This window comes from Pan troglodytes, chromosome 15 (genome assembly GCF_028858775.2).
Source record: "Pan troglodytes isolate AG18354 chromosome 15, NHGRI_mPanTro3-v2.0_pri, whole genome shotgun sequence".
In the NCBI taxonomy this organism is placed as follows: Eukaryota; Metazoa; Chordata; class Mammalia; order Primates; family Hominidae; genus Pan; species Pan troglodytes.
Window position 1 is genome coordinate 92,056,859 of NC_072413.2, and position 126,263 is coordinate 92,183,121.

General features: G+C 44.5%; 4 protein-coding genes across 10 annotated transcripts; 2 read left to right on the plus strand and 2 right to left on the minus strand.

Moving 5' to 3' along the window:
* Window positions 1-2,515: 2,515 nt before the first annotated feature.
* DDX24 (DEAD-box helicase 24) lies at window positions 2,516-32,837 on the minus strand. 2 transcript variants are annotated; one of them, XM_009428317.3, is made up of 9 exons: window positions 32,743-32,837; window positions 30,654-31,373; window positions 13,691-14,215; window positions 12,511-12,664; window positions 11,696-12,211; window positions 9,413-9,488; window positions 6,586-6,774; window positions 4,597-4,726; window positions 2,516-3,061 (listed from the first exon to the last, which is right to left on the minus strand). In XM_009428317.3, the coding sequence occupies exons 2-9, from the start codon at window positions 31,369-31,371 to the stop codon at window positions 2,790-2,792; spliced, it is 2,580 nt and encodes an 859-aa protein (XP_009426592.1). In that variant the 5' UTR covers window positions 31,372-31,373; window positions 32,743-32,837; the 3' UTR covers window positions 2,516-2,789.
* A 102-nt stretch (window positions 32,838-32,939) lies between these two features.
* On the plus strand, window positions 32,940-54,312 carry IFI27L1 (interferon alpha inducible protein 27 like 1). Its single transcript, XM_063793104.1, is given in 6 exon segments — window positions 32,940-33,073; window positions 48,489-48,598; window positions 52,342-52,374; window positions 53,417-53,527; window positions 53,530-53,577; window positions 54,080-54,312. Coding segments are annotated over 5 exon segments (312 nt in total). The 5' UTR covers window positions 32,940-33,073; window positions 48,489-48,570; the 3' UTR covers window positions 54,172-54,312.
* A 2,177-nt stretch (window positions 54,313-56,489) lies between these two features.
* Window positions 56,490-68,277, plus strand: IFI27 (interferon alpha inducible protein 27). 6 transcript variants are annotated; one of them, XM_003314494.7, is made up of 6 exons: window positions 56,490-56,616; window positions 62,244-62,363; window positions 63,229-63,343; window positions 66,440-66,469; window positions 67,368-67,529; window positions 68,029-68,277. In XM_003314494.7, exons 3-6 carry the CDS (start codon window positions 63,253-63,255, stop codon window positions 68,112-68,114), a joined length of 369 nt encoding a protein of 122 aa, XP_003314542.1. In that variant the 5' UTR covers window positions 56,490-56,616; window positions 62,244-62,363; window positions 63,229-63,252; the 3' UTR covers window positions 68,115-68,277. The 6 variants fall into 6 exon arrangements, with proteins under 6 accessions (XP_003314542.1, XP_063649171.1, XP_063649173.1 ...); XM_063793101.1 differs by lacking the exon at window positions 63,229-63,343; XM_510241.7 differs by lacking the exon at window positions 56,490-56,616 and having other exon boundaries at window positions 62,262-62,363; window positions 63,195-63,343.
* An 11,071-nt stretch (window positions 68,278-79,348) lies between these two features.
* On the minus strand, window positions 79,349-81,453 carry IFI27L2 (interferon alpha inducible protein 27 like 2). Its single transcript, XM_016926665.4, has 4 exons — window positions 81,173-81,453; window positions 80,859-80,888; window positions 80,073-80,234; window positions 79,349-79,551 (listed from the first exon to the last, which is right to left on the minus strand). The coding sequence occupies exons 1-4, from the start codon at window positions 81,177-81,179 to the stop codon at window positions 79,361-79,363; spliced, it is 390 nt and encodes a 129-aa protein (XP_016782154.2). The 5' UTR covers window positions 81,180-81,453; the 3' UTR covers window positions 79,349-79,360.
* Window positions 81,454-126,263: the final 44,810 nt, after the last annotated feature.

Genomic DNA, 126,263 nt, shown 5'->3' on the forward strand with positions numbered 1-126,263 from the left:
TATTTTAAGCACAAATGAGAGCTCTGGAGCCAGAATGCCAGGGTTCAAACTTCAGCATTCACTTACTAGCTGTATGATCTTGGCCAAGTCACTTCACCTCCCTGAGCCCCAATTCCCAAGTTTGTGAAATGGCAACAATACCTATGTGTCACTGGATTATTGGTTAAAACGGAATGAGATTCCTTGTGTGAAAATAGCTATTATACCTGACACACTCATCGTATGGGCTCTACAAAGGGATATTCCCCAACCTGTCCTTCCTGACAGGAAGCATAGGGCACTGCAGATGGGGAAGCATGTCACCTTGGCAGTGACTCGGTGGCTTCCCAAGCAAGATTGTCAGGGGAACCATGAGAGAGAGTCTAGGAGCCAAACACATCACCACCCTGAGCAGATACAGGAGTGGGGAGGGGGCTGTAACTCAGTGAGTGGCTTCCAGGGGCCCCAGGCCCTGCGGGATGTGGGCCAAGCCCTACAGCTTCCCTGGGCAGTAAGTAAAAACATTCTCCTAGCATTAAAATGGTTTCCATAACTACTTTTGTCCTGGCTTCTTAATACTGGGTACCTGGCATGCAGCCAAGAACTCTGCTTTTCCGTGGTGCTTATGTATTAAGTAGATTAGCTGGGGAGGGATATTCCTTGTTTAATGGCAGATCCAGGACACTCTGGAAGCTCTGCCCACCAACTTCACCTTACCAGGCGAGAGTAGCACTGCTTGGAAGGCTGCTCCTGTCTTTTAAAGCCTGTCTACGTATTAGCTCCTCCACCAAGGAAAAGAATTTGCTGTTAGATGGCTAGGACAGGACACGGACAGTCATCAGGGGATCAATGTTTGGCTTATGACAAGTGGCTTCACTCCCACGGCTCAGGTGCTATTAGGGGATATTGAGCCCGCTTACTAACCCCACTGACCACCACTGCATCATTTGGAAAATGGAGAGTCTCCCTGCCATTCTCTGATAGCTGTCAGTCAGGAGCTGACCTCACAGACAAGGGCAATTTCCCCTCCTATTCAGGTCACTGGTGACACTGGGGGATGGGAGGCCATTCCTTGGCAACACTTCTGAGACTGAAGTAGTTTTCTGAACTTGTCCTGGGCCCAAAAGGAAGATACTAATCCCACCTCTGCTACTTGGCTGCTGCGTGGCCCTGGGCAAGTCTCAATCAGTGGGTGTCTATATGCTCAGGTACAAAAAACACTATTAAGACTTATAGATGGGCACAGTGGCTCACACCTGTAATCTCAGCACTTTGGGAGGCTGAGGCAAGAGGATCACTTGAGGGCAGGAGTTTTGAGACCAGCCTAAGCAACATAGTGAGACCCCATCTCTACTAAAAAAAAAAAAATTCAGCCAGATGTGGTGTTGTGTGCCTGTAGTCCCAGCTACTTGGGAGGCTGAGGCGGGAGGACTGCCTGGGCCCAGGAGTGTGAGGTTGCAGTGAGCTGTGATTGTGTCATTGTACTCCAACCTGGGCAACGGAGCAAGACCCTGTCTCAAAAAAAAAAAAAAATTATTTCTCAGGACCTTCAAGACTAAATGCTAATTAGATAAAAGTGCCAACCATGAGGCTGAGAGAGGCTAGCTACTTAGATCTTGGGGTATCTTGGTCCCTTTGTGTATCCTCTTCAATTCCCTAGCACCCCTTGAACTAAACAACTGTATTGTATTGTGCCCCGACGAATATCTGTTTGGAAGCCAGACAGCTGTGCAGAAATCTATGCTTCTCCCATGGTTGTGGGAGTTGTGGATACTCACCTACACTGATCCAGACAAAGCTGGGGCAGCATTGGGAAGTCCCTAGTTCCCTGAGCACATATTTATACCAGGCTGACCAAGCCTTGAGTTCCTCTTCTCCCAAGGAGCTCAGCTAAGGGAACACAGCATGGCAAGTGCTATGAAGAGGGTAAGCACGGGACACTAAGGGAGCCCCAGGAGAAGCACTGCTTCCCCTTAGAGGCTCAGGACTAGAGGACCCATGGCAGTGCTCCAGGATGGAGAAGGCCAAAAGGCAATCCAGACCGACGGAAAAGCCTATTCTGCACAAAGGCTCAGGACAAGAGAAGGGGTGCATGGAACCGTGGGCAGGAGCCTGCTCTGTCACAGAGGAGGGAGTGGAGACAAGGCTGGGGCTAGATCCTGAGGGCTTCACACGCCAGACCTAGCGACTGTTACTGTTGGCTCTGTGATGTGAGGGAAGCCTGAAGACAGCAACCTCATCCCTGCCCACCTCCCACGGTGGCTCGGACAATACCCAGGAGAGTGGAGAGAGCTAAGGAGCTATTAGGTTGCTGCTCTGGGTAAAGCAGGAACATGCACCTCTTGAACATTCCAGCCTCTTGCTCCATCCACACTGTCCAATCTTGGCCTGCAGCCAGAGGTCTGACACTATTCCTGTCCTTTCAAGGGCTTAGCACTGTGCTGGCCCAGGAGAATCACTAAGTTAATAATGAAACAAACTACACCACCACCATCTTCTATCTTAAAAAAAAAAAAAATCAGGATGACACAATGGCTCTGACCATTGTTTTTAATTTATGAAATCAAGTTGAACACACAAGAAGCCTATAAACACTGCAATACAGAAAAATTAAGCTGCTGCATTGAATTCTTACTCCAAAACAATGCAAATCTGCATGAGGTCTCTCCCGCTATGGGTGTGAGTGGAAGAGAGGGAGACTTTTTTACCTGGGGTTGGTGGTGGAGTGAAACACAAAGGTGGGAGAGGTTTTGCAAATAGCCAGAGAACAGAAACCAATGTGCAGTCACTGACACACTTGACCAGGGCAGTTAATTTGCACTTGTACTTGGCTGTGGCTGTTTCGGCTGCGGCTCCTTCGGCTTCTTTGTCTTCTTCTTCTTCTGCTTGGAGAGACAGCTCAAAGCAGACTCGCTCTTACTTGGGGCAGACACAAGCAGGGGTGGCTTGCCAGACTGAGTGGGATACTTGGTTTTCTGGCTCTCCGTAAACAGTGGCTGGGACAGCAGGTGGCGCAGCTCCTTCTTCAGAACCTTCATCTGCTTTTGTCTCCGACGTTCTTCTTGCTGGTCAGCTTTTCCTCCTTGAAACACAATACAAAAAAGATCCTATTTACTATGGTTTGTAGAAACATTTTGTTTCCCTTGATGGGTAACACAGTGAAAAATGTTTTAGAACTACTTTAGGGAGGCAGGGTTCAAAAGTTCTCTGAAGAAGCTAGTGGTGGCTTGGCAGGGGCTGTAAATGGATAATGTCTAACCATTTGCGGGGGATACGCAGGACCGCTCTGTCCTTTTTTACTCCATAAAAATCCTCCAAGACTGGAATTATCTTTACAGATGAGGCAACTCAGGCTTAGAGAAGTCACCTGGCTCACATCACAGAGCCAGTCATCAGACAGAGCCCAGAACCCAAGTCTCCTGACTGAAGATCACTTTTCTTCCTATGACCCACCCACTTACTGCCCACCTGGGGTTTGGTGACTTCACAACTACAACCCCCCCACTCCCCGTCGCCCCAGGAGACACTGAATGCTTCTTTGTAGCCCAGCTCTCCTATGCCTTGCCACCAGTGCTGTGACTGCACATGGAGAGGCTGGCAGAGCCAAAAGGTTCCACCTCAGCCTGTCCTCAGGAAGGGAAGCCAGGGCCTCCACATCTTCGGCCCAAGCCCCAGCCCTGAGCCACCAGGAATAGCTCACTGTCATCAAGCCCACTGGTTTGGCTCCTGGCTTCCATGCTGAGCAGACAGCAGTAAGTCTGCCTCTGAATTTGCTGACTTGGGCACCAAGGTGTCAACATCTCTGCTGAGCTGCATTCTTGGTGGTGTGGAAGGAGCATGGAGTTCTAGATTTGGTTCTACTACTTTTTAGACCAGGAGTTTTCTCAAGCAGGGACCGGGCAGATTCATCCCTGAAGCCTCAGCCTGTGGTCACATATAGAGTAGCAGCTCTGGAAATGCCTTGTGACAGAGCTGTTTCCCTGCACAAACTGCCTCTGCTGTGGTATCTAGTTTCCATATGTAAAAGAAGAGTACTTCCTGCTGTGTTCATGTCATGAAAGTGGAGAAGATCAAATGAGATAATGGCATGGAAGTGCTTTGTCAACTTGGAAGGCAGGTGTAGTAGGAACCATAATGACAAATAACTTAAAATGTAATACTTTCTATTTGCCAGGCAATGCTATAAGCGCTTAACATTTTTTAACTCAATCAGTCTTCACAACAATCCCATGAAGTAGGTAGTTGACTACTTCCATTTTATGGAGGAGAAAGCTGAGAACACAACAGGGGTTAAATAACTTGACTCAGTCACATAGTTAAGGCAATGAGCCGGCATTCTAACACAGGCAGCCTGGCCAGAGAGCCTGCTCCCTTCCTCACTGTACTCCACTGCCTGTCCATGTAAGAGGAGGCAGCTGAGGGCACAAGACAGAGACAGAGGAAACAAAGACTGACTGAGGGCAGTAGGCTCATCTGGGACCAGGGCCTGTTAGCAAAGAGGGGGAAGGACGCCTTGCTGATTTTGACAAGACCCACAGTAGTAGAGATGGTTCCAACAAAGCAAAAGTTAAAGAGAGATTTCAACTTCCTCAATTCCCATCCCGCCCAAGGGCTTACCCTTATACATGTCTTCTTCCAGCTCGATCTCCAGGGCAGCCGCTGCCTGCTCAATCCAAGAGTTGTGCAGGCAAGCCTGGAAGTTCCGATACTCAGATTTCTCAATCTGTCGAGCTAAACGGATTCGCTCCTGGGGGGAAGTAAAAGAAAATATTCATCTGAAATAGAGTTCAGGCCTCTGGGAAGCAAAGTCTCACTTGAGTTGTGTTTGTGTGTTTAAGGCAGGTATCACTATGCTGCCCAGGCTGAAGAGCAGTGGCATGATCATGGCTCACTGCAGCCTCAACCTCCTTGGATCAAGCAATCCTCCCACCTCAGCCTCCCAAGCAGCTGGGAGGCACCACCATGCCTAGGTAATTTCTTTTTTTTTTTTTTTTTCGTAAAGACAGGGTCTCAACTGTGTTGTCTAGGCTGGTCTTGAACTCCTGGGTTCAAGCAATCTTTCCACTTCAGCCTCCTAAAGTGTTGGGAATACAAGCGCGAGCCACCGTGCCCAGCAAGTAGTGTTTTTAAAAAGCTCTTGAGCCGGGCATGGTGGCTCACACCTGTAATCCTAGCACTCTGGGAGGCCAAGGCGGGCGGATCACCTGAGGTCAGGAGTTCAAGACCAGCCTGACCAACATGGAGAAACCCCGTCTCTACTAAAAATACAAAATTAGCTGGGCATGGTGGTGCATGCCTGTAATCCCAGCTACTTGGGAGGCTGAGACAGGAGAATCACTTGAACCCGGGAGGCGAAGGTTGTGGTGAGCCAAGATTGTGCCACTGCACTCCAGCCTGGGCAACATGAGCAAAGCTTCGTCTCAAAAAAAATAAAAAATTAAAAATTAAAAATAAATAAATAAACAGCTCTTGAGATCAGTGGTGAGATGCAGTTCAGTTCCTATTGAAATGCATTTATTTTGTTTCCTGATAAAAGCCCAGTGGGCAACCATTACCCGTCTGTGTGTACACATCTAAACACAACTGCCAGCTTTCCCAAAAATCAACCTGAACAGCCACATCCTTTGAAAACCCTTACTGGTTTGACTGCCAACCTATAGGTAACCAAAGTGAAGTCTTTACGCAGATGCCACAGCTTGCTTCCACAGCTGAGCTAAGATAAAACATTTCAACTCTCTCCCTCTAGAGGGTTTTGGGGTTACATTGCAGTGGCAAAATGAGAAGGATCTTGTGATGTGGGGAAAGAAACCACGGGAAACCTGGGTGGCTCCTAATCCTCCTTACTAATGGGAATTCTCTATGATTTCCACTTTTCCATCCTTATCTCCACCCTATTTCCCCACACAGCTAATATTCCTTTTGAGCCAGAGAAGCCAACATTCCTTGAACTGTGCCATGCTTTTGCTCCCTCAATTCCTGGAATTCCACCTCCTCTGTACCCTTCCACATCTTTGCCAGCAGGAGGCTGGGATAGAACCTCTTCTCCTCCCAATGTAACCATATGCCCAGTAATTCCATACTGCTCCACTGTACCTGAACTTTATTCACAGCTGGCAAACCTCTGGGAAGGAGAACCCACCCCACTTTGGTCACTAATACAGTGTCCCACGGTAAGTGGCACCTACCTGGGGAATGCCTGCTGAGTTAAAATCCAAAAGACAGAATTTACTGGCACCTGCTCCAGGGATGTGCCAAACCTGTAGCATCTGCCTCAGCAAGAAACACTAACCACACTGTCTACAACCCTCTGACAGGATATCCAGACAGCCATGACCACTGCACTGTCTGGTGAGGAGGGGGGACTTCAGGGCCAGAGAAGGAAGAAATGGTTCAGGGAGAAAATGCCTCCCACCTTCGGTCACTCCCCTTTTCTCCCTTTTCCCAGGTATGTTGCTCTCAATCCTATCTACAAGTCTCCTTGTTCAGCTGTTGGCAGAACGATTCCTTAGTTTTCAAGGGTTATGCTGCCAGAGTCCCACAGCAAGGTGCTCTGCAAGGGAGCAGCACAATCCCTTCATTAGCACTGGGGTTTTAACTGCTTTCTACCTTGACCACATCCATGTATTTTGTCTGCACGGGGAACAGTGGGATGTCCTCATCTTTCTTGAGCGTTTTGTAAATCTTCTTAAAGTTGATCACATCCTCAGGCCCAATGAGCATCAGACTGAGGCCTTCATTGGTAGCTCGAGCAGTTCGACCACTTCGGTGGACATAAATCTCCGAGGTACGTGGGACCTGCCACAGGAAGAACTGGGAGATCAATACATGGCCACTGCCAAACACTGGTCCTCTCCTCAGGGCCACATCCCCAAACCAGACCCTCCTACCTCCCAGCCAGGCAGGTAGAAACTTCTGCAGCATTGTAGAGCAATCTAGCCCTCCTCTCTTAGTCCCACATTCAAAATGTTCCCAGGTTTAGCCCATTCACTGCGCAGGCTCTTCCCTCCCATGCCCCTGACCCTGGTTCAGGTCCTCAGGACCATGCAGCCAGACCACAGCAGTTACTTCTTATCCAGGATTTAAGCAGCCCAGCTCCACAGACCATGTTAATCCCTGGGTTATACGGTCTCTACTCCTATATATATTTTATCCATAGATAATGTGGCATGGTTGCTAACACACCCACTGAGCCCCTGGCACACACCATTAATCAAGCACAACAGTCTTCTCCACTGGGCCCAGATAACATCTAGGTATCCTTTTCAATACAGTACTTTAAGTAGCCACTATGAACTGTTCATAAGAGTTCTAGAAATGAGATTTGCCTTTCTTTACTTACAGGATAAAGGCCCAACTCTTCAACCTGACACTCAGCGCCTTTAGTGACTTGCCCTCAACTTACCCCTCCAGCCTCAGCAACTATTCCTTTCCCAACACATCCCCTCTTCTCACTGTGAGCCAAGTGCCCCTGAACACTGCCCATTTCTTTGCTCCTTCCTTTAATACCTCTACATGTCCAAATCCTCTTCACCCTTAAATGCCAGGCATGTTTTTAGAAAGTACTTTCCAACCTCCCAAACTAGAAGTTACCTCTCTCTTCCATTGTATTTTGTAATTTTCTAATACCTTCTGCCTTAAATTATGGCTGTGGTCATCTCACCTCCTTTGCTGGATCCAATACTTCTTAGGGGCTGGGACTGTATTTGATTCATCTTGACTCCACAAAGGCTGACCCAGCTCCTTCCCCAAAAAAGGGAAGACTATAGAGATTTGCTAAACCAAAATTAGCACCTGTGATACAGTGAAATATGTATTTGCTCTTCATCCTGTTTCCTGGCAAAGGAATCTCAAAAGTAATGTCTTTTTGTATGCTAATGACAAACTATTGACTGATGGCTGATAGCCCCCCAGGAAGTTTCAGGATGGGGGCTGGTCACCAGAAAGGCCAAGGCAGGATTAGAAGGTTGGGACTTGCAGCACTACTTCCTAAAGGCCAATGGCTTAATTAATCATCTTACCCAATGAAGTCTCCATAAATATTCCTAAAGGACAGAGTTTGGAGAACTTTTGAATAAGCTGAATATGTGGACATTCCTGGAGGGTGGTGTACCCAGGAGGGGCATGGCAACTCCATGCTCCTTCCCCTGTACCTCAGCCTATACATCTCCCCATCTATATTCTTTGTAATATCCTCTATAATAAACTGGTAAATGTGTTTCTTTTAGTTCTGAGAGCTGCTGTAGCAAATTAATTGAACCCAAAGCGGGGGGTCATGAGAACCCCAACTTGAAGCTGGTTGGTCAGAAGTTCCAGAGGCCCTGACTTATCGACTGGTTGCGGGGAGGAGGGACATCTTGAGGGATCTGAGGCTATCTCCAGGAAGACAGCATCAGAAAATGAAACTAAATTAGAGGATACCCAGCTGGTGGCTACTGCTTGATATGTGGTGAAAAACGCCCACACATTTGGTTACAGAAGTCTTCTGTGTTGATTGTTGTTGTGAAGTGAGAGAATGGGAAAAAGCACTGTGAGTTTGTTGTTTCTCTGAAACAGCAGCCTAAAAGATTTTTAAAAGCACAAAGAGGAATTAAAGAGGAAAAATAATAATGCCATACCAGCTACCATTTATTGAGTACTTACACTGTGCTACCGGCTTCATCAGCATCAGCTCAATTTAATTCTCAGGATAACCCTATGGGGTAGCTAGTTGTTACTTCCAGTTTACAAACAATGACACTGAAACCAGAGGTACTAAATAACTTGCCTAAAGCTAACCAACTAGGAAGCAGCAGACTGGGGATTCAAAGCCTGGCAGTCTGGCTCCGGTGCCCATACTCCTAACCAAAATTTTATGCTGATATTCACTAGATGCACACACTAATATTACTGCTACTATCAATGGCAGTTAACATGAGTAAGTGCTTGCAATGTGCCAGGTGGCTTCTTAAGCTCTTTATACTTAGTAACTTATTTCACCTCAATAAGAACCCTAAGAAGCAGGTACTCACTGCCATTTAATACATGAGAAAACTGAGATACAGAGAGATTACATGACTTGTTCAAGGTTACACAGCTGGGATTTGAGCCCAGAGAGATCTAAACTACCACACTCTTCTATTAATACTTCTCTACATCAGGGTAACCAATTACATGCTTAACTTATGCCCATTTCACAGAAAAAACTAAGACTCTAACCTGACAATATCAAGTAGCTTGGAGAGAAGGGCTACTTGACATGAGACAAAGCAAGGTTTTCTGGAGACCAAATCTCAGCAGTGTTGCAAAAGTGGGAGTAGTGGGCACTCGATGCCAGTGGTATTCTCTGATGCCAAGAGCCTTGGAACCAACAATTCCTCCTCCCTCCCCCAACCTTTGCCTTAAAAATTCCCCACTCAGTGCAGGCAGATGCCTATAAATTTTCAGATGCCCCTACCTGGTAATGGATGACATGCTGGACTTTAGGAATATCCAGACCCCGAGCTGCCACATCTGTTGCCAAGAGAACACAGCTGGGGTAGAGAGAGAAAGCTTATTAATAATAACTAACAGCTATCTTTAATCAAATTCTTACCAACTGCTGAGCATCCTAAACATTACAGTCCTTACCAATACTCTGTAAGATATCACTTGTATACCCTTTTACAGAAAAACTGAGGCTCGGAGAGATTAACTTCCCAAGCTATCTACATGGCTATTCAGTTGTGGAGTCTGGATCCAAATTTGGGACTCATTGATCCCAACCAACATGCCATACTCTGCAATGATAAAGACTCCCTCCAGTGAGTTAAATGAGGCCATACATATTCTGGGTCAGTGACTCCTCTCCTAGCACCCTCTCATTTACTTCCTCCCAGTGGCACACAGACTTCCTTGCTCTTCCCCAAACAAACCAAGCATGCTCTCACCTCCAAGCCTTTGCACTTGCTACTCCTTAAGGCCTTAAAGGGTCTTGCCTCAGATGTCCATATGACTCACTTCATTACTTTCTTCAGCTCTCTGCTCAATTCTCACTTCATCAGAGAAGCCTCCCTGACCACACATACCCAATCTCTTTTCTCCAACCCCTGCTCGACTTACTTCTTAGGATCACTTGGCAGACTGTGGGCTTACTTTGCAATTTATTATCTCTCTCTACTAGAATGTAAGCTTCATGAGAGCAAGGACTTTGCATTACTCACTGCTGTTATCACCACCACATAGAACAACATCTGGTTCATGGTAAGCACTTGATAAATGTGTTGGATGATGTTTCTCAATGTGTGGTTCATGGAAAGTCAAAAGTACTTGAGGTGCTTCAAAACATAAGACTCTGGCCCTTCAGGGTCCTCACTCCCTGCATGTCTGAGCTGAGGCCGGGAAATGCAATGCAAATCCTAGTTTGTAAAATATTAAAACTACTGCTCTGGATCAAGGTCAGCAAACTTTTTCTGTAAAGAGCCAGACAGCATTTCCAGCTTTGTGAACAACACAGTCTCTATGGCAACTATTCAACTCTGCCACAAAAGAGGATATTGACAATACATAAATGGGTCTTGCTGTGTTCCAGTAAAACGTCTACTAAAAAAACAGGCAGCAGCCAGGTGTGATGGCATGCATTGGTAGTCCTAGCTACTTAGGAGGCTAAGGTGGGATTGCTTGAGCCCGTGAGTTCAAGTCTAACCTGGGCAACATAGCAAGACCCCATCTTAGAAAAAAAAAGGGCAGCAAGCAAGATTTGGCACGAGGCCTATAGTTTGCCAAGCCTTGTTCTAAGCTAATCTCAGTAAACCACTGATACTACTTAACCAATTTTTAAAAACCAGTAAATCAAACACTTGTTCTAGAAACTAATTACCCCATGACCTGACAAAACACTGGCAAAAGACACTTTGTAGTCTGCCTCAACTTTCCAGGCCCTCATCTTGACAATCTGCACCCCATTCCCTGAGCATCAGTCTGGTCCAAAGGCAGATGGACAAAGACATCAGGAATAAGAAATAACATGGGCTCTGAGGTCCGACAGGCTTGTCTGAGGCCCAGCTCTACCACTTCCAGGCAGAGAAACCTTGGGCACACTGATCAGCTTTTCTAGACCTCATTTTTCCATCTATAAATGAGAATAGTGATAATGGTAATAAGTAGTAAAGGGACTAGAAATTATTAAAGCTAACATTTAGCAATATATACATACTATGTGCTAGAGACTGTTCTAAACACTTTACACGCATGAATTTACAATCAATCTTCATAACAACCCTAGAATGGGTTCTATTATTATCCCAATAATGAGAAAATTAAAGTACAGAGAAATTAAATAACTTGACCACCTAAGGAGTGACAGAACTAGGATTTGATTTCAGGCATTCTGGTTCCAGGATCTGTGCTCTTAACCATGAATCTATTCTGCTTCCTCTTAAGGATGTTAGGAGAGTAACTGAATGTGATTCTGAATCTAAAGTGCCAGCATAGGACCTAATCTATTGTCTATACATTCAATATTATGTATTGTCACCCATATTCATTAGTATTGAAGTTTCTGTATGGCATTTAACAGCAACCAAATTCACTAAATGACAGTAACCTTGCCAAATGCTGTGCAAAAAAAAAAAGGCTACCTACTACTGAGACAAGGCCCCTATGACAGAAGGTGGCTTTTCTACCATTTCCCCACCATCCTGACCCCTTTTACCCCAGTAACTAACTAGAGGTTAAGCCTCTGGGGACAGTCCTAACTTACTCTTCCAGACGGGCAAACTGCTCCAGGTTTCTGAGCCTCTGCTTCTGGTGCATACAGGCATGCAGGGTCAAGGGCATGATATCAAGGACTTTGAGGAGCCCAGAGAGGCGTTTGATGCAGGAAATGCTGTTGGCAAACACTAAGCTGCGGCCTGGATACTGCATCAGGAAGTAGTACAAGTAGAAGTCTTTCTCATCAGTCTCACAATGGATCTTGGTCTCTGTTAGCGTCTCCACTGTGGCCTCATTCCTTGTGAGGTCAATGACCTTGGGCTTGCCCCTCATGCCAATTTTCTGCATAAGGAGGTCAAGTTTGGCTGTTTTATCCATTTTCTTGGTGTGCTTCTTATGAAGGATTCGAGCAGGAGCCTGATGCACCAGGGTGAGTGTGGCAGAAAAAACAAGCGTTTGTCTCTTTGGGTTGTATTGGGAGTCACTGAGCATCTCTAGCAGCTGTGAGAGCTCAGCAAAATGGCCTTTCTCAACCATCCGGTCAGCCTCATCCACTACCAGGCACCTGCAGATCCAGAGAGACCCATATCATTGGTCAGCAGCGGGTTAAGAGGAATCATCTATAGCACACCCTACACTCATCCTAAACACACACACACACACACGTACACACCCTACTACCACCACCACCATCAGGCCCTCAACTAATCTCCCTCATGCACTCTTGGCTTTCTAAAGGCCAGGGTCTGGATGATACCACACCATAGCATTCTGCGATGGGAAGAAGGCATTGCCCACACCATGTCACCTAAGGCTCATTTCAGAAAAGGCAGTGAGGAGGAAAAGAGAAGTGCCATCTATTACCTGAGCTGCCGAAGGTTCCTCAAATGATAATGCTTTTCTTTAATTAATTCCCACAGCCGGCCTGGAGTAGCAACCACAATCTCAGGACGACGGTTCAGCATCCTCTGCTGTTTCTGCGTGGACATTCCACCAACCAAAATAGCAGTTTTAATTCCTATGGGACAGAAAACATAAGGGACACTTATTCAATCTGGGTGATCATTTTCTTACATGGCTGACACAGGCACCCCAGATTAGCAGAGACAGACATCAGCACAGTGTAATGCTCTAGAGCTAAAAGAGCAGGCCTGGCCAGACTGTTGACGCCACTCCTAGAGGGCTTACTAAGTCTTCTGTGATCTGGGCTCTACTTCTTCAGCCTCATTTCTTTTCTACTCCCTCCCCTCCAACCACACCAAAGGGGCTGAATTTGAACCCAGGTATGCTTACCTCCAAAGCTCTGGGAAAACGGAGCACTGGGGCACCATAATGCTGGGAGGAATATGACCTGCAGCTGTGCTACACCTCTCCTAGGAAGCCCTTCCATTCCCTCAATTAGAATTATTCTGAAAGGTCCACTAATGCCCTGTTGTTTTCATCTCTGGTGCAGAAGTTCTCATAGTATCATGCGGGTAAAGGGCTTAGCAATAGTAACAACTTGGTAATTAATTGCTGCTTTTATTATAAAATTAAGATTCCCAGAGTGAAGCCCTTCCCAGAGTGAATTCCCTGAGAGAATTAAATCCTAATTGCTTAGAGCAGGGATCAGCCAACTTTTTCTGAAAGGGTCACTAGTGAACATTACTGACCTCATAGGCCAGATGGTCTCTGTCACAACTATTAACTCTACTCAACTTCACCTTTGTAGTACAAAACCAACCACAGACAATATAAAACCAAATGGGTGTGGGTGTGTTCCGGTAAAACTTTATTTATAAAACCAGACAGTTTGCTAATCCCTGCCCTGAGCATCTACTGTATCCAATAAATTTCCTATGTATCCACAATGGCACCAACTATGTATTATCCTTGAGGGAACTGAAAAAAATGTCACTCAATCAATTTTCTGTAGGGCTTAATTGTCTGGCTTATAGATGAGAGTGGCTTACTCTAGAGGGCAGGAACCACAGCTCATTCATCTTTACCAACGAGCATTTGGGATTTGCCTAGAAAATATTTATTAAATGGAACTAAACCTCACCTGTAAACCTGGCCACAGCATCAATGTGCTGTTTGACCTGGACAGCCAGCTCTCGAGTGGGAGTCAGAACCAGTCCAAGCAGAGGACGCTTTGGATATGCCTTACAGGTGGCGCTTTTGTCATCCAACTCTTGTTTTAGATTTCCAGTCTGCTCTTTAACAAGATTTTCCTCCTCATTCTCATTCTGTTTGGGAACAGGTTTCTCCCTGATCAGGGAAGAAGGCCCTTCACCAGCATCATCGTCACCAAAGAGCAACGCCTGGTCTGAGACAGTGCCTCCAGTCTTGGCTCTGGCCTCGGCTGCAATATCACTGGGCAGTGCTTCACTCTCAATTACAGTATCGTCAGGCAATGCATCAGACTCAGCTTCAGCCTTGCCTGGTGATCTAGTCTCAGCTCTGGCCTCAGTTCTGGTCTCTCCAGGTGGTGCTTCGGTGTTACTTGGAGGAGGGGCAGCATTCCTCTTCTGCCACTGCAACACTGCATGAATCATTGGGATGGCAAAGGCAAGAGTTTTCCCACTTCCTTAAAAGTAAAAAAACAAAACAAAATAAAAACAGTGTGAATCAACAGATGAACATACTTTAGTCTGGAATTCATTCTTTTGCACAGAATAAGGTAGCCAAGTGCCACCCTGACCGACCCAAAGCTCCTCCACTCTACACAGATTTCCCCAGAAGGAACCAGAAGGCACATGTAAATTAGAACCCGAGGAAAAGTATGGCAGGCTAGCACTGAGGTCTTAGGTCACCAGTAACGAATTACAAATGTCCAAGAAATGAAACAATAAAGAGAGAAAGGGCAAGTTTTGGGTGTATGTGTTGTTTCTGTGAGGAGCAGGAAACAGTAATCCATACAACACTTTCCCAAGACTTTTCTTTGGTGATAAAGGAGTAAAAGAAAATTTTCTTAAGTTTTCAGAAAATGTAAATATAAAACTTTTGTCTATGCCTGAACATTTTCAAACTGGCCTTTGAATGTACACAGAGTCCAAATCATCTGGGTGGTCAAAACAAAACATCTCAGGCTGAGAATTTAAATAAGTTCCAAAGTGATAATGCCCTAGGCAGAAGCCAATAAATGCTTTCTCAAGGGAGAAACCATTATCATACATCTCCAAAAATTTTCACAATTTTCAAAGGAAATAAGCAGCTCTCAGTAAAAAATAACCACACACACAAAAATAAGATACTATAAGGAAAAAAGAGAGCAAAAACAGACACATGAAACTTTCGATAAGAAGAACAGCAGACTTATCAGAAACAATGAAAAGCCAGAAGACAGTGTAGCAATATTTTTTATTTGAATGCCTAAAAATAAAACCCTGACAATCTATAACCCTATACCCAGCAAAACTCTCTCTCAAAACAAAATGTGAAATAAAGACTTTAGGCATATAAAAGCTGAAATAATTCACCAGCAGCAAATGTGAGCTATCAGAAATATTAGTCTTTCATGCAATAGCAAAGATAACATAAAATGAAAATCTGGATGTACCCAAAGAAATAAAGAGCAACCGAAACAGTAACTACGTAGGTAAATATTTAAAAACTTCTTTTTATGGCCAGGCATGGTGGCTCATGCCTGTAATCCCAACACTTGGGGAGGTCTAGGCGGGAGGATCAAGACCAGCCTGGGCAACATAGTGAGACTCCCATCTTTAAAAAAATTTGCCAGGCATGGTGGCACACTCCTGTAGTCTTCGAAACTTGGGAGGCTGAGGCAGGAGGATTGCTTGAGCATGGGAGTTTGAGGCTGCAGTGAGCCATGATCGTGCCACTGCACTCCAGCATGGGTGACAGAGGGAGACACTGTCTCTAAAAACAAACAAAAAAACAAAACCCCTTATTTTTCTTATTTAACATCTTTAAAAATAACTGTTTAAAGCAAAGATAATAAAAATGTATTCTAGAATCTCTAACACGTATGAAGTATACAACAAAAAGCACAAAGGAGGGGAGAAATGGAAAATACTCTTGTAAGGTTCTTACATTGTATGCGAAGTAGTAAATTACTTGAGGGTAAACTATAATAAAAGATATATACTATAAACCCCAAAGCAATCACTAAAAAGACGTTAAGAATTATAGCTAATAAGACAACAAAAAAGATAAAATGGTATCTATGCATATATATGTATTATAGTCCCTGTCCCTAATTCTTGACACAGAGCTTCTAAGAGCCTTGTAACTTTCTCAGTGATAGGGGCATCTTTTGTTGAAATATTTGGTCTTAGTCCTCTGTTGCTGATATAAAACCTTGTGATACCTTAAAAATATTTGTAGTAGTAAGAGCATCTTTTTGCATGTTAATAAGATGACTAGTGGCTGGAGTCCCTAGACAGCTTCAGGATGGGGGATGGAACTTTCAGCTGCCTCTCCCCACCAACCTCCAGGGAGGGAAGAGGGACTGGAAACTGAGCTCAGTCACTAACAACCAATGATTTAATCAATTATCAATCATGCCTATGCAATGGAACCTCCACAAAATCTCTAAACGATGGAGTTCGGATAGATTCCAGGGTGGTGTACCCAGGGACCATGAAAACTCCATGCCCTACCTCTCCTGACTTCCAACCCCGCCCCATACCTTGCCCTAGTCATCTCATCCATCTGGCTGTTTCTCAGTTACATCTTTTATAATAAATTGTTAAATACAAGTAAAGTGTTTCCCTGAATTCTGTCAGGCATAGCAAAGTGCTGAACCTGAGGAAGGTGTTGTGGGAATACCCAATTTGTAGCCAAGCTGATCAGAAGTACCATTATTTGTGATTAGCATTATTAATGGAGGCAACCTTGTGGGACTGAGCCCTAAACCTGCAAGGAATGACACTAGCTCCAGGTAGATAGTGTCTGAATTGAACAGAATTGTAGGATAACCAGTTGGTGTCCACAGAGTTGCAGAGCTGGTTGTGAGTGTGGGAAAAACCCACACATTTGATGCCAAGAGTGTTCTGTGGGTAGAAAATCTTTTTTTTTTTTTTTTTTTTTTTTTTTTTTTGAGACACAGTCTTGCTCTGTCGCCAGGCTGGAGTACAGTGGCACAATCTCAGCTCACTGCAACCTCCACCTCCAGGTTCAAGCGATTCTCCTGCCTCAGCCTCCCAAGTAGCTGGGACTACAGGCATCTGCCACCACACCCAAGTAACTTTTGATTTTTTTTTTTTAGTAGAGATGGAGTTTCACCATGTTGGCCAGGATGGTCTCTATCTCTTCACCTCGTGATCTGCCTGCCCTGGCCTCCCAAAGTGCTGGGATTACAGGTGTGAGCCACTGCACCCGGCCTATGGGTAGATCTTAATAGTATCTCTCTCTCTGACACACACACACACACACACACACACACACACACACACACCCACACACAAATTCAGTGCCAAAGAAGGAAACAAAGAAGAGCTGGGACTAATAGAAAAGTAACAGATTTAAACCTAACCACTGATGCTGCTCCCGGGATCACTGCAGACGGGAGGCAGGACTAGATTGCAACTCCTGAAAGAGCAGCAAGGGGAGGCTTGCATTGTGAGTTTTAGCTCCAGATTGACTGCAAGAACAAACCAGTAATCCTGAGAGGAACCACAGACCCTCTGAAGGAAGTGGACTGCTCCAGCAGGACCCAGGAGACCCCCAAATACTGTGAGTGCCCCAACTGTGGAGAGGAGGGAGACTCTCCTCTCCCAAACACACACCCCCACTGGAGAAGGTGAAGGTCCGTTTGCAGGAGAAGTTTCTGACTTTACCTGGAGCTGAGTCAAGTTAGAGAGCTGAGCGAAATACAGGGGTAGAGGAAGCAGCAGAAAGGCCCTGGGAGCTCGCTGGGTCCCCAAGCAGCCCATTCCTGCCTGGCACCACAGGGATCCACTGGGAGGGTGGCCAGAGGAGCAGGGGGGCAACATTCCACAGAAAGAAGGCATTCTCTAGCCAAATTCTGTAACAATTTGATTTAACAATCTGAACAGGACCAGAAGCCTCCTGGCCAGAACTCGGGGGAGGGCATGAATCCAGACTTCACAGGCAGGGGAAGAACTAAAGCTCCTTTTCTTTCAGAGCTGGGAAGCAGATAACCTTGGGCAAGTTTTCAAGCCCTCCTCCTGGAAACAGACTGGGGCTGTTGGGGAGGACACGGTGGGAGTAAGACTGCCCTTCGGTTTGTGAGGGAGCTGGGTGAGGCCCATGACTGCTGGCTTTCCCCCACTTCCCTGACAACCTGCATGACTCACCAGAGGCAGCCATAATCCTCCTAGGTACACAACTCCAGTGACCTGGGAATCTTACCCCCATCCCCCACAACAGCCACAGCAAGACCCACCCAAGGAGAGTCAGAGCAGGCGTAGACCTGCCCCCACATGATGGTCCTTCCCTATCCACCCTGGTAGCAGAAGACAAAGGGCATATAATCTTGGGAGTTCTAGGGCCCTACCCACCGCTGGTCCCTCTCCATACTATAGCTGATGCTTTCTGGAAAGTGCCACCTCCTGGCAGGAGGCCAACTAACACAAAAACAGAGCATTAAACTACCAAAGCTAAGCACCCTCACAGAGTCCAACACACCCTCAGCCATCTCCACTGGAACAGGCGCTGGTATCCATGGCTGAGAGCCCCATAGACGGTTAACATCACAGGACTCTGTGCAGACAACTCCCAGTACCAGCCCAGAGCCGGGTAGATTTGCTGGGTGGCTAGACCCAGAAGACAGACAACAATCACTGCAGTTTGGCTCACAGGAAGCCACATCCATAGGAAAAGGGGGAGTACTACATCAAGGGAACACCCCATGAGACAAAAGAATCTGAACAACAGCCTTCAGCCCTAGACCTTCCCTCTGAAAAAGCCTACCCAAATGAGAAGGAACCAGAAAACCAACCCTGGTAATATGACAAAACAAGGCTCTTCAACAGCCCCCAACAAAAAATCATACTAGTTCACCAGCAATGGATCCAAACCAAGAAGAAATCCCTGATTTACCTGAAAGAGAATTCCGGAGGTTAGTTATTAAGCTAATCAGGGAGGGACCAGAGAAAGATAAAGCCTCAATGCAAGGAAATCCAAAAAATGATACAAGAAGTGGAGGGAGAAATATTAAAGGAAATACATAAAGAGAAAACAATAAAAAATTCAGGAAACTCTAGACATACTTTTAGAAATGTGAAATGCTGTGGAAAGTCTCAGCAATAGAACTGAACAAGCAGAAGAAAGAAATTCAGAGCTCAAAGACAAGATCTTCAAATTAACCCAATCCAAGAAAGACAAAGAAAAAAGAATAAGAAAAAATGAACAAAGGCTCTAAGAAGTCTGGGATTATGTTAAATGACCAAACCTAATAATCGGTGTACCTGAGGAAGAAGAGAATGCTAAAAGCTTGGAAAACATATTTGGAGGAATAATTGAGGAAAACTTCTCCAGCCTTGCTAGAGACCTAGATATCCAAATACAAGCAGCACAAAGAAAACCTGGGAAATTCACTGCAAAAAGATCTTCACCTAGGCACACTGTCATCAGGTTATACAAAGTTAAGACGAAGGAAAGAATTTTAAGAGCTGTGAGACAGAAGCACCAGATAATCTATAAAGGAAAACCTATCAGATTAACAGCAGACATCTCAGGAGAAACCCTACAAGCTAGAAGGGACTGGGGCCCTATCTTCAACCTCCTCAAACAAAACAATCTTCAGCCAAGAATTTTGTATCCAGCAAAACTAAGCATCATATATGAAGGAAAGATACAATTGTTTTCAGATAAACAAATGTAGAGACAATTTGCCATTACCAAGCCACCACTACAAGAACTGCTAAAAGGAGCTCTAAATCTTGAAACAAACCCTGGAGACGTATCAAAACAGAACAACCTCTTTAAAGTATAAAGTAAAAATCACACAGGATGCAGAAATACAAGTTAAAAAGCAAAAACAAAAAAACAAAACTAAAGTACACAGGCAACAAAGAGCATGAGGAACGCAAGGGTACCTCACATTTCAATACTAACATTGAATGGAAATGGTCTAAATGCTCCACTTAAAAGATAAAGAACTGCAGAATGGATGCAGAACTCATCAACCAACTATCTGCTGCCTTCAGGAGACTCATCTAAGACATAAGGACTCACATAAACTTAAAGTAAAGGGGTGGAAAAAGGCATTTGATGCAAATGGACACCAAAAGCAAGCAGGGGTAGCTATTCTTATATCAGACAAAACAAACTTTAAAGCAACAATGGTTAAAACAGACAAAGAGGGACATTATATAATGGTAAAAGGCCTTGTCCAACAGGAAAATATCAAAATCCTAAACATATATGCACCTAACACTGGAGCTCACCAATTTACAAAACAATTACTAACAGACCTAAGAAATGAGACAGACAGCAACACAATAATAGTGGGGGACTTCAATACTCCACTGACAGCACTAGACAGATCATCAAGACAGAAAGTCAACAAGGAAACAATCGATTTAAACTATACCTTGGAACAAATGGACTTAACAGATATATACAGAACATTTCATCCAACAACTGCAGAATATACTTCTATTCAACAGCACATGGAATCTTCTCCAAGATAGACCATATGATAGGCCATAAAATGAGCCTCAATAAATTTAAGAAAATTGAAATTATATCAAGCACTCTCTCATACCACAGTGGAATAAAACTGGAAATCAACTCTAAAAGGAGCCTTCAAAACCATGCAAATACATGAAAATTAAATAACCTGCTCCTGAATGAGCATTGGGTCAAAAACAAAATCAGTTTGTAAATTTAAAAATTCTTCAAACTGAATGACAATAATGACACAACATATCAAAACCTCTAGGATACAGCAAAGGCAGCACTAAGAGGAAAGTTCATAGCCCTAAATGGCTACATCGAAAAGTCTGAAAGAGCATAAACAGACAATCTAAGGTCACATCTCAAGGAGCTAGAGAAACAAGAACAAACCAAACCCAAACCCAGCAGAAGAAAGGAAATAACCAAGATCAGAGCAGAACTAAATGAAATTGAAACAAACAAACAAAAAAACTAAAGATAAACAAAACAAAAAGCTGGTTCTTTGAAAAGATAAGTAAAATTGACAGACCATTAGCAAGATTAACCAAGAAAAGAAGAGAGAAAATCAAAATAACCTCACTATAAAACAAAACAGGAGATATTACAACTGAAACCACTGAAATAAGAAAGATCATTCAAGGCTACTATGAACACCTTTACACAGATAAACTAGAAAACCTAGAAAAGATGGATAAATTCCTGGAAAAAAAACCCTCCTAGCTTAAGTCAGGAAGAATGAGATACCCTGAACAGACCAATAACAAGCAGCAAGATTGAAATGGTAATTAAAAAATTACCAACAAAAAAAAGTCCAGAACCAGACGGATTTGCAACAGAATTCTACCAGACATTCAAAGAACCGGTCCCAATCCTTTTGACACTATTCTACGAGACGGAGAAAGAAGGAACCCTCCCTAATTCATTCTATGAAGCCAGCATCACCCTAATACCAAAACCAGGAAAGGACACGACCAAAAAAGAAAACTACAGACTGATATCCCTGATGAACATAGATCCTAAAATCCTTAACAAAATACTAGCTAACCAAATCCAACAACATATCAAAAAGATAACCCACCATGATCAAGTGGGTTTCATGCCAGGGATGCAGGGATGGTTTAACATATGCAAGTCAATAAATGTGGTATACCACATAAGCAGAGTTAAAAACCAAAATCACATGATCTCAATAGATGGAGAAAAAGCATTAGACAAAATCCAGCATCCCTTTACAATTAAAATTCTCAGCAAAATTGGCATACAAGGGACACACCTTAATGTAATAAAAGCCTTCTATGACAAACCCACAGTCAACATAATACTGAATGGGGAAAAGGTGAAAGCATTCCCTCTGAGAACTGGAACAAGACAAGGATGCCCACCTACTCTTACCACTCCTCTTCAACATCGTCCTGGAAGTCCTAGCCAGAGCAATAAGACAAGAGAAAAAAAATAAAGGGCATCCAAATCAGTAAAGAGGAAGTCAAACTGGCACTGTTTGCTGATGATATGATCATTTACCTTGAAAATCCTAAGGACTCCTCCAGAAAGCTCCTAAAACTGATAAACAATTCAGCAAACTTTCCGGATACAAGATTAATGTACACAAATCAGTAGCTCTTTTATACACCAACAGCGACCAAGTGGAGAATCAAATCAAGAACTCGATCCCTTTTAAAATGGTTGCAAAAAAAAAAAAAAAAATACTTAGGAATATGCCTAACAAAGGAGTCAAAAGACGTCCACAAGGAAAACTACAAAACACTGCTGAAAGAAATCACAGACAACAGAAACAAATGGAAACACATCACATCCCACGCTCATGGATGGGTAAAATCAATATTGTGAAAATGACTGTTGCCAAAAGCAATCTACAAATTCAATGCAATCTCATCAAAATACCACCATCATTCTTCACAGAATTAGAAAAAACAATTCTAAAATTCATATGGAACCAAAAAAGAGCCTGCATAGCCAAAACAAGACTAAGCAAAAAGAACAAATCTGGAGGCATCACACTACCTGATTTCAAACTATACTATAAGCCCATAGTCACCAAAACAGTGATACTGGTATAAAAATCGGCACAAAGACCAATGGAACAGAATAGAGAACCCAGAAATAAACCCAAATACTTACAGCCAACTGATCTTCAACAAAGCAAACAAAAACATAAAGTGGGGAAAGGACATCGTTTTCAACAAATGGTGCTGGGATAACTGGCTAGCCACCTGTAGGAGAATGAAACTGGATCCTCATCTCTCACCTTATACAAAAATCCGCTCAAGATGGATTAAGGACTTAAACCTAAGACCTGAAACTATATAAATTCCATAAAATTAACATTGGACAAACCCTTCTGGACATTGGCTTAGGCAAGGATTTCATGACCAAGAACCCAAAAGCAAATGCAATAAAAACAAAGATAAATACCTGGGACCTAATTAAACTAAAGAGCTTCTGTACAGCAAAAGGAACAGTCAGCAAACTAAATAGACAACCCACACAGTGGAAGAAAATCTTCACAATCTATACATCTGACAAAGGACTAATATCCAGAATCTACAGCAAACTCAAACAAATCAGTAAGAAAAAAAAATCCCATCAAAAAGTGGGTTAAGGACATAAATAGACAATTATCAAAAGAAGATACACAAATGGCCAACAAACATGAAAAAATGCTCAACATCACTAATGATCAGGGAAATGCAAAGCAAAACCACAATGTGATACCACCTTACTCCTGCAAGAATGGCCATAATCAAAAAATCAAAACACAGTAGATGTTGGCAGCCAGGCACGGTTGCTCATGCCTGTAATCCCAGCACTTCTGGAGGTTGAGGTGGGCAGATCACCTGAGGTCAGGAGTTCGAGACCAGCCTGGCCAACATGGTGAAACCCCATGTCTACTAAAAATACAAAAATTAGTCGGGCATGGTGGCAGGCACCTGTAATCCCAGCTACTTAAGGAGGCTGAAGCAGGAGAATCACTTGAACCTGGGAAGCGGAGGTTGCAGTGAGCCAAGATTGTGCCACTGCACTCCAGCCTGGGCAACAGAGTGAGCCTTTGACTTAAAAAAAGAAAAAAAGCCGGGCACAGTGGCTCACACCTGTAATCGCAGAACTTTGGGAGGCCAAGATGGGCGGATCACCTGAGGTCGGGAGTTTGAGACCAGCCTGACTAACATGGAGAAACCACGTCTCTACTAAAAATACAAAATTAGCTGGGTATGGTGGCGCATGCCTGTAATCCCAGCTACTCGGGAGGCTGAGGCAGGAGAATCACTTGAACCCGGGAGGCAGAGGTTGCAGTGAGCCGAGATTGCGCCATTGCACTCCAGCCTGGGCAACAAGAGCGAAACTCCATCTCAAAAAAAAAACAATGCTGGCATGGATGTGGTGAACAAGGAACACTTCTACGTCCTGGTGGGAAAGCAAACTAGTATAGCCACTATGGAAAACAGCGTGGAGATTCCTTAAAGAACTAAAAGTAGAACTACCATTTGATCCAGCAATCCCACTACTGGGTATCTACCCAGAGGAAAAGAAGTCATTATACAAAAAAGATACTTTCACACATAATTTTATAGCAGCACAATTCACAATTGCAAAATCATGGAACCAACCCAAATGCCCATCAATCAACGAGTAGATAAAGAAACTGTGGTATATACAGGATGGAATACTATGCAGCCATAAAAAGGAATGGATTAACAGCATTTGCAGTGATCTGGAGACTATTATTCTAAGTGAGGTAACTCAGGAATGGAAAACCAAACATCGTATGTTATCACTGATATGCAGGACTAAGTTATGAGGATGCCAAAGCATAAGAATGATACAATGGACTCCGGGTACTTGGGGGGAAGAATGAAAGAGGGGCGAGGGATGAAATACTACAAATATGGTGTAGCGTATATTGCTCGGGTGATAGGTGCACCAAAATCTCACAAATCACCACTAAACTGGCACAGTGGCTCATGCCTGTAATCCCAACACTTTGGGAGGCCGAGGCGGGCAGATTACTTGAGTTCAGGAGTTCAAGACCAACCTGGCCAATGTGGTGAAACCCTGTCTCTACTAAAAATACAAAAAGTAGCCGGGCATGGTGGCACATGCCTGTAGTTCAGCTACTTGGGAGGCTGAGGCAGGAGGATGGCTTGATCCCAGAAGGTGGAGATTGCAGTGAGCTGAGATAGCACTACTGCACTCCAGCCAGGGTGACAGAGCAAGACTCCGTCTCAAAAAACAAACAAACAAAAAAACTTGCTCATGTAACCAAATACCACTTGTACACCAATAACTTATGGAAAAATTTTAAAAAATTAAAAATAAACATCTAAACATAGAAAAGGAAAAAAAATTTAAAAATAAAAAACAGAAATGTGAAAAAAAAAATAAATCAGGTACGCTATCAGTCAAAAAATAAATAAGTAAACCCAACCATTATCAATAATCATTAAACGTAAATAATCTCAATAACTCAATTAATTTTTTCTTTTCTTTTTTTTTTTTTGAGATAGAGTCTCACTCTGTCACCCAGGATGGAGTGCAGTGGCACAATCTCAGCTCACTGCAACCTCTGCCCCCTGGGTTCAAGCAATTCTTGTGGCTCAGCCCCCCAAGCAGCTGGGACTACAGGCACATGCCACCACGCCTGGCTGTTTTTTTGTATTTTTAGTAGAGACAGTTTCGCCATGTTGGCCAGGCTGGTTTTGAACTCCTGGCCTCAAGTGATCCACATGCCTTGGCCTCCCAAAGTGCTGGGATTACAGATGTGAGCCACCATGCCTGGCTTCAATAATTTAACTCAAAGACACGAATTGTCTGATTAAACAGCAAGACCCATTTATATGCTGCCTATAAGAAATTCACATTAAATATAAATAAGGGAAAGTAATAGTATTGAAAAACACACACCATGCTAACATTAATCAATAAAGCTGGACTGGCTGCATCAATACCAAAGGACATTTTAGAACACAAAAAAATTACTAAGGATAAAGGGGGCCATTTCATAATGATAACAAGCCAATTCATTTAGAGGATATAATAATAATCTAATGTTTTAATCCATAAAACATGTATTCACATAAACTGATTGTCAGAATACATGAAACAAAAACTAATAGAACTGCAAGTAGAAAACAGTCACTCAAGAAAAAAATAAGTGGCCGGGTGTGGCGGCTCATGCTTGTAATCCCAGAACTTTGGGAGGCCGAGGCGAGCAGATCACGAGGTCAGGAAATTGAGACCATCCTGGTTAACACGGTGAAACGCTGTCTCTACTAAAAATACAAAAAATTAGCCGGGCATGGTGGTGGGCACCTGTAGTCCCAGCTACCTGGGACGCTGGGGCAGGAGAATGGTGTGAACCCAGGAGGCAGAGCTTGCAGTGAGCCGAGATCGCACCACTGCACTCCAGTCTGGGCAACAGACCGAGACTCCGTCTCAAAAAAAAAAAAAGAAAAAAATAAGTAACACAAATATCTCTAATCTATTAAACAAAGTAAATTTGTAGTCAAAAATCTTCCTACAAAGACAAGTACAGGCTCAGATGAATTCTACCAAAAATTTAAGTTGGGTATAAAATGTCAATCCTGTATAAATTCTTTCAGAAAACTGAACAGAATACTTCAGAAATCATTCTGAAGCTACATTACTGATTCCAACACCAAAACATTACAAGAAAACTACAAATATCCCATGAACATAAGTTCAAAAATTCTCAACAAAATTTTCGCAAATCAAATCCAACAAAATATAATTAGAATAGTATATTGTGACCAAGTTCAGTTTATCCCAGGAATGTAAGTCTAATTTCATAATTGAAAATCAATGTCATTCACCACATTGGCAGATTAAAAATGAAAAACCACCTATTTCAATATATGCAGTAAAAAAGCATTTGAAAAATATCCAACATCCATCTCTGATAAAACCTCTCAGCAAATGAGAAATCAAAGAGAACTTCCACAACGTGATAAAAAGCATCTACAAAAAACCTACAGCTAAGATCAGACTTAATGGTGAAAGACTAAATGTTTTCCCCAGAAGATCAAACACAAAGCAATAATGCTCACTTTACCACTACAATTCAAAATTCTGCTAAAGGTGTTAGCCACTGCAATACAACAAGAAAAACAAAAGGCATCCAAGACTGGATAATGATCATCTTTGCAGAAAATACCATGGAATCCTCAGAAAACTACTTGGTGGAACTAAGTTGCAGGACACAAGATCAGTATACAAAAATCCATCATATTTCTACTTATTGGCGACAAACAATGGGAAATAAAAAATTTTAAATTATCATTTACAATAGAATCAAAAATATAAAATGCTTAAGGATAAATCTAACATAAGATGTGAAAAACCTATATACTGAAAATTTTAAAACATTGCTAAGAAAAGTTAAAGATCTAAAGAAATGGAGAGATACCATATTCATAGACTGGAAAATTAAATATTGTTAAGACGTCATCTATCCTCAATTTGCTCTGTAATCAACAGAATCCCAATCCAGATATCAGGTTACTTTTTTTGTAGAAACTGATATAACGGATTCTAAAATCCATATGGAAGGGCAAAGGCCTACAACAGTCAAAATAACTTTTAAAAAGAACAAAGTTAGAGGACTCATACTACCTGATTTTAAGACTTATTATAAAGCTATTATAACCAAGAGAATAAGAAACTGACATAAAGACTAGACAAACAGATCAATGGAAAACAAAAAGACTCTAGAGAAAGACCCACACCTATATGGTCACAGACTTTCAACAAAGATGTAAAGTCAACTCAGTGGAGAAAGAATAGTTTTTCTACAAATGGTGCTGAAATAATTAGCCATATGCAGAAAAACCCACAAACTTTGATCCATACTTCTCACTCTAAATAAAAGTTAACTCAATAAGGATCACAGACCAAAACATAAAACCTAAGACTATTAACACTTCTAGAACAAAACACAGGAGAAATCTTTGTGATCTTGAATTAGGCAAAAGGTTCTTAGATAAAACACCAACGGCACTAAAAGCATAAATTCATAAAAGACAAGGCTAATTTGGATTTCATCAAAATAAAGACTTTCTGCTCTTTGAAAAACACTGTTAAGAGAATGAAAAGGTAAGCCACAAACTGGGAGAAAAATTTGCAAATCTCACATCTGATAAAGGACATGTATCTAGAATACACAATGAACTCCCAAAACTCTACAACAGAACATCCCTATTTTAAAAATGGGCAAAATAATCAAACAGACAAATAAGCATATGCTAAAATGCTCAACATTGCTAGTCACTAGGGAAATGCAAATTCAAATGACAAGGAAATAATAGTAAAATTTTAAAAGTCTAAAATAAAATTAAAGACTGAGCATACCTAATTATTGACAAGAATATGGACCAACTTGAACTCATACCACCTAGTGACAACGTAAAATGGTATAATCACTTTGGAAAACTCTTTAAAAGTTACATTTACCACAAGACCTAGCCATTCCACACCTAGGTATTTACCCAATAGAAATTAAAGCACATATCCATACAAAGACTGGTACAATAGTATTTACAATAACTATATTTGTAATAGCCAAAAACAAGAAAAAGCACAAATGTCCGTCAATAGATGAACAAACTGCTCTACCCACACATTGGAATACTATTCATCACTAAAAAGGAATGAACTACTAGTAATTGTAATAACATGGCTTAATCTCAAATGATGCTGAGTCAAAGACTCAGATACCACCCCCTCCAGTACATATTATATGATTTCATTATATAAAATTCTAGAAAACGCAAATTAGGCCAGGCACAGTGGCTCACACCTGTAATCCCAGCACTTTGGGAGGCCGAAGCAGGCAGGTCATGAGGGCAGGAGTTTGCGACCAGCCTGACCAACATAGTGAAACCCCGTCTCTGCTAAAAATACAAAAATTAGCCAGATGTGGTGGCAAGTGCCTGTAATCCCAGCTATTCGGGAAGCTGAGGCAGGAGAATCACTTGAACCCAGGAGGCGGAGGTTGCAGTGAGCCGAGATTGGGCCACTGCACTCCAGCCTGGGTGACAGAGCGAGACTCCGTCTCAAAAAAAAAAAGAAAGAAAGAAAATGCAAATTAATCTATAGTGATAGAAAGCCTATCAGTGGTTGCCTGAGGAGGAACACGAACTGAGGGAGGGAGGGAGGGACAACAAAAAAACCCAGGGTATCTTTTTGGGGGTAATGGATATACAGTTGACCCTTTAACACAAATTTGAAGGTGGGGGTCCACTTATACACAGAATTTCTTCCACCTCAGCCACCCTGAGACAGCAAGACCAACCCCTCCTCTTTCTACTCAGCCTACTGAAAGTGAAGATGAACACATTTATGATGATCCACTTCCATTTAATGAATAGTAAATATATTTTCTGTTCCTTACAATTTTCTTAATAACATTTTTTTCTCTAGCTTATGTTACTGTAAGAATAAAGTATATAATACAAAATATGTGCTAATAGACTGCTTATGTTATCTGTAAGGCATCCAGCCAATAATAGGCTATTAGCGTTTAAGTTTGGGGGGAGTTCAAAATTTTACATGGATTTTCGACTGCACAGGGGACCAATGCCCCTAATCCCCACATTAAGGGTCTATGTATTCTTGCATGGGCAGTGATCTGTTCACAGCCCCAGATGGATGACTTATCCAAGTCGTTTTGAATTCCGGACTTGTAGATTCACAACCTGACAGGAACTGTGGTATACATCCAAATGTCAATCTCTGGCCACAACGGCTCATATAAACCTTGTTTCTGCCTTCCAGGGACTTACTTCCAGGACTCTGCTGCACATACCAAAGCAGTGTAGCAGAATGCTTAACAACACACAGAACTAGCCTGGAATCCATACACTACCATTTCAGTTGTGTAATTTTAGGGAAGCTGTCTATGCTCTGTGAGGCTGAGTTTTCTCATCTGTAACATGGGAATAATGGTACTTACCCCAGGGTGGTTGTGACAACCGATTTCATCAACATAAAGCACTTAACACAGTGCATGACACATCTTAAATGCTCAGTAAATGTTCTAAGTTATTATCTCCATTCCCCTTTCCTGTAGTTCCTCACTCTTCCATCTATATGACTGCCACAGAACGTCATCCTGAGTTTCCTGACCACTGTTCCAGAAACCCAAAGCACGTGTCTACTGAACACTTAAAATGTAGTTACTCTAAAATGACATGTGCTGCAAGTTTAAAACACACCAGATTTTGAAAATTCAGTAAAAAAAAAAAAAGAATGTAAAATATCTCACTAGTTTTTAACTTTTAAAAAATGTGGCTCCTAGTAAATTTTAAATTACTTATGTGTTTCACATTATACAGTCACCCTTCTGTAACCGTGGGTTCTGCATCTGTGGATCGACAATATTCGGGGGGGTAAAAAAAAAAAACTGTATCTGTACTAAACACTGTACAGACTTTTCTTGTCATTATTCCCTAAACAATACGGTGTAACAATTTACATAAGACCTACGCTGTATGAGATATTATAAGTAATCAAGAGATGATTTAAAATATACAGGAGGATGTGCCTATATAGGTTATATGTAAGCACTACACCATTTTATATCAGAGACTTGAGCATCCATGGATTTTGGTATCCAAGGGAGGTCCTGGAACCAATCCTCCATGGATATCAAGAGATGACTGTATGTATTTCTAATGGACACTGCTGGTCTAAACAGACCAATAGTTCCAGGCAGTACTAGTTCCTCCCCCAAGTCAGCAGTCTAGTCTATCCAGCAAAGTCAACCTGTCATTGCTTCCAAAAGTCTTGCAGGAACCTCAAACACAGCATAGTCCTAACACTTCATAGCTGAATCTGTTTACAAAATCCACCCAATGACTATCCACCACACTCAAATCCTTCCAATGACAAGAAACTCATCAACTCCCAAAGCAGCAACCCTTTTCACCTTTGCACAACTCCTGAGAATTAGACAGTTCTTCCCTATACTCATGAAGATCTACCTCTCCAGAGGGCTGATCTTAGCCTTGCCTTACCCCTTTGAGCTATTTAGAAAAGGCTCAAGAACAGCAGAAACTACGATTTGCAGACCACTTCCAATGTACAGTGTAAGCTTTAGTTTACTGTGGCATTTAACCCTCACAGCAATGCAAGAGGTAGAAACTGTTATCTCCATTTGGTTGATAATGGGGTCTACAGAGCTGAGAGGGATAAAAGTGATCTGGCTAGGATACCATTCAAGAAGAGCATATTTCAAACCAGAGGGGCTGACTTCTAAACACCTTTATTCAGCGTTGCTTTTGTGGTTATGTTCTCAACATTCTTCTCTCTCCCAATTATCTGGCCTATTAGCAGCTATGGGCTCAATCCAGAAGCAATCCTGCTTTGGCCGGAGTTGCCCTTACCTGTCTCAGCAGCCCCAAGGATGTCCAGTTTGTCACGGATGGCAGGTACCAAGGTCAGGGCTTGGATTGGTGTGGGTGCAGAGAAGCCTAGAAAGCTGAGTGCTCGGAGAACCGGCCTGGGAACAAACAGGTCCTTCCAAGCTGACACATCTGCTTTCTGATCATGAACTTCAGGAATCCATGTCTTCGCTTTTTTGGGCACCTTGGCAGCAGTGCTCTGAGAAGGCTCGAACCCTTTTTTCCCTTTATTTTTCTTCTTTTTTGGAGCAGTTTGGACCAGGTTTTCTGATGTCATCTCCCCAGCCTCCGGATCATCATAAACCATGTCATCTCCCTGGGCCTCCAGCTCAGGATCTTTCACTTCAAATTCTTTCTGGGTACTGGTTCCTTCAGTTGCTACATTTTTACTTTTCTTCAACTTGATCTTTTTCTTTGGTGAGCTAGACTCTCCCTCCTCCTCCTCCTCTTCTTCTGAAACAGCTTGTGCCTTTCTCTTGGGTGCTTCCTTTGAGAAGAGACTGGAGGGATTCTTGGCAGGGGAGACCAACTGGTAATCTGTCAATTCCTCAAAGCACACCAAGTCATCCATCTGTCCATCTGCAAACATATTTGGGTCAATCTTCACTTCCTTCCATTTTCCCACAACTTTGATTCCCTTTGTCTGAAATTTGCCACAGCTTGACTGCTTTGGCCTTGATTTTGTGTCCTTCAACTTCATGGCTGCTGAAAAGGAGATACATGTTCTATTAGGTTGGTGTCTGAGAAGCAGAGGGTTCTGATGTAACAAATATTTTCTAAGCAACTAGGCCCTACAAAGAACTGAGGATACAAAGATGGCTATCACACAGTTGCTCCCACCTAGAGAAGAACAAAGAATACCACAGAACAGACAGCTTTGCCTGGAACACAGGGTACACATGTGATGGAACAAAGACATATGAGCTAGACCTGGTTTGAATTCCAAATCCAACACTTACTGCCTGTGTGACCTTGGATAGTGCCACCCACTCCTCTCTGAACTTCAGTGCTCTCATCTATAAAAAGAGAGGAGGGTACCTAACAATATCTAAGTTGTATATTTTATGTAAATAAAGGAAATTATGTAAAGCACGGAGGATGAAACCTGCCACACCTAAGTCGTTCTGAAGGCAGAGTAAGAATCTCAGGGGTTTTTCTTGCGGGGGCAGGAGGGGTGAGCTTTATTAAAAGCGTACTGCGTTTGCTTCCTTCTCAAGCCTTGCCTGAGAGAGCAAATGCCTGCTCCACCATCCTTTCCTTTGCCAAGCGTCTTAAAACCCATCCAGTTTTTTCATCATATTTTAAGTGGCTTAATGGCCATTTAGGCCCAACTCGTTTGGGTGGAACTCGATCCAGGTTTTTCCTTTTCAGAAAGGCCAAGAAAGATAACAGATTCCGTGAAAAAGACCAAGGTAAACTTTGGTTCAAATCCAGATCCACCACTTGTCAGCTGTGGCTCTGCGGTGGACGTATTCATCTCTGAGTCTCTTATTTCCCAGTCTGCACAATGGGAAAAACGAGGACATCTGTCCCACAGAATCCTTATACGCCACTACGAAAAAGTGACGCACGTCAAAAAAACCGCTGAGCATGGCGCCCGGCGAGGAGAGCGCGTTCGCACACAGTGCCCGCCGGACCCGCTGCGCCACGGCAAAAACAAAACAAAAACAAAAACAAAAACAAAAACACGCGGGGTTCAACAAGGAGAGGGCGAGGGGTGCCACGCGAACCGGGCGAGGACACGGAGAGCGCCAGGCAGAGTAGAAGGGCCTCTGTCTCCTCGTGACGCCGGTCCCGCGCGGCGCTCTCGCTTTGTCTCAGGGACGAACGCGCGCACGAAACCGAGAAACCGAGAAGCCGAGAAGCCAAGGCCGTCAGGCTCTGATGACCGGACAAGGAGCCCAAGGCGCGGGGACTGTGGCACGCAGCTCGGTTGGACGGCTTGGGCCGGCGGCCGCCCTCTCTGGACCCGGGAACCCACCGGCCCAGAGCGACCCGCGATAGAAACCCGGGTTCCTGGCCTCAGCCCCTCTCCAGAGTCGGCTCCAACCCCGCTCGTTTTGGTACTCACCGTGTGGAGACGCCACCGCAGCTCCGTCAGTCGCCGGTGAGGAACCTCAGAAACCGCCGCTGTACCTCAGCTGCAGCAGCAACTGCAGTTCCGGGGCGGGACCTCCACGCACATACTCGTGCGCGCTGGGGAGGAAGTCCCGCCCCTATGGCAAACGCAGCTACCTGATTGGCTGCCTCGCGGACCGCAGCAGTGCCGGCGGGAGAGCTGGCTTGGGGCGCTGGCGCCTCTTCTTACAGCTTTACTCCTGCCGGCTTGGGAAAAGGCCGGAGAAGGTGAAATTCTGTGTGCTCCCTCCGGCGAGAGACTTTGTCAGCTCCCGCACAGTAACGTAAGTTTTCTTGTATTCTTAGTGTAGTTTTGTTACAGGAAAGGGGTCTCGATCCAGACCCCAAGAGAGGGTTCTTGGATCTTGCATAGGAAAGAATTCAGGGTGAGTCCTCATAGCAAAGCAAAAGCAAGTTTATTAAGTACTTTACTCCGTAGACAGAGTAGGGCGTTCCCGAAAGTAAGAGGACGAACGCGTCCATCCTAGGTACAATGCTCGTACCTAGATCATAGGGAGATGTGCTCTGCTACAAGGGTGACGTGTGATGAGTGTTCCTTGTATTGTAATTGTTTTGGGGCGCCATGAACTGTGCCCATATAAGATACAAACGTAATTGATAAATGTTGTGTGTGTTCAGACTAATCCACTGACAGGCCGTTCTTCCTTCTCTCTCCCTTTCCTTGGGTCTCTATTCCCTGAGACACAACAGTATTGAAATTAGGTCAATTAATAACCCTACAATGGGCCTCTAAGTGTTCAAGTGAAAGAAAGAGTCGCACATCTCTCACTTTAACTCAAAAGCTAGAAATGGTTAAGCTTAGTGAGGAAGGGATGTCAAAAGGCAAGATAGGCTGAAAGCTAGGCTGAAAGTTTGCACCAAAAAGTTAGCCAGTTTGTGAATGCAAAGGAAAAGTTACTGAAGGAAATTAAACATTTTACTCTAATGAACACATGAATGATATGAAAGCGGAACAGTTTATTGCCGATTTGGAGAAAATTTTAGTGGTTTGGATATAAAATAAAACCGGCTACAGCATCCCCTAAACCCAAAACCGAATCCAAAGCAAGGCCCTGATTCTCTTCTATTCTATGATGACTGAGAGAGGTGAGGAAGCTATAGAAGTTTGAAGCTAGAAGAGATTATTTCATGAGGTTTAAGGAAAGAAGCCGTCTCCAGAACATAAAAGTGTAAGATGAGGCAGCAAATGCTGATGGAGAAGCTGCAGCAAGTTATCCCCAAGATCTAGGTAAGATCATTGATGAAGGTGGCCACTGAACAACAAGTAGTCAATGTAGACAAAACAGCCTTCTATTGGAAGACGACGCCATCAAGGACTTTCATAGCTAGAGAGGTCAATGTCTGGCTTCAAAGGCCAAGCTAACTCTTTTGTTAGAGGCTAATGCAGCTAGTGACTTTGAATTGAACCCACTGCTTGTTTACCATTCTATTATAAAAATCTTAGGTCTCTTAAGAATTACGCTAAATGTAATCTGCCTGTGCTCTGTAAGTGGAACAACAAAGCCTGGATGACAGCACATCTGTTCATAGCATGGTTTACTGAATATTTTAAGCCCACTGTTGAGGCCTACTGCTCAGAAAAAAGGATTTCTCTCAAAGTATTATTGCTCATTGAAAATGTGCATAGTCACACGAGAGCTCTAATGGAGATGTATAAGGAGATGAATGTTGTTTTCATGTCTGTGAACACAAGATCCATTCTTCAGCCCATGGATCAAGAAGTAATTTTGCATTTCAAGTTTTATTACTTAAGATACATTTCGTAAGGCTATGGCTGCCATAGAGAGTTATTCCTCTGATGGATCTGGGCAAAGTATATTGAAAACCTTCTGGAAAGGGTTCACTATTTTAGATATCATTAAGAACATTTGTGATTCATGGGAAGAGGTCAAAATATCAAAATTAACAAGAGTTCGAAAGAAGTTGACTCCAGTTCTCATTGATGACTTTGAGAGGTTCAAGACTTCAGTGAAGAAGGTAACTGCAGATGTGGTTGGAAATAGCAAGAAAACTAAAATTACAAGCGGAGCCTGAAGATATGACTGAATTGTGGCAATCTCATGAGAAACTTGAATGGATGAACAGTTCCTTCTAATGTATGACCAAAGAAAGTGGTTTCTTGGGATACAATCTACTCCTGGTGAAGATGCTGGGAACACTGTTGAAATGACAATGAAGGATTTAGAATATTTCGTAAACTTAGTTGATAAAGCAGTGGCAGGGTTTGAGAGGACTGACTACAATTTTGAACATTCTACTGTGGATAAAATGCTACCAATTAGCATCACATGCTACTGAGAAATCTTTCATGAAAGGAAGAGTCAATCCATGCAGCAAACTTCATTGTTGTGTTATTTTAAGAAATTGCCACAGCACCTCACCTTTCAGCAACCACCACCCTAATCAATCAGCTGGTTTCAGAAAAAAAGAAAAGTATATTATGGCAGAGGGGGACACAGTCAAAATGTTAATAATTGGTGAATTATTGGTGCTAGAGTAAGGGTACGTGAGTGTTCATTGTACTATTCTTTCAACTTTTTTGAGGTTTAAAACTTTTCAAAATAAAGAGTTGAGTAAATTGTTTTGATTTAAAAATTATGAATTAAAAAGAAATTGGCTTAAGCCAGGTGTGGTGGCACATCCCTGTAGTCCCAGCTATCCAGGAGGCTGAAGAGGGAGGATCGCTTGGGCTCTGGAGTGTGAGTCCAGCATGGACAACATAGCAAGACATCATCTTTAAAAAAAGAAAAAGAAAGAAGGAAAGAAAGAGAGTCAATTTTAATTTTTAAAAATGGGGGAGGGGGAGATGTCAACCAAAAGCAAAATGATGGCAAAGTTTCCATTATAGTAGTGGAAACATAGGTATTTTTTTTCCTTCTTCTCAATATTCTAATTTTAAAAAATAGTAAGAATAAACTATTTTAATGTTATTCTTATTTCAAAGGTGGAAAAACAGATGCAGGAAGATTAATTTGCCAGAGTCATACAGCTAATGTTACAGAGCTCAGACCTGACTTGGAGATCTGTGACTTTAACTGGGTGCAGTGGCTCACACCTGTAATTCCAGCACTTTGGGAGGCCCAGGCGGGTGGATCGCTTGAGCTCAGGAGTTCAAGATCAGCCCAGGCGACATGGTGAAACCCCATCTCTACAAAAAATACAAAAATTAACCAGGCTTGGTGGCATGCGCCCTTAGTCCCAGCTACTTAGGGGGCTGAAGTGGGAGGATTGCTTGAGCCCAAGAGGTCAAGGCTGCAGTGAGCCATGTTCATGCTGCCGTGGGATAAATAAGAAACCAAAGGGACCGAGGGGTTGAGGAGGAATTATTTAATTATTTAGGTGCACAAACCCAGTCAGATTAACATCCAAAGGACTGAGCCCTGAACAAAGAGTCAAGCTACCTTTTAAGCATTTCGTGGGGCAGGGGGAGATTTGTGCAGTGGGAAGCATATTACAGAAGCAAGAAACAAAGACAGTTATTCAATTGAGACATGGCATTACATTATATCTTACTTTTCAAGGAACAACATGTTTTACGACTTGAGAGTATCTGTCTAGTGACCTTGCAGCTGCACAGCTAGAGAAACAGAGTCTTCACAATGCCTGGGAAAGGGAGAGATAAGGCTCACTAGCCTCAGAAAGAAAAACAGGCAGTTAATTTTAAAGGACTCCAGCCCTTTCTCTTCCTCAAGGGAAATTGGGTTTTTTTACATACAACCGAGTTTTTGCTTACACAGTTTTTAATTTCTTTTAATTCCTGTTCCAATGCCACTATACTCAGCCTGAGTGACAAAGCAAGACCCTGTGTGGGGGAAAAAAAAAAGTAATAAAGATCAAGAAACCCTGTAAGGAATGTGTCCCAGTTTCCAAGGGACCCATGCAGAAGCCTCCATTGCCAGTGGCTGAAGTGGGAGTACTTATGAATGTGTTGATTGACTTTCCAAAAAGACTGAAGGGTAGATGTGGGCTGAGGGGAACCAAGAATGCATATGGAGAAGTTGGAACAGTTGAGCTCATAAATTTCCCAGCAAGAAAATGGCTCATCTAGCGAGGTAGGGCATCTAGAAGGGTGGGGGAATCAGATTGCCTGGAGTCAGGTCTGAGCTCTGTAACATTAGCTGTGTGACTCTGGCAGATTACTTACTCTTCCTGCATGTTTCCTCATCTGTAAAATGAGAATAATATTGTTGAGAAGATTAAACATAAATGCATGTAAAGTTCTTGCTGCAGTGCCTGGCACATGGTGAGCTCAATTGACCTTAGCAATTCCTTTTGTCATCACACATTTCTTTATAAGCATACACATACCTTTCATATAGTATAAATATGAAAAGGTGATAAGTTGGGGGAAAACACATTTCGGCGAAACATCCCACAGTGTTAAGTAGTTGTTTTAAGGTGATGGAACTGAGTGTAATTTTTTCTTTTCAATATTTCAATTTTAATGTGATTATTTTAATTATATATATTATATGGAGGTATAATTAGTGTACAATAAAATGCAGAGTGCAGCTTTTCAGTTCAATGAATTGTAACATTTCCATATCATCATATAAGCATTGCACAAAACAACATAAAGAACATTTCCACCACCCCAGAAAATTCATTCATCCCCATTTCCAGTTAGTTTTTATCCCTACCCAGAACACAAATATATTTTAATTTAAAAATTAATTGGCAACTATTTCTTAAATGGGAACCATTTTGGTATTTTCATTTATTGTAAAAGTGACTTATGCCTGAGGCATTGTAATTCATCTAGCACCAAAAAACATACGTATGTATAAGCATTCTACATGGGTGATATAGTTTGGATATTTGTCCCCACCCAAATCTCATAGTTGAATTGTAATCCCCAATGCTGGAGTTGGGGTCTGGTGGGAGGTGTTTGGATCAAGGGGGCAGATGCCTCATGAATGGCTTGGGCCATCTGCTTCATAATAAGTGAGCTCTCACTCTGAGTTCATGTGAGATCTGGTGGTTTAAAAGTGTGTGGCGCCTCCCCTCAATTCTCTCTGACTCTTGTTTTCACCATCTCATGTGCCTGCCCCCCTTCCACCTTCTGCCATGATCGTAAGCTTCCTGAGGCCTACCTAGAAGCTGAGCAGATGTCAGCAGCATGCTTCTTGTAAAGCCTATGGAACGGTGTGCCAGTTAAACCTCTTTTTTAAATAAATTACCCAGTCTCAGATATTTCTTTATAGCCATACAAGAATTGCCTAATATAATGAGGTCTTCCTTTACCACTGTTTTGTAAGTTGCCTCTTTCACTCAACAATATCTAATGAACCATTCCCCATTGCCAATAAATATTAATCTATAACCAGGGACAGATCCAGTCTATTTAGGGACCTGAAGCTTACATAATTGGTGGGGCAGAGAGCTTAAAAAAAGAGAGTTATAATACAAAATACCAGTAACACTACAATGTCACCCCAAACCAGGGGAAGTATGGCAGAGGGAAGCCAGATTGGAAAGCAATTACAAGACAACAGCCCTAATCAATTACTCTTAGAAGAACTTTTGCAAATAATAATAATAACAACAACAACAACAAAGTGAGCAATGGCTAGAGCTGCTCTTAGGGTCTTGGAAGGAGCCAGTGCAAGTGAGGGTCCCTGAACTCAGGCTTCTTTTGCTTCGAGGTAAACCCATTTCTGCTTCTATCATCAGTAGCTACATATAATTATATAGGAGTATAAAATTTTATTTATTCAGTTTTTGTTACTTCCCACTTTTGCTGTGTCAACCTAAATAACAAACAGAGAGAAGCCCTCTAAAAGAAAATGACATTTGAGAATACGGCATTGCAGTGGGAAAATTCATGCCATAGTAAACTATGTACATATTCAAGGATGTAAAGGAAGACAAAGGTTTTTAAAGGAAAAATGAAGACAATTACGTAATTGTTTTGAAGCCAGATTAGAAAGCAATTAAAAGACAACAGCCTTAATCAATTACTTTTAGAATAACTTACTTTTACAAATAATAATAATAACAACATGTTTGGCTATAAGGATTAACAGCAAGGGTGACACCAGTCTGAGGTTGGGCAGGTAGTTTCTGGGCAGATGTGCTCACGGAAGTATTTTTTGTGTACGGTTGTGATGGCCTTTGTGCAAGATTGCAATTTTTGCAGATGATAGTTTTGTTCTCAGGCATACAAAAGCATGAAAACCCTCTCTTCATGGGTTTTCCCTAGCTCTATTTGTCAGAGTTTGGGTGTGTTTTTTGTTATTTTTATTTTTATTTTTGTTTTGTTTTGAGACGGAGTCTCACTCTGTCACGCAGGCTGGAGTGCAGTGGCGCATCTCGGCTCACTGCAAGCTCCACCTCCCAGGCTTCACGCCATTCTCCTGCCTCAGCCTCCCGAGTAGCTGGGATTACAGGCACTCGCCACCACACCCAGCTAATTTTTTCTATTTTTAGTATAGACGGTGTTTCACCGTGTTAGCCAGGATGGTCTCGATCTCCTGACCTCGTGATCTGCCCGCCTCGGCCTCCCAAAGTGCTGGGATTACAGGCATGAGCCACCGTGCCCAGCCGATTGTCGTTTTTTTTTTTTTTAACACAAGCAACTCCATTTTGACTCTGACTGCTTTTATAGTTGTCATCAAAAACACTGTGATCATCATTCATGTGCAGATATTTGTGCACATCTCTGATTATTTTCTTGTGATGAATTCCAAGAAGTAAAATTTCTAAACCAAATAAGCTTTCACTACATGCTGTCAAATAAAGTATGGGTTAGAACACGCCATACCCAGCAGTGAATGAGGATCACTATTCCTTTCCTCATGCAAACACTGCATGTTCCAGTTATTTGCTTCCTGAGGCAGATTATAAGGATGTAGTCACTCAGCTCTGTTTCACGCTCTGCTGTGAACCCTCAAGGATGGAAAGTTAATGACTGTATTCCCCTGGCTTCCCCATATGCCAGTTCTGCAAATGACCTGAATTGTGCCAAGCTGACTCCCCTGTGCAAGGATGTGAAGGTGGAAGGGACACAGGGGCTGTGCTTCGGCTGCTTCTACTGCCAAGCATTGTAGTAGGGACTTGTTTTTTTGCAGTAGCAGAAGCAGAGTCCCAGGATCTATTTCTTACGTTACTATGCGAGATGCAGAAGGTAAGTTTTCATTTTACTGGCATAGATGCCCCAGAGCCAACAGGTGTGGCAGTGGCTTCCCGATATCCCAGTTTCGTGATCATGGCACTGGCTGAAGCATTCTTGGTGGCCCACTTCTAGGGTGGAGCCACATTCTGGGGTTGGGGCATTCCTGGAACATCAGCTTAGACCCTCCTCCTCCAATCCTGGAACAATCTTTTTTTTTTTTTTTTTTGGAGACAGAGTCTTGCTCTGTCGCCCAGGTTGGAGTGTAGTGACACGATCTCAGCTCACTGCAAGCTCCACCCCCTGGAACAATCTTATAGTCACCTAATTCCCTGTGTCAAAACCCACTCTGCTTAAGTTGGCTGGAGTGACTTCTGTTATCTGCAGCTGAACTCTGACTAATAGATGCATGTGACACACATACAAAATGTTACCTCCTTTAAATCTTTTACTATTAGTAAGATTGACCATCTTTTTAAGTGTCTATTAGTCATGCGTAATTCTGTCTTGGGGAGCTGTCTCCTAGTCTTCGGAGTTCCTTGTTAAAGGCAGTTCCTTTTAAAAATTGATTCATAAGGAAAACTCTCTTTGAGTTGGGGATACTAATCATGCAGAAGTATTATTTTGTTTGGTTTGTTTTCCCCTCAGTATGTCACTTGTCTCTTAACCTTCATGATAAATCCATTTTTCACCACGAGGGACTTTGTTCATGGTGTTTTTTTGTTTGTTTTGTTATTTTGTTATTTTTATTTTTAGAGAGAGTGTTTTGCTCTGTTGGCTAGGCTGGAGTGCAGTGGTTGGGTCATGGCTCACTGCAGCTGTTACTGGATAGAGGTCCCGATGCATATCCTAAGAGAAGGTTCTTGGATATCATGCAAGAAAGAATTTCAGGTGAATCCATAAAGTGAGAGCAAGTTTATTAACAAAGTAAGGGAATAAAAGAATGGCCATTCCATAGTCAAAATAGCAGCTTGAGCTGCTTGAATGATAATACTTATAGTTATTTCTTGATTATATGCTAAACAAGTGGTGGATTATTCATGAGTTTTTGAGGTGGGCAATTCCTGGAACTGAGGGTTCCTCCCCCTTTCAGACCATATAGGGTAACTTCTTGATGTTGCCATGGCGTTTATAAATGGTCATGGTGCTGCTGGGAGTGTCTTGTAGCATGCTAATGCATTATAATTAGTATATAATGAGCAATGAGGATGACCAGAGGTCACTCTCATCACCGTCTTGGTTTTGGTGGGTTTGGGCTGTCTTCTTTACTGCATGCTATTTTATCAGCATGGTCTTTGTGAACTGTATCGTGTGCCTATCTCCTATCTCATCCTGTGACTAAGAATGCGTAACCTCCTGGGAATGCAGCCTAGTAGGTCTCAGCCTTATTTTACCCAGCTCTTATTCAAGATGGAGTCACTCTGGTTCAAATGCTTCTGACATATTTACCCCCTCCCTTTTACAAGGAAACCCTTAAGCCTAAGGGTTGTAGAAGTATGTAGATCCATCTTCTGTAACTTCTTCAGACTGAATAGGGGCAATGATATTCCTGCCTAACTATTAGGGTCTCTTGTATTCAGGGTAGAGTGGAGCTCAGTCAGAAAGTGTCGGTATAACAAGGACCATTCATAACTCTTGAGTTCCGACAAAAGGTGATATCTGGAAGATTAGTAAGTGTTCAATTTAAGAAAACATTGAGTAAGCTCATCCTACATTTCTATACAAAGAGTACAACAGCAACATATTCCACAACAGTAAAGTAAAATAAGCAAAATTATCCCAAGTAAACTGAATAAGAAGGCTTTCCAGGAACTGGGCAATTGTTGGAACCAAGCTGATATGGGGGTCTCTAGCTGATTCCAATATGTGCCCAAATTAGAATATTGATCCAGATTTTTACATTACCCATCCCTCTTGTTTCTTCTGAGCTGCAGCCAGAGATCACCGATTGGTTCACAGGAACAAGCAGGGTCAGTCTAAATTGCAGGAAAAAACTCAAAAACAACTGATGAGACTAGAATTTAATAACTGGTGTACCACAGTTTTTGAAACCTAATTTTTCTCTCTCCAGTCCTCATTTTAGTATAAAACAAATCATAATTTGACAGATTTGGTTTATTATACCTGGCCTGATTATTTGTATAAAGTGCAGCAAGAATGATTATTTTTCACATAGGCTTTTTAAATTGACTGTGGTGGAACTTTGTTCCGTGAAAGGAATCTCAGATAAGACATTTTTAAAGCTGAGGCCAGCCATGGGTTGGTAGCAGATACCTACGAGTTTGGGTAAATTCCTCTCCTTAAGAGGTTTCAAGATAACTTGGGGCTCTTGGGCCTGTCAGAAAGTGACATTCTTTGGTCAGGAACCCTGTACAGTGACTGTGTAGGCAAGATATGAGGCTAGTTTTCCCAAGGGGCTTTTATTGGCTCTATAAGTCAAGTTTGATTCCTTAAGGGAAAGCACATCATTACAGTCAAAGCCTTGGTAAAATAACCGATGTCTCCAATTGCATCCAATTGCAAAATGAAATGGATTCTTATTGTACTTATGCAGATAACTATATTGCCATAAATTAAGAATATGCAGTTTCCAAATTCTGGAGAAATCAGGTAGAGAGAAGCAAATATACTCCAAATTTTGTTCACAGTAGTATACTTTACTCAATTATCAACAGTTGTAAATAGCTCAAAATAAAAATTTTTTTGGCTCTGTAAAAGATCAGGAAAAAGTCAAAAAGATTGGTTCAGACTTCTGTTAGTTTAGTTCATGCACTTAATTCCTGTTCTGTCTGATGCTCATGAACATTTCAGCTCTCCATGAAAGTCCTGAAAGATTTTTTCTAACATCACAATGTCCAAAGTTATCAGAAACCTGCATCCAAGAGCATCTGTCAAAGTCCTATAGCTGATTAAGGGTCACCTTTTAAAGAGGATCAAAACAAGGTAACAGTTGCCTGTGGATGACAAAAAGTTTTAGGACAGCCGCTATTATAGCCACAGTTGGCTAGAAACTGTGGTTACTTCTATGGCATACAACAATTTTACATAACAATTATAACTATTAGTAGCATACACTAAGTCGTATCATGATTATAGGAGTTTCCCATAATTTTAGAACACATACCAATAACTTAGTTATACAAAAACAGCCAAGAAAGCCAAACACCCAACCATTTCATATTTAACCATGCTTCCTATATGATTTTTATACCAAATAAGGCAAATATGTCATTTTTAGACTTGAGGAGACCTAATATCTAAAAGATTAATTAGGAGGTCAGAAGAAGACATGATTTATAATTTGATTTTGGAAATTTTGTCAAACATCAGAGGTTTTAAACACTTGATATTATAAAATCAAATCCCAGGTCACCATAAGTCATTTACTTAGCTGAAACAATAACTCAGAATTTTTTAAAAGGCAAAACCTTTACTCATTAATAGAGGGAAGATTTAGCTTTCCAAACAATCTGTCTCTTTCCTTTCCCTTCTTCTGTCTATAGCTTATTCAAAAGGCAAACAAAAATCTTTTTTTTTTTTTAATATAACATGAAAATCAGCTGGGTGCGGTGGCTCACACCTGTAATCCCAGCAGTTTGGGAGGCCAAGGCAGGTGGATCACCTGAGGTTAGGAGTTCGAGACCAGCCTGAGCAACATGGTGAAACCCTGTCTCTACTAAAAATACAAAAAAATTAGCCACGCATGGTGGCGGGTGCCTGTAATCCCAGCTACTCGGGAGGCTGAGTCAGGAGAATCGCTTGAACCTGGGCAGTGGAGGTGGCAGTGAGCCGAGATTGCACCACTGCACTCTAGCCTGGGTGACAGAGTGAGACTGTGTCTCAAAAAAATAAAAAAAAGAAAGAAAATCTTGTTTAAGAGAGAAAGCCAGATTTCACCCTTTGCGTTAGTGTACTATTGATATCAAACTCAATTCTTAATAAAACCTGGCCGTGCGCTCTGGCTCACGTCTGCAATCCCAGCACTTTGGGAGGCTGAGGTGGGCGGATCACAAGGTCAGGGATTCGAGACCAGCCTGACCAACATGGTGAAACCCTGTATCTACTAAAAATACAAAAATTAGCCAGCTGGGTGGTGCGCTTTTGTAATCCCAGCTACTCAGGAGGCTGAGGCAGGAGAATTGCTTGAACCCGGGAGGCGGAGGATGCAGTGAGCCAAGATTGCACCACTGCACTCCAGTCTGGGCAACAGAGAGAGACTCCATCTCAAAAACAAAACAAAACAAAACAAAAAAAACCTTACAGACAAATCAATCTTAATCAGTTTGTCTATGAGGCAAGATTCTCATAAACCTTTTATAACCCTTTACAAATTCTTGTTAAAGAGAAGATCAGTGCTCTAAGAAAAACTCTGTTGTGCTTTTATTCCAATGTTCAATTTACAGAAAAACTGAAGAATACCTGATATGGTTTAGCTGTGTCCCCACCCAAATCTCATCTTGAATTGTAGCTCCCATAATTCTGATGTGTTGTGGAAGGGACCCAGTGGGAGATAATTGAATCACCGGGATGATTTCCCCCATGCTGTTCTCGTGGTAGTAAGTCTCATGAGATCTGATGATTTTATAAGGGGTTTCCCTTTATGCTTCGCTTTTCATTTGCTCTTTGCCAGCCACCCTCCTGGGTTCAAGCGATTCTCCTGCCCCTGCCTCCCAAGTAGCTGGGACCACAGGCGCACACCACCACGCCCAGCTAACTTTTGTATTTTTAGTAGAGATGGGGTTTCACCATGTTGGCCAGGAAAATCTAATTCCAACACATCCCAATACCAGGAGCATTACTTTTCCCCTCAAAATGCCCTTCTTGGAGATGTGAGGAATTCAAAATCCTCCTTTTCATCAAAATTTTTGACTGCATTTCTTTTCTTTTTTTTTTTTTTTTGAGATGGAGTCTTGCTCTGTCACCCAGGCTGGAGTGCAGTGGCATCATCTCAGCTCATTGCAAGCTCTGCCTCCTGGGTTCACGCCATTCTCCTGCCTCAGCCTCCCGAGTAGCTGGGACTACAGACACCCGCCACCACGCCCGGCTAATTTTTTTTTTTATTTTTAGTAGAGACGGGGTTTCACTGTGTTAGCCAGGATGGTCTCGATCTCCTGACCTCGTGATCCGCCCGCCTCAGCCTTCCAAATTGTTGGGATTACAGGCTTGAGCCGCAACGCCCGGCCCTGACTGCATTTCTTATGAACTTCATTTTGTATGGAGAACATCCCTCCATCCCACATAGAAGATTTATAGTATGAAACATTCTACACTAGGTGACAAATGGCATGGAGCCCTACTCCCATATTTGTGATAAGCAGGAAGTCAGCATGGATTGGTGGTTAACAGCATGATCTCTGACCAGGGGCCCTGGTTGAAATCCTTAGAGCTGTGGCCTTGAGGCAAGTTAATTAACCTTGATGTGCCTTAGTTTGGTGACAAATAGGGAGTTAGTAGATATGTACTATTGTTTTTTGCATTTGCTTGTTTCTGTCCTTTTCCCCTACTGGAATAAATTTCATGAAATAAGGATGTGTCTATCTTTTTCTCTTGAGTCCGTGCTCAGGAGCTTGGTAAATATGTTTTGAATGAAAGAATGAATGAAGAGAAAAAAAGGAAAGTGAGAGTCTCAGTGTGAAGTCTGCGGAGAGAGGAATACAGAAAATTAAAGAAGTGACAGAATCGGGGTGGGAAAGGCCCTCTGCTTGGGATATCCTCTAATGTCCTGGAAATGAGGCTGTGTCCCTTTTGCAAGACAAGGAAAGGAGGGAAAATGAGCCCTGCACCCCAACCCCAGTCCTGCAAGGATGCTTGACCAAACTTGGGTTTGAGGCCCAATTTAGGAATGTTAGAGTCCTTCCAAAGATTCAGGGGGTTAGAGGTCCCTCTCAGTAAAGTCTCTCTTGGTTAAAAATGGATTTGGCACTACGAGGTATTAACTGCTATTCTTTTTGGGTTAATCTGCCTCGCACTCTTTGCTGATGGCTGTGGGTGGCAGGATTGAGCATGTACAGGATCATGGGACATTGGGAGCTTTTTTCTCTCTAAAGGCGGAAACTTGAGAGCTGATCCCTTCAGGATGACAAGTGGCTGCCTGAAGTTTTGAGTCAGTGTTGCTGCAACGGGTGGGTCTTTCTCTGGCCTCCCTGAGCTCTTCACCTTCTCCACCCTGCCGTTTCCTTGCACAGTCCTGTTTAGTTTTGGAACAACACTCCCAAATAATTCAGCAAAAGACTTTGCTGATAAAGCAGCATGATGTAAAGAAGTCAGCCCAAATCCACCAAAACCTAGATGGTGACGGAAGTGACCTCCATCACTCTAGGAATTGTCCACCCCTTTCCCAGAAAACTCGTGAATGAGCCATCCCTTGTTTAGCATATAATCAATATAATACTGTAAGTATTATCAGTCGATCGGCCCAAGCTGCTGCTTTGCTCTCACTTAACTCTGGATTTGGCTTGAAGTCTTCCTGTGTGAGGTCCAAGCACCCTCTCTTGGAGTCTGGATTGGGACCCCTTTCCAGTAATATACCCCTGGTGAACCATGAAAGGACGATATTGAGGAGACCCCTGAACTAAAGGAAATAGACCGCAACACCAATTGGCTGACTTTGGGTAAGTGGTGGGGTACATTTTACCTGGGTAAAGGATGAGAATGGGTTAGAAGTCCAACTTAGGGGAATTAGAGTCTCTCCTAAGATAGAGTGAGTTAAAGGCCCCTCTTAATAAAAGGCAAGGATGCACAAAGGCACACTTAAAAAAAATTTAGAGACAGGATCTCACTGTGTTGCCCGGGCTGGAGTGCAGTGGCATGATCACAGCTCACTGCAGCCTCGACTTCCTAGGTACAAGCAATTCTCCAGTTTCAGCCTCACAAGTAGCTGGGACTGCAGGTATACATGACAGCACTTGGCTAATTTTTAGAGACTTTTTTAGAGATGAGGGTCTTGCTATATTGCCCAGGCTGGTCTGGAACTCCTGGCCTCAAGTGATCGTCTTGTCTTAGCCTCCCAAGTAACTGGGATTATAGGTGCCAGCCACCGTTCCAAGCCTTAGGCACACTCTTTATCCATATTTCTTTTTATGAAATACTCAATGTCTACTTGATCTCCCGTCTGGGCCTAGCATTAAGGGAGGCAGCAATGAATGACTCCTGACTCGTGTTAGTCAGTTTTACATTTCTATAAAGGAATACCTGAAGCTGGGTAATTTATAAAGAAAAGAGGTTTATTTGGCATGGTTCTGTAGGTTATACAAGCATGGCACCAACGTCTGCTCAGCTTCTGGTGAGGCCTCAGGAAGCTTTTACTAATGCAGAAGTTGAAGGGGGAGCAGGTGTGTCATATGGCAAGAGAGGGAGCAGGAGTGAGAGGAGGAGGTACCAGCCTCCTTTAAACAACCAGTTCTTGCATGAACAAACAGAGTGCGAATTCGTTCATTACCATGGGGAGGGCACCAAGCCACCATGAGGGATTTTCCCCCATGACCTGAGCACCTCCCACCAAGCTCCACCACCAACATTGAAGATCACATTTCAATATGAGATTTGGAGGGGACAAACATCCAAACCATAGCAGTCCTTGATTTTAAAGAGCTCTGAATCCAGCAGAGGAGATAGAGAACAACGTTGCATTGTGGGAAATTCTGTGGCAGAAAGAATATAGTGGACTCACGTTTGAGAGCATAAGTGGGGGTATAGTTGCTCAAGCGAGATTGGGAATGTGTGGCCAGGGAAGTCTTCCTGGAGAATATGTAAGATCATGAGGTCCTGAAAATTTTCCTGAGTCTAGCATGCAAAGGATCAGAGGCCTAAAAGAGCAGGGAATGATTTCTATTTGTCCCCCAGGACAGAAGCATAGCTGGATATTGGCAACAATAAGTTTAGGGCGAGGCAGAAGCCAGTTCATGGAGGTCTTGCTTATCCCATGGGCCATACAAGGCTGTTGAGGGGTTTTAGGCAGATGGATAGGTAAACACCATGACTTTTCCCTGTACCACAGCAGCCAGTAGATACGTCCCCATTCAGTGTTTTATATCCCTGATGCTTGGGTTGCTTCCATCTCTTAGCTATTGTGAATAATGCTGCTACGAACATGGGTGTATAAATATCTATTCAAGACTATGCTTTCAGCCGGGTGCAGTGGCTCACATCTGTAATCCCAGCACTTTGGGAGGCCAAGGTGGGCGGATCACAAGGTCAGGGATTCGAGACCAGCCTGACCAACATGGTGAAACCCTGTCTCTACTAAAAATACAAAAATTAGCCAGGCGTGGTCGCACGCACCTGTAATCCCAGCTACTCAGGAGGCTGAGGCAGGAGAATCGCTTGAACCTGGGAGGCAGAGGTTGCAGTGAACAGAGATTGTGCCACTGCACTCCAGCCTGGGTGACAGAGCGAGACTCTGTCTCAGAAAAAAAAAAAAAAAAAGGCTACGCTTTAAATACTTAGGGTAGTTACTCAAAAGTAGGTTTACGGGATTATATGTTTTATATGATAATTCTATTTTTAATGTTTTTATAGTCCCAGGAGGGATGCAGAGTTCTTTATTAATGCAGCTTTATCCAAACCAGATCCTGAATAAAGTCAAAACTCAACCAACAGGTGGAAGTCCAAGAATCCGAATGGAGGCTCACCGAGGCGAAGGGGCCAACCATGGGAAAGGAGAGTGGATGGGACTCAGGTGGGTACTGCACATGATTCTGGGGGCTGCTGGTCCTTCCGAGGTGAATGCACTTTGTGTCCCACTCTTCTGACACCAGATTATGTCAACCCCAAATAACAGAGAGGGAGGCTCTCCATGGAAAAGAGATTATTCAGGAATGAATGACGGGATTTTTAAATCCCAGAATACACATGCCATAGTGGACCATGGCGGGGCCACAGATGTACCCAGGAAGGCAAAGGAAGACAAAGGTTTTTAAAAGCAAAACAAGGAAAGTTACTAAGTGGTTTTGAAACAATGATCCTTGGCTACAAGTGTGGCATCAGCCCAAGATTGAACGGGCAGTTGCTGGGCAGTCATCCATTCAGAAGTATTCTTTATGGAAGGCTGCAGTGGCCTTTCTGCAAGGTTGTGGTTTTCAGAGCATCTTTGTAATAGCTCTTTTCATAGGCATGTGTGCCTGAGAGCCCCTCCTTGGTGGCCTGCCTCCATTTTGTTAGGATTTGGCATAAGCGACTCCATTTTAATTCTGACAACTTTCATAGCAGGAAGGCTTTTGGCCTGAGCTGCTGAGAGAATGGATTCCGGGTTCAGCAGTGACTTGGGCCAGAGCAGAGGCAGGGAGACAAGTTAGGAAGCTCCTCCAGTCATCCCACTGAGAGACGCGGGTGGCTTGGTCCAGGACTGGAGCTGCAGAAGTATGAGGAATGGTCAGACTGGATATTTCTGAAGGTGAATAAGCATTCGCGGATAGATTGCTGTGAAGGAGAGAAACCATGTGGAGTCAAGGAGGACTCCAGGCCACTTAACCTGAGCTACTGAGAGAACGGGGCTGCCCTTTACAGAGGCTGGAAAGTGGGAGTGCACTTGGGTCACTTTATGTTTGAGGTGCTTCTCAGATACCCAAGGGACATGTTAAGTAGGTCTAGGCTGAGCACATCAATCTGCAAGTCACCAGAGTACTTAACACAGTGGGACTGGGTGAATTGCCCCCGGGTGTGGGGCTAAAGCAGGGGAGTCTGAGGACTGACCCTGGACACACCCACACTGCACTGAGTTCAGGGAGAGGGGCTGAATGAGACTGAGAAGGAGAGGCTAGTATGGCAGGGGGAAACGTGGAGGATGAGGCCAGGTGAGGAAGATGTGTCGGCTTCTAGGGCTGCTGTCACAAAGGTCCATGGATTGAATGGCTTAAAACAACAGAAATTTACTTTCTCACAGTTCTGGAGGCTAGAAGTCTGAAATCAGAGTGTCCCAGGGCCATGGTGTCTCTGAAGGCCCTTCAGGAGAATGTTCCATGCCACTCCCTAGTTTCTGGTGGCTGCTGTCAGTCTTCGACGTCCTTGCCTTGTGGCTGCATCACTCCCATCTCCATCTCTGTCTTCACATGGGCTTCTCCCTGTGTGACTCCAAGTATCTGTGTCTCTTCTTTTTCCCTTACAAGGACCTCAGTCATATTGGATTAAGGGCCCACCCTACTCCAGTATGACCACATCTTCATTACATTTGCAAAAACCCTGTTTCCAATTAAGGTCACATTCACAAGTACCAGATGTTAGGACTCGAACATATCTTTTTGGGTGATGCAATTCAACCCGCAACAAAGACGTTTTGAGGAAGAGAGAGTAATCACCCCTGTCAGACACTGCTGAGAGCTGGGAACGTTGAGGCCCGAGAGGGAGGGCTCTGGATGGGCACCAAGGAGGTCAGTGGGGACGTTGTAAGTCCAGTTTCTTGGGGACTGGGTTGGGGAGAAGGCTTATGGGTATGGGTTTGAGAGTGCATGAGAGGAGTGGTGGTGTGTCATGCCTATACACACATCTTGACGATTCACTCATGTTCTCATGCTTTGCATTAGACCCTCCCACTAACCCTGTGAGGTGGCTGCTCTCATTATCTTACATATTTTATAGAGGGGACAGGAAAGCTAGGTAACTGCTCAAGGTCATGCAGCTCTGAGTCTGGGTGCCTAACCACGGTGCCATTCTGCCTTTCCCTGAATGGACAGAACTACCACAAGGAGCTTTGCTCTAAGGAGCAAAGCAAAGTGAGGTGGCAGCTGGAGGAAGATGTGGTGTGAAGGGAGGGGCTGTCCTTGTTTTACTGGTATTGGGAACAATCCCAGAGAGAGGGAGACTTTGATGATGCAGAAGCGAGGGAGGCACTGCTGGAGCATGACTTGGAGTAGGAATAGCAGGTGGGCCCAGCGCACAGGGTGGCAGGCGCACAAGTGGGGAGGCACACAGGTGGCAGGTGCAGGCACTGCTCATCACAGAAGTGGGAGGGCAAGGGAATGTGGGGGCAGGGGTGGTGAGTGGCAGGGGTAGACTTGCTGGTGAGAGCAGGGGGACGCTCTCTTCTGGTTGCCTTCATTTTCTTGGTGAATTAGGACCCTGACAGAGGCAAGAGAGGAGGTGGTGCAGGTTTGAAGATCCAGGGAGAAGTTGTGAAATTTGCATAATCTCAGAGAGCGGGGAGTGAAAGGAACAGAAAGACACAGAGATTGGAGTGATGCAGCCACAGGCCCGGAGCACCAAGGATTGTTGGCAGCCACCAGAAGCTAGAAGGAGGCACAGGAGGACCCTCCCTGAGAGGCTTCAGAGAGAGCGTGGCCTTGCTGACTCCTGGATTGTGGACTTCCAGCCTCCAGAACTGAGAGAATTGATTTCTGTTGTTTGAAGCCACCCAGGTTGGGGTCCTTGGTTACAGCAGCCTAGGAAACTAAGACAGAGCTCAGAAATCCCAGGGTGACTGAAGAACTCCCAAAGCTTGTGTTAGAGTCAGAAAACTGGAAAGGGAGGAGTTAGGGGCCTCTAGGGGGCTGCTCGCTGTAGGGAGGGTACCATTTTGTTATTAACAAGGTCTAGGACAGAATGCTAATAGAACTAATAGAACCTTCTGTTCTCTGAGCTGTCCATTGTGACAGTCACAGGCTACACGTGGCTCTTGAGCTCTTGAGATGTGACTAGTGCAACTGAGGCACTGAGTTCTAAGTTTTATTTCATTTTTAATTCACTAAACTTTAAATAGCCACACATAGCTAGTGGTTACAAGTGGGCAGCACAGGCCTAGGGTTTGACTGAGGGAATATGGGGCATAGAGTCCAAGATCTTTGGAAGCAAGGAAATAAGAACTGAAAGACACGTTTTTGGGAAATGTCATCTGAGTAGGGATTGATATCATCAATACAGGTCAGGAGTCGTGACAGAGAGAAAGGGAGGTCCTGAGCCATGAGCTAAAAGCTTCAAGAAATGGCAGGGAGTGATGGGAGGATTGAGGCTGATTTTTGCCCCTTCTGTTACTTGGCTGAGACCAAGGCGCCTCTTCCTGGGGAGGTGGCTGAGCTCTTTCCAGCAGGCCCTGAAATCTCCAGAACTTTGGTCCCAGCTGCCTAAGCACCCCAGTCCCTGCCCCTGTGGCAGCCATTGTCAGATGTTCCTGCCAGCCCTGAGAGCTCAACACAACTCAGGAGGCCCAGGCATGCTCTGCCCAGTGCTGCAGGGGGCCCAGCCACAAGGCTGGGCAGAGGAGACAGGTGACTTCTGATGTGGGGACCTGGGGAGGCTTCCTGCAGAAGGTGCCATGTGCAGAGCCCTGAGGATGGGGCCTTCACCTCTGACCTATGGCCTAGGATGAGTAGGGGGCTTCAGAAGAGGGAAAGAATAGCAAAGTTGAATTTGAGATGGGGGTATCAGAGAGTACCCACTCTCATAGGTTTGTGTTTGTTTGTTTGTTGTTGTTGTTATTGTTTTTGTCTCCAGGCAGGGCTGCTGTAGCAGCTGTGGTCGGAGGAGGTGAGTCTCTATGGGAAGGAACTCAAGCCCCCATCCCCCGCCTCCCCCCAGCCCTGAGCCTCTGGGAGAAACTGGCTTTGACCAAACCCAGGATTCTCCAAGACATAGCTGGGTAGCGGTGGAGTGGGCAGAGTGATGGGGACCTTAGAGCAGCAGGAAGCAAAGCAAAGCCATTAAAGGCACAGGGCTTTGGAGGCAGCCAGAGCTGGGGCTACTCTCAGCTTCCACCAAGTACAAACCATGCAACCCCGGATGAGTCATTGGAGCAGTCACAGCCCGGGATTCCTCCCCGTCTAAAGCAGGGCCCATGGTATCCTTGGGGACTTTTGAAGGGAGTATGTCAGCTGAGCTGTGTCTCATTCCTCAAAAGTATTTGACAAATGCTGGTAGCCCATCCACTGAGTCAGAAGCTTTTGACCTGCTATAAAGCAGTGTCCTCCAATGCAGTGGCCAAAACTAAAGAAAATCATAATGTTTCTCTGTCACCTGCACCACATTTCAAGTGCTAAACGTGGCTACCCTAGTAGACAGTACAGAAAACAAATGTGGCCGTGATTGCAGATGGCTCTCTGACTGCACTGCTCTGGAGATTTTGGGGAGCCCCAGAGGACCCCCGCATGCTGCTGCAGGGCCTTCAGGGCCTCCATCCCCTCACCTCTCCAGAAAAGCAGCTCTGATATTGTCTTCTGTCAACCTTTTGCATGGAGAGATCATGTTTTCCTTGCCAAAAGGGAAAGTTTGAAGACTGCTGTTTGCTTCAATGTATTTATTTTACATTAGGGGAACAGAGGCCCAGGGAGGGCCAGTGAGCCCTCAATGGTGTCTGTGAAACAGGCGTAAACAAGCCTGGGATTCAGATTATCCTGGGAGCCGGTCCACTGGCTGCTTTACACGTTGACTGCCCTTGTTTTGGGATCCCATCCCTGCTCAGTCTTTCCTGAGAGCACAGCAGACCCCTCCTCCTCATCGCCCCAGGAGGATGTCAGGGAAGTCTGGGGGACTCCGTCCCATGGGGCCAACCCCAAATCTCCACTTCCCGCAGTTGTGGCTGTGGGGACTGTGCCCGTGGCGCTCAGTGCCATGGGCTTCACCTCAGTAGGAATCGCCGCATCCTCCATAGCAGCCAAGATGATGTCTACAGCAGCCATTGCCAACGGGGGGGAGTTGCTGCTGGCAGTCTGGTGGCTATTCTGCAGTCAGTGGGTGAGTGTTCTGGACAGGATGACCAGAGCCAGGAGATGATCCAGCCCTGAGGCTGAACCAGGGAGGCCTCTCCTCTCCCTGCAGGTCCGTGAGCCTCTGCCTCTTGGGCCCTTTGTCTTTCTGTCACTGTCCCCTCTTCTGGTTGGAGGTGGGACCAGGGGTGCAGCCTAAGAGATCTGCATTCCTGGTGAACCCTACAAAACCCAGGCAGGTCTCCTCCCCTCTCTGGGCCTTTGGAAGATAAGGAACCTGCCATTTCTCAGAGGGTCTGCCCTGTTGCTGGGATTCCTCACCAGAGTTCTTGCCTCCTCTTTGGGCAGTGGCCTGCAGCAGCCCCTCCCAGAGCAGAAATCCTAGGGTTTTAGGAAGCAGAGGTGGGGAACCGGGTTGGACTGCCTGGGCCTCAGGTCTCTGGAGGGACCCAGGGTCTCTGGCCTTCAACCCCCTGTTAGGAGCTGCTACCCCTCCCTGTGCCCTGTGCTCACCCTCTCTTCTCCCCCAGGGGCAGCTGGACTCTCTGTGACATCTAAAGTTATCCTGGGCTTTGCTGGGACAGCTCTTGGGGCCTGGCTGGGTTCACCCCCTTCCAGCTGAACACCACACTGAGGCAGGGAGTTGGCTCTCTTGGTGGAGATGACTTTCCTGGGCCTCTGGATGACAATCTTCCAAAGGACAAGTCTCCTACTCCCAAAACTATTTAAGGAAGCATGAAAAATAAAGATGCTGGTTATCTTCTCCTAGTGTCGGTTCTCTGTTCTTGTGGTCAGGATAGGGTACAGCGCTACTGCAGGACTGCTGGACAGGGAGGGACTCAAGAGGAAGCAGCATGGGATGTCTGTGGCTGGAGCCAGGTCTGGCCCCAGGCTTTCCACTCATTCTGTGGTCCTGAGCAGGTCATGTCTGCCCTTTGAGCCTCAGTTTGCTGCTCTTCAGATGGGAGAGTCAGCCAGAGTAAGCGTTATAGGATGGCGTGGCTCTTGGGTCATTGCTTGAGCCATTGACCCTCAATTACGAAGCCCTTTGTCCTCATGCGTGACTGATCCCTTCCTTTCCCACCCAGGACTCAGGGTGTGACTGATTACTCTAGAAGTTTACTCTACTGATTACTCTAGAAGTTTAGCAACACTACATTTGCCTGGCCTATGGGCCTTCTCCATACAGGTCGAGAAGTTTCATTCCTCCAGGGAGCTCTGTCCCTCTCAGCACAGAGCCCAGGCTCCTCAGGCCCCAGGTGGACTGAGCAGAGCCTGTGAGGATGGGCAAGGGGCTGGGGCTCCTGAGAAGTAGGCCAATGCAGAATACCCATTTCCAGAGACCTCCTGTGTGCCTGGCCCCAGATCAGGTGCCAGCTGTCCTATGCACACTGACCTGGCATCTGCCACACGGCACCTGCCTGGCCTTGAGGATAAGTAAACCACACTTGACTTCTGCAAGGCCTGTTTAGATGTGGCCTCTGACCTCAACGTTAGTCCCACTCTGGGCTGCTTGACCTTCACACTTATTTTTCCTTTACAGCTGCACTCCTGCAGGGCTCTCCCTGGGATGCTGGCTGAGCTGACTCCCACAGCTCCCAAAGGGGCCCCAAGGCTCCATCCCACAGGATTGCCCTGGCTACAGAGGATCACAGAGGTCCATCTCTGCCCAGGGTGCACAATGTTGGGGAAGCCAGCCCTTAACCAATGATGTGAAGGGACTTGGGGTAAATTACAGAAACGACCATATTCTCCGCCCTTTCAGCATGGCTGTACAGCTCCTCCCATCAAGAGGTAGGAATTTCTTTCCCCTCCCTTTGAATCTCCTCTGGCCTGGGGAGTTGCTCTGGCCTGGCCGATAGAACACAGTGGAAGTGATGGCGTGCTAATCTTGAGCCTAGTCCCTAAGAAACCTTGCAGCCTTCTGCTGTATCTCCCGGACCCCATCACTGCCATGAGAACAAGCCAGGCTGGGCAAGCACACAAAGTCCATTCATTCCAGACAAGACCCCAGACATGGCAGCTAGCCCAGCCAAGTTCTGCAAAGCTGACCTGCAGCTGACTGCAGATGGATGAGGGGCCCAGCTGAGACCAGAAGAACCACCTGCCTAGATTGCTGACCCACAGAATCATGAGCTACATAACTTTTTTAAGCCACTAAATTGTGTGGTCACTTTTTATCCAGCCATGGGTAACTGACAACATAAGACAATGTGTAAAATCACTGAAGAGGATCAGGCTATATGGCTCGTAGGACAGAAAAGGAAGCGATAGATTCTAATTGCAGCAACCTGGGAAGACTTCCCTGGAGTAAGTGCTGTTTTACTTAAGGATTATGGAATTGTAAGTACTAGAAACTTGATCGCAACTTGCTCAGAGTTCAACGGACTTCATTGCTTTACTAAATGGAAAGCTCCAAAGGTAAAGTATGCTTCGGACAGGGTTTGATTCAGCAACACAGCACGGATGCCAAAGACCTGTCTTTTCTATTCTTTGTTTCTGAGGCATCAGCTTCATCTTGTGGCTGCCAGCTCTCGTGGTTACAAGACAGCTGTTAGCAAGCTCTGGAAGCTACCTTCTTTATTCATGTCTCCCAGAAAGAACATTTTTTCATGTACTTTCTCCTGAAAAGCAAAGAAACATCTTTCCCAAATACCTCTAGTAAATGTTCATGCTACTATCTTAAATGGGGTCATTTACTCATTCCTAAAACCCTTTATTAGGCCCAAAGGATGGGTGGGATGTGATGACTGGTTTAAGTCCACCTGGACTCACCTTTAGAAAGTGCGAGGAGAGCCCATGCCTCTGATACACTCAGGTCAAGGCAGGGGCTCCTATACCTGAAAGAGAAGGTTTCTGTTTCAAAGAAGAGAGGGGGGTAAGAGACAGTGAGTGCCCAAACACAGCGTCCTGTACAGACAGCGTGGGCGTTGTTCTTAGGGAAGACTGCGCCTCGAAGATCCTTGGAGGAAACCAAAGTGGGCTCCCAGCCAGGTTCGCTGCTTCTGTCTCTGTCTCGTTATTCTCACCGCTCCAGCCATTAAGGAAGAGCACACCGGACCCGAAGGTAAGTGGACAGTAGGTTACTGTCTTTTTGTTTTTAACTTTATAGTATGGGATTATATTATTTTCTAATGAAAACCAACATTTTATTGCATTTAAATTACTTAAGAAATCTTGAAGTAGCTTCTACTCTTAAAAATCTAAATTCGTATAGGTAAGTCTAAAGCCCCTTTGGCTCTGATAAGCATCCTTGCCCCTCATTACAGCCCCTACTCCCACCCTCAGAAGTAAAGCACTGCTGCAATTTCATGCGTTCCTTTCCAAGGACCCCCCTTTTATAGTGTGATAAAAATTCATAAAATTTACCATCTTGACCATTTCTTAAGTACAGTTCAGCAATGTTAGGTATATATTCACGTTGTTGTGAAACATCTCCAGAATTTTTTCATCTTGCAAAACTGAAACTCTGTTCCCATTAAACAGCTCCGCTCTGCCCCTCCCCCTGCCCCTGGTAACCACCATTCTACTTTCTGTCTTTGTGAATTTGACTACTCTAGGTACCACTTAATGGTAGAATTATATAGTATTTGTCATGTGTGTGTGTATATGTGTGTAGAGATGGGCTTTTTTCTCCATGTTGCCCAAACTGATCTCAAATTCCTGGGCTCAGCTGATCCACCCACCTTGGCCTCAGAGTGCTGGGATTACAGGTGTGAGCTGCCGTGCCTGGCCAAAATTATATAGTATTTGCCTTTTTGTGACTGGCTAATTTCATTTAGTATAATGTCCTCATCCATGATGCAGCATGTGACAGAATCTCCTTCCTCGATAAGGCTGAATGACATTCCACTGGAGGTATAGATCACATTTGGTTGATCCGTTCACCCATCAGTGGACACTTGGGCTGCTTCCACCTCTCGGCTATTGTGCATAGTGCTGCTATGTACGTGGGTATGCAAATATCTCTTTAAGATCCGGTGTCTTAGGCCGTTTGCACTGCTGTAACAAAATACCATAGACTAGGTAGCTTAAAAAACACAAATTTATTTCCCACAGTTCTAGAAGCTGGGAAGTCCAAGATTAAGAGGTGTCAGCCCCCTTGGTGTCTGGTCAGGGTGCCTTTCCTGGTTTGTAAATAGTGCTTTCTGTGTCCTCACATGGTAGTGGGATAAGGCAGCTCTCTGGGGGGCCTCTTTTATAAAGGCACTAATCCCATTCATTAGGGCTCTGCTCTCCTGATTTAGTCACCTCCCAAAAAGTTCCATCTCCCAATACCATCACCTTTGGGGTTATGATTTTAACGAATTTGGCGGGGCCGTGGCATTCAGACCATAGCACCCTGCTTTCAATTCTTTGGGATATATACCCAGAGGTGGGGTTTCCGGATCATATAGTAGTTCTTTTAATTTTTTAAGGAACTTCCATACTGTTTTCCATAGCAACTACTCCATCTTACGATCCCACCAACAGTGTGCAATGGTTCCAATTACATAAGGGCCAACACTTTTTATGTTCGGTTTTTTTTGATAGCAGCCATCCTAATGGTTGTGAGGTAGTATCTCATTGTGGCTTTGATCTGCATTTCCCTAATGATTGGCGATCTTAAACATCTTTTCGTGTGCTTTTTGGCCATTTGTATATCATATTAGTTCATCTTGCACTGCTATAAAGGCATACCTGAGACTGGAGACTGAGTACTTTATAAAGAAAAGAGGTGTATTTGGCTCATGGTTCTGCAGGGAGCATGGCACTGGTATCTGCTCGGCTTCTGGTGAGGCCTCAAGAAACTTGTACTCACAATGGAAGGCAAGAGGAACTGACATCACGCGGTGCAAGAGCAAGAGGAAGGCAGGAGGTGCCAGGGTCTTTTCTGCAGTCAGATCTTGCAGGAACTAATAGAGTGAGAGCTAACTCATTACTGTGAGGACAGTGCCAAGCACCCCCATGACCCAAACACCCCCGACTAGGCCTCATCTCCAACATTGGAGGTTACATTTTAGCACGAGATTTGGAGGGGGCAAATATTTAAACTATAGCATATATCATCTTTGGTGAAACGTCCATTTAAGTCTTTTGCCCATTTTATTTATATATTATTTATTATTATTATTATTTCAGATGGAGTTTCACTCTTGTTGCCCAGGCTGGAGTGCAATGGCACAATCTCGGTTCACTTCAACCTCTGCCTTCTCCTGCTTCAGCCTCCCAAGTAGCTGGGATTACAGGCACACACCACCACGCCTTGCTAATCTTTTGTAGTTTTAATAGAGACAGGGTTTCACCATGTCGGTCAGGCTGGTCTTGAACTCCTGACCTCAGGTGATCTGCCTGCCTCGGCTTCCCAAAGTAGTGGGATTACAGGCGTGAGCCACCACTCCCACTTTTGCTCATTTTAAAATTGGGTTATTCGATTTTTTGTTGTTGAGTTGTAGCATTTTTTGGTATACTCTGAATGTTTACTCTTCATTGCCAAGTTTGATGTCATGAATAATTTCCCCTATGTTTTCTTCTAGGAGTTTCATAGTTTTGTGGCTCACATTTGGGCAATTAGTTCTCCAGGCCCTTTTAAAGTTATTTCTGTGGATAGATGATAGAAGAGATATATAGGTATCTCCATAGAAAATATTTGTATATAGTTCTGTTATATGCATTTTTATTGCTATGGTTTTGTTTAACCTAATACATACTATTCTGATGCTGGCTTTTTTTTACATTTTATAAGTCTTTTTCATTATTTTTAATTGCTGCTTAGTATTCTACGGTAATGATCCACCACATTTTATTTTGTCTTTTCCCTTTTAAAGGTACTTGTGTCGCTGGTTGTTAAAGGAACATTTCCTACTTTGGAGGAATTTCTTTTTTTTAATTATACTTTTAAGTTCTAGGGTACATGTGCACAACGTGCAGGTTTGTTACATAGATATACATGTGCTACGTTGGTTTGCTGCACCCATCAACTCGTCATTTACATTAGGTATTTCTCCTAATGCTCTCCCTCACCCAGCCCCCTTCCCCCAACAGGCCAAGTGTGTGATGTTCCCCTCCCTGTGTCCATGTGTTCTCATTGTTCAACTCCCACTTATGAGTAAGAACATGTGGTGTTTGATTTTCTGTACTTGTGATATTTTGCTGAGAATGATGGTTTCCAGCTTCATCCATGTCCCTCCAAAGGACATGAACTCATCTTTTTTTATGGCTGCATAGTATTCCATGGTATATATGTGCCACATTTTCTTTATCCAGTCTATTATTGATGGACATTTGGGTTGGTTCCAAGTCTTTGCTATTGTGAATAGTGCCGCAATAAACATACGTGTGCACGTGTCTTTATAGTAGCCATTCTAACAGGCGTGAGATGGTATCTCATTGTGGTCTTGATTTGCATTACTATTTACTATTGAAATTGTGTAGAACTGCTGGACAAAAACTGTGTCCATATGCTGGCCGTGTATTGTTCCATCCAGAAGTGATTTGAGCCTCAGCATTAGGGTGACCCCAACCCAGCCTTTGGTTAGGACATGGAGCCTGATGATGTCACATACATACATTCATACATTCATTGTGCTAATTTGCACAGTCTCTGGTACTGATGTAGTAGCTGCACAGGGGCGTGTGGATTTCTGAATATACTGCCTCCCCGGGGGCTCTTCCCAGAGAGAAAGCCAGAGTGGACACCTGCTGGACCCCTGAATAGGTGTATAGATCGCCATCAGTGTGGCTTAAACTAGTTGAACCAACATATTGATGTCACACTTGTGTCAACATAAAAAAAAAAAGAGAGAGAGAGGGAGACAAATCTTTAAGTAAAATAGTTTTACTTGGGAATAATACAAAAGAAGTAGGATTGCAATCCCACAACATAAATATGGACCAGGGTGGCCTTTTTGTTTTGGAGAACAAAGGAAAAAGCTGGGGATTTTTAGAGAAAGAGGCTGTTATGCAAGTTGTTCTGAAGGAAAGTTCAATGCAATTTGTTTTATGAAAGTTATGCAAGTTGTTTTGAAAGAAAGTTTAATGGCTGTGATCCCACAGCCGAAAGCTCACACCTGTAATCCCAGCAATTTGGGAGGCTGAGGCAGGAGGATCACCTGACATCAGGAGTTTGAGACCAGCCGGGCCAAAATGGTGAAACCCCATCTCTACTAAAAATACAAAAAATTAGCTGGGCATGGTGGCAGTTGCCTTTAATCCCAGCTACTTGGGAGGCTGAGGCAGGAGAATCACTTGAATCACTCCACCGGGAGGTGGAGGTTGCAGTGAGCCAAGATTGCGCCATTGCCCTCCAGCCTGGGCAACAAGAGCAAAACTCCATAAAAAAAACTCCATAAAAAAGAAAGGAAAGGGAGGGGAGGGGAGGGGAAGGAAGGGAACGGCAGGGAAGGGCAGAGAAGGGCAGGGAAGGGCAAGGGCAAGGGCAAAGGCAAGGGCAAGGGAAAGGAAAGGAAAGGAAGAAAAAAAGTTTATTGGTGGTGGCAGCATCTTACAAGACCTGGCGAGTTCTGACTGGCAAGTGTCAGTAGTTGCTAGGTAGGACTGGGAATCTTGGAGTTATGGTCAGGTTCCTGCAGTTTTGGATTGGGTTTGTGAGACACTGTGCCAGGCAAGTGTTTTTGCATAACTGGCTCGCTCTCCCTGTGCTTCTAGCTGTCCTTGTGTGGCCCATGTGATAAGCTGCAGTTTGGAAACATTTCTTGTGATAGTTCCTGTTAGCAGGCAAACGGGAGAGCCTCATCTTGCATGAGAGCCCTCGCATTAAAGCCTTGCTGGCTCTGTCTGCTGAGGTTTTACCCAAGTGACTCCATTTTGAATCTTACAACTCGCACACTACTCATGTGGAAGATTTAAATGTACATTCCAGGACCTGGTGCTTTCTCTTCCGCCTGTTCTCAGAGCAGCTGCAGAGTGAGCCTGACTGTGTCATTTCTCAGCTTCATCTCCCTTTCCCCAAAAAGGTATAGATGATAATCCCCTGCAATGGCTTCAGGACACAAGATCAAGTCCTTGCAGTGCTTTTTTGGCCTCACAGGGCCTGGATCCCTGTTAAACTCTGAGTTCACCTCCTGCCTCTCTCCCCTGCCCACCTGCTGAGGCCACACTGGCCCCCTTGCTGCTCCTGCCACACGGGCTCTGCCACTGCTGTGGCCTCCACCTGGAATGACTGCCCCCCCATAATTCTGCCTAGGTCGCTGCCTCACCTCCTTTTGCTTTAGCGCTTCATCAAATAACATTCTATACATTTAGTTATTTATTATGTTTAATTTGCCCCCATTGCGGTAAACTCTGTGAGGATGGATATTTTGGTCTGTTTTGTTTACAGTCCTGTCCCAGTGCCTAGTCAGTATCAAGCACAGTGGGCCTTCAGTTGAGACTTTTTTTGAAAAACGGAACATCTGCCTATCGCAAGGACTAATATTATTCTGAAAATCACCTTCTTCATTAGAAAGTACTATTTATCATTTTATTATAGAACTTTGATCTTACTTCTTGTGACTTCATTCTGCATAGAGCACACTCCCATCCTTGAATTAAATGACAGCATTTTATATTAACTGACAATGACTGATGCCATGGGCAAATCCTATTTCTGTGAATAACTGAATTTTCCTCTGGACTGCGCATGAGGGGAGAAAGATGTGTGCAGTTTCGGTTTCCTGGAAAATGAAACCTGTCTCATTTGTTGCCTGTGTCAAGGGGCAGTGCTTCAGTCGGGGTGGAGCTGCTTAAAAGGCCTGGGATCACACCCTTTGGGAACACATCCAAGCTTAAGACGGTGCGGTCAGCTTCACATTCTCAGGAACTCTCCTTCTCTGGGTAAGACTGGGAGGGTGGGCAGGAGCTACCCTTCCCGTGGCCCCGGACCTTGGGTGGGCTGTGGGCTCAGGGAGCGGAGGGGAGGCCTTGAGCATCCACTCTCTGCCCGGTGTTTTGGTTCTCATCAGGGAGCCTCGGATGGGAAGGGACTCGAGCCCCACCTGTCCCTGGACTCTGGAATTTAAGGACAATTAGCTTTGTCCTTGCCCAGGTTTTCCTCAGGCCTTGAGGGCGGCTTGGGGTAAAGTGGGCAAGGGGAAGAGACAAGTGTTAGGAGGAACCAAGTCGAAGCCATTGCAAGTCCATTCCTGGGCGGGGTGTTGCTTCCCTGTGGAAAGCTTCTGACCTGGAGCAAATCACTGAGCCAGATCGCGCTCCCTCATCTGTAACATGCGGAGGAGGAGGGTCCCATCTTTTTCACGTTAGTGAGGAGATTACATAAGAGCAGGCACCTCGCCTGCTGTATATGCCTTAAAAATGCGATTGGTTCTGATTTCTTAATTTTGGTGCTTTTTCAATTGCTCCGTGGAGAGATAAGGGAGTCCCGGAAGTGTCTAAGACATTGGCGCTGGCACTTTCAGGAGAAAGAAAGCAGCCCCCCTGGGGAAATAAAGTCCCTCAGGGCCCTGACCTAACACAGGTCCTTTGGTAGCCCCAACTCCCCAACATCCCTCCCTCCCTCCCTCACCCCAGGATCCTTTCAAGACCTGCTGCCGCACAAGCTCAGAGCAGCCTCCCTAGCCCCCTGGAGCCCGTCACATTTTTCAGGACAGTGGGAAGCAAGTCAGGTTGTGTGCCCATCCCGTCCTCAGAGCTCCATCCCTTCGGCAGGTCTGGCTGAAGTTGAGGATCTCTTACTCTCTAGGCCACGGAATTAACCCGAGCAGGCATGGAGGCCTCTGCTCTCACCTCATCAGCAGTGACCAGTGTGGCCAAAGTGGTCAGGGTGGCCTCTGGCTCTGCCGTAGTTTTGCCCCTGGGTGAGTGTTCCTGGGAGGGGCTGGTGCTGGGGGCGAGGAGGCGGCTGGGAAGGGCGGGGGTCCTGTCCAGGGACCCGTGGGAGAGAAAATGGGGGACACCCGCAGCCTTGCTGCCCTGTCCTGTCTTCTCACAGCAGGCGTCCACCCTAACTTTCCATCTGGGAGGGGGCCCGGGGCAGGCAGACAGACTCTGGCCAGATGCCCAGCCCTGGGTGTTCCACAGGTCCCCTCCCCTCTGGGCCCGGGCCTCCTCCTGCCTAGCCGGAAAGGGTCTATCTACCACTGAGTCCCACTCTCTTCAGCTCTCCCTTCCCCCAGATTCACCATCAGAATTCATCTCCTTTAGGAGTTTACCTTGTCAATAGGGCCCCGTGTCCTGTGGGATCTCACATCCAGAGTATCGAGTTTAACAAAATTCTTCAGCTCACTTTTTTCATTAGTTTCTGGGAGATCTCTTTCTGGTTTTATTTATTCTCATTTTCTTCCTTTTCACCCTCGATTCCCCTCCCTCAAAGTCAACCTTTCTAATATATTTAATGTGTGTCTGTTTTTCATATGTATTTTTGCAGAATGGGTATTGTGTTTTGTTTGCGGGCATTTTAACTGACATGCAGGATGGTGTGCTGTAGATCCCATTCTATTGCTTTTTTCCACACTGAGAACCATATTCTTGAGATCCATCAGTGTCATTCGATGAGCATCTAATCCTGGCTTCTACCTGCTGACAAGTGCTCCTCTGTGTGTATCCCCTGCCCTTTACCTTTCTGTCTCTGTGGGTAGACATCCAGGGGTTCCCCCAACTCCGCCAGCACAAATGGCACAGGCTTGAATGGGGGCACAGGGCCCCTGACTCCGACCCTGACTTCTGACCCCTGCCCCAACCTCTAACCTCTGTTTGAGCCTGCACGCACCCTTTGCTGACCCTGTCATCCTCAGCTGCCCTGAGCCCCAACATCTCTCTCCTCAGACCCTTGCTGGGGGCACTGGAGGCTAGCTCCTTCATGCTGGGGTCCCTCACTGGCACCCTGTTTTGCAACTTGGAGGTAATTGGCCCTCAGCAACACACACCACTCTGGGCTCCCAACTCAGTACAGAGAAGTGTGATGAGCAAGCGAGGGCCTGGGCCACGCCCAGCAGTCCTTTCTGTTTGTCAGAAATGCAGATGACTTCTCAGTTTAAGATCAAGCAATTCATAAAATTAAAATAATAACAGCTCAACTTAAGCAAGCGCTTTTATGTTCTAGTCACTTACCCTAGCACTTGAGGTTTGTCAATTTAATTCTATAACAACCCCAGAGGAAGATAAGAAGACAATATCGTCCCTTATTTACCAACCGGGACAATTTACTGTTGTCCAAGTGCTCTGGGCAGGACAGAAGGGTGTGGGTGTGCTGCTTCCAGGCTTGGAACAGGAGGTAGAACAATGAACAATGATAGAAAGTATTCATAGGCCAGGCACGGTGGCTCACACCTGCAATCCCGGCACTTTGGGAGGCCAAGAAGGGCGGATCACTCGAGGTCAGGAGTTTGAGACCAGCCTGGCCACCATGGTAAAACCCTGTCTCTACCAAAAATACAAATATTAGCTAGGCATGGTGGTGCATGCCTGTAATCCCAGCTACTTGGGAAGCTGAGTCAGAAGAATCACTTGAATCCAGGAGGCAGAGGTTGCAGTGAGCCGAGATTGTGCCACTGCACTCCAGGCTGGGTGACAGAGCAAGATTCTGTCTCAAAAAATTAAAAAAAAAAAAAAAAAAGAAAGAAATATTAATAGAAGTAGGAAAAGGTTGGAGGGAGGTCTCAGGGTAGGGCAGGTTCTGAATGGCACGAAATAATGGCCAGGCTACTCTGCCCTATGAATGCCCATCAGCTGAACTTAACAGGCAGGCCTCCAGACACACAGCAGCCAGTTCCTGAGGGCTTTTGTGTGTCAGGGTGCAGGTCTGCTGGGCTGCCAGCCAACTTGACATCACCTCTCTTGCCTGCCAATAAAACTGAACCTTCTAACGAGGTTATACATTCCTGAGTCCCTGGGCTCATAACCCTTCTAGGTGGCCTTTCTGGTCACTCAGGGGTGGGCCTTCATACCTGCGTCTCTTTACTTCCTCTCACCATCACTCTAAGGCCTCTCCCTGGGAGCTGGCTGAGCTCACTCCTGCACATTTGGCTATCTTTAGAACTCCTGGTCCCAAATTGCAGTTCTGGCCCCTCTGGCTGCTGGGGAACATAACCTCTGCCTGCTCCCCAGGGGCTCACCGTGTGGGGGAGCAAACCATGTATATCCAGTGCTGTGAGTGGCTCCAGTCATGGAGGAGCAAGGATGAGTTCTGCCTGGAAGAATCTGGGAAGGCTTCCTGGAGGAGGGAACAATGGCATGGACCTTGAAGAGTCAGAAGCTTTCAATTCATTCCATTCAAGCATTGCTCTCATGTGGCATTCAAGCATTCTATAGTGCTTGCCGTGACTCAGGTGCACAGTGCAAAAGGAAGCACATCTTTCTCTGCCATGAGGACTTATTAGTGTCTGAAGAGCTTTTTCTGGACTATAGGAGAAAGTCATGGTCTCCCTCACTAATAAACACTGACCCTGCTTTGGATGAGCTAACAGCCCTGCTCAGAAAGCATGACACCCATCCTGTTCACTTCTCCCTGCCCCGGTCAAACCACCAAGCCCTAGATTGCATTGCCAAGTATCCTGTATTTACTGGGAATGGACATCACAGTAGCATGCCTTCCTAGCCACATCTATGAGGTTTTGTTCATTTTCATTCTGCTTTTTGTTTGAACTAAACCTGCCTTAGAAGGCAGAAAAGAAAAGATAACGTCTGATTCCCCCGATCAACCAACCAATCAACTAGGTCAGGGCCACGTAAATTCATTCAGGACAAGCACTGGGGTCAAACTCCCCAGTGATCCTCACCCTCCTCCAGAATTTCCACTTCCCAAAATGAAGCAAAGAGCGGTAGACAGGAGTCATCCCTTCTTGTGGCTCCCAACCTGGGGCAGCCCCCTGCCTCCCTTTAGATGGGCAATCGGCTTAGAAAGTGGAGGGGAAGCCAGTGTGGATCTACTCACAGAATGTTCTTCTGGTTTCCAGCCAGGATTGCTACAGTTGTGATTGGAGGAGGTGAGTCTGTGGGGAAGGGGCTCAAGTAACCACCTGCCCCTAGGGAGGTGGACTTGGGGAGCAGCTGGCCTTGTCCATGCCAAGGTTTCCCTCACATGGGTGGTCAGGGGAGGAGGTGGGATGAGGGGCTAAGTATGAAACAAAGAGCTAGAAATACAGCACTGGAAGCTGGAAGCAGGGGGCTTGGAGACTGGGAGCTGGAGTGTGTGTGGGCAGGGTGTGGCAGCAGCCGGCAGAGGCCATTTCCCCTTTGCAGAACATTCACCATGTGACCCTGAGTATGTCTTTGAACTCCTCTGAGCTCCTGTTTCCTCTCCAGAGAAAAGGCTGGTAATGCCCATTCAGGGTTATGGTCAGGATTGCATAGAGTGAAACAATAGAGATTGAACACAGTAGACATGAAAGAGATGCCAGGGCTCAGCTCCCTTTGGTTTAGTTGCTTCCAGTGTGCTCTGTGGCAACACCACGGAGCCCTAGAGCTGTCTCTTTGAGCCGCTCTGAATGTGCCTCTTACATAATCTCCTGGGCAACATCTGCTCCCCTAATGAGATTTGCTCCCCAGCAAAGATAAGAAACTTGCCAACTACTCCCCTGGTCCAGCATTTGGCCAAGGCAGACACTGAGGCTCCGAGGACAAGTGGCTTTCCCAAGGAAGGTCCTGCTGCCCAGAGGAGCTTGGCCCAGAGCCCTGTGCCCAGTGACCCCATTAGCTTTTCCCTCTACTTTCCCCGCCTGGCTGTGCTCCCCTTGATTCGTGCCTATTGGCCGTGCCCATAGTCTCTCCCAAGCTCAAAGTTCACCTCTTTCTCCAGATCCCCTGAGGTCCCCAAGCCTGACTCAGTGTATCTGGGGGGTCCCTTCTGAGCCCACACACCGACCCAGCTCCTCTTCCCTGCAGTTGTGGCCATGGCGGCTGTGCCCATGGTGCTCAGTGCCATGGGCTTCACTGCGGCGGGAATCACCTCGTCCTCCATAGCAGCCAAGATGATGTCCGCGGCGGCCATTGCCAATGGGGGTGGAGTTGCCTCGGGCAGCCTTGTGGCTACTCTGCAGTCACTGGGTAAGTATCCTGGCGGGGCTTGCTGGGGAGGGCGATGAGGAGGGCAAGAGCCTCCAAGGACCCAGTCCCAATCTCAATCCTATGAACCTCAGTCTCCCTGTTCCTCTGTCTCTCTCTACACATTCTCTCAGGGTTTCTCTGAGGGAGATGGAGGAGGGAGGGAAGGAGCCCAAGCCAGGAACAGTGGACTCAGGAAGACTCAGCCCGAAGCAGATTTGCTGGGTTACCTGGGGCGTCTCCTCCCCTCTGGGGTGTAGCCTCCTTCCCTGAAGAGCGAGGCTGCTTCTAGCTCTGGAGTTTACCATGGGAGTTCATGCCTGCAGCAGCCTCTCCCCAAACAAAGACCCCGAGGGTACTGGGAAACAGAGAGGGGAACTGGGTGGGGTCTCCAAGCCTCAGCCCCTGCTGAGGGTCACTGGAGTCTCTGACCCCACAGTCCTGCCCACAGAGCTTCCCCGACAGGCATGTCCCACTCTGTTCACCCTCTGCTTCTTCCCAGGAGCAACTGGACTCTCCGGATTGACCAAGTTCATCCTGGGCTCCACTGGGTCTGCCATTGCAGCTGGCATTGCGAGGTTCTACTAGCTCCCTGCCCCTCGCCCTGCAGAGAAGAGAACCATGCCAGGGGAGAAGGCACCCAGCCATCCTGACCCAGTGAGGAGCCAACTATCCCAAATATACCTGGGGTGAAATATACCAAATTCTGCACCTCCAGAGGAAAATAAGAAATAAAGATGAATTGTTGCAACTCTTCCCAGAACCTTTTCTTCTCGCTGGCTGTGGGGCAGGCCCAGCATACTTTGGGTGGGGAGGGGGCATGTTAGGCTCAGGAGTATCAGGAAATACGTTCATATGTTGTTTTGCTCCTTCTTTCCACACCCTCTATGAGCACATGCTGTGGTCCAGGCACTGGGCTGGGCCCCAGGGAACAGAGGGGACACAGCTCGGTCCCCTCGGTCCCCTGAATCCCCACAGCCAGCGACACTCACGGTCTGCTGAAGGGATGGACCCACAGGCAGATGGCCATGGGCACGGACCTCTGATAAGCGCTATGCCAGAGGCCAGCCCATGGCTCTGGGGGCCAGAGGCATGTTGAGGAAGGGGAGTGTGGATTTTATCCCGAGGACTTCGGAGAGGCACTGAAGGGTTTCAACAGGCCAGCGACCACGGACACTACAACCCCGCGCACCCTGCCCTGGGGAGGGGTCATGTTAGGCTCAATTCTCTTTCCCCACACTGTCATCACAAAAACTTGGGATGTGATGAACCGAAATGAATCTAAATTTGAAGACAAGCTGTCTCCTCCCCTGCTACGACTCCGTATATAACCCTGGGCAGGTCACCTCCTCTCTGAACCTGTTTGCCCCTCTGTAAATGGGGAGTTGAACTAAATGACCTTCAAGTTCCCAGCCAGGGTTTGTGTTTGGCTCAGTTCATGTAGCTCAGGTTTGTGTTTGGCCGTAGTGTCTGTGATCACTGCAAACAGAGTGAGTCCCTGTCTCAAAACGTTAAAAAAAAGACAGAAATTATCCGGGTGGCTCTGATCCAATTACATGAGCCCTTTGAAAGCAGAGAAGCAAAGAGAAGCAGAACTGTGAGTCTAGTGCTACAGACATTTCAAAAACTTGAACAACTCATCCATGTCTCTTAATTGGGTCAATGAAGTATGGTTTATTGCTTCATTGCAACTTAATTGTTTATTGCAACTTAATTCCAGCCATAGGAATTAAGCTTCTCAAGATATTCTTTCAATACGTGATTCTTTTCCCCCACCTCCCCCTTTCTTTGATGCCTTGGGGAATCTGAAAAAAGCTGTGAAACTTCTCCCCACAAAATGTACACATTCCCCAAATAACACCCTCAATGTCAGGGCTTTCATTAGAACATCAGAAGACCCTCATTGGAATGAAAGGTACAACCCCCTGCGTTAACTAGAAATCCAAGCCCTTCCGAAAGGAAAGCACTTGGGTCTGACCTGGGTCTGGGAGGATGGACGAGCCTGCATCCCAGCCGAAGCCCAGTAAATGGTCCTGCAAGGCAGGTCACCCTGGAGCACCCATTATTCTAGGTGTGAGTCCTGACCTCCTCCCTCGTCCCCCTCATGAAGATGAGGCCTCCCGGTTCCCAGAGGACCTGTTTCCATTCTGGCACTGAGCCCCTCACCCCCACCTCGGTTCTGTGGCTCTCACCCCCACCTTGGTTTTGTGGCCCTCACGTGGTTCTTTATCTCTAAACCCTCAGCTTCGACCTTTGTAGCAGGCAGAATTCTAAGAATGGTGCCCAATAACCTCCCTAGAATAATCCCCTCCTCTCTGGGTGTTGGTGGAGCTTCTGAGCATGTTGAGCTATCACTCCCGTGATTTTGTTACATTAATGGCAAAAAGGAGATTATCGGCCGGGCAAGGTGGCTCATGCCTGCAATCTCAGCACTTTGGGAGACCAGAGGGATTCTTGAACCCAGGGGTTTGAGACCAGCCTGGGCAACATGATGAAACTTCATCTCTACAAAAAAACACAAACATTTAGCCAGGCATGGCAGTGCACACTTGTTGTCCCAACTACTCAGGAGGCAGAGGTGGGAGGATCACTTGAGCCCAGGAGGTTGAGGCTGCAGTGAGCCATGATTGCGCCACTGCACTCCAGCCTGGGCAAACAGAGTGCAACCCTGTCTTAAAAAGAAAAGAAAAGAAAAGAAAAGAAAAGAAATTATCCAGGTGACTCTGATCCAATTACATGAACCCTTTGAAAGCAGAGAGTTTTGTCTGCTCACAGCAGAAAAGGAAGTCAGAGATTTGAAGCATGCAGGCGATTTGATGTCTGTCTCTGGCTTTGTGGATAGGGATGCCATGAGCCAGGGAACGCAGGTGGCTATTAAGTGCTAAAAGCTGTCTCCAGCTGCCAGCCCACAAGAAAATGGGGACCTTAGTCCTACAATGGCAAATAACTGAATTCTTTGAATAATCTGAAGGAGCTTGGAAGCCAATTCTTACCAGAGCCTCCAGATGAAAGCCCAGGCTGGCTGAAACCTTCCATTTCTGCCTTGTGGGGCCACAAGCAGAGAACTCAGAACTTCTGACCTGCAGAACTATAAGATAGTAGTGGGTGTCACTTAAAGCCAACTAAGTTTGTGGTAGTTTGTTACACAGTAGTAGAAAATGTATGCAGCCTGGATACCCTGTCTCCCTTCACTGGGCTGAGGCTTGTTCACCCAGGAGCTGGCTGAACTGACTCTGGCAGCCCCAGGATTCCTGACACTCCTGGCCCCAGATGGCCCCTGGGACACCAGGTTCTACTCCTGTGGGATGCCAGAAGAATCTGCCTGCCCTCAGGCCTGCAGTGTTAGGGAAGCCAGGCACATCCACAGCTAACTGGGCTGTGGCACACAGTGGCTCAACAGGCTGAACAGGGATGCAGAGAATTCTCATTGCAGGGATCTAGAATGGCTTCCTGTCGAGACTGGTGTCTTCACCAGAGAGGCAGAGGCTGCTAGTAGTCACCCAATGCCTGTTCTTCCCTTCTGGATGATACGAGAGAGCCCTGGCTTTGGCTAGGCACACGATCCCTAGGGAAGAACTACATTCCCAAACCCTCTTGCAGTTAGATGCACTCATCTGGGTATGCAGTTAAAGGGATTGGATGGGCCCACCTTTGCCCCTTTGTCCTTCCCCATGGGCTCTGCTGCAGGTGAGAGAGTGAGCATCTTACACCCATAGTTGAGAACAACACCTTACAGAAGGCAGAGCAACAAGACTGCAGGAGCCTGGGTCTCCCAGAGCAGAGTCACCACCCTGGCTGATATTTCTAGATGAAAGAGAAGAAACTTCTCTTGTGTAAGCCAAGAGGGTCTCTTACTGCAAACAAACATACATTCTATTGCACACAGTAGGGAATCTTTTGATTGCAAGCAATGGAAGAATTAACCCAATAAAGAGAGTTGCTTCCATCTCTGTTCCATTTCAAAACACCATTAAAATAACAGTCAAGGATTAAAGAAATGCATAAGCCCACAAGGACAAAGAGAAGAAAAAAGGAGATGACTCCACAGAAGTCGCACCTGCTTTCTCTAAACCCACCAATTAGAGCCTGAACCCTGCAAAAGAAACCTGCTTGGGTAATGCCCTGGACCCCCATAAAGGCCCACAGCCAGAAATGACATGGACAAGTGGTTCCACTTAGCAGCCCCAAGAAAGTTGGACATTAAGTTGTCAGTAAAGAGAGCAGAAAGAGTCAGCTTTGCCCTATAGGACCCTGAAGGCTCAGCCACTAGAGCAGCATGGGCTTTGGAGGTGGGCATGAAGGTAGATTGAGAGCAGGAGGGCTGGCTGGAAGTCTGCTTAAGAAGCAGGAAAACCCCAAGATTCCCCCTCCAGTAGACCACTGGAGAGTTATCTTTGGAGAGGTTGAGTCTCTGGACTAGGGGCCACCAACAGGACTAAGGGCAGGAGCTTCACACTAAAAACGAAAGTTTCCATACTAAGTGTTAAGTCTCTCAATCTTCTTTATCAATAGACACCTAGAACACTAGCAGGCAGGCTATGACATTCAGGATGGAAGTGCAGTGAATTCTTACACTTTTATGTTGCCTTGGCCTCCATTCTGAATCTAACTTGGACTTTCTCACACCAGAAGCAGGGTTTGGTCACCCTTGACACAGTTTCCAATTCTTTGCTGCCTTCCAGTCTCTTAAGGTGGTCGATCCATATATCTGCCTTATAAACTGCCTTGTGGTGACCACCTCCTTATGGGACGCCTAGATACCACCTACTTGATTCACCTCTCAATCACAGTGTGACTCCACAGAAGTCATGCCTGCATGCTGTAAACCCACCAGTTAGAACCCCAAAGGGAAACCTGCTTGGGTAATGCCCTGGACCCTCATAAAAGCCCACATGTCCCTCGCCCCCTCTCTCTCGCTCTCACCTGCTGTTTGAGCACGTGTGTCCTGGAGGGCACCCTGTTCCCATTGGCCCTGGATGGCACTCTGCCCTCTTCTCTCTGGGACCTGTAAGCAATAAACTGTTTCTGTTATTTCATGCATTTTGTTGAGTTGCCTCCTCTGAGTCTCATCTGACCAATACACATAAACCTGACTCCCCTCCTAGAGTGTGACTATCTTGGTAGGAATAAACTGGACACAAGTCAGACAAGAGCCACAAGAGCATGTGCCAGTATAAACAAGTTTCCTGTGACGAGATTGCCTGGTCATGAGTTGAACATTTAGGCCTTAGGCTGTCCTCCAGGATAAAGAATAAAGAAGTTTCCTGTGCTTTTACATTGTAAACATCCAAGACCAAATTTCTAGAGCCCCATCAGCACAGGGCTAGGGTTTATAGCCACTCTCCAGAGAGAGTGAGAGAGAATGAGAGGCCAAAGGAGAGGGGGAAAAAAAGCAAAAAATGTGTGTGTGGGTTTAGGGGGAGATTCTTCCCAGGCATTTTATCAGCCCAGGAAAAGAAATGCTCACATTCTGACATTCTGGGAAGAAACTGGCCATTGAAAGCCTGGGTCGGATCACAGTACAGTCCTCGGGTTGATGAGAACAGCCCCTGTGGCCAAGCCTGTCATTGGATATCTACAAAGGCTCAGATATGACGGGGAAGCAGGTGTGAGCCCCTCATGTCTCTGATCCTCTCCCTCCTATCACCCCCAGCTGCAGCCCATCCAGGAGCACTCACCCTCTGACAGCTGTGAAGCTTCAACACTGGCTTCCCCACCCACCAGGAGACTCAAGGGACCCAAGGGAGACTGGAGTGGCTGCTCTGAGTTTGTGGAAAACAGTGGGCACAGGAAGGAGTTATGAGCTGTGAGGACTGCAATGAGCCCAAGTGGGAGATGGCTGGAGTGCTGTGACTTCCAAAGCACCTGGACTGGGGGAGGGAGGAAAAGAGCTTCTATGTCCTGCCACTCTGCCCTCTCTTCTCCTGAGTCCCCATACCAACCTCTGGGTCACCTATGGGACACCCTAAATAGCCACAGGGTGGTCCTAAAAGTGCTGGAACAAGAAGATCAACAAGAAGATCAAAACAAATAACACTTATATACACACACCATGGTCAAGTCACTGCTCATGTCTCATTACATAAAATCCTCACACCATTCCAAGAAAGGTGACGCTCCTGGTCCTATTTTATAGACGTTGTTAGAAGAACTTGTAAGAAGTTGATCCAGAGAACCCCACTCCTGCTGCTATTAAAGATGGGCATCTTTCCGTGGCTGAAAATGATCAACTTTGCAGGTTATTCCCAGTAGATCTGCAGCCTGAATCTGGTTGCCTGCCCACTAACTCTCTCCAGCTGCCTCCTTGAGCAACCAGCCTGCACTCAGGGAGGTAAATTTACTTTTACAATGAATCAAACAATTTCAGATTGATGAAGAGGTCCGGGGTAGGAGTGGGGGCAGAGTAGTTCAATAATTTTAACCATTTTGGGAAGAGCCTCAGCCAAACTCTCTTGAGTGTCTTTGGTAACAGGGATTTACTAGTGGAAAAGATAACTGAGAAGAAACATTTAAAATTGAAATTGAGCCAGGCTTTCCCTTGACAAATTGCAAAGACCTAGGGATCAATCACTGGTTTGAGTGGTTTACCCCATTGCCCCATGCCTTGGCACATGGCACTGCCCAGGGTAGCCCAGCTGGGGAACAGCCCCAAAGTTGAGCTGTATCCTCTTCTAAGATTCGGACAGGTCAGGGGCTACCTGTGGTGCTGAGTGGGTGAATCATTGCACAGAGATGGCAAAGCCACCTGTCTGAGCTTTATCCCAAGGGAAGGAGATGGATAAGACCTGAACACAGCCAGATTTCAGGAGTAATACGATAGAGTGCTGTGGCTATCTTAGGCTCAGGCCTATGGGCTCCTGAGTGGGGACAGAGAAGAGAGTGGGAAGCAGCCTTAGTTGAGACACCAAGATGAGATGTTATGTTTTGGCTGTGTCCCCACCCAAACCTCATCTTGAATTGTAGCTCCCATAATCCCCATGTGTTGTAGGAGGAACCCAGTGGGAGGTAACCAAATCATGGGGGCTGTGCTGTGCTGTTCTCATGATAGTGAATAAGTCTCACGAGATCAGATGGTTTTATAAAAGGCAGTTCCCCTGCACACGCTCTCTTGCCTGCTGCCATGTAAGATGTACCTTTGCTCCTCCTTAGCCTTCTGCCATGATTGTGAGGCCTCCCCAGCCATGTGCAACTGTGAGTCCATTAAGACCTCCTTTTTTTAAAATAAATTACCCAGTCTTGGGTATGTCTTTATTAGCAGCGTGAGAACAGACACAAGGATGTAAGTGCAAGTGGCTTATTTGGGAGGTGATCCCAGGAAACACCAACAGGGGAATGGGGAGGTAAGCAACAGAAGGGACAGCAGCCCAGAAAGGGTCGATTAATGAGTGACTTTGCAATGCAGGCTACTGAGGCTCAGTCCCGCTGGGGACCACTGGAGACAATGTGGAACAGGCAAGAGTTGTCCCACCTGTAGGGGGTTAATCGCCCGACTCCCATCCTTCATTGGCTGAGGTCTATTCTGGATCAACGCGTGGACACTTTCAGCCTGTCTTGTGGGCCTCATGGGTGGGACCCTGGGGCGGGGGCTCAAAGGTGCTGGATGTAGGGAGCAGTAGGCAGGGACTAGAAGAGAGAGTGTAGCGGGTAGGGGCAACAGTACAGACAGGACAAATGATATTCATGCTGGGAAATGCGTATGTCTTTTCTTCTGGCTAGGCCTTTCCCTGGGGGTTGAGTCAATCCAAGCAGGAGTCGAGCTGGACTTGGGTTTTGTAGTTGCCCTATGCTATACTTTGAATGTTTGTCCCAACTCATGCCGATATTTGCCATCGTAACAGTATTAAGAAAGAGGGCCTTTAAGAGGTAAGACACAAGGGCTCCACCCGCATGGGTGAGATTAATGCCATTATAGAAGGGTGAATTTGGCCCTCTTTTTCTCTTTCTCATCTTCCCGCTTTCCATCATGTGATGATGCAGCAAGAAGGCCCTCAAACATACTGGTACCTTGATATTGGACATCCCAGCTTCCAGAACTGTGAGCCAATACATTTCTATTAGTTATAAATTAACCAGTCTGTGGTTTTCTCTTACAGTGGCACAGACTAAGACACTGTGGTTGCTGTGTGTGTGCCACTGGCTTCAGATCAGTGTTACCCTGTGCTTGGGGTGGAGGCTGGCTTGCAGAGGACTTTGCTCAGTGTCTTTAAGCTTCTGCACTGTGCCTGAGCCTTGGATATGGTCTCTGCACATCTGCCCCATCCCCAGTGGTAGACATCTGTTTGCTTGTTATTTGCTAGCCTGGTTGGATGGGAGAAGTTGGATTCTCTATGATCCTCATCCAGCCTCAGTCTAGGCAGGCCCTGTGTGTTTGGGGCTTAGGGGTGGCATTTTCTCAAGATCCCTGCCCCTCTCCTAAGGGTAGCAGGTCTCCAGGTCTGGGCTCAGGATGGTTTCTTGCTCTTCCCCAAGGGCGGAGGGTTTTACTTTTTCTTCTCCTTCTGCAATTGTCTTTGCATGAGCTTTGGAAGCTACAGGGTTGGCTGTCTTTCCCCCGCAGCTTAAGGTTTTTGTGCCCTTCTTCTAGAAGAGAAGGAAGGTGGGGGGTATTTGATGCCCTTCTTGCTCCCTTCCTCCAGTCTTGCCCCTTCCAGGAAAGCTTTCTTCAGGACCCTGCAGGGACCCAGTCCGCAGGGAAAAAGGTCTGCATGTTGGTAGGATCCATGCTGTCTCTGTGGCTTCTGAAGGTTCTATGCACTCACGTGAGTCTTAGTTGGCCTTTAGCAATCACTTAAGACTTTTAGCTGATTCCTTACTCGCTTGTGCAATGGACCCCAGGGGGCTCAGTGATCCAGAGTCCTGTCTTTCCCTGGAGGCACCTGACTGTCCTGCGTTCAGGCCATCTGGTGCCCCTGCAACCTCAGCTGTCCTAGGGGTTCAAGGAAAGTAATGATTTTGTAGACTGGCCTTTTTTTTTTTTTTTTTTTGAGAAAGGGTCTTGCTCTGTTGCCCAAGCTGGAGTGCAGTGTGCAATCTTGGCTCATGGCAACCTCCACCTCCCTGGCTCAAGAGATCCTCCCATCTCAGCCTCCCAAGTAGCTGGGACCCAGGCATGTGCCAATGCACCCGGCTAATTTCTGTATATTTTGTATAGATGGAATTTTGCCATGTTGCCCAGGCCGGAACTCCTGGACTCAAGTGATCCACCCTCCTTGGCCGCCCAAAGTTCTGGGATTACAGGTATGAACCACTGTACCTGGCCAGCTCTTCCTTCTTGATAGGTTACCAAGTGGTCTATAAGATGCCTTGTGTGCACCCAGAAGGCTGCCTTAAGACCATCTGTTACAGTGTGGGCGGAAATTTTAGAACTTGTATTTCTACTTATACCTCATTCTTTGAAACACCTCCAGGGAATGAGGCTTCTCTGGCAGGAAGTGAGACTTCACCCTAGCAGCGAATGGAGCATCAGAGGACACCCAAAAATGCCTGTCACCAGGGTAGGAGCTGTGAATACCCACGAAGTTCCTCCTTGGGGAACAAGGGAATCAAAAAAAGTCTAACTTACAAATGTAGTCATCTCCCATCCTGTTATTTCTCTTTTTTTAAAAAAAATTTTTTTATTTTTAAATTATTTATTATTTTTCAGTTTTCCAGAGGCTGAAGCTAAGAAATTCTCTCCTGTCCTTTAGGTCTTAGGCAAAGCGTCTCTGTTTCAGAGGCCTTCTTTGACCATCTCATCTAAGGAGGGCCTCTGTTATTCTCACATGATGACATTCATCACACAGCCTGGCCTAATGGTGGTGGGAGCCAAGGGTTAGGAGAATGAAGGGAAAAGGTTCAGTCCCTGCCATATCTGGGTCTCCAGACGGGGAGGCTGGAGCTGTCTCATGGGTTATGGGTGGCAGCCCTCAGTGGTGACGGCTTCTGAGGGGCCAGGAACATGGCAGGAAGGAGCAAGATGCTGAGACCTCCAGACGAGACAGAAGTAGACAGATGCCCTTTCTGCTCTGTTCTCTGTGTAGTTGATGCTGCTACCTTGGAGGACAGGAGAGGCAGCCTTCTTGGTCACCCCTTCATACCTGAGCCCTTGGGGAAAAGGGCTCAGGTTTTGTCCTGGACACTTGGCCTCTCTTACCTGGGTTCAGCTGTGCAGGCAGTCCTTGGGAGGAAGATGGAGACCAGGTTGCTCCCCTTGTGGGGCCTGGGCTGCCGCTGTCCTCTGAGTGGCTCAGAGCCTAGGTCTCTGTCCCACAAAATACAGGGGAGTTTCAGCAGCAGCAGGCATGCATGTGCCTCAGCATAAGGAATCTAAAATGTATGGGGGCAGAAGGACAGCTGGGGGTCATCCAGACCAGACTTGCCTCCCTGTAAAACCTCCACGCTTGGGAGTTCCCTCCTGCCTCTGTTGCTCTCTACGGCTCCCTAGAGGTCCCCTTCCTCTCGCTGGCTTCTCGGAGGTATTGCCTTCCACCCACACTGCCATGGAAATGCCTAGTTACATCTCCCTCTCCAGTTCTCTCACTGAGCAGCTGGGACTTCCTTCCTCCTGGGACACCTTTCCCTTTGCCTGCCTCCTCCTCTGTCAGACTTCCATTCGCCTTTCAAAGCCCAAGCCTTTGCCTCCTCTTCCAGGAAGGCTCCCCAGATGTGAGAATATATCTCTGCCTCCTCTGTGCTCCCTACTTGTGGCTGGAGTCCATCACTGCACTGAACATAATGCTCTGTGTCACTTTTGTTTGGGTAAGTGCCCAGTTTCTCCTGACATCATAGTCTCCTGGGGGTCTATGTGGACCCCTCCCATCCACTGTAGCACCCGTCACATGAACAAAGACTGGAGTCTTTAAGTGACTGATATAGTTTGGATGTTTGTACCCTCCAAGTCTCATGTTAAAATGGGATTCCCCAGTGTTGGAAGTGGGGCCTAGGGGCAGGTGTTTGGGTCATGGGGGCGGATCCCTCATGAATGACTCCGTGTCCTCCCCACAGTAAGGAGTGTTTTCACTCTATTCGTTCACAAGAGAGCTGGCTACTTAAAAGAGCCTGGCATCTCTCTTGCTCCCTCTCTTGCCACGTGACACACCTGCTCCTCCTTCCCCTTGTGCAATTGTAAGCTTCCTGAGGCTTTCACCAGAAGTAGATGCCGGCACCATGCTTCTTGTACAGTCTGCAGAACTGTGGGCCCAATAGACCTCTTTTCTTTATAAATGACCCAGCTTCAGGTATTCCTTTATTGTTACCCCAAACAGCCTCACACAGTGAGGGTGTGGTCAGGGTTCCAGGTCTTCACGCATGAACTCAGCCTTTCCTTCAATTTTCCAGCCACATTTTGGTGACCATTCCTGACTCAGCCTCCTCCCCTCAAAGTACCTAGAGCCTGCATGTAACACTGGACACATTGTCTTTTCCTGCTGGCTTGCTTATTAGCCTTCTGACAAGACTTTGAGGTTAGGCAAGGGAAGGATGGTGTCCTGCTCATTCTGGGTATCTAGTGCCATTAATGAAGAACAGAGGGCTCTACAGTCAGTGGTTCCTGAAGTGCCCTGGCTTCCCCTCACCCCTGCCTCCTAACAGCAGCCTGTGACAATGCCAACATTGAATAAGGGGGAAACTGAGGCCCAGAAAAGGCCCATGAATGGCCCTGGGTCACATGGCCCATCTCCGTAAGGCTGAGACCAATCAAAGCCTTCTGCCTACCGATTATCTGCGTGGCCAACCACCTCCCTCTGCCCCTCCACGACAGGGCAGTCTAGGAGAGAGGGAGAACTGGAAACCTCCAGCTCAGAACTCCAACCAGAGCTGCAAGAAGCAAAACAGGGAGACGCATCTGCATGTGACCTTTATTCCTCATGTTTCTCTGACTTGAGTGGGGGTTTTGGAGGTTCACCTTGGGGTACATTTTCTCTTGCCTCATCTTTAGCCTCGGGTTCAGCTGGGAGAGAAGAAGAAGATGAATTCCCCAAGCAGGCCCCCAACACTGACCCAACAGAGGCCAGGAGGATGTTGGATGATGTGGAGAGTCCAGCTGCCCCTGTGGAGGAGACAGAGAATGAGCACAGGGGTCGGGCAGTGGCCCAGAAATCCCACCCGGATCCCTCCTCCAGGTCCTGAAAATCCCAGGGCTCTGCCATGGGTAGAAGCTGCTAGAGGCAACTAAAAGACAGCTCAGGGGTGAATTCACGGAAACTGAGAGACAGAGGGAGAGTCATCCACAGACAGACCCTAAGAGCTACAGAGCCCCTCACTTTACACAGGAGGCCACTGAGGCCCAGAAAGGACAGGGGACCTTGCCCAGGTCACCCAGGTGTCAGAACCCAGGCATTGCTCTTGGCCTAGGTTCCTTTCCTCTTCTCCCTACCCAGCACCCCATCACCCCTCCACTCCCACCCCAAACCTCACTCAGAAGGAGCCAGAAGAGGGGACAGTGAGGGAGAGACTGAAGACCCAGGAAGCTGAGGGTCACGGAACTGCAGGGTGAGAAGAGCTTCCCTCGGGCTCAGCCTCAGGGCTGGATCTTCTCGCAGCTCTGGTGGTCCTGTCTAGGACACTTACCCACAGACTGCAGAGTAGCCACCAGGCTCCCCGCAGAAACACCACCCCCGTTGGCAATGGCTGCTGCGGACATCATCTTGGCTGCTATGGAGGACGCGGCGATTCCTGCCCCAGTGAAGCCCATGGCACTGAGCACCACGGGCACAGCCCCCACTGCCAGGGCTGTGGGGAGAGAGAAGCTGAGTGCAGAGGTGGGCTCAGGAGAAGGGACCCTTCCCCCCGCCCCCCGCTTAGGAATTCCTTGACAGTTTCCGGAGACTGTCAGCTTGAGCAATAGAGAGATGGCAGGTTAGTGGTCTTCTGGTGAAGAAAAGGTGGAGTGTGGAGCCAGGTGAAGCAAAGATGTCATAGAAGGACCAGCCATGGCCCTGGTTTGTCTCTAACTTGCTGTGTGATGCTGAGGAAGTCAATACCCTTCATTGGGTCTCAAATTTGTGTGTGTGTGTGTGTGTGTGTGTGTATGTGTGTGTGTCCACGCATAAATGTGAAATAAGCCATGTGGAGTTTAGCTGCAAACCCTCTTTCAAACGATCTTCCTCCTATGCTGATTCGACATAAGGACTAGAAGAGAAGCTGGGTCAGGAATGGGAGTGAGCTTTTCCCTGGAGTATTTTGATGCTGCTCTCGGCCCTTGTGGCTCACTCAGGCTACTCGGGCAGCTTCGGAAGTGGAGGGTGAGAGGATGAGAGGATGAGAGCCAGCCCAGCGCCTCATCTCTGCGTTCTCCCAGCAGCCCCGGGACCAGGCTAGGTGAGGGCCTGGAGACAGGCGATCCGGGTAACTTACCTCCTCCCACTGCAGCAGCAGCTGCCCGTTCTAGAGAGAGAGTGCCAGGGGAAGGCAGAGGGAGAGGGGAAAGGGGAGAAAGAGGAGCGAGAGGGGCAGAAAGGGAGGGAGGGGGAGGGAAGAAGGGAGGGGGAGGGAAGCAAGGAGCGGAGGGAGGAAGGGAAGGGGAGGGAGGAAGGGAGGGAGAGGGAGTCAGTAGGTCAGCTGGTTGATGAAGTCAGGGAATGAAGCTATTCCCTGTCCCTTCCTGGGCTGGGGTCGGAGAAGCCTGCCCCCAGCCCAGCCCGCCAGCCCCCTGGGGAAGCAAGACTCACTCATCATGGTGAGGCCGTCCGGGTCCCAACTTGGCCCAGGAAATGACAGCGTTCTTGGGGTGTTACTTCCCCCTCCATCCAGTAGGGACGCGCCCACTCTGCCCTAGAGAGACGCAGGCCCCGCCCCCCGCCCCACCCCGCTCGCCCGGGAGCCTTCGCGACTCCCCGGCTCGCCTGTCCCGGCTTGATGGATCTACCGAAGAGAAAAGCGCTGGAAAGAACCTAGAAGCCAGAGCAAGTGAGCCCTGCTTCCAAATTGCTGTAGCACCGCCCCCCACTCCAACCCCGCCAATAACAGAAGAGCTGTTTGCTGCAAAAACCAAAACCAAAAACAACACAACAATAACAAAGAAACAAACAAAATGCAAGGAGAAAAATGATGTTTAATTTAATAAACGATGTTTAACTTCCAGAGAGACACTAATATAAATACATTCTGGCACGTTTGCTCCCAGCCTATGTCTCCCCTGAATATGTAAACACCCCCTCCACCACTGGCCAATTTCCCATCACACTCTGCCTTGCAAATTACTTACTTTAGTTAATCAACCATTTAGATTTCCCCAGGCTGCTTAATATCCTTCAACAAGATTTTTAAAAAGTCAAGTTTATTAAGGTGTAGGTGATTTACAAAGTAAAATTCACCCTTTTAGTGTACACTTCTGTGAGTCTGGGAGGCTTTGACAGCTCTGATTCAGACCGTTTTTTTTACATGCCCCGCCCCCTCCTCCATCAATTCTCTCATGCGCTTTTGGAGTCACCCCCGCCCTGCTCCTGGCAACCATCCCCGCCCATTTGCCTTTTCCAGAACTTCAATATGATATTTGTCATTAAATATTCCATCCCCGTGGGTTCAACGTATCAGCCCTCCCTTTTAAGGGTTCAAAGTCTAATTTTTGCTCTGATAAGTTATTTTAGCATGAAGTGCTAACATTATGGGGCACAAGTGTTTTCTGTATATTCCTGGAGGTGGAACTGCTGGGTCAGAAACTGTGCATTTTTTACAGCACCTGATACCTGTGTTGTTATGTTGGCATCCAAAACTATTGTCATCAGTTTACATTTTCCCAGAAGTATGTGAGAGAATCTATTTTTTTTCTACTCCTCACTAACAATTAGCTTTGTCGTTAAGAAACAATAACACAAAAACCCTTTGTTGATTTAATAGGTGACTTATTTTAATATACTTTTCTCTTCACCACTAGTGAGACTAAACTATTTTTAAGTTTATTAGCTTCATGTACTCCTTATTTTGTGAGTTATCTTCTCATATTCTTGGATCCTTGTTCTACTGAACAAGGATCCTTATTGGTATGTAGGAATTAATGATATATTAATTATCTTCATCCATTCTCATAGATGTTGCAAATTTTTATTTATACTTCATTCCTGCCTTTTTGGTGTTTTTTTTAAAACAGAAAAGTGTTTAATATTTATGCAAACTTACCAGTATTTTACTTTATTATTTTTGTCTTTAGAAAAGGCCATTTCTACTAGCTATTCAATACACTGTCACTTGTATTTTCTTTAGATTCTTCTGGGGTTTGCTATTTAAGATTTACTTTAATCCGTCTGGAATTTAGATTGGTACATATAGTGTTTTATGTATCCATATATGTCTTAGCCAGTTGTTCCACTACCATTATTGAATCATCTTACATTTCACCTTCAATTTGATATTCCATCTTTATATTCAAAACTCATTAGCTGGTATATATACCAGTATATCTGTTTGGATATTTTCTGTTCTGTTCCAAAAAGCTATCTCTTCTGGCAACAATATCACACTGTTTCAATCTTATAAATTTATTATCTGATTTAAAATCTGACTGTGCATAGCAGTATTGTTAATCCAGGGCTACACATTTTTTGTGAAGATTAAAAATACTTTGTAATGCTCTCTACTATCCTGAAATGAAATTCATAGATGACATTCTCTATTATAGTTACACACAAGGTATTGCCCAAACAAAAGAGAAACACAAGAAAATTATTTGTAATAAAATAGTGTATATTTCAGTATGTACATGCTCAAGCACTATTACACCAAAAGGTATAATGAAAGAATGAGTTGTTTGCAACCATATAAGTTTGGATTTAAGATGATACAATATTCAATGGTAAATTCTTAATTTTTTTTTTTCTTGAGATGGAGTCTTGCTCTGTCGCCCAGGCTGAAGTGCAGTGGCGCGATCTCAGCTCACTGTAACCTCCGCCTCCCAGGTTCAAGTGATTCTCCTGCCTCAGCCTCCCGAGTAGCTGGGATTACAGGTGCACGTCACCATGCCCAGCTAGTTTTTGTATTTTTAGTAGAGATGGAGTTTCACCATGTTGGCCAGGCTGGTTTCGGACTCCTGACCTCATCATCCGCCCTCCTCAGCCTCCCAAAGTGCTGGGATTACAGGCGTGAGCCACCGTACCCGGCCAATGCTTACTTTTTTATATTTGATGTTTCAAAACAAGGACCTAAGAAACATATCTATATATTTGTATACATATATCTACATCTAATCACCCTGAATGAGGGAGCTGCAAATACAGGCTGAAGTACATTGCTGCCGGTGACATGATTTTCTGAAATAGTGAATAACTCTTGGTAAAGTTCAGAACAAATCAAAGTACGATTTCTCCCTGATTTACAAGATAACAAAATTCCTAAAAATTCAATCTATATTAAAACTATGCCAAAAACACGTAAAACATGTTTAAGTTCTAGGCCTAAATAATTATGAGCTTTTTGCTTGTATGAAGAGATCTTTGACATTTATACAGGGTAACTTTTAGCTGTGCAGGATTGTCTTACCTATTTCATTTGTCAGGCCCTCGTCCCCATTCAAGAGCTAAATACAAGCATCCTCTCGCCAATTGCTGACTAATAAAAGCACACCATCAAATTTCCAAAATGCCCCCTAGGGGGCAGTACCATCCTGTTAAAAACTACTGCCTTAGCCTGCTGCCTTAGTATTAATAGTTAAAAACTACTGCCTGCTAAAAACTACTGCCTTTGTTAAAAACCTAGAAGTGTTTATAATTACTTATGGAGAAAATAAAACAAAATAAACAAAACCAATGGCATTAACATTTTTGGCATTAGTTTTAGGACTAATTTGTGCATATTGAGTATTTAACGTGTGAATAAGAACTTGGCGTATGGGGCAGATTACTTATAATTCCAATTTTAATGATGTACTTCCATAAGAGCCTTAATCTTATGATTATAAAGTTGAAAGGTATTCTACTTTAAAAACAATTTTGTTAACAAATATTGTTTAAGAAAACTTAACACTCAAAATTATGTTTATTTTATTAAATTTATAAAATTCATCTGTGTTCATGGGAAGTCTTTGCTTGTTAGAGACGTATGCAGTGTTTAAAAAGAAAATTGACAATGTTTATATATTTATACACACACACACACACACACGCACACACAAAAGGAAACTAGATTATGTTAATATACACGTAACCTAAAATATTTTGGAGAATTTTCTCAACTAAATTGTAAAAGTCCCCTTAGATGTATAAATAGAATATTAGGATTTTAATTAAAGCTAAGAACTTAAGGATTACTAGATTTTTAATTTATTTCAGTAAATTTAATATTAATCTAAAAACCCAAATAGCCTTTAGTGTTTATCAAAGCTGCTTTCAAGGATAACCCAAAATTTCAGTGTGTACCAGCTGTCTTTTTTTCTTTTTCTTTTTTTTTTTTTTTTTTTGGAGGGGACAGAGTCTTACTCTGTTGCCCAGAGTGGAGTGCAGTGGCACTATCTTGGCTCACTGCAACCTCTGCCTCCCGGGTTCAAGTAATTCTCCTGCCTTAGCCTCCTGAGTAGCTGGGATTACAGGCGTGTGCCACCATGCCCAGCTAATTTTTGTATTTTTAGTAGAGACGAGGTTTTACCATGTTGGCCAGGCTGGTCTCAAACTCCTAACCTCAAGTGATCTGCCCACCTTGGCTTCCCAAAATGCTGGGATTATAGGCATGAGCCACTGAGCCCGGCCACCAGCTGCCTTCTACCACACCCTGAGTAGTGCCAACTGGACCTTTTCTGACTTCCTGGAATATGCAAATAAAGACTGTAAGCCTCAAGCAAATGCAAAAAAAGCACTTAAATCTAAAGGAAAACATTATTAATTATCTGAGCACAATAAAATTAAGACTCTCTGTTCAACAAAAGGCACCGTGACAAGAATAAAAAGTCGTGCCACATAGTGGGAGAAAATACTTGCCATACACATAACTGACAAAGAATTGATATTCCGAATATATCAATGTCACCTTGATATCAAAACCTGACAAAGGCATTAAAAAAGAACTACAGAAAAATATCCCTTACAAACATACATGCAAATATCCTGAACAAAATACTGGCAAATCAAATCTATAAATATATAAAAGAGACTTATGTCATGACCTCATGAGGTTAATATAAGGTGAGTTCAACATTTGAAAATCAATTAATTTACCCCATATACAGAATAAGGGGAAAATATTGTATGTGCATATCAATACATGCTTTGATTAAAAATTCTGAGCAATTTAGGAATAAAGGGAACTTCCTCAACCTTCTAAAGTTTTCTATAGAAAAAAGCAACAAATATCATGCTTAGTGCTGCTGTATTGAATGCACTCTACTTCAGATTGGAAGGAGGCAAGGACATCCACTTTCACCACTTCGATTTAATATCATGATAGAAGCCTTAACCAGTGTAATGAAGAAGGGAAGAAAGAAGAAAAAATGAGAAAGGTATCAAAATTGGAAAGAAAGATGTAAAACTTTCTTTATTCATGTACAACATTGTTGTTTATGTAGAAAGTACTAAGGAATCTACAAACAACTGCTAGACCTAAGTGAATTTAACAATATTGCAAATATCAATTGCATTTATAAATATCAGCCACACAAGTTAAAACGAAACATCAATAGCATCCAACTGTTTTCAAATGACACAATAGCATCCAAACTGAAATATTTAGGAATAAATTATGAAAACACATGCAGGACATATAGATTGAAACTACAAATATTGCTGAGAGAAATTCAAGTGGACCTGAAAAAAAGATAAATTACATTCATGGATTGGGAGACTGAATTTTAAGATGTATTAAGTTGTTAATACATCACAAACTGGTCTGTAGATTCAAAGCAATCCCAATAGAAATTCCAGCAGGGTTTAATTTTTTGTGTGAAATTGACATGATGTTTCTAAAATATATACGGAAATGCAAACGACATAGAATATGCTTTTTTGTTTTTTTTAATGAAAAGATAAAGTTGGAAGATTAACACCAGAGTACTTAATTTCAAGACAGTATAAAGCTACATAATTAAGACAGTGTGATGTTGGTGTGAGGATAGGCAGAGAGATAGATGGGACAGAATAGAAATCCCATAAGTAAACCTAAACATATATGGTCAACTGAGTTTCAACAAAGGTACTAAGGTAATTCAATAGGGATGGTAATTGTTTCAATTGATCCTGGAATTACTGAAGATCCATGTGGCAGGCTAAATAATTAGCCCAAAGATATCAGGTCCTAATCCCTGGAACCTGTGAATGTTACCTGTATTAGTCTGTTCTTACCATGCTAATAAAGTCATACCCGAGACTGGGTGATTTATAAAGAAAAAGAGGTTTAATGGACTCACAGTTCCACATGGCTGGGGAGGCCTCACAATCACGGCAGAAGGTGAAGGAGGAGCAAAAGCATGTCTTACATGGTGGCAGTCAAGAGAGCATGTGAAGGGTAACCACCCTTTATAAAATCATCAGATCTCATGAGACTTATTCACGATCACAAGAACAGCATGGGAAAACATCCCCCCCATGATTCAATTACCTCCTGCTGTGTCCCTCCCATGACGTGTGGGGATCATGGGAGCTACTTTTCAAGATGAGATTTGGGTGGGGACACAGCCAAACCATATCATTACCTGCAAAGTGTCTTTGTGGATGTGATTAAGTTAAGGATCTTGAGACTGTGAGATATCCTGGATTATCTGTATGGAACCTAAATTCAATCACAAGTATCATTATAAGAAGGAAGCAGAGGAATATCTGACACATAGAAGAGAAGAAGATGATGTGACCACATGGGCCGAGATTGTAGTGATGCAGCCGCAAGCCAAGGATTGCTGGCAGCCACCAGATGCTAGAAGAGGCAGGAAACAGATTCTTCTCTAGAGCCTCCAGAGGCAGCACAACCCTGCTGACACCTTAAATGTGGTCCAGTGATACTGATTTCAGACTTCCGGTCTCCGGAACTGTGAGATAATAGATTTGTTGTTTTAAACTACCAAGTTTATGGTAATTTGTTATACTACACACAGAAAATTATATAATCCAGATGGAAAACAATCAACCTCCAACTTTACTTCATACCATGCATATATTTGATAAAGGATTCGTAAAAAATGCCTATAGCACAATTTGAAAAAGACAAACTCACCCAATTTAAAAAGGGGCAAAAGGTTTGAGCAAATGCTTCACAAAGCAAAATACATGAGTAGACAGTAACCACACAAAAAAGACTCTCAACGTCTTTCGTCATTTGGGAAATGTAAAATGATGCCACCATGGAGCACCACTTCGCACCCGCTAGAATGGCTAAAATTTAAAAGGCTCACTTCACCAAGTGTTGACAAGGATATGGAGCAACTATCACATATTCCTGTTGGGAGTTTAAAATGGTACTACCACTTTGGAAAACCATTGGCTGTTCTTATAAAGTTAAAGATATTCCTATCCATTAATTCCCCTGCTTGGCATTTACGCAAGAGCAATGAAAACATGTCCACACAAAGACTTGTACACAATGTTCAAAACAGCTTTGTTCATAAAAGCCCCTAACTGAAAAATAACCAAAAAGGTACATTAGCAAGGGAATTATACACACAATACGTGTTCATTAGAATATTTAGAAAACATAAATATGCAAAGTTAAAAAAATCAAAGCCCCTGGTTTCCTAACACTAACCCTGTTAATGTTTATGGTGCAGAGAGCTTTTAGAGTTTCTCCCCATTTTGCCTGCATTTAATGTAGTCCTTAGGCTGGCCTCTAGCCAAGTCTCCCTGTACCCCTCTGAAAATTCCACTGGGGTTCTGAGCCAACTTTCCAGCTTAAAATACAGTGACTGGGTTTGCCTGGGATGTGCCATCCTTCATGAGCTGTGGCAGGGCCTGGGCAGCAGGCCAAGAGTTCTGAGATCGTGGGTCCCTGTCCTCTCTGTCTCTGCCAGCCTTGCAGACTTCCTATAGCCAACCTAGCTGGGCCCGCGGCAGCTGAGTTGCAATCTGAGGACTGGAGTTTGAGAGAATGCGCTTCTTGCTTTGGAGTGCCCTCTCGTGGCGATATCTCAAACTGCAAGCGCAGTTGCTAGTGGGCTGGATAACGCACCCACAGCGCCTGGGTTGGCTGGGCTGGAGCTTTGTTTTCAGGACTGGAGCAGGCTTGTCCTGAACCTCAAACTGAAAGGGCTGTTCAAAATGCAAATACTTATTTACAGTTTCTACACATCAATCACTGTTGAGACCCAAAGCCGAGTTACTGAAGCCTGCATCATGAGTCTTTCCATGAGAATTGTGTGAAATACCGTAGATGCTGGGTGTAAGGTGACCCACAATATTCCATCATGCCCCATTTTCCCACTTTTGGAATCTATAAAAGATGCCGTCACTGGAAAATTAATCCCAAGCCCCAAAGCCTTATTTACGCAGATTAGAATAGCTTCTGTTCAAGTGTTTGTGATGTCGCCGTGTAAGCCCTCATCGTGATGCTTTAAAAGTCATCGTTAAGTCGTGTTACCTGCTGTCCGGCCCTGGCACGGTGAGGCTACACTCCCACAAATAATGACGAAACTCCCTCCTCCCAGTTCTGCCAGGTGATCCCAAAGTGCATCTGAAACCAGCACAGATTGAGGGAGTCTCACAGTCCTCTGTTACCAAAAAATTGAGAGCCCCCCCTCCCAGAAAATGAAATACTTTGCAAGTGCCCAAGTAGGAAGGGACTCTTTCCCAAGGGATATATTTCTGGGGGGATCTTCCTCTCAGTCTTCACTCAGTTAGGTCCTCCTGCAGTTTGTTTCACATGTTTATTTGTATATCTAGGTTTTCTTTTTTTTTTTTTTTTTTGACGGAGTCTCGCACTGTCACCTGGGCTGGAATGCAGTGGTACCATCTCAGCTCACTGCAACCTCTGCCTCTCGGGTTCAAGCAATTCTCCTGCCTTAGCCTTCCAAGTAGCTGGGATTACAGGCATGCGTCACCACGCCCGGCTAATTTTTGTATTTTTTTTTTTTTAAGTAGAGACGGGGTTTCACTATGTTGGCCAGGCTGGTCTTAAACTCCTAACCTCATGATCTGCCCGCCTCGGCTTCCCAAAGTGCTGGGATTACAGGCGTGAGCCACCGTACCGGCCTATTCTCTAGGTTTTGAACGCACACATGGGAGCATTTAAAACTACCGTCAGAAAGGACTCCTTTAACTTGATTTCCTCAAGGGATTGTGTTCAGCTAGGAAAGCACATAGGGCCAAGCTGCTTGTGTTTCTTGAAAACAATAGAAGAGATTTTTCTGGAAAGAACATCCCCAGCCCTGAGTCCAGCTTTTAGGATTAGGGCTCATGGCTCCATCACCGTGGATTTGAAACATCGATTAGCAGAGCCATTAGAGTTCAGCTGCTGGGGGAGGCCAAGGAAGGGGCTTCTGGGCCAGACCAGAGCTTTCGATTCATCTGCAAGACTGTGGGGAAAAGGCTAATTGCAAACCTGTGCTAAGAGCGGGCCACACGTTTTCACATTTAATGCTCACCACAGCCTCATAAAGTTGGTATTTTTAAACCCACAAAATGGAGCACTTACCTCCTTGCAATTATCATACCTCTCTCTGGGTAATTACTTGAATGGAGTGTTGTCGAGCATGATGCAGTCCATTTCCCAGCATCGCAGGGAAATTTTGAAACACAGGTCAAGTGCCCTCACCTTCGAGTTATATCAAGAAGCTTGCTTAATAGAAAAGCCAGCGTAATGAGAATACCGCTCGTTAAATGTGCAGACGATGCCTCTGAGACAGTCTGCAAGATCCCCTCAGCTGGTCCCTTTGCAACTTGGAGGATGGAGCTACTCCAGGGTTCCCCGATCCACTTACTGATCTCAGTCCTGAGTTTACAGGGGATACTCTGCAGCCTGGGGCAGGCCGAAGACCCTCCAGGCCTCCTGGTGCCACTTTGGATATCTGACAACCAAGCAGGGCTCTCCACTTCTCAGCTGCCTTTGGCCCACAGCTGACTTGAGGGTCCATGCCAAGAAGCTTCGGTGACTGAGGAAGGGTTGTGGTGGGGGTGAGCAGGGCTGACGGGGGAAGCGCTGATCTCTCCCTGATCTTCTCCATTGTCTTCTCTGACCCATTCCCTTCACACCACTGGGAAGGGGCTCCCTGCCGCTGAGCCCTTTGCCCTCTGCCCCCTCTCCTCTCCATTCCACATTCTCCTTCTCCTACTGCAGCAGGGTGACACTTCTCCTACTGAGGGAACGGAGGCCCCGGTCACCTCCCAAGGCCACGAAGGACTTTGTGGCTGAGCTGAATTTGAACTCAGAGCTCCAGGATCCAGATCACACATTCTTCTCCCATACCACATTTCTGTTAGCATATTGCAGTACTTCTCATGCAAATCACGTGGGGTCTTGTTAAAATGCAGATTCGGATTCAATATGTCTGAGGTGAGGCCTGAGATTCTGCATTGCCAGCAAGCTCTCAAGTAATACTGACACTGCTGGTCCATGGACCAAACTTTATGTAGCAAGCACATAGCATTTTCAAAAAAAAAAAAAAACCCTCATATATTTTTTATTTGTCTTGATCCTTGCCACAATCCAGCAAGGCTGTCAGGATGGGAGCTAATGCCCTGGGTGGAGGGGAGAGGAGACTGAAGTCTAGAAAGTTGCCATGACATATATGCGTTTCCCTGGGTAGCAAGCAGCATCAGGGAAATGGAGCCCCCACTTCAGATTAGGAACCTCTTGCCTGGGGCGTCATGCTGCTCTCCTGCAAAGATGCAAAGGGCCTCCGGCCTGCCAGCATGGCCTTCCGGTGGCTGGAAACCACCCTATGTGTTTAATGTCACCCACATACCTGCCTCTGAGAGCAGCCTTGAAATTGTGGTGACTGTCCTATTATTCTGAGGTCCCATTGTTCCTGCCCTAGTGAGGTGCCCCAGTAAAGCAAAAGACTTTGGAAAAGTTGCTTGTGTCCGTGGGTGGAAAGCACACATATCCCAGAGGGCAAAACTCGCTGTTTTCTTGTGCAGGATCAAGTGTGCTTTGTAGGCTGTCCTTGGCAGTGAAAATGGGCCATATAAATTATACATTGAAATAATAGAGGCTGCTGCAATCTGCCAGAAGGTCTACAAAGTTGGAGATGATGAACTTGTCGGTGAACTGTGGGCTGTGCCAAGGGCACCTGGAGAATTCAAGATAGCAGGGACATTGAGTCAGCAAGGACACGTGCTTTCATCTGTGTTTAAGCTTGCTGGCATTTGACAAAGGACTAACATGCTCGGGGTTTCGGGTCTTGGGTATGAAAAGAAGAATGAAATGCGGTCCAGTTAATGAGCAACAGCGTTAGCTCTGGTGAATCTGAGAATGTCCAGGGTGGAGGGGTGCAGCTGAGGGTCTGAACACCCGGCTCCTCTGCTGAACAACTAGGGAAGCAGAGGCCCATGGCCAGGAATATTTGGCCAAAGCCACTCGTTTATTATGGGCAGTGTTGGGGCCAGGGTGTGGGCTTCTGAATTGCAGTCTCAAGTTCATCACCTGGCTTCACCTCTGAGCCTTCTCCTGGACCAGCTCTTGTCTGACTTTTCTTAAGCAGGTCAGAGGGGCTCTGGATTTAAAACAGATGGCGGCCAGGCGCGGTGGCTCACGCCTGTAATCCCAGCACTTTGGGAGGCTGAGGCGGGTGGATCATGAGGTCAGGAGATTGAGACCACGGTGAAACCCCGTCTCTACTAAAAATACAACAAATTAGCCAGGCACAGTGGCGGGCGCCTGTAGTCCCAGCTACTCGGGAGGCTGAGGCAGGAGAATGGCGTGAACCCGGGAGGCGGGCTTGCAGTGAGCTGAGATCGCGCCACTGCACTCCAGCCTGGGAGACAGAGCGAGACTCTGTCTCAAAAAAAAAAAAAAAAAAAGAAAGAAAAACAGATGGCAGCAGGGCAGCACACTGGAGCGCCTTGGAGAGAAAGGCTCATTCAGGGGGTGCACGTGGAAAGACATCAGAAAAAGACACATTCCTACAGGTTGTCACCCTGTGCAGGGCTGTTTCCTTGGGCCACTATTCGATTTGACCCAAGGAAAGAGCATTCCAATCTGCATTTCAATCTGCCTTGCACTATGTCTCCACCTCTCAATAAATGCTTGTCAATCAAATGAGGAAGATGAGCTATGTTCACAGGTCATATTCTCGCTCCGGGTTCTCATTTTCTTTGTCGACAAAACTGATTTGATGCTTCTCTCTACAAGTCAGGTCCTGTGCCAGGCATTGGCTATCTTTAAATTGGAATATTCGTTTTCTTATTGTTGAGCTTTACATATTTTAAATATAAATCTTTTGTCAGATGCATGAGTTTCTTTTTACTTTTTTTTATTTTTAAGATGGAGTCTCACTCTGTTGCCCAGGCTGGAGCACAATGATGTGATCTCGGCTCACTGCAACCTCTGCCTCCCGGGTTCAAGCGATTCTCCCGTCTCAGCCTCCTGAGTAGCTGTGACTACAACATGCACCACCACGCCCAGCTAATTTTTGTATTTTTAGTAGAGACGGGATTTTACCATGTTGGCCAGGCTGGTCTCGAACTCCTGACCTCAGGTGATCCACCCTCCTCAGCCTCCCAAAGTGCTGGGATTACAGGCGTGAGCCACTGCGCCCGGCCAGATGCATATAATTCAAATATTTCTTCCCAGTCTAAAGCTGCCCCAACATCCTCGCCCAGGCTGCAGTGGCACGATAATAACTCTGTGCAGCCTGAAACTCCTGGGCTCAAGCAATCCTCCTGCTTCAGTCTCCCAAGAAGCTGGGACTACAGGTGCACACCAACATATTTTTATTATTTTTTATTTGTAGAGACAGGGTCTCACTATGTTGCCCAAGTTGGTCTCAAACTCCTGGCCTCGAGCTTTCCTTTTGCGTAGGCCTCCCAAAGTGGTGGGATTACGGATGTGAGCCACTGTGCCTGGCCCTTAACATTCTCTTAACAGTGACTTTCATGAGCAAAAGTTCTTAATTTTGGTAAAATCCAATTTTTAATTTTATGGATAGTGCTTTTGGTGCCATGTCTGAGAACTCATTGCTAAATTCAAGGTCATGTAGATGTTCTCTGGCCTTTTCTTCCGTTATATAATTGTACATGATAAATTTAGATGGATTTTGTGTTTTGTGCAAGGAATGAGGTTTAGGTTCCCTCTTCTGCCTATGAATGTTTGATTGTATAGTAAGTCCTCAATACTGTTGCTAGGTCTTGGAAACCATGGCTTTAAGTGAAACGGCAAAACAACGTATAATGAAACCAATTTTACCATAAGCTAATGGATATAAAGAAGAATTAAATTCCTATGGCATATTTCTCATCACAAAAACATCACCGAGCTTCTAAATAAAGACCAAAACACTTCTAACATTAAACATGGAAATAAATGTGAGTTATGTGTACAGTTAAGAAAGATTAATAAAAATAAGCAGAATTATTTGAATGCAGGGCAGTGGTTGGCTGGAGCCTATCCCAGCAGCTCAGGATGCTAAGCAGGGACCCACCTTGGACAGGATGCCATTATGTTGTGGGGTGCACTCACACACAGACACACACACACACACACACACACTGGCATGGGGACATTATAGACACACCAATTCACCCAATGTGCACATCTTTGGGATGTAGGAGGAAACTGGAGTACCTGGAGAAAACCCAGGCAGACGTGAGGAGAATGTGCCAACTCTACAGTGGCCTCAGCTGGAAGTCCATTTGAGGATCTGCTGCATGTACACAATTGGGTGTAAAGACTATGTTTTTTCCATTTAATTGCTTTTGCAACTTTGTAAAAAACTAATAAGCCTTATCTGTGTGGGTCTATTTCTGTATCTCCATTCTTTTCCATAGATCTGTGTGTCTATCTCTTTGCTAATGCCACACTGACTTCATTACTATAGCTTTACAGTAAGTCTTAAAATTACAGTGTTTGATTCCTACAACTCTATTTTTTAAAAATTTTATTAGCTCTTCTCATTCCTTTGCCCTTCCATACACACTTTATAAATAGTTTGTCTATATCTCAGAAAGAATCCTGCTAGGACTTTGATTGGTACTATATTAAATCTATGAATTTATTTAGAGAGTATTGGAGTCTTTACTCTGTTGAGTCTTCCAATCTATGAAAATGGTATGTCCCTGTACTTATTTAAATCTTTGATTTCCTTAATCAGCATTTTGTGGTTTTCAGCTTAGAGATCTGTTACTTTTTTTTTTAGATTTATACCTAAGTATTTCAGTTTTTGAAGCTATTGTGACTACTATTATTTTAAGTTTTTGTTTCCATCTGTATATTGCTAATGTATAGAAATACAATGCATTTTTATGTATTGACCTTGTATGCTATGACCTTGTAAAACTTATTTATTAGTTTGGGGAGTGTTGGTTGGTTTTTTGTTTTTTTGACTTTCTACGTAGATAAAAATACTTCATATTTTTCACATGTAATATTTGCCTCATAGCTATCTCTATCAGGGGACCCTAAATAACAGTAGCTTAAAAAAACATAGTAGTCTATTCTTACTTTGCTCTTCTCTGTGCCATTTTGGGGGCACATACACCTTCTATCCCCAGTGTATTGCCTCCACCTGCAGGTTTGAGATGGCTCTGCACTTACGCCTGCATTCCACTGGCGACAGGAAGAAGAGGGTAGGCCCTGGAAATTCTGCTCACATCTAACTACAAAGGATGCAGGGAAATTGGGTCTTTATTCTGGACAGCCATTGTCTCTAGCCTCCTCCTTAAAATAGGAAGGGGCAACAACTACCAGTCTGCACCACAACAATGAAGTTAAATAAATGTCTCATTTCTTTATTTTTAAATCAAATTAGATATGGCTTACAGCTGCCATTGTCAAGGTTTGGGACTGGCTGTCAGTCATCATAGGACTTTCTCCAACGCACCCCACTCTGTCCAGGACAACATGGGGACCAACTGGTCTCATGCACTCTGTTGCTCAGTGTCACTAACAAGGGTGGATCCTTCATTCTCTGAGGAGCACTGTGGCTCTGAGGAGGGACTGAAGGTGCCCCTCCCTGAAGGCTCAGCCACAGGGGCATATGCTTCTTCTGTGAAGTCTGTTGCCTTCATAGTGTGGCCTCCATGGCATCTTCCCAGCTACCCCTCATCCAGGGCCCAGGGCTTTAGGGCACTACATGGCAATAGGGCTAATTTCTCACCCTTGAAGAACACTCCAAATCTCGGTAAAATTGACACTTAATAATAATCTTAAAAATACAGATTTATGGCCGGGTGCAGTGGCTCATGCCTGTAATCCCAGCACTTTGGGAGGCCGAGCTGGGTGGATCACGAGGTCAGAAGTTCGAGACCAGCATGACCAACATGGTGAAACCCTGTCTCTACTAAAAATACAAAAATTAGCCGGGCGTGGTGGCAGGCACCTGTAATCCCAGCTACTCAGAAGGTTGAGGCAGGAGAATCGCTTGAACCCGGGAGGCGGAGGTTGTAGTGAGCCCAGACTGTGCCACTGCACTCCAGCCTGGGCGACAGACAGAGACTCTATCTCAAAAAAAAAAAAAAAAAAAAATATATATATATATATATATATATATATATATATTTTAAATAGTCTTATAAAAAATATATCCAGAGGAGCCTCAAGGAACCTGAACAACCTATGACATTTGACAAAAAAAGCCCGAAACATGGTTAGGTTTAATATTCAGAAAGTAGGTGTCTCAATTAGGGTCTTGGCAAGAAACAGATGGCAGAGTCAATCTGGGACATTTCAGGAGAATTTAATGAAGGGAACATTTACACAGGCGAGGACAGGTGTGGGGGAGCCACAAAGGCAGTGAATACTTTGGGGCTGGCAACCTCGGGGAGCCTGGGGGCGTGAGGGGGTGGGGCTGGTCACATAAGGATTTGGAGAGGGAGAGAGCTGTGAGGAGGGGGCTTCAGGCCCTCAGCAGCCCACAGAGAAGGCACTGGAAAAACACAATACCCTGACAGCATGCTCCTGCCTCCTCCTGTCCCCTCTCAGTGTTCCTCCTTCCTCCTTAGCTGAAGCCAACAGGAAGTCAGAGGTCAGGGGGCCTCCTGATGCAATCCCTGGAAGTCAACCCCTGTGGACAGAGATGGCGCAGAGTGGGTTGGGAGGGACCTGTGGAGGCATCCAACACAGTGGGCAAGGGAGGACAAGGATAGGGGTTAATAATGGCCAACATGTTCACAGGGCTGGCTCTGTGCCAGGAATTATTCTAAGGCCCTTTCATAGGATAACTTATCTAATTCTCTCAGGGCCACAAGCAAAGGACACATAGAGTGAGGCATTCCAGGGAGGCATTCCAGGGAACCTTTTTTTTATGAGCTAGGGTCTCACTGTCACCCAGGCTAAAGTGCGGTGGTACAATCACAGTTCACTACAGCCTCAATCTCCTGGGCTCAAGTGATCCCCTCACCTCAGTCTCCTGAGTCACTGGGACTACAGGTGCATACCACCATGCCTGGTTATTTTCTCTCTCTCTGTCTCTCTCTCTCTATATATATATGTATATATAATTTATATATATATAATTTATATATGTATATATAATTTATATATATGTATATATAATTTATATATATAATTTATATATGTATATATAATTTATATATATATAAATTATATATAATCTTAAAAACATAGTGAGACCCTGTCTTTAAATATATATATTTAGATATATTTATCTAAATATATATATTTTAATATATAATAAATGTATATTATATATTTTATATATTAAATATATAATATATATTATATATAATATATAATATATATTATATATAATATATAATATATATTATATATAATATATAATATATATTATATATAATATATAATATATATTATATATAATATATAATATATATTATATATAATATATAATATATATTATATATAATATATCTTATATATTATATATAATATATCTTATATATAATATATATATTTAATATATAATAAATAAAATATATATATTAAATATATATATTTAAAAACATAGTGAGACCCTGTCTTTAAATATATATATTTAGATATATTTATCTAAATATATATATTTTAATATATAATAAATGTATATTATATATTTTATATATTAAATATATAATATATATTATATATAATATATAATATATATTATATATTATATATTATATATAATATATCTTATATATAATATATATATTTAATATATAATAAATAAAATATATATATTAAATATATATATTTAAAAACATAGTGAGACCCTCTCTTTAAATATATATGTTTACATATATGTATATATGATTATATATATTTTTTATATTATACAAAATATATTAAATATATATTATATTAAATATATATTTTATATATATTATAAATATATATTTTATATATATTATAAATAGATAATATATAATTATATTAATATATTTTATATATATTATAAATATATAATATATAATTATATTAATATATTTTATATATATTATAAATATATAATATATAATTATATTAATATATTTTATATATATTATAAATATATAATATATAATTATATTAATATATTTTATATATAATAAATATATAATATATAATTATATTAATATATATTATATATATAATTATATATACATATATATGTAAACATATATATTTAAAGACAGGGTCTCCTTATGTTGCCCAGGCTGGTCTTGAACTCCTGGGCTCAAGTGATCCTCCCCAAGTGCTGACATTACAGGTGCGATCCACCACGCCTGGCCCAGAGAACTTCTGATTGAAAAGATGAGGAAGGGCTTCCCGAGGGGAGGTGGTTTTGAGCTGGGCCCCATGGAGGGAGTGGCTTGAAGAGTAAACACTTGAAAGGCCCAGCAAACAATATCCCTGGATTAAAATGACCATTCATCTCATGAACCAACAATGGCGAGTAGCATTTTGTGTGTGCTAGAAGGGAGCAACTGTGTGAGGTAGGTAGGAGGGGTTTGCATGTTCAGGCAGGATTGGGGTAAACAGGAAGTCAGTGGCATTCTGCTACTGCTGCAGCCAGCTGGCTGTCTGTAATTATGACCTTACGGAAGTCCGGCCCAGCAGAAGGAGGACTTACTGCTCATTAACATCAAGGGTGGCCATCACTATTAAGCTCCCTGGGTGCCACTGCATTTATGCCCATTACCTCTAATAATCACCGGAATTTTGCAAGGTAGGCATTATTGTCTCTTTTTTATAGATGAGGAAACTGAGGCCCAGAGAGATTAAGTAACTTGTCCCAGGTCACACAGCTAATAGTTGGCAAAGCTGGGACTCAATTCCAAACGCAGTGAGCTTCCTATTATACTATATTCCCCTGGACATTTAAAAAGGAGACATAAGACACAGAAAAGTGTAGAAGACCAGAATAGACCACGTGCAGAAAGATGGGTGATATGGTTTGGCTGTCTCCACCTAAATCTCATCTTGAGTTGTAATCCCCATAATCCCCGTGTGTTGAGGGAAGGACCTGGTGGGAGGTGATTGGATCATGGGGGTGATTTCCCCCATGCTGTTCTCATGATAGCAAGTGAGTTCTCATGAGAGCTGGTGGTTTTGTTTTTTTTTTTTTAATTATGCTTTAAGTTCTGGGATACGTGTGCAGAACGTGCAGGTTTGTTACATAGGTATACATGTGCCATGGTGGTTTGCTGCACCCATCAACCTGCCATCTACATTAGGTATTTCTCCTAATGCTGTCCCTCCCTTAGCCCCCCACCCTGCAACAGGCTCTGGTGTGTGATGTTCCCCTCCTTGTGTCCATGTGTTCTCATTGTTCAACTCCCACTTATGAGTGAGAACATGTGGTGTTTTGTTTCCTGTTCCTGTATTAGTTTGCTGAGAATGATGGTTTCCAGCTTCATCCATGTCCCTGCAAAGGATATGAACTTATCATTTTTATGGTTGCATACTATTCCATGTTGTATATGTGCCACATTTTCTTTATCCAGTCTATCATTGATGGGCATTTGGGTTGGTTCCAAGTCTTTGCTATTGTGATTAGTGCTGCAATGAACATATGTGTGCATGTGTCTTTATAGTAGAATGATTTATAATCCTTTGGGTATATACCCAGTAATGAGATTGCTGGGTCAAATGGTATTTCTGGTTCTAGATCTTTGAGGAATTGCCACACTATCTTCCACAGTGGTTGAACTAATTTACACTCCCACCAACAGTGTAAAAGCGTTCCTATTTCTCCACATCCTCTCCAGCATCTGTTGTTTCCTGACTTTTTAATGATTGCCATTCTAACTGGCATGGGGTGGTATCTCATTGTGGTTTTGATTTGCATTTCTCTAACCACAAGTGATCTTTTCTTCATAGGTTTTTTGGCCACATAAATGTCTTCTTTCGAGAAGTGTCTGTTCATATCCTTTGCCCACTTTTTGATGGGGTTGTTTTTTTCTTGTAAATTTGTTTAAGTTCCTTGTAGATTCTGGATATTAGCCCTTTGTCAGATGGATAGATTGCAAAAATTTTCTCCTATTCTGTAGGTTGCCCTGTTCACTCTGATGATAGTTTCTTTTGCTGTACAGAAGCTCTTTAGTTTAATTAGATCCGATTTGTCTATTTTGGCTTTTGTGGTCATTGCTTTTGGTGTTTTAATATGAAGTCTTTGCCCATGCCTATGTCCTGAATGGTATTGCCTAGGTTTTCTTCTAGGGTTTTTATGGTTTTAGGTCTTACGTTTAAGTCTTTAGTCCATCTTGAGTTAATATTTGTATAAGGTGTAAGGAAGGGATCCAGTTTCAGTTTTCTGCATATGGCTAGTCAGTTTTCCCAACACTATTTATTAAATAGGGAATCCTTTCCCCATTGTTTTTGTCAGGATTGTCAAAAATCAGATGGCTGTAGATGTGTGACGTTATTTCTGAGGCCTCTGTTCTGTTCCATTGGTCTATATATCTGTTTTGGTACCAGTACCATGCTGATTTGGTTACTGTAGCCTTGTAGCATAGTTTGAATTCAGGTAGCATGATGCCTCCAGCTTTGTTCTTTTTGCTTAGGATTGTCTTGGCTATACGGGCTCTTTTTTAGTTCCATATGAAATTTAAAGTAGTTTTTTTCTAATTCTGTGAAGAAAGTCAATGGTAGTTTGATGGGGATAACATCGAATCTATAAATCACTTTGGGCAATATGACCATTTTCACAATATTGATTCTTCCTATCCATGAGCATGGAATGTTTTTCCATTTGTTTGTGTCCTCTCTTACTTCCTTGAGCAGCGGTTTTTAGTTCTCCTTGAAGAGGTCTTTCACATCCCTTGTAAGTTGTGTTCCTAGGTATTTAATTCTGTTTGTAGCAATTGTGAATGGGAGTTCACTCATGATTTGGCGCTCTGTTTGTCTATTATTGGTGTATAGGAGTACTTGTGATTTTTGCACAATGATTTTGTCTTCTGAGACTTTGCTGAAGTTGCTTATCAGCTTAAGGAGATTTTGTGCTGAGATGATGGGGTTTTCTAAACATACAATCATGTCATCTGCAAACAGAGACAATTTGACTTCCTCTCTTCCTATTTCAATACCTTTATTTCTTTCTCTTTCCTGATTGCCCTGGCCAGAACTTCCAATACTATGTTGAATAGGTGTGGTGAGAGAGGGCATCCTTGTCTTGTGCTGGTTTTCAAAGGGAATGCTTCCAGCTTTTGCCCATTCAGCATGATACTGGCTGTGGATTTGTCATTAATAGCTCTTATTCTTTTGAGATATGTTCCATCAATACCTAGTTTATTGAGAGTTTTTTTTTTCTGCATCTATTGAGACAATCATGTGGTTTTGTCATTGGTTCTGTTTATGTGGTGGATTACGTTTATTGCTTTGTGTATGTTGAACCAGCCTTGCATCCCAGGGATGAAGTGGACTTGATCCTGGTAGATAAGCTTTTTGATGTGCTGCTGGATTTGGTTTGCCAGTATTTTATTGAGGATTTTCGCATTGATGTTCATCAGAGATATCGGCCTGAAATTTTCTTTTCTCGTTGTGTCTCTGCCAGGTTTTGGTATCAGGGTGATGCTGGCCTCATAAAATGAGTTAGGGAGGAGTCCCTCTTTTTTATTGTTTGGAATAGTTTCAGAAGGATTGGTATCAGCTCCTCTTTGTACCTCTGGTAGAATTTGGCTGTGAATCTGTCTGGTCCTGGGCTTTTTTTTGGTTGGTAGGCTATTAATTACTGCCTCAATTTCAGAACTTGTTATTGGTCTATTCAGGGATTCAACTACTTCCTGGTTTAGTCTTGGGAGGGTGTATGTGTCCAGGGATTTATCTATTTCTTCTAGATTTTCTAGTTTATTTGTGTAGAGATGTTTATAGTATTCTGTGATGGTAGTTTGTATTTCTGTGGGATCAATGGTTATATCCACTTTATCATTTTTATTGTGTCTATTTGATTCTCTCTCTTTTCTTCTTTATTATTCTGGCTAGCGGTCTATTTTGTTAATCTTTTCAAAAAACCAGCTTCCAGATTCATTGATTTTTTGAAGGGTTTTTCGTGCCTCTATCTCCTTTAGTTCTGCTCTAATCTTACTTATTTTTTGTCTTCCGCTAGCTTTTGGATTTGTTTGCTCTTGCTTCTCTACTTCTTCTAATTGCGATATTAGGGTTTCGATTTTAGATCTTTTCTGCTTTCTTCTGTGGGCATTTAGTGCTATAAATTTCCTTCTAAACACTGCTTTAGCTGTGTCCCAGAGATTCTGGTACATTGTGTCTTTATTCTCATTGGTTTCAAAGAACTTAGTTATTTCTGCCTTAATTTCAATATGTACCCAGTAGTCATTCAAGAGCAGGTTGTTCAGTTTCCATGTAGTTGTGAGGTTTTGAGTGCATTTCCTAATCCTGACTTCTAATGTGATTGCACTGTGGTCTGAGAGACTGTTTGTTACAATTTCCATTCTTTTGCATTTGCTGAGGAGTGTTTTACTTCCAATGATGTGGTCAATTTTAGAATAAGTGTGATGTGGTGCCGAGAAGAATGTATATTCTGTTGATTTGGGGTAGAGAGTTCTGTAGATGCCTATTAGGTCTGCTTGGCCCATAGCTGAGTTCAAGTCCTGAATATCCTTTTTAACTTTCTGTCCGTTGATCTTCTAATATTGACAGTGGGGGTGTTAAAGTCTCCCACTGTTATTGTGTGGGAACCTAAGTCTCTTTGTAGGTCTCAAAGAACTTGCTTTATGAATCTGGGTGCTCCTGTTTTGGGTGCATATATATATTTAGGATAGTTAGCACTTCTTGTTGCATTCATCCCTTTACCATCATGTAATGCCCTTCTTTTCTTTTTTGATCTTTGCTGGTTTAAAGTCTGTTTTATCAGAGACTAGGATTGCAACCCCTGCTTTTTTTTTTTTGCTTTCCATTTGCTTGGTAAAGATTCCTCCATCCCTTTATTTTGAGCCTATGTGTGTCTTTGCACGTGAGATGGGTCTCCTGAATACAGCACACCAATGGGTCTTGACTCTTTATCCAATTTGCCAGTCTGTGTCTTTTAATTGGGGCATTTAGCCCATTTAAATTTAAGGTTAATATTGTTATGTGTGAATTTGATCCTGCCATTATGATGCTAGCTGGTTAATTTGCCTGTTAGTTGATGCAGTTTCTTCATAGTGTCAATGGTCTTTACAATTTGCTGTGTTTTTGCAGTGGCTGGTACCGGTTTTTCCTTTCCATATTTAGTGCTTCTTTCAGGAGCTCTCGTAAGGCAGGCCTGATGGTGACAAAATCTCAGCATTTGCTTGTCTGTAAATGATTTTATTTCTCCTTTGCTTATGAAGGTTATTTTGGCTGGATATGAAATTCTGGGTTGAAAATTCTTTTCTTTAAGAATGTTGAATATTGGCCCCCACTCTCTTCTTGCATGTAGGGTTTCTGCCAAGAGATCTGCTGTTAGTCTGATGGGCTTCCCTTTGTCTCTGACTGCGCTTTCTTTGTCTCTGACTGCTTCCCTTTCTCTCTGACTGCCTTTAACAGTTTTTCCTTCATTTCAACCTTGGTGAATCTGATGATTATGTGTCTTGGGGTTGCTCTTCTCAAAGAATATCTTTGTGGTGTTCTCTATATTTCCTGAATTTGAATGTTGGCCTGACTTGCTAGGTTGAGGAAGTTCTCCTGGGTAATATTCTGAAGAGTGTTTTCCAACTTGGTTCCATTCTCCCCATCACTTTCAGGTACACCAAACAAACATAGGTTTGGTCTTTTCGCATAGTCCCATATTTCTTGGAGGCTTTGTTTGTTCCTTTTCATTCTTTTTTCTCTAACCTACTGTTCACTCTTTATTTCATTAAGTTGATCTTCAATCCCTGATATCCTTTCTTCCGCTTGATTGATTCAGCTCCCTCAGGGTGGGTTCTGCTGAGCTAGACCACTTGGTTCCCTGGCTTCAGCCTCCTTTTCAGGGGAGTGAACGGTTCTGTCTCGCTGGCATTCCAGGCACCACTGTGGTATGAAAAAAACTCCTGCAGCTAGATCGGTGTCTGCCCAAACGGCTGCCCACTTTTGTGCTTGAAACCCAGGGCCCTGGTGGTGTGGGCACCCTAGGGAATCTCCTGGTCTGCGGGTTGCAAAGACCGTGGGAAAAGCATATTATCTGGGCTGGAGTGTACCATTCCTCAAGGCACAGTCCCTCAGAGCTTCCCTTGGCTAGGGGAGGGAGTTCCCTGACTCCTTGTGCTTCCCGGGTGAAGCAATGCCCCAACCTGCTTTAGCTCACCCTCTGTGGGCTGCACCCACTGTCTAACCAGTCCCAATAAGATGAGCCAGGTACCTCAGTTGGAAATGCAGAAATCACCTGCCTTTTGCATTGATCTCACTGGGAGCTGCAGACCAGAGCAGTTCCCATTCCTTTTTTTTTTTTTTGAGACAGAGTCTCACTGTGTCACCCAGGCTGGTGTGCAGTGGCATGATCTCAGCTCACTGCAACCTGTTCCTCCCAGGTTCAAGTGATTCTCTGGCCTCAGGTTCCTGAGTAGCCAGGATTACAGGTGCCTGCCACCACACCTGGCTAACTTTTGTATTTTTAGTAGAGATGGGGCTTTGTCATGTTGGCCAGGCTGGTCTTGAACTCCTGACCTCAGGTGATCCACCCACCTTGGCCTCCCAATATGCTGGGATTACAGGGGTGAGCTACTGTACCTGGCCTCTGATGGTTTTATAAGGCAGTTTTCCCTGCTTTTGCTAACTCTCTCCTGCTCTTGCTAACTCTCTCCTACTGCCATGTGAAGAAGGTCTTTGCTTTCCCTTTGCCTTCTGCCATGATTGTAAGTTTCCTGAGGCCTCCTCAGCCATGCAGAACTGTGAGTCAATTAAACCTCTTTTCTTTATAAATTACTCAGTCTCAGCAGTTCTTTATAGCAGTATGAAAACAGACTTATACAATGGGGGACCCAGGATGGCGGAGGAGAGGAGGGGTAGGATTATCCAAGATAGTTCTAGGAGGAAAGCAGGTGCACATTGTACTTTGAAGGACAAGGTTAATTCCTGTTAGTGGAGAGTGAGAAAAGAGCATGGGCAGTGGGGGAATAGTTTCAGCAAATGTATGCAGGCAGGAGTGAACACAGTTTATAGCACAAGGCAGAGGAAACTATCCTGGTTAGAGCAGGTGGGCTACTTTGGGGAGGGACTTTGCAATAAAACCTCTGGGGGCAAGACTTTGGACTGGCTTCAGTAGGACTTAGGCATCAGCTCAAGTTCTTGAGCAGGAAAGTGACATGATGAATGTGGTGACTAAGGAAGATTAAAACGCAAGGTACACAGTTCAGTGCCACGGACAGGACTTGAACAACGTACATGACACAGCTATATAGATTAGGTCTTCATAACAAGGGGCTCTCCAACACAGTCATTGTCCAAGTCTCTCCTTTGGCACTAGGTATTAAAACAAAAGGCTGTCATTCAAAATGTAGCTAACACAAAAGGTAGATTTTTTTTTTTTCCCTTTTCTGGCTTAGTGAGTTTAACTGACACTGTATTACTTTTCTGGAAAACTACTGCCCACAAATAAAACCTATGAGTGTTTGTGTGTCCACCACAAAGCTTGTGTAAGGTGCTATGCTATTTTGTCAGTGTTGATGGTGGGTCCCTCTAACAGAGCTCTGCCATCTTCTCCTGAATCCCTCAGCAGGTGCTAGAAAGGTCTGAGGAGCCTCAGGACATGAATGTCTAGAATTGGCCTGGGTGCCGGGTTCCATGTAGACCTGTAGTAGATGAACTCCTCTTCAGAGACAAGCCGAGAGCGTGGAAGCCGGGTTTCACTTGTTTTTTTATAAAATTGGCAAATCAAACTTTGATTGGTGCAGTGGCTCACGCCAGTAATCCCAGCACTTTAAGAGGCCAAGGCGGGTGGATCACTTGAGGTCAGGAGTTGGAGACCAGCCTGGCCAACATCATGAAACCCCATCTCTACTAAAAATACAAAAATTAGCTGGGCATGGTAGTGCACACCTATAGTCCCAGCTACTCAGGGGGCTGAGACAGGAGAATTGCTTGAATTCAGGAAGTGGAGGTTGCAGTGAGCTTAGATGGCACTACTGCCCTCCAGCCTGCGTGACAGAGTGAGACTCTGTCTCAAAAAAAAAAAAGAAAAGAAAAAACCTTAAACACACGTAAGTGAACTTACCCCCAGGGCTCAATGAATAAGGGAGTGGGAGAAAGGTGAATCCAGTTGCTCAGGTGCTAAGTGGTCATCTGGAATGGCAGAATAGGTGACAGTGCAAGCCAGTGGTTCCCCCATGTCCACCCTGCGAAAGGCTCTGTACCAGGTATGGGAAGATGCAAAGCTGGCTGGGCCCAAGTCCCTGCTCTCAAGTGGGGAAGCCACAGCTACAGCTCCTCAGATGTCACCTCTTCTAGGACCCTTCTATCCCATTCAGGTGCCTCACTGGGACCCCACAGGCTCACTTGTTGATACTGAGCACGTTGCTTGCTGCACTGGATGGTCATTTGCTGACTTCTGTCTTCCTATGCTCCTTCTATTGCATCACTGCTGGGACCTATGTTTTACACAATTGACTGTCCGGTGAAATAGGGGAAGTGAATTTAAATCTAGGTGAGAGGGCGAATGAAAAATTTTGAGGTGCACTTGAAAAAAGCCAAACTCATACAAATGGAGAGTAGAAGAATGGTTACCAGGGGTCAAGGGGTTGGAGAAATAGGGAAATGTTAGTCAAAGGGTACAAACTTGTAGTTAGTTCCAAGATGAGTAAGTTCTGGAGACTTAATATACAGCACAGTGACTATAGTTCATGTATACCTGAAATTTGCTAAGGGAGTTGATATGGTTTGGCTGTGTTCCCACCCAAATCTCATATTGAATTGTTGTTCCCATAATCCCCACATGTCATGGGAGGGACCCAGTGGGAGGTAATTGAATCATCAGGGTGGTTACCTCCATGCTTTTCTCTTGATAGTGAGTGAGTTCTCATGAGATCTGATGGTTTTATAAGGGGCTTTTCCCCACCTTCACTCTGCAGTTATCCTTGCTGCTGCCATGTGAAGAAAGATGTATTTGCTTCCTCTTTTGCCATGATTGTAAGTTTCCTGAGGCCTCCCCAGCCTGCAGGACTGTGAGTCAATTAAACCTCTCTCTTTTATAAATTACCCAGTCTTGGGTATGTCCTTACAGCAGCATGAGAATAGACTAATACAGTAAATTTGTACCAGGAGTGGGGTCTTACTGTAAAGGTACTTGAAAATGTGGGAGCGACTTTGGAACTGCATAACAGGCAGAGGTTGGAACAGTCTGGAGGGCTCAGAATAAGATAGGAAAATGTGGGAGAGTTTGGAACTTCCTAGAGACTTGTTGAATGGCTTCGACCAAAATGTTGATAGTGATATGACAATAATGTCCAGGCTGAGGTGGTCTCAGATGGAGATGGGAAACTTGTTGGAACTGGAATAAAGGTCACTCTTGCTATGCAAAAAGACTGGTGGCATTTTGCCCCTACCCCAGAGATTTGTGGAACTTTGAACTTGACAGAGATGATTTAGACTATCTGGTGCAAGAAATTTCTACATGGCAAAGCATTCAAGAGGAAGCAGAGCATAAAAGTTTGGAAAATTTGCAGCCTGACAATGTGGTAGAAAAGAAAAACCCATTTTCTGGGGAGAAATTCAAGCCTGCTACAGAAATTTGCAAAAGTAATGAGGAGTCCAACGTTAATCACCAAGACAATGGGGAAAATGTCTCCAGGGCATGTCAGAGACCTTCATGGAAGCCCATCTCATCACAAGTCTGGAGGCCTAGAAGGGAAAGGTGCTTTCATGGACCAGGCCCAGGGCCCCGCTTCTCTGTGCAGCCTCAGGACATGGTGCCCTGCATCACAGCTGCTTCAGCTCCAGCCATGGCTAAAAGCGGCAAAGGTACAGCTCCAGCCATTGCTTCAGAGGGTGCAAGCCTTAAGCCTTGGTAGCCTTCGCATGGTGTTGGTTCTGGGGGGCACAGAAGACAAGAATTGAGGTTTGGGAACCTCTGCCTAGATTTCCGAGGATGTATGGAAATGCCTGAATGTCCAGGCAGAAGTTTGCTGCAGGGACAGAGCCCTCATGGAGAACCTCTGCTAGGGCAGTGTGGAAGGGAAATGTGAGATTGGAGGCCCCACAGAAAGTCCCCACTGGGACACTGCCTAGTGGAGCTGTGAGAAGAGGGCCACTGTACTCCAGACCCCAGAATGGTAGATCCACTGACAGCTTGCACCATGTGCCTTGAAAAGCCACAGGCACTCAATGCCAACCTGTGAAAGCAGCTTGGAGTGGGGGGTGCACCCTGCAAAGCCACAGGGGCAGAGCTGCCTAAGGCTGTGGAAGCCCACCTATTGCATCAGTGTGACCTGGAGGTGAGACATGGAGTCAAAAGAAATATTTTCAAACTTTAAGGTTTAATGACTGTCCTATTAAATTACAGACCTGGGTGGAGCCTGTGGTCCTTTTGTTTTGGCCGATTTCTCCCATTTGGAATGGCTGTATTTACCTAATGCCTTTACCCCATTGTATCTAGGAAGTAACTAACTTGCTTTTGATTTTACAGGCTCATAGGAGGAAGGGACTTTCCTTGTCTCAGATGAAACTTTGAACTTGGACTTTTGAGTTAATGCTGGAATGAGTTAAGACTGGGGGACTGTTGGGAAGGCATGATTGTGTTTAGAAATGTGAGAACATGAGATTTGGGAGGGGCTGGGGTGGAATGACAATGGTTTGGCTGTGTCACCACCCAAATCTCAACCTGTAGTTCTCATAATCCCCATATGTTGTGTGAGGAGCCCGGGGAAAGGTAATTGAATCATGGGGCTGGTTACCTCCATGCTGTTCTCATTATAGTGCATTCTCATGAGATCTTATAAGGGGCTTTTCCCCACTCCCCTTTGCTCTGCACTTCTCCATGCTGCTACCATATAGGAATAGATCTTATAGATACCTTAATTAGCTTGATTGTGTAATCATTTCACAATGTATATATATTTATCAAAAATCACATGGTCCATACAATTTTTATTTGTCAGTTATATCTCAATAAAGCTGGAGGAAAATAATTTGGAGTTACCTTGGGACCATTTGCTTTCCTAAGAGAAGTGATTCACAAAACATTCTCCAGCAGCTCAGAAGGAAGCCACCTAGAGTGTTTCTGGACTCCAGGGTGGTTGTGGGACTCTGGGAAACTACAGCCACCAACAGGTGCATGGATGCCCAGCTGTCTGGACCAGATGGACAGTGGGTCAGAACTACTAGGAGGAAACGCCAATCACTTCTTACCCTCTCACTCCTCAGGGAGGAGAATGCCACCATAATCCCAATGGCCTTGGTCCTCCTTGGGCTGGGAGTGGGGAGTGGCTTAGGATGATGGTGACGGCCACTGTGTAAATATTGCCCCTCACTCTACTGGTCAGTGTACATTATGGCACCAAGTCTTAGGGTCTCATACTTGACCAGGTGACAACACGGTATTTGACAAGGAAAAAGACAAAAGATGATAGACTGCCACCTGGTTTAAGTGTGGTCATTGGTGGGCTTCTGTGTATTGTCACACGAAAAATCATATTTACCTCCTTCCTCCATATGCTCTCAGTTCTTCCTTGCCCTCTCTGTTCTTTCACCTTATTCTAGAAGACACTCTTTAGATGGCTGGACAATAATAGACTAACTGTATGGGTGATGAAAAATGACATCTCATATTCCATTCTCCAATGTTAAGTTCACTCTATTATGTTGGCATAATGAGTTGACACAAGAAACAGAGTGCTCACACACTCATACCAGGCAGTAGTGGTTACTTAGCAACAAACTGGAAACTGTGTTAAGTAGGTCTTGTTTGTGTCCAGGTTCATGTGCTATAAAGAGCTGGAGTCACTGTTGAATGTGGATGGACATTTTGTGCATGCATTGAGTTCTCCAGGTTCTGTTGCAATGTAGTTACCTAACAAAGAGTTTGAAAGGCTGTAGTATTCCTGAAACTGTTTCATGGTTCTAGAGCTAATTTTAAGAGGAACTAATCTTATCTGCTTATACTTGTCATTAATATACTCTTCGAGTTAGAACAATTTTCCTGGAGTAGCATAGAATAGCTATTCTTAAGATCTGTCTTAGTTTCTAAATTCATCAATCCCTCCTATTTTCTGTTGTTTCAGTGATCTTAGTGAACATGCTTTATTTCCATTTTACCTCCTGCAGTAGAGGCTCAGAGAGGAGAAGAACAGGTCCAAGGTCACACAGCTAGTGAGGGGCAGGACTAGGATTAAGCCTGAAATCCGCCCACTCTGTTATGTCTATGGTATTTGTAGGAGGTTTCTGGTTTGAGACTTAAACCATTAGAGTGTGTCTCCTAAAAGATGGCAGCAAGGGTGTTCTTGGGTGTCTGTGATGTATGTTATCACTCTCCCAAACTTCAGCATCAAATGATCACTGTTCTGGCAGCCTTTCTCTCTGGATCAAGATGTAGGAGGGAATAAAGCCAGACTAGTCTCCACTGTATACCCTGCCTGCTGTGTCACTGGTGTCTTATTAGTATGTGCTGAATAAATGAATGAATGAATGAATGGTTCTAATCCCATTCACTGCCAAGGTTTAAGCTTGCTATGAAAACTGAAGCAGAACATATGGTTTCTGTTACCCAATACTCAGGAGATTTTTTTCTGCAAATGACACTACTTTTGCATGTTACTAGAGAATTATAAGTTCTCATTGTTCAAATTATTGTTCTCAATAATTATTGTGGTGACACAGGGAGAGAAACAGAGCTGCCCCCTCTTATGAAACTGAGCCAGTGTGAGTCAGGAAGGAGCATCAGCGGGTATTGTGGTGAAACAGGTGGCAGCGGACTGCCAATAGTTCTGTTTGCCAAGACAAATGCTATCCTAGGGCATGGCTTTAACGATCTCTGCATAGTCTTGCTGAGAAATTGTGTAGAAGCATTTGTACATTGGTTCACTCCGTTTCATCCTGAATGTGAGCCGTTCTGACATAGGCTGACTTCTGAGGCATTTTGAGTTTTTGGGGCCATGGCATCTATTTATAAGCTGGGTCTCCAAATATAAAGGAACAGAAGCCCTGCGTCGCCTCTCTCTCCAAGCCACATCCTGGGGCAGCGCCCTCCTCGTGTGCATCCTGTCTCTCCAGTTGTACCCAGATGTGAGGTTAGAGAAATCTGTGCTAGTCGACCATCATTCACTCTCTAATCATCTATTCATTAAATATTTCTTCTTTTCAAAAATCTCTCTCATAATAAATAGACATCAATTTCTTGCCAAGTGCGAGACATTAATGGGAGAAGTAAAAATGAGAAAGTCATTTTTCACAGTGAAGAAGCCCCACTCATGGGACACAGTGTCTTTGTCTCCGGGGCCAATTGTCTTGAAGATTTACTGGCAAAAGAGGGGCCTTTACCACTCAGCAATGCAAACAACTTAATATTGAATATTAGACATCACCATCCTTAAGTATTTTTTTATTTTTTGAGACAGAGTCTTGCTCTGTCACCCAGGCTAGAGTGCCGTGGCACAATCTCAGCTCAGTGCAAACTCTGCCTCCTGGGTTTAAGAGATTCTCCAGCCTCAGCTTCCTGAATCACTAGGACTACAGGCATGCATCACCATGCCTGGCTAATTTATTTTTATTTTCATTTGTGATATCCAAAAATATTTATTCATTTTTTAAAAAATTTTCCCCATAGGTTATGGGGGTACAGGTGGTGTTTGGTTACATAAGTTCTTTAGTGGTGACTTGTGAGAGTTTGGTGCACCCATCACCTGAGTGGCACTGCACCTTTTTTGTCATCTTTTATCCCTTGCACCCCTCCCACTCCTCCCCACAAGTTCCCAAAGTCCATTGTATCATTCTTATGCCTTTGAGTCCTCATAGCTTAGCTCCCACATATCAGTGAGAACATACGATGTTTGGTTTTCCATCCCCGAGTCACTTCACTTAGAATAACAGTCTCCAATCTCATCCAGGTTGCTGCGAATGCCATTAATGCACTCCTTTTTATGGCTGAGTAGTATTCCATTGTATTTATATATACTACAGTTTCTTTATCCACTCATCAATTGATGGGGGTTGGTTCCACGATTTTGCAATTGCTGCTATAAACATGAGTGTGCAAGTATCTTTTTCATATAGTGACTTCTCTTCCTCTGGGTAGATACCCAGTAGTGGGACTGCTGGATCAAATGGTAGCTCTACTTTCAGTTCTTTAAGGAATCTCCACACTGTTTTCCATGGCGGCTGTACTAGTTTCATTCTCACCAGCAGTGCAGAAGTGTTCGATGCTCACTGCATCCATGCCAACATCTACTGTTTTTTGATTGTGATTATGGCCATTCTTGCAGGAGTAAGGTGATATCACATTGTGATTTTGATTTGCATTTCCCTGATCATTAGTGATGTTGAGCATTTTTTCATATGTTTCTTGGCCATTTGTAAATCTTCTTTTGGGAATTGTCTATTCATGTCCTTAGCCCACTTTTTGATGGAGTTATTTTTTGTATTTTTAGTAGAGATAGGGTTTCAACATGTTGGCCACGCTGGTCTTGAACTCTTGACTTCAAGTGATCTGCCTGCCTCAGCCTTCCAAAGTGCTGGGATTACAGATGTGAGCCACTGCACCCAGCCACCATCCTTAATTCTTTCCACTGTGATGCCTTCCTTGTGTTTTGGGCATCTTCTTTCCCTCACAGGGAAAGACTTTTATCTCTGCCTCCTGATGACTCAAGGAATATCTTGATGGCCAAAGATTCATTCATGCAACCTCCTTGAACAGCAAACAGTTACCTTAGGTGTGATTCCCTGCCCTTCCAGTCTTTCATAAGGGAAAGGAGTTAATGGTATTAAGATTTAATTTATTCATGGATTTAAGTTATATCACACACTTTCTCCTCCCTTCCCACTCCTGCCCTGACCCTTAGAAGTAATTTCTGAGTAACTACAACCAGTTTTGGTTTTAAGCCACATATATTTGCATTATATGCAGCTGTACTTAACAGTCTGTATGTGTAGTTTCTTGTCTTAGATCATAAGCTCATCTAGGCAAGGGTTGTACCTCATTTAGATGCCTTTTGTTCTGTCTTAGTTCCAAGCATTGTGCTAAGTGTGTAGAGCAAAGGTTTAGGAATGTTTTTGCTAGATCGAAACAGGGTTTGCATTGGGGTTGAATAAAGGGTTCATTTCCTTTATGCAACAGAGGAGAGCATGCAGGACAGGAACTAAAAACAGCCTTCAACTCTGCTTGTTGAAGAAACTGATGAATAAAGCTGGGATAAAATGCTCAGAGAAATAACAAGAGGGTGGCATGGCCAGGTTCTACCCCAACTAGGAGTAGTAAGGCCAGAGGCAACTGGGCAGTGCTATTCCCCTTCATAGTTTTGAAATTCAAATTCCAAAGCAAACAAAATATTGTACTGGCCTAAGAAACCCAGAACCCCATCCTCAGAAACCAAGGGGTGAGGGAAGTTTTCTCTTCCTTGGAATGAACAATAATATTAGCAAACCCTTTGCTATAGTTCAGCTGCTTGTCCCCTCCAAAACTCATGTTGAAATTTGGTCCACAATGTTGGAGGTGGGGCCTAATGGGAGGTATTTGTTCAGTGGGGTGGATCACTCACAAATGGCTTGGTGCCATGCATGTGGTAATGAGTTCTTACTGTATTAGTTCCTGTCAAAGCTGGTTGTTCAAAAGAGCCTGGCATCTCTCCTCTCTCTGTTGCTTCCTCTCGTATGATCTCTGCACACATGGGCTCCCCTTTGCCTTCTGCCATGAGTGGGAGCAGCCTGAGGCCCTCACCAAAAGCAGATGCATGTGCCATGCTTCTTGCACAGCCTGCAGAACTGTGAGCCAGATAGACCTCTTTCCTTTATAAATCATCCAGCCTCAGGTATTCCTTTATAGCAACACAGATGGACCAAGACATCCTTAGGATAACACTTTCTATGCTGCAAATGCTGTCCTCAACATTTGACTTGTACTGACTCATTTAATCCTCATCAACTCTACGAGAGTCAGTTATTTACTCCTTTTCACTTCTTTTAAAACTGTTTATTTGCTTGCTCTGTAAGGATGGAAACATTTTCCAGAATAATGAAAGAAAGAAGAAGAAATTAGCTTTTTGGAGACAGGCACTGTGTTCCCAACTTGTGACCCCAGGGTTGGCTACATAATTTGTGGGGCCCAGTGCAAAATAAAAATGTGAGTTTCCTTGCTCAAAAAGCAAAACAAAAAAAATCATTAGAGATACTAAAATAGAAAGCATTTTCCTTTCTTCCCTGGTCTCTCTCTCTCAGCTTTTCATGTATATTTTATATATTATTTAATGCTGTAAGTAAAGAAAACTTATTAGCATGAATTTCAGCATTCATCTTTATGTTATGCAATGCCATTTTTAAATGCAAACATGAATGCATTAAACTTGTTTATGGAACCACGGAATTTTGTAGTTTGCATGTGCCTATGTACTTTATTTTTACCAGGACAGTGTTTGAAATGCTGCCAAAAACAAGCTAATCTGTTTTCCTTTCACTTCTTGATATGTGCACGTTTCATCAGCACTCTTTGCCTTCCTGTTGAGGGGAGTAGGGAGGACCGAAAGGAACAGGAGCTCTGGGGCCCTTCTCTCCCCTTTCCTTCTAAGTCATCTTCAGTGGGTGTGGTTGGCCAATGCAGGGAAGCAGCACCAGTAAGGAAGGATGTGATGGGGCATCTTGCCATGGTGTGGGTTAGAATACCATTGCCTTCTTTCTGTATTTGAAGCAAGTCTCCTAGTTTGAATAGAAATTTCGGGCTCTGGGCAGAACACAGTTACCTTGGACTCACTTTGAGCCTCTCTGAACTGCCATGCCTGTGGGTTCCCAGAACTCCATGTTCATGGAGCATCGTGAACACTCTCTGTAACTGGCAGCAAGGAAGGGTGAACACGACTTGTACCTCCTTCCTCTGCTCACAGACATGTTCTAGCGTCCCATAGGACTTCACTTGCAAAACACAAGTTCAAAGATAAAATTGTTGAGAATTTCAAGATGGCCACAATAGGAAACCAAGCTCAGGGCCCCTCTGAGCTCCGGACCCTGTACAACTGCCCAGGTCATTTACCTATGAAGCTGGCCTGGCCATAGGAAGTACTCAATAAATACTTGGTTAATGAATAAACAAATGTTACTTCTTAAGCACAGGCCTCGTTAACCAAAGCTCAATCTACTAATGGTAGACAACACAGATATATTAATCCCTCAGTTAATTCTGTTTAAAAAAACTCCGAGCCAAGAGTTTTAATCTTTTCCTTTTATTTATTTATTTGTTTTTGAGACATAGTTTCACTCTGTTGCTCAGGCTGGAGAGCAGTGGCAGGATCTCGGCTCACTGCAACCTCCTCCTGGGTTCAAGTGATTCTAGTGCCTCAGCCTTCCCAGTAGCTGCGATTACAGGTGCACACCACCACAGCCGGCTAATTTTTGTATTCTTAGTAGAGACAGGGTTTCACTATGTTGGGCAGGGTGGTCTCGAACTCCTGACCTCAAGTGATCTGCCTGCCTCAGCCTCCCAAAGTGCTGGGATAACAGGTGTGAGCCATCGAGCCTGGCCTAATCTTCTTTTCTTATATGAGATTGGTTAATCAGCTGCAATTCTGAGTAGATTTGAGTTTCATCAATTCCATTTTTTTGCTAGACAGAAGGGGATGGGAACTGATGAGGCATGAAGAATTCATGTTTGGAGGAGCAGATTCCTGCAAGGGAAATATTAATTCTTGTTGCATATGAAATTTGATATATCAATAACCAGGAAGGTTCAGAAGAGCTTGTATGAATGAAAATGCTGAGGAAACAGTACTTCAAAAGTTTGAGGGTCTGGTGGGTTGTATCTGCATGCCCTGGGCTTTCCTAGGGGGATCTAGTACTAATGCCAAAGGGACTGAATGCCATTTACAGGGGCTGAAATGCAGTTCTCTCAAAAAAGGTACGTGGGGAAGAAATCAAGTAACAGATGCCTGGAGTCCTAATTGCATTTCATCTCTCTACTAAATGAAGTGAATTGTTGATTAAGAAATTCAGATTTACACTGCATTTATTCATTCAACCAGCATTTGTCATCTGCCTACTGTATGCCAGGCACTGCTTTAGGTGCTGGGGCTTTGAAGCAAAATTCAGCCAAGTCCTTGTCCTCTAGAAGCCCTCAGTATATCCTGAGATGAGAACTGAAATGATGATTGGGTTGGGATGAGAGAGGTGTGTATCCCTGCCATCTCCTGGTGCCTTTGGTAAAATGACCACAGACATCCAGAGCATTTGGATGTTGGAGGAAGTCATTTTACCCTACAGAGGTTGATGAAGCTGCAATTGTCATGGCAACAGATTAAACGGAGCTGAAACTCTCGGGTGTGAGTGCCCCAGCTGTGAGCACTGCCTCCTCCTCCTCTGCCTAAGTTCTAGCCTGACTGATTCTCGCTTACTGCAGAAACCATTTTCCTGGATGTGGGATTTGCCTGGCAAGGGGCTGCTGGGAAGGCGAGAGGGTAGTAGAGATACTACAGGTTCACATAGAATAATAAGCAGAAAGCCTAACATTTATTGGACTCCCCTGCCCCAAGGTGCCAGGCCCTGTGCTATGCTTGTGGCCTTATCTCATCTGATATTCACAGTAGCTGCATGGGTGGGAGTCCTTTTTCCTCCACTATACAGATGAGGAAACTGAGGCTTAGATGGGCTACAGATAGATTGTCCTGTCAGATCCCAAAGCCAGCACTTTTAATGACAGATTACAGTGGCTCTGAAACGCAGGTTCAGTGTATGTGGAAGGTGCAGGGTGGAATGGCTGAAATGCAGATTCTTAAGCCCAGCTGTGGACCTACTAATCACAATGTCTGGGGGTGAGGCCTAGGAATCAGAACACAAAGAGGTCCTGGAGGGTTTCTCGTCCAAGTGAGGATGAGAGGGCGGGAGCCACTTGTTCCAGGTTCCAGGGCTAACCAGTTAGGATTAGGATCCAGGCCTTCTATGCCAGCTCAGTGGGCTTAGAGCAGGTGCTGTGGGGTTTTCTCAGGGAACGAGAACAGGATAAGGTGGGTCCAACCACTGAAAGTTATCCTTCATTTATGATCACAAGGCTCTATCGAACTGGTGCTCCAATCAAGAAAAAGAAAAGAGAAAATCCCTAAATGGTGCTTATCATATTTTCCTTCCAGCATTTGTCGGCAAGGCCAACCCACTTCCCAGCCTAGTCACCAGGGCAACCATCACCCCCACCTTGACAGACAAGTGCAAATGCAGCTTCTTGCACCCACATCCAGGGCCACGGGACCCAGCCCTATAATCAGTCTCCCGCTGCCTCTGCAGGCAGCCAGCAGCGACAGTCACACACACTCCCTGCACTCCGAGCCCATCACCCCATCACGGTTCTGCAGGCACCCCCTCCCCACGCTCACACAGCGCATTCTGCTTCCCTCGCCCACTGCCTCCCAGGAGACAAATGTGCAATCTGCTCCTGGCGCGTATCATCACCTCTGGAGGGAGGAATCTGCCCTCGAGTCGAGGCACAGCCCAACACACACAGCCCACACATGAGAAAAAAACACCCCTTCCCGGAGAAGGGGAGTGGTGGCAGCGAACCCCCTCTCCCCTTCCAGAGACAGCTGAGGGGGCGGCGGAGTTTAGGAAGAGTTTGCAAAGTGACGAGCACATGAGCGGCTGGCTGAGGCAGCTGATGGGGAGGCTAGCGGCGGGGCGGGTTGGGAGTGGGGGAAGGTGGGCGGCCACAGCCTGTTGCTAATGAAGCAGCTCGGGCTGCCATGCGAGATCAGAGCCCCTTACCTGGCTGCAGACACCTGGAGTCCCACCCAGCAGAAAGTGAAGCTGGGCTCCCTCTTCAAGGTCCCTGCTAGAGCAGTTTCATGAGACCAGGCTGCCGGGGACATGGACCCTCTGTCAGGACTTCAAACAAATAAAGCCAGCTCCTTGGGTCCAGAGTGCCTACCCAAGTGCCTGACCGCTATACTGTGCTCACCTGAGCTCCCTCCTCAACTGCTGGAGCCCACCTGTGCTTCTGACCAGCTTTACCGTGGCCTCTGTTCCAGATGCCTCAGCTGTTCCCCTCACTGACTCCTTTCCCCCTTCTCACCTGTCTTGCACACATCCTGGGCATCTCAGAGTCTCTGGGTTTCCCCTGTCTCCTAGGCTTAGAGCCATTTGCCCAGACTGCAGGGATCAGGGCTGCTGTCTTCATGACCCTCCTTCCTCAGGTGCCTGCAGCCTGAGGCCGACCCCTTCAGGCTCCTCCATCCACTTCCTGGCTGGAGGCAGCCCTCCTCCTGAGGGGTTGAGCCCCAGAGGCTGCTAAGCCAGGTGAGACCATTCCAGTGCAAGGGAGTTAATCCCTAAGAAGCCAACTCTGACCAACGGAAGGTGGCAGGAAGCCTGACAGGCCTCCTTCCCATGGACAGTTCCCAGGCCTGCCTCGAGATGTCCTGTGTGGCCGGGTATCTGGCAGTGCCTATTGGTAAACTGAGGCCTGGTGGGCAGCACAGTGCCCTGTATTTGCTTCCCTTCTCGCCCCATCTCACTGCCCTCTCCCTCACCCCAGCTGCCCTGTGATTGTACCCCCCCGCCCCCACACCGCCCCCTCCAACCGCCAGGCAGCATTAACACCTAAGCTTCACTGCAGACTGCTTTCTAGGTAAGCCAGCTACGTTGGCACTCAGATTTAAATAAAACAGAATTCTTGCTCTGTCTTATCTAGCCTAATTCCCTTATTTGAAAGAGGGAGCTGAGGCTCAGAGAAGTTAAGTGGAGGAGATATGTCTGTTCATTACTGTAACAAATAGTTAACAAGCATCTGTTATGTGCCAGGCATGATTCTAGGCACTGGCAATGCAGTGGTGAATAAAATGGACAAAAATCCCTGCCTTTATGGAACATAGCATTCTATTAGAGGAGAAAAAGACCATAGACAAAGTGAATAAGTAAAATATTCAGAATGGTAGAGTGATCATTGCTGGTGGTGGCGATGCTGGGTGTCATGGGCTGAATTGTGTCCCTCTCAAAATTCATATGTTGAGGCTCTAACCCTTAGTATCTCAGATTGTGACTATATTTGGAGATAGGGCCTTTAAAGAAGTAATTAAGTTAAAATGGGCCCTAATCCAATAGGACTGTGTCTTCATAAGAAATTTGGACACAAAACCAGGGAGGTCTATACCCAGAGAAAAGACCATGTGAGGCCCTGGCAGGAAGGCAGCCACAGGGGTCAAGCCATCCTGCAGATGCCTTCATCTTGGACTTCCAGCTTTCAGAACTGTGAGAAAATACATTTCTGTAGTTTAAGCCACCTAGTAAGTGGTATTTTGTTTTGGCAGCCCTAGCAAACTAATACAGTGGGATTTTAATTTCATGAAAGGCATCCCAAGTTGGCCTCATCGAGAAGATGACATTTGAGTAAAACCCTAAAGGAGGTGATGGAATGAGTTATTTGAAAATCTAAGGGAAAAACATTCTAGGCAGAGGGACTAGGCTCAATGGCTCTGATCTGGATCGTACCTTGAGTGTTGGAAGAATAGCAAGGGAGCCAGTATTCATGAAGGAAGCAGAATGGGTGAGGGAGAAAAGGGAGGACATGAGATCAGAGGGTGAGGGCATGTGGAAGGACATTCTCCACATGAGATGGAGAGAATTGCAGGGTTTGGGGTGGGAAGGAGGAATTTTGTCTCCAGGGGACATTTAGCAATCTCTAGAAACATTTTTTATCATCACAGCGGTGGGAAAGAGGGTGGAGTAGCAGTATGACACTAAGTGGGTAGAGGATACCTTTCAATGCACAGGACAGTGTTTTCCTCCCCTCCCCAGCAATTACCGGGCCCACAGTGTCTGTGGTGTCAAGGTTAAGAACCCTGGTTTCAAGCTCATGGTGACTAGGTCTGACTTTTGTGTTAATAGGTTCACGTTGGCTATGTTGGGGACAACTTTAGAAGAGGAAAGGCAGAAGCAGAGGCACCCTTGATCCAGGTGAGAAATAATGGTGGCTCGGACCAGGGTGGTAGATGGCCTCCTGATATTCCAGTTTATTGCTCCCCACCTCCTCCCTCTTTCTCTTCTCACTTTCTCAATAAACATGAACAGGACCCTTACTATGTGCTAAACATTGTGTCAGGTGCTGGGTAGATTCCAACAAGTATGGCCCACTAGGAGCCTGGTCTAGTTCACTTAAGATCCAAGTGAAGAGAACTGCAGAGAACAGGCACTGACTTGGGAGCAGACTATGTGACGTCCACTTGGAGCTGCAGATGGAGCTCTGGGGCAGTTGTCAGCAAATGCCATCTACTCGGACATTAATGAAAGCACAGAATGAGCACTGGGTGGCTGATATTTCCATCTATCCAGCTCCACAAGCCAAAAACTTGGAAGTCATCTTTACTGCCTCTGCCTCCCTGAACTCCACGCACCGTCCCCCCACCCACCCATCTAATCCATCCCAGTTACCTGTAAAACTTCTCTTGAATCTGTTCACATCTCTCCACCTCTATACTAATGACTCTAGTCCAAGCTACGATCATTTTCCACCTGGTCCCTGTTGTCACTGTGTGGCCTGCAATCTTTATTAGTCAGGATATATAGCCAATGCTGCAGAAACAGAAAGCATGGCCTCTCAGTGGCTTAACACAAAGAAGGTTTATTTCTCACTTACGCAAAAGTAGGTGGGGTGATGCTCCTCCATCAGTCTAACTACCTGTATTTTTTCCATAGCAATTATCATAGTTTGTAATGATATATTTAATTGTATGCTTATTGGATTAGATTGCTTTTCATTGTTCTCACCAGGATGTATGCTACCTGGTAGTAAGGCCTACACCTAGAACAATGCCTATAATATAGCAATAATCCTTGAAATATTTTTTAATGAATGAATGAATGGATAAATGAAGTGGCTAAGCTATAACTGGAAAACATTTAATTGCCCTGATCTAAAAAATTATAAAATATTATTTCATGCATAAAAAATTATATATAATACATACGGATATTTTAAGCATAACAATAAAATAAACACTCATGTTACATCAATTCAAAAGGTAACACATTACCTATGCCCTCTGTGTGTCCCTCCCTGATCACGTCTTAATCCTAGAGCTAAACAATAGGTTGCATTTTGTGTGTATCATTCCTCTTCTTTTTTTGGTCATTTTAACCAAGTATAGATATTATATATTATTGTTTCAGAATATTGTGTCAATGGTGTCATATGTAGATAAACTTTGGCAATTTGCATTTGTTGTTCAACATGTTTCTGAGATTTGTCTTCACTGAATTATGTAGTTGTGGTATATTTTCACTGACAGTTTTCCATTGATTGAGTAAAATGCAATTAGTGAAAGTATTTAAATGTCCGTAAATGTTTGAGTTGTTTCCAGGCCTTTGCTATTGCAATATGTACTGCTATGAAATTTCTTGTGCATAGCTCTTCGTGCAAATGTGCAAGAGTTTCTCTAGTGTTTTACAAGTTAATGCCAAATTATTTTCCAAAGTGGTTGCACCAGTTTACACTCCACAAGCAGTATGTAAGTCTGCCTCTTGACATTTGCGAAACATTTGATGTGATCAGATGTTTAAAATTTTGCCTGTTTGATGGGTGTGTAAATTTGCCTTTCCACTTTTATTAGTGAGGGTTGAGCTTAATTATTATTAAGGTTATGTTAATTATTCTTAATTAAGGATTATTGAGATTGAGCTCCTTTTCATATTGGTGATTCTTCTGTAAAATCACTGCCTGTTTATATATTTTGCCCATTTTTCTATTTAGTTGTCTTCTGATTTTTTCGAAGTTCTTGATTCTGGACAGTAATTCTTCTATGATTAATTGGTTGTCAATATGTTTTCCCAGTTTATAGTTTGTCTTGTCATGGTCTTTGTGGTATTTTTTGATAAATACAAGTTCTTAATTTTAAAGTAGTTAGAGCTTTTTCTTTTCTCGAGATAGGGTCTGACTCTGTCACCCAGGCTGGAGTTAAAGTAGTTTGATTTATCGATCTTTTATTTTATGGCTTATGCTTTGGTTTTAAGAAAATTTTCCCTATTCAGATGTCATAAAATGACTCTCATATTTTCTTCCAAAAGTTTGAAAGATTTGCCTTTCATATTTCAGCTTTTTATTCACCTAAAATTGTTTTTTGTGTATGATATAATTGTATTAGTTTCCTATGGCTGCTATAACTAATTACCACCAACCTAGCAGCTTAAAACAACATAAATTTATTATCTTACAGTTATGGAAGCTAGAAGTCTGAAATAGTTTTCACTGGGCTAAAATCAAGATGTCAGCAGAGCTGCATTCCTAGAGGAGAATTTTTAAGTTTTTTTTTTTTCCAAGTTCTATAGGGTGCTGGCTTATGGCCCCATTTCATATTGAAAGCCAGCAGTCAGCCAGGTGTGGTAGCTCATGCCTGTAATCCCAGCACTTTGGGAGGCTGAGGTTGTCCTTGAGTCTAGGAGTTCCAGATCACCCTGGGCAACATGGTGAGATCTCGTTCCAACAACGACAACAACAAAAATTAGCTGGCACACAGCTGTAGTCCTAGTTACTCAGGAGGCTGAGGCAGGAGGATCACTTGAACCTGGAAGGTCAAGGGTGGAGTGAGATTCTAGCTCAAAAAAAAAAAAAGTGGCTGGTTGCATCCTTGCATGGCATCACTCTGACACTGAACTTCTGCTTCCCTTTTTCACGTAGAAGGTCCCTTGTGATTACACTGAGCCCACGGAGGTAAACGAGGATAATCTCCCTACTTCAATATCCTTAAATTAGTTGCATCAAAATCCTTTAGGCCATGTAAGGTAACATGCCCATATGTTCAGGGAATTAGAATGTGGACATCTTTGGGGAAACATTATTTTGCTTCCCATTATAATCAATTGATTCAGCACAACTTCTTGACTCTGTTCTGAACCTGGGTTCAGAGGGACACTGGTCTGGTGACAATGATAATAGTAACAACAAACACTTGTGCCAAGAATGTTTCTAAGCATTGTATGCATATTATCTCATTTAATTTTCACAACACTTTGTACTAAGTGCTACTATTATTCCTAGCTTAGCGATGAGTGAAGTGAGGAACAGAGAGGTGAAATACTTTGCTGAAGATAGGAAGCAGCAGAGTTTGACTCAACCCCAAGTACCTGAGCTTCGAAGTCCATGTGCTTAGTTAGCACCATGCTATTTTTTTTTAATTTTATTTTTTGACAGGGTCACATTCTGTCGCTCAGGCAAGAGTGTAGTGATGCAATCTTGACCTCCTGGGCTCCAGTGATCCTCCTGCCTCAGCCTCCCAAGTAGCTGTGACTACAGGTGTGCACCACCATACCTAGCTAATTTTGTTATTTTTTGTAGAGACGCTATATTGCCAGGGCTGGTCTTGAGCCCCTGGGCTCAAGCAATCCTCCCACCTCAGCCTCCCTAGTAGCTGTGACTACAGGTGTGTGCTACCACGCTCGGCTAATTTTTGTATTTTTTGTAGAGACAGGGTTTCACCATGTTGCCCAGGCTGGTCTCGAACTCCTGAGCTCAAGCAATCCACTTGCCTCAGCCTCCTAAAGTGTTGAGATTACAGGCGTGAGACACTGCGCCCGGCCTACCATGCTATTTTTAAATGAATAAACAAAGTGGATAAATCTAGTTTCCGTTAGCTGTGTGTTCATGACTAAGTCACATAAATTCTCTGAGCCTCAATTTCATTATTTGTAAAATTAGAATAGTGATGCAGCTTTTCTGCATTCCACAGGGATGATTTGAGGGCACGTTGAGACAACATGCATGAAAGCAGTTCAGATAAGGAAAACAGAGATCCAAGAGTCATTCTGCCACATGTCACTGGCAGAGCCAGGACAGGGACTCAGGTTTCCTGGCAGCCAGGCTGGGCAGGCTACTTCCACCACAGAGTGGTAATTAGAGCAGCTGCAAATTCCAGTCATCAAATTGAACATTTTCCCTTCATCACCCTCCTGCCCTGGAACGGCCAACATTAAAGCTGTATCTGTATATTCAATCAATTGTTCATTAAGAACGCCCTCCAGTTTTAGAAGATACTGTTACAAAATCCAAATGTGAGATAATACTTCTTAGCTGGAACAGGGTAAAGTTGACAGGTAATATTTTGTATCATTTACAAATCAAAAGGCAGAGAATTTCAGAAATTGACAGAAAGGGGAGGCTGTAAGATATCTGCTTAAGAAAACCACCTCCTCATGTGTTTGCCTCTTTTCCATCCTCATCCTATGTTTCTGTCCTCTTCTACTTCCCTTCACTTTTCCTTAGTAAAGCAGGGATTAGAAAACCTGAATTTTAGCTGTGGGCATCATTACTGACCATTTTGCTTTGAATTTCAAAGGCAAAATTGAAGAACAAAAGAGCCAAGAGTGGGAGATTCACTCTACCAGATCTTAGGATGTATAATTAAGCCACAGCAATAAAATCAGCACAGCACTAGCATAGGAACAGATCTAGATCAATAGAATAGCCACAAGAGCTCAGAGACAGACGTGTGTGTCTCTAGGGACTTGGCATACGATACAGATGCCATCATGCATCTGAGGGGAAAAGATGGATTGTTTAGTGGGTGCTGCTGGGAAAACTGGCTCACTAAATAGAGTTAATAATACTGTATTCCTGCTCAAACTGTATGCAAGGTGAACCCCAGGTGGATTAAGACCTGTGACAGGTAAAAGTATGAAGCCAACTAGGGGAAAATGTAGGAGAATATTTTGCGACTAACAGGTGGGAAAAGATTCTTAAACAAGACCCCAAGACCACACTCTACAAGGCTAAAATTTGATGCATTAGGCTAAATGAAAATTAAGGATTTCTCCTCCATTGCAGCATAGCAAAGACCAAGCAAACAGGATGCATGAAAGATTGAGAGAAATATTTGCAGTGTTTTTCTAAAACTGACAAAAGATGAATATTTAGAACATATAAGAAACTCAACTGCTTCAATTCATTCAGAAAAAATAATAAAATCCAGCAGAAAATAGGTAAAGGATGTAAATAGATAATTCACAGAAGGAAAACAATCTCGATGGTTCTTAAGTATATGGAAAAATGGTTAACACCACCAATCAAAAAAATACAAATCGAAATTACAATGTGATACTACTTTACTGATTTCAGATTGACATAAATTAGGACATCAGATAATACCAAATGTTAGCATATAAAATGGGAAACGGGTACCTTCCTACCTTCATGTGCCATTGGTGGGTGTGAATGGCAAAGCCATCTGGAGGCCAACATGACAGAGTGAAACCAAACACTGTGGACTTCATGACCCAGCGACTCAATTTCTTATGTTCTGTAAGGGACACGTCTAACATCCATTCCAGCATGGTCTGTGGTAGTAAGGAACTACTGGCGACCTAACTGGCCGTTATTTGAGGAATTGATAAGTAGAATATGATAGACACACAAATCAAATATTATTATTAGTCATTATTAATGAACTCTTGTTGTATAGTGTCACATGGATAGATCTCTAAGACACTGAGAGAAAAACAAGGAACAGAATGAGTTCTCATCACAATGCCGTTCATATATGTTAAAAACAGACACAAACCATGTATCTTTTGAGGCTGTATACGGTGCATGAACTGGGACATACCTTAATAGAGGAGAGGGTGCATATGGCGGGTAGAAGAATGGGTGTGGAGAAGGAACGAGTAAAAAATAAAAACAAAAAAGAAAAGGGCCTTGCTGACTGACGAGCTGAACAGTACGAACTTATCCCCAAGGTCCAAAAAAATCGCCCCAATCCTCCTTCCATCTCGTCCCATTCTTAACAGAACCAAGTGCAAGGGACTCAGCGTGGCTGTCCAGAGCAGGGCTTTTCTTCATCAAGGACCTAGGTCCTCTTCCTTCCACCCACCTCGCCACGCCCTCGGTGCCCGAGCCCCGAGCTCTACTTCGACGGCACTTCTCAAACACAACCAAACACACCCAGGCTTCATCCCCAGACCGGCTTGCTTTTATTATTTCTCTTGGGAAAGCCTTATCGGTCGCTAAGATTCAGTTTAAGTGACTCTTCTCTGGGAGGCCTTTTCCGAATGCTGCCCTTGACCAAAAGCCAGCCCCTCCAGGGCTGTATTCCCACAGCCCCCTCCCCCGTCAGCCGGGCACCCCGCGTCCTAACTGCTAATTTTGGGCACTCAGCGCTCCCCTCAGGGCTGGAGTTGTGCTAGGGGGGTGTCTGGGTTCGCGGCCCGCCAGCTGGGGTGGGCGGTCCTGGGAATAACTGGACAGTTAAGTCAGCAGGTGCAGCCGCAGCCCAGCCAGCTCCC

Coding starts and splice junctions, on each gene's coding strand:
- IFI27 (XM_003314494.7), top strand. CDS start 63,253: ATGGAGGCCTCTGCTCTCACCTCATCAGCAGTGACCAGTGTGGCCAAA. Junction 66,470..67,367: donor TACAGTTGTGATTGGAGGAG/GTGAGTCTGTGG, acceptor TCTTCCCTGCAG/TTGTGGCCATGGCGGCTGTG. Junction 67,530..68,028: donor GGCTACTCTGCAGTCACTGG/GTAAGTATCCTG, acceptor GCTTCTTCCCAG/GAGCAACTGGACTCTCCGGA.
- IFI27L2 (XM_016926665.4), bottom strand. Junction 80,235..80,858: donor TGCTGCTGCAGTGGGAGGAG/GTAAGTTACCCG, acceptor CTCTCCCCACAG/CCCTGGCAGTGGGGGCTGTG. Junction 79,552..80,072: donor GGCTACTCTGCAGTCTGTGG/GTAAGTGTCCTA, acceptor TCTCCTCCACAG/GGGCAGCTGGACTCTCCACA.
- DDX24 (XM_009428317.3), bottom strand. CDS start 31,371: ATGAAGTTGAAGGACACAAAATCAAGGCCAAAGCAGTCAAGCTGTGGC. Junction 12,212..12,510: donor AGGAACCTTCGGCAGCTCAG/GTAATAGATGGC, acceptor CTGGATCTGCAG/GTGCCTGGTAGTGGATGAGG. Junction 6,775..9,412: donor AGCATGTCATCCATTACCAG/GTAGGGGCATCT, acceptor TTCCTGTGGCAG/GTCCCACGTACCTCGGAGAT.